Here is a 144179-nt window from a genome sequence, read left to right as displayed (position 1 = left end):
GCGCTCTGCCAGGAAAGAGCCACATGGACTGCCGAAGGGAATCGGAGCCTGACCCTCCGTCTCCCACTCCTCCTCCTCCTCCAGGGCCCCACTGCCAGCTTAACAAAGAGTTAATTGCCTTTTCAGACAAAGACTTTGACAGCCACTCTCCCACAAATGACACTGAAATCTTACCCCCTGTATAGTTTGTGAAAAAACTGTTTCCATTTTTAGGAAAGCGTAAGACCTGGCCCATTTTATTTAGAAATTAATAATAATTCTGAGTGCTCTCTTTTCTCTGTTCTGGAAGAGCAGTGAAGCAGTTCTGAAATGAAGAATTTATTACTGTGCGTGCCAGGACAAAAACAGATGGACCAAAAAAGTTTAGATGGATGAATCTGAAAAATTGGATGACCTTTATTATACCTCAAAAGTTATAAAAAATTAGAAGAGCAAAACTTCCATTTGCCAGCAAGATTCTCTCCAATTTACAAATTTCATGTTATGGATCCTGGCACAGGAGTGAAAGCTCACACAAAGCTCTGGACAGCCAGACATATCTCCCAGGGTCCACCTGAGTCTCCTTACACGAAAGTCTAGAAAACCACATAAAATAATAAAGATAAAATGAAGGAAGGTTAAGGAGCTCAGCTCATGGTCACAAGACATCCTGAGATTGCTAAGGCCTGGCTAGTGCAAACAATGAGTGCATTTCGATAGAACACAATCCACACACAACCAAGAACTGGCTCCTTTCTCAGGTGGACCAGCTAACTTTAGGCTGCTGCCTGTTCCCAGTTGAAGCTACTCACCTCACAGATTTACCCATGATCAAAACTGATGTAATAAATTGCATATTTGTAGAATGTAATTGGATCCATACAAATCCAGCACCAACTACAAAATCCATTTAAAGCATCTGGTGTTTCAAAGATAGGTCAGTAGCATATAGCTGTGTATATGTTTGGGGCATAGATAAGTTATAGAAAATGTTTACTTCACAGACATTCTGAATAATCCCTGGGTGATGTATAAAATGTACTGTTGTGAGTGTACAATATTGTTTATAAATTAAGAATGCTAAGATCTTGGCATCCAAGGTTCACCCAAACCCAGCTCTACTCTGCTTTTGGAACATGGGAGAATGGCACTTGCCTCACCCCTTTGTACTTGTAGGGGGCAATATAAGTAGTTCTAGCCTATAAGCCTATGAGCCTATGAGCCTATGAGTTCTGAAAAAGAGTATTTAATTGCTAGAGTGACCCACTCCATCTCTACACTGTCACTGCCATAGTAAATCTTGAAGCATCATGCCGATTGATGGAACCATACGATAAATGGAATGAAACTGAGAGCAGAGACCCCCAACAACTCCCATCCCAGAAGCAATGATTTTTTTTTTCTGTTTTAATCTACTGAGGCTCAGGGGATCTTAGCTACTGCTACAAATGCCTACATTACACACTTTGCCTAGAATGTATGGCCTTTAAATATCTAACTCAAGTCTTATTCCCCAGTCTGACATGACTAAGCAGAAATGGTGCCAGGCATTTCAGGTCCCCAAAAGAAGTAAGAGTTGTATGTCAGGCCTTATATGAGAACCTAATAACAACATCATAGATTGGGAGCATGGTCATGCATGTGTAACCATATGGGAAGCCTCTGAAGGCATGGGCCATGGCAGAGTTGAGTTGGCTACACATCCAAATATCAAAAACAGGAGGCAATTCAAAGTCCAGGGAGAAAAGCTGAGTCTGAAACCAAGTATCATCAATGTGATTAGACACTAGATGCTTCTGTGGAATTCTACCAGCATAGTTTCATATGGTTATAGCTTATATTAACAGCAGAGTACACACAGGGACCCTCTTTCTCACCCTACACTCTCCTAAAAAGCACCACATGAACTGTGATTTTAAAAAGAAAGTAAGAGCTCTCAAATCTTTTTAATTAAAATCTCTTGGAATCCAACTAATGCTACAAACTTATTTTTTTATTTATTTGATTTTGCTTTCCAAAATAGTATCCAGACAAGAATCCTGAATAATCTCTTCAGACTTTATCTCTGCTCCAAAGTAATTGGTCCAAACACCAATCACCAGCCTCCTGTCATTTAATTAATCCTCTCTACTACATTAAACAGATACCTTGTACATAGCAATAGAGTCATAGAATCATGATATTTTTAAATCTTAAAAGAGACTTAGAGAGTAACATCCATCACCCAGAAAAACTGGACAAGAAACAACAGCCAAATTTTTAAAAATAATTTCTCAATCTATAGCTTTAATCTGTCCTTAACCACCAGAAACGACTATATCATGAATAAATAATGAAAACTCAAGAATCCACTGTACATTACCATAAACAAATCAGAAAAATATCTTACCAATAATTAAATCAGAACACAAGCTGGTGGTATCCCTTAGGTTTTTTTTATTATTATTAATAGCAAGATATTATTGTTTGCTCACATTCTTCAGCTTATTAGGAAATTGGACTGTAATGTTGGATCCTGAGTCAAAATAACTAATTAAATGATAAATGTCATTTTTTTCTCCCAACTTACACAACTAGAATTTTGAATAACACATTTTTCTATTGTGCCAAACCAAGAGAGAAAATACTACTCTTTTGGTCTTCTGAAGACCAAAAGAGATTCATAAAATATGTTTAATTTATAAATAAATGGGACTTTTCATATTTACTAAGATTTTACATCGTTGCCTTTTTACCAGAGGCAAAGGCATTCATGACCCTCTAGGGACATCACAAACATGAATTCACTGTTTTGATGATGTCCTAAATGGCTTTAAAATTATCATTATCCCCATTTATGAATAAATTTCACAGAGGCATATTTATGTGTATCAAGCTTGTCTTACTCAAGTAAGACAATAATAAAACCTGGTCTGGACTCCAAATCTTTTTTTTTTAATTGTATTTTAGCTACAGAGTTCAACATTCTAGTGGCCTCCCACCTTCCCACTACTTCCTACAAAAAAGAAGAAAAACAAAAGGAAAATACACAAACAAATCCAGCCATCAAAATAAACTGGATTAATAAGCAGTGTTTAACAAGTCAAAACATAAACTAAATAATACTTCTCTTGTTCATCTTTATATCTTTCATATATTTATATATCATTCTTCACCCTGTAGGTGAGAAGGGAGTGGAATGATAAATTAAGTACTTAAAATAAAAAACTACCAAACAGAAGTTACCAAGAGCAGCACCAGGGTTTTCTGTGAGTGAGGATCTGAGTCTCAGCCAACAATTCAGCAGAAGGACCTCACACAAAAGATCAGACATGATTTTCTATCATGTGAGTTTATATTTGTTTCCCTCTCATTATAGCCGCCACATTCATCATTGGCACAGCCATAATTGAGTTCACTTGAGCCCAATGGGTTTTCCTTTTCATTAAAATTTTGTAAGATAAAGGGAATAGAAAAATAACCATAATCAGAAACAAGATATCTATACACCACCACCTACTCGAACTGGTGCATGTTAACATTTGGCCATCGTTCAAGATCTTTTAAAAATAAAAAAAAAATAAAACTACCAACCAAGGTACTCTACAATAGGAGAAAGACAGTCTTTTCAACAAATGGTATTGGGAAAACTGGATAACCACATGTGTGAGAATGAAACTGGACCCCTAACTTACACCATACAGAGAAATGAACTCAAAATGTATTAAAAACTTGAACATACTACCTGAAACTGTCAAACTTCTAGAAGAAAACATAGGGAGTAAGGTCCTTGACATTGGTCTTAGCAATAATTTTTGGGGTGATTTGACATCAAAAGCAAAAGTACACAAGTGGACTACATCGAACTAAAATGTTTCTGCACAGCAAAGTAAACCACCAGCAAAATGAAAAAGCAACCTATGGAATGGGAGAAAATATTTGCAAGCCACAAATGCAATTAGGGGTTAATATCCAAAATACACCAGAACTCATATAGCTGAATAGAAAAAAATGTTTAAAAACCCAATTTAAAAATGTGCAGTGGACCTGAATAGACCTGTTTCCAAGACAACATACAAATGGTCAACAGGTACATGAAAAGCTCAACATCACTAATCCTCAGGGAAAATACAAATCAAAGGCACAATGAGACATCATCTCATACCTGCTAAGATGCTTATTATCAAAAAGAAAAGAGATAACAAATGCAGGTAAGGATGTGTAGAAAAAGAAATCCTTACACACTTTTGGTAGGAATGTAAACTGGTATAGCCACTAGGAAAAACAGTATTGAGTTTCCTCAAGAAATTTAAAATAGAACTACCATATGATCCAGCCATTCCACATCTGAGGATGTATTCAAAGGGAACAAAATTACTATTTCAAAAAGATAGCTGTAACTCCCATGTTCACTGCAGCATTACTTACAATAGCTAAGGTGTGGAAACAACCTAAGTGTCTGCAGACAGATGAATGAGTAAGATGTGAGACAGACAGATACACAGATAGATAGATACACATGTGTATGTATGTGTGTAATGGAATATTGTTCAGTCTTAAAAAAAGGAGGAAATCCTGCTATTTGCAAAAGTATGGACGAACCTGGAGGGCATTATGTTAAGTGAAACAAACCAGATGGAAGAAGACAAATACAGCAATGGTATCACTTATGTGGAAACTAAAAATAAAAGTCAAGCTCATAAAATAAAGAGAAAGAGCAAATAACCCAATTAAAAAATAGGCAGAGGATCTGAACAGACACTTCTCCAAAGAAGAGATTCAGATGGCCAACAGACACATGAAAAGATGCTCCACATCACTAATTACCAGGGAAATGCAAATTAAAACCACAAAGAGCTATCACCTCACACCAGTAAGGATGACCAACATCCAAAAGACAAGCAACAACAAATATTGGTGAGGTCGTGGAGAAAGGGGAACCCTCCTACACTGTTGGTGGGAATGTAAATTAGTTCAACCATTGTGAAAAGCAGTATGGAGGTTCCTCAAAAAGCTCAAAATAGAAATACCATTTGACCCAGGAATTCCACTTCTAGAAATTTACCTGAAGAAAACAATATCCCAGCTTCAAAAAGACATATGCACCCCTATGCTTATTGCAGCACTATTTACAATAGCTAAGACATGGAAGCAACCTAAGTGTCCATCAGTAGATGAGTGGATAAAGAAGAGGTGGTACATATACACAATGGAATATTATTCAGCCATAAGAAGAGTACAAATCCTACCATTTGCAACAACATGGATGGAGCTAGAGGGTATTATGCTCAGTGAAATAAGCCAGGTGGAGAAAGACAAGTACCAAATAATTTCCCTCATTTGTGGAGTATAACAACAAAGCAAAACTGAAGGAACAAAACAGCAGCAGACTCACAGACTCCAAGAAGGGACTAGCGGTTACCAAAGGGAAAGGGGTTAAGGAGGGTGGGTGGGAAGGGAGGGAGAAGGGATTAAGGGGTATTATAATTAGCACACATAATAGGGGGGGTGGCCATGGGGAAGGCAGTATAGCACAGAGAAGACAAGTAGTAACTCTGTAGCATCTTACTATGCTGATGGACAGTGACTATAATGGGTTATGTGCTGGGGCTTGATAATGGGGGGAATATAGTAACCACAACATTGCTCATGTGAAACCTTCATAAGATTGTATATCAATAACTTAATTAAAAAATACACATTTGGCAGAAAAAAAGAGTTAATGATAGTCCTCTTTTTGTGGACATCTTTACACTGCTTCCTTTTATCATGATTCCTAATTCCCATTTTACTGCTTCTCCTGTGCCCCAGGCACCCTACCTAGTGTATTCAGTGAATATCCTTTCATTTATATAAGTTGTAAAATGTATACCATTGTAAGCAAGTATCTTAAATTGACATAAATCAAATGGTATTGTGAAAAATAAAGAGGAGGATGGTGGTTACCAGATGCTGGGATAGGGGAAATAGGAAAAGGTTGGTAAAAAAGTTCAAACTTTTCTATTATAAAATGAACAAGGCCTGAGGTTCTAATGTATAACATGATGACCCTCGTTGATAATATTATATATTGAATTGAAATCTGCTAGGAGAGTAGAACTACATGTTCTCATCAAAAACAAACAAAAAGACTTAGTATGTGAGATGATGGATGTGTTAATTAACTTGATGGTGAGAATCCTTTCACAACATATAGGCATACCAAATCATCATGTTGTACACTTGAAATATGTCACAAATTTGTCAATTATACCTCAATAAAGCTGGAAAAAATGAACATTTCCCACATCCTCATAATACTTTTGAATTTTTATTTTTTATTTTTTTAAACGTTAGATGGCAGAAATGATTTTTTTTGTCCAACAGTGAGTTGGAGAGACTATTTATTCGGGAAGTGGAGTAAGTCATTAAAGATGGTGAGGCCAAGCAGTTGAAAGTACAGACACACCGTGTTTTATTGTGCTTCACTTTATTGAGCTGGGTAGTTACTGCACTTTTTACAAATTGAAAGTTGGTGGCAACCCTGACTTAAGGAAAACTAACAGCACCATTTTTACAACAGCATTTGTTCACTTCATGTCTCTTGGCACATTTTGGTAATTCTCACAATATTCCAAACTTTTTTATTATTTTATTTGTTACGGTGATTGGAAATCAATAATTACAACTCACCAAAAGCTCAGGTGATGGTTAGCATCTTTGATAAATAAATAAATTATTTTTAATTTAATAAAGCACAATGAAGTATTTTTAATTAAGGTATGTACATTTTTTTACACATAATACTATTATACACTGAATAGACTATAGTAGAGTGTAAATGTAATGTCTATATGCACTGGGAAATCAAAAAATTTGGCTCATTTTATTGCAGTAGTTGCTTTATTGCAAAAGTCTGAAAATGAACCTGCATTATCTCCAAGGTGTGCCAGTATAGGTTTGAGAATCAGAAAGACCTGCCACTTGCTAGACTTGACATTCAGTGAGAAATACCTCCCAGTCTCCTTTTACTTTAAGAGAATAATATCATATCTGTAGGTGAGTCTTATGCGATTAAATGAGTTAATTCATATAAAGACTCGAAGTGCTGGGCAGGCATATAATAGAAGGTAAAAACTCAAAAAATGGCAGGTATCAATATTAAGAATTAATCATTTTAACATTTATTTGATGTACACTTAGTGTGCATCTTCCTTCCAAAACATCTTCCTCTTCCTGACTGCCACACTTTCACATGATAATGCACTAAAGGTACAATGACAATATCTTACTCTTACCATTTCGACTTAGCTGTTAGAGGACTGTATATATTTCATTTGAACTACTGTATCAGTATCAAATCCCATTTTAAAAACAGTTGTTAAGAATTCTGAGAATAAACATACTGGTTTTGATCAAATAATCTGCTGTAATCAGAATGAATGTTCTACAGTGATCAAGCTATTTATTTTTCAGAGCTTCCAATTTTCTGAGGCCTAAAATGTTTTAGTTCTGTCCACCAAGCAATTAATATGTTCTACTAAACAAATCAGAGCTGGAGAACCAAATTAACACCTTTCAAGAGTGATATATCACTGCTGGCTTCCACAGAATGCTTTATGACCCTTCCCCCTAATTTAATAGATAAATTCTAAGCATCAGAAAGCCCCAGTATAGCTTGAATTTTCAGAGACAAGAAAATAAAAATTCATATTAAGTATAGCTTAGTAGAAAAATTTAACTCCTCTACTATATATGAAGTTCTACTTTCAAGCCCTTTACCTTAACCCCAAAACTAAACTAACTTCTATTCATTAATCCACACTTAATTCATCTGGAAAAGGTGTTTTTGATAAATGGGTTTAGAGCTGAGACAAACGTACACCAAATCTCTTTCCAGCCTCACATGACTGACAGATTATGTCCCAGGAGTGCAGACCATCCAGATGTGATTGTACCTCACCATGGTCTTCAATTTGGGGCAACTGATCAGCTTTTCTGCACCTCCAGTCGAACAGTGCACTATGGCCCAAAAACCTCAGCCAGAGGTATTACTGACTAGAGCAAATCATGTGGACCTACTATTTTCACCCATACTCCATAAAAATAACAGAAAATATATACACTGGTCTTTGCCCCCAGTTCTTGGCACAGAACTAAAATCTTTGTTAATTTCCTAAACAGTGAGTGCTCTAGAAGTATCTCTTGTTCTAATATTTGGTCTTTGACCCTGTCCCTGACACAGGGCTCCTAAAACCCTTGTAATTTCCTATGTGACAAGACCACTAGGTACATCTTTTGTTCTAATAAGGTGACTCTTGGTGGGCTCCTGCATGGAGGCTGACCACCAGAAAAATCAACCATGGTTAGAAGTTTGGAATTACCATCCTTTTCCCCCACTTCTCTGGAGAAGGAGAAGGGCCAGAAGTAAGTTAATAATTGGCCATTCCTACATGATGAAGTCCCATAAAATCCCAACAGTATGGGGTCCAGAGAACATCCTGGTTGGTGAACACATCCCGAAACTGGAAGGTAACTCATTTCAACTCCAGGAACAGTAGCTCCTTCTCTGGGCACCTTTCCAGATCTCTCCCTATGTATTCCTCCATCTGGCTGTTTATCTGTATCCTTTATCATACTCTTTAACAAACTAGGAAACATAAGTGTTTCCCTGAGTTCTATAAGCTATTCTAGCAAATAATTGAATCCAAGGGGGTGGAGGTCATGGGAACCTCCAATTTGTGGCCAAGTCAGATAGAAGTTTGGGTAACCTGGGGACTACAACTTGCAATCAGCATCTAAACTAGGGACAGTATTGTGGGACTGAGCCCTTCACCTGTGGGATCTGACATTATCTCCAGGTAGATAGTGCCAGTACTGAGATCAATTATAGGTCACCTACCTGGTGCACAGAATTGCCTGGTTTGGGGAAACACACACACACACACACACGCACGCACACACACACACACACACACATTTGGTGACCAGAAGTGTCAGAAGTGAAGTGCTCTGTGTGAAAGTAAAGGAGAAAGACATGGAGGAAAACTGTAGGTTTTTCAAACACCCCCACCTCCTAGCCTCCATGTACTTGAAGTTGTTTGGGAAATGAGCAAGAAAAATTGCCTTTTTGCCCCCCAAAACTAGTCTTAATATTCATTTTAACCTGACTTTAGAGATCAAAATAACGAACTTATCCAGAAGTGCCCTACATGACACAGAAGCTGATATATGCTACTGGAAGTAAATGTTAGACAGCACTGCCACACAGCAGAAATATCCTAAACAGCCACATGGACAATGAGATTGTTCAAGAGTGCTCCTCTCTCTTGAAATAGAGAGCTTCCAAGGGGTGACTTTCCCTTCTCCATCCTTCCTCTGGTACATTCACATGGGTGAGGCGACTGGGAGGAAGCTTCTGCATTTTTTTTCTTTAATAGGACTTAGGGACAAGGGAAAAGAGGGATATAAAAAAGGAAGAAAAGGAGGAAGAATTATTATTATGATTATTGTTCATCATGATTGCACCAGAATCTTGACAGCAGAGGCCAAGTTTAGATGCTGATTGTTCTGAAATAAACAGAGGAGTAAGAACTTATCATGCTGATAAATAGAAAACCAATACAGTAACTGATCAGACAGATACCAAAATCATGACCAGAAGATAAAGGGTGAAGAGGAGAATCAGACTAGGGCTGGGGACCTGGAACAAGGTTCTAGAAGGCTGGATTATGAAATATGGCAAAGGGGAATGATGGATTAGATGATAAACATGAGATTTGGCAACTACTGCCAAGTACTGAGATGTGAGCTTAGCTGATTAACTCAGAAAAGCCATAAGGATGAGGAACATCTGAGGCACAGTCCATCAGAGTGGCATCCTAAATCAGAATCTCCTTAAAACCGATGACCTAGAAACTTCCCTTCAGTCAGTCATCCAGGACAACATTCAAGGGATGGATGAGCTTGAGCAAAAGAGTCTGAACTGATAAATTATAAGCATCACCAGTTAAGGTTAAACACACACACACACACACACACACACACAGCTTATGATATCCAGGAAAGCAGAGTAAGCACACCCCAGGGAGTCCCTTGGAGTCTAGAAATCTAGGGCTATACTGTAATATTTCAAATACTCTTAGGAGGCATAAGAATGCTCTAAATTTTTTAATAACAATTAAAACAACCATTCATCAGTTTAGGAAGTGGGTATTAGAGTGACACCTCAGTTTGCATCCAGCTCTCACCTTGGAAAAGTTTAGAGTATCTTCCTCAATGTTGGTACCTGCAAAATGCAGATGAAAACACCTACTTATGTCCACATATAAGAGCAAAAACAGGAGTGTCTGACAGAATCCATCCACTTTAAATGCATTACATTGCATTGGTCCTGAGGAAGTCCTGGCATATAATAATATTAAAAAGAGCATTATCTAGTAATATTATAGTATTAACACTGCCACAGAGAAAATAAGGTAGCAAGAGGTAAGATGATAGATCTTCCACAAATAGTTATGAAGATAAATGCTAAAAGAAAGAGTGTTGCCCTACTTATAATTAATAAGATCTACTATTAATTGAGCACTTCCATAGTACTTTATATTATTTTATTTAATCATCATAACAACTCAGTGGGGAATACATCATCCTTCTTGATGCGAAAACTGAGCCTTAGAAGCATTATGAGATTTGCTTGTAATTACTCAGAAAGTAAGGGGAGGAACTGGGATCCAAATTCAGACTCATCTGCCTCAAAAGCCTATTTTCCCCACCTCTGGCTTATGGTAGTTACAGAAAGTACCAAGCCAGGTTACTAAAAGTGAGACTGGTATTCTGGCATGCTTAGTTCATGCATGTTGGCTATCCCTTTTTATAAAAGAAAACAAACTGAATACAAAACTCAAACACAAAAATGGTTTTACCTAGAACCCAACATATATTCAAAAACCAAATAATTTTAAGCTACACCATCCATTTATAAAGAGGTAGATTCATAACCCTTATTCCTTTTGCAAACAATACAGAAATCATAGAAATGAAGCAGAGTAACTGACCTAAAACATGAAATTTGCCCACCTCTGGAAAAGTTATACAACCAGTGTGAAACAGGATATGGGGAAACAAGGGCAGAAGATCTATAATTCTACATTCAATCACATTAAATTAGGTACTTGTGTATATTTGTAAATATTATGTACATATACATAACTAAATATGTATATATCCTTAAATTTTCTGCAGGACTTACTGCACCTATGACTCTATAAACACATTTATAAGTATATTTATAATTAAATTCTTCACCCTGCCCCTACTAATAAAATGTTTTTGGAATTTCATTTCTTTAAATTAAACTGCTTCATTAAGTTATCCTTTTCTCCTTCCTTTACCTCTTTGCTACATATTTACTTAGCTGTGTGGACAGTTTAGAAACAACCATAGAATGAAAATGAGAAAACTACACAAAATGACTAAGCCCTCCCTTAGGACAAACCCATTAAAAAGAGACAAAAATGCATGAGAGGTAGAGAGAAGGCTCCTAAAGAACCAGCCCATCAGTCCTTTGAGACCACTCAGTCTCCAAACCAGCCACCATAAGAACCATTCATCCAGTGACTACTGAGTGACCCCCATGTGCTTTGCACTAAGCTAGGTTCCGAGGACACAGTGCCTGCCTAATAGAAGATCATAGGCTGTAAACCAACAATTACAGACCATTTGATCAGAGCTCTAATTGTAACATGAACAAGATGCAGTAGCTATGGAAGTGTATTACCCCCAAACACTAGGATAGTCTTATTCTGATGTATTAACATGTGCCACACACAAATATTTGCAGACATAAAGCACAGATTACAAGGGGTCATGTTGAGAGCTGACAAAAGTTTTTTAATTTCACTTAATCCACAGGACATACCAAGATAGTTTTTTCCAATATTGCGTCCTAATGGACACTTAGTTATCAATTCCTCATCAGCTCCAAGCTGCAGACTTGGAGACCACTGCCTTATATCCCTGTGCCTTATATTTTTTCATCCCTTTTCCTACCTTTAGTTTCCAAACCAACATAGACTTTGTCACCTACCTTCCAGTTTTGGGTGAAGGGTATCACCTGGTCATTTATATTGCCGTGTTCTCAATATAATAGAGACATATGGCTAATGTGTCCTTAATCATGTTATTGTGTTGTGCTCTGCTGCTATTGCACCTATTGAATTTTCTTCAGCCAATTATTGTCAAGAGCATTTAATTTCTTCTATTTCATGTTAGCCCATTGCCAATATTCTCATCTTCACAGAGCCGATATTCTGTTGGAAATATACTGGATTTTTATTTTACACTGATACACTCACTCTGTAATAGTTTCTTGAAAGTGAAGTTATTCTTTTCTGGAAGGCCTGGGCAGCCGTTGTAAGAGCTGGTTTCTTTCAGCCTTTCAGTATATGTACACATTCTTTATTCAGTGTGTTGCTGTTCCCATGTTCCATTTAATTGTGTGATAATGTGGAGAGTGTCACTGAGAAAAGAAGTTGAATTACTCTAGATGTCAACAACAAATGGCAGAGCCCACAGACTGCCATTTCTCACCCTCTAATCAATAAAAAACACAACTAAGATCTTAGTAGAAAGATCTAAAGGCATAAATGAAAGATCCAAAATCTCCATACTTCTATGAAATGACATGGTTTCCCCTAAATGTACCCTATTTATGATAGTTTCAATCAGTTCCTATTCCTCCTGAGAAAATGATGTAAGAATTGCTTATAATATCCTTGGTCTACAATACAATTGAATGACTTCATACAGAAATCAGAAAATTCTGTGATTATACTTAGCATACAGGATGCTTTTCTGATTTCTTCCATTCTAGTTTCTTTTTTTTCACTATAAAAACTGAGCACATTACTTACTCCCTCCAGGATACAATTTAAATTTCTTTTTATTCCTCTAAAATTTTTTTAAGAGCATCATTTCCACAAGATTCAAGAGTTGGCTTCCAGATGCAACTTAAAATTCGCATCTTTGAAGTTAGGTTACACTACATTTCTTTGTGCATATTCTAAATGTACTAAGTGAAACAATTTTTAAAACTCAACAATAACAGCTTAGTCCAGATCATGATTTTCATTCTTTTAGCTGTTTAGGGAAAACATTAACTTTTTTGTAAACAGTACAACATTTCATCATGAAACTTGCAGTGCATGGATACCCAATTTCTCTACAAAGATTTTTCAAAGGTATGTAGGCACCAAATTACTCCACAAAGACTTTCAAGAGGATATGAGAAATGGACTTAGGATGCTGGGTGGCAGCTGGTCTGACAAGACAGGCATGAATAAATGTGCCAACAAAGCCCTTATGGTTTATTGGATAATTATGGGAAGTGGCATTGGTGCCAGCCAATCCAATTCCTGGGAAGCTACTTCTAAACCCACTTACTCTCAAAGTAAATCATTGAAAATGCACTTTGGTGGAGAAGCTTTGCTCTGAATCCACATAAATAGTCTATTTGCAAAGTTAGTCATTTGGTTAAAATGCAGGACAGCAGTGATGGTGCAGTGAACAACCATCTCTATATTACACAAGCATCTTCCACTAAAGGCATTTTGTAGTGAAGCTTTCAAACATAAGAGGTATGAATAGGCCTGCAATGGGCCTGTGCCCAACCACTGCCATCCATAAAACCTCACACTGACACACAAAACAAGTGCATTCCATTTGTTTGCAGATTTCTGAAATGTAGCTCTAGAGCTTATGTGTACAGGGCAAACTGAATCACATTTTTTTAAATGCCAAACAAAGGACAGATTTTTTTTTTCTTACTTAAAAAGACAAATCTTAATTCCTAGAAGCTGGTTAAGTCCATCTTCTCCTGCCAAAACACTAAACAAAGAGGTAATAACTAAAAAGCTTTCCATACTTGCTCAGGAAGCTTAGAGCATTTTCTTAATGACATGGAGGTGACCCATTATGCAGTCTTCCACTGCCCAAAACTTTAAGTTGCCTCTAAATACCATCTTGGGGAGAGAGATATTGTAACAATATTATCAAGAAAACCATGAAGATTTAGCCTAAGCCTGAGAAAGTGTTTTAAAACTTCTATTGGATTGACGTAGTGTGATATTTATTTTCTAATTCTGGAAGTCAAGCTTCCCAACAAAAAATTGCAATCCCCAGAAGAGACATATGTGTATATAGCTCTGCCAGTAAGTTCTGTATGACTCATAAACATGGTCAATGCCCAAAATATTTACTGGTTGTCATGGGCACCAACCAATCAGAAGGGATTCCTGGAGGCCACTGTACTGGAGTAGGGTCTGAAAGGCCCCTTGATTGGGGGCTCCAAGGGAGTTCCAAGGTAGGGGCCTAAGAAACCAAAGCAGAGAGGAGTACCCAGGGTCTAAAGAAAAGGCCATTTAATGACCAATTTAAACATCTTTCAGTATTTTAACAACTGGTGTATTTATACTGTGCATACATACTCACATCAGCCTTTCTTCTACCTATATAAAACATCTATCATAGAGGGCTAGACCTAGAGAAGAATCATTTTAAAGCACACTGGTGACTTGCGTTGTAAAGGTAGATATTGATTAAAATCCCCTGAGGTCTTCCCATCAGAACACAATGGGCAGGTGGGAAGGGAAGAAAGGAAGGAAAAAAGGGAGGTTGAGTTCAAGGGTAATGATAATTTATCACAGCAACTCAAGGACTTAGTACTGCGGACTTGAAGGAAAGGAAGCAGCATCGACAAGAATGTAAACCTTAAATAAAAAAGGGATTAAGGAGGTAAAAGGTGGCCTTTTCTCTGGCTGGCAGAATGACAGGTGTGCAGGCCACCAGGAGCAATGAAGTAGACACTGGTTTCCATCAGCATCCTAAATCCAATTTGAAACCATCATTCCATCTTCAAAGTAATAGATGAAAAAGTTTACACTGAAGACAAAGCACCTGAAGTTGAATCACATCATCAACCTGGGCCTGATGAGACACTGAATGGATTTTCTATTACATTTCTACAGACTGAACATCTGTCTTAGAGTGAGCTTATTCAGCCTCAGCCAGAAGCTTTCATATGCAGGCTTAGCCATCATCATCTGAGGGCACTGAACTAAAAGATCCTTTGAAGAGAAAGACCATTGGGAAATCATTTTAACTCATGAGAGCTTATCCTGAACAAGAAAAAACTTCCCAGCTGAAGCAGCAAGAGAAACAATCTATGGCTTAACAGCCAGGTTCTTTAAAAAAAAATTAGTCCCCACACTGTTACTCTGAGGAAAGTGACCTTCCACTTCATGTAGAGACTCCAAGTACCAATGGGTGACTGACCTATTTAAAGCACAAAACACTGTCACTGAGATGGAGGAAAATTCATGTACTTCTATCTTCACACAACAGGCATCAATAAATGTTGCCCAGAAGAATAAGGGGATTCATACAACCAGCTCAACTCATTGTGTGATTCTGAAGATAGGGAGTTATAATTTAAAATCTCTTTTTCAAAAACAGTGTTGAGGATAAGATCTGGAGATAGAACAGGCAGAGATTAAACATCAGCCATGGCCAACCTTCCTTTAAGAAACCCTTACAGAGGCATCATAAGAATCCTGGGATTCAACAGATTGAACTTGAAAAGCCATGACAGCCAACCAGACTATATACTGGTCTCTTCCACTGCAATGTGTTGGCCTTTCTTTACACTCTTCTACAAGGAGGCACACCAGAGATTATCAATGTCTCCAAAATAGTTTCCCGTCAACCCCACTACAAGTAAGCAAACTGAATCCTATGAGTTAGTTCTCCCCACAGAGATCTAAAACAGAAGCCCCACTTGAAGCAAGCTTAAGTTAAAACTGTGCCTTCTTTCTCTAGGGAATATTAATATATAAGTTTTCAGATCTTAAGTTCTAAAATTCATTTGCAAATGGTGTGGATTTGGAAGAAAATCTACTGGGCTTCCTCACCTAACCTTAAAACTCCTCTTCCAGCCATTTGATCACAGTTAGTCTCCTTGAGATGCAGACAGCTCTCAAAGAAGTGGCATGGTACATTTCACAGGAAGCCTCGCTCCTTGGAATGGTACCACATTGGCCAGAAAAACCTTATTTCCTGCAGTGCAGTAGCCATCCAAGAAACAGTCTCTCTAGGACCAATATTGCCAAGAATAATACAGACAAACATGTTGGCATTCACACACTTTGAAAGTAACCCAGAAACTGAGATGTTCAGTCCACTCACAGCAGAGAAAGATACACACCCTCACTTCTTTGTTTAGACTACCTACTACATACCTGAGAGATTTAGCTAGCCCACTTCTAGGAAGCAAAGACAGGCCCACGGACTAATCGGTCTTTGGAAAAAGTAGCTCATGTTCAAGATTCAGGGACTTGGGCAAAATCTGATTCTATTTAGAACATTACTTCCCAGTAATGCTGGACTAGATCCAGCCAGTGTCTCTATTTTACTTATTGATTGAAGTCAGACACTAAGGACAAGATCCCCAATAGGTCAACTAAAATCAATTAACCAACTTGATTCTCTATCTAGCAGCATGCACACATTCGGTAAAGCTAACTTAAAGTTTGTCTCACTGACCTGTCAAATGTCTTTAGACTAGAGAGGGAGTACAGATGTGAACACAGGTGATTATCATGGTCCCCTTCCTGGACCTCTAACCCTCAGCCTTTTTAGCAAAGAAAGAACAAGTGTGCAGAAGCTACAAGAGATTTAAATATTGGCAGGCACTGCCAATATACATATTTCAATTAAATGGTAGGAAATCCTGGTTAGACTTCCTAAACTCCTTTACACATTTCTCAGTAACTACCAACCCACCTAACATCCTCACAAACTCATTACTGCCCACCATCTCTTCTGGTTAGAGTAACTTCTCACTGTAAAAGGAAGGACTACTCTTTCAAAAGGATAATCTAATTTTGTAACATTTGCATATTTTAATCTATAAATATTCTCTAAGTAATAAGTGTTTTAGCACACTACTAATAATCTAGCTTATAAAACGATTAGTGGCTGAGTTAATGCAATTTCATAAGTGATTAACTTGTATTTTAGAAACAGTTTACTATCCTGGACTAATCTAGAAAACTATTCTTCTGTGCACTAGTCTTGATTTTCACAAGCCAAATTTGCAGATACTTTATAGCAAGGTTTGAGTTGAAGAAGATAGGCAAATACCCTGGAAAAAAACAATGTTATACATTGGAATCACAAGGCCATCAACAGAGGCAGAGTAAAATTAAGAAAGATGGATAAGGAAAAAACATCTAAATACATTTTAAATGGGATTTGAAAAGGATATGGAGGAGCAATGAGGTGTAAAAATTAGACAAAGGCAAACTTTCAGATTTCCAGATAAACAAGCAGACATCATTCACACCCAGTGAGCTACATAATGCATAGAGGCCATCAAGACTCACAAGGAGAAATGCTTCCACCTCACACGTTAATTATAAGAGGAAATCTAGTCCATGTCTGCCATACAGCTAGTTATATTTCTAGTTTTCCAACTCACTGCTCTAAGGAATCATTTATGTTGGCTCAAGCCACCAGAGGCTAATGGATATTTCCCACTCCATAAACCAGCAGCTACATTCATGTTTCTATGGAGAGACTGGGAAGGGGAACATGTATGTAAGATTTTCTGCATAACCAAAACTATCGTTCAACACTTATGGTAATGTAAATCAAGTGTACATATATATTTCTAAAGTGCTGGTCACCTTAATACTTGCGCAAATGAGTAAAAAGCTGCACAAAGTAAGCGAAAGAAACTCCAAGCTGCACTGGGTTTAATCCTTGTGTAACCACAAATTTAAGAAAACCTACCCTGACCTCAGGTCTGCTAAGTTGCCTAGGACAAAAAGTATGACTGGCTGCTCAGAATCCAGATCTTCTTGAAAGCTGAATAAGATATCTTGTGGCCCCTTCTTCCTACCCAAAATAGCAACTTGTTACCATTTTATTATTCATCAGTATACCCATCAAGGAAAATTTTTATTTATACCCAGACTTTATCTTATAAAGATTTAAAAGAAGATTGGAGACTGACGAAAATTAGGCTTGGGGTGGATTAATGATTGTGCATTGAGTATTGACCCCCCTATACAGAAATTTATTGTGGTTAACAACTATTTGATCAATAAATATGAGAGATGCCCTCACAAAATATATATATATATATATATATATATATATATATATATATATTTAAACACACTTCCAATTGTAAAATAAATAAGTAACCAGGATGTAATGAATATAGTCAAAATATTTGTAACAACTTGGTATGGTGATACCTGGTACCTAGAATTATCATGTATATAAATGTTGAATCACTGTGTTGTACACCTGAAACTAATGTAATGCAATACTGTTGTCAACTACCCTTCAATAAAAAAAAAAAAAAAAAAAAAAAAAAAGATTTAAAATAGCTCCAAAAGAACAGGCAGGTGGGAAAAAGAATTGGAACAACTAACTTACTTTTCTCATGTTTAAAAAGGGTCAAAATAATATTGAAATTATGACTAACTTCATTTGACTAATGAAAAAGTTTAATCACTGATTAAAGCTGAGAAAATTAGGTTTAACCCAAGATACCAAGCACTCAATGACTTCATCTTCTATTCAACTGAATGGACCTGTCACACTTAAAGAAAGAGATGGAAAGCCAAATCATACAATTTCTAATTAAATCTCTAGCCCCATGAAATTAGCCCCAGAATAAAATGAACTGTTGGTTATTATAGCTTCATTCTAATAAAGCTCATATTTTTTGTATGTCTGGCTATTTTGTTTATATATTTGCTTGTCTTTTTGATTATTGTCATCTACTGAGTTCAGCAAATTCAAGGGTGATGCTGGCTGGAAATTGTGCCCTATAATCTAGAACTTAGAGTTCAGATTAACCAAATTTATGTGGCAATAAAGTCAGAAGTTCAATTCTTGTGACCATCTTACATAGTCAGGCTACCCCTATGGTAATATACAATTCAGGAATAGGAAATTAGTCTTACTCAGCTGTTGTGGAACAAACCCAAGTGTTTCTATGAAATGGTATGAATCTAGATTATTTTATGCCTGAATCAACATGAAAAGAGGTGGATCTCTCTGAACAAGGATTCTCTGCAATTCATGGAAGATCATTTGCCCAGTACTGTTAGAAATCAATATTGTTTCTGGTGGTGGATGGAAATAAGAGACATCACTTAAGTTTTCTTTAATAAAATCCTTTGGGAATGAAGACAATCATTTTTAAAAAGATGTAATAACTGCTTTTTAGTTTTTTTCTTCTTTAATAAATTACACCTTCACTTTTTACCCATTTTTTAGTTCTTAAAAAAAGACTGCAAGATGGAAACCATGAAAATAAAACTCTCTAGAAATACAACAGTGTAGCAGCCACTGGAAGAAACAGAATGGGTTTGGAGCTCCCGTAATAGCTCTGTCCCCATAGAATTATCATCATTTTATCTATCTTGCAACTCACTGAAAAGCTCCATTCTCAGGGTTTGTCTTTATATGACATGACTCAGAACTCATTCTGTACAGAATCCTATCTACAGGGCATTTGTCAAAAACAATCAGTGGTAATTGTTTAACATTGCTGTTGCCTGAAATGGCATTACCAATTGGGGCTAACAAGGGGCTGACCAAAAAACTTTAAAGGAAAAACTAGGGAATGACATGTCCACACAAGCTTTGGAAAGTTCTAAAATATTCCTGACAAGCAAGAAAAGCACGCATACAAGCAGGGTTTGGTGCATGTCCAGGCTGTGCACATGCCCATAAAAGACCTAAGAAGGCCATAATCTCATACTCCTGGCTGACATTAAGCCTTGACACTCTGCTCAAGCAGAAAGGCTAAGGCATATTTGTAAATCACCTGCAGTAGCATTGGAATTGTGCCCCAACACACACACACACACACACACACACACACACACACACACACACACAGAATCCCTTAGCAAAGGCTGGAAGCATTTCTGGTTCAAGGATTTTAAGGAAATCTCTGTCCAATCATTAGCTGATTACCAGGGTAACCAAGCAGAGACTTCAGTGGTTACACACAACTTTACAAACCTTACACAGACTTTGCAGAATCAAGTCAGGAATGTCACTGAATAAACAAGTAAAGGCAACAACAAAAATAGGGGCGGAGGAGAGTGGGGAGGAATACGATTTCCAGAGTTGCCTCACTATTTTATTTTAAATGTCCAGATTGCAAGAAAAAGCTACAAGATATGCAAAGAAAGGTAAAGTGTGACTCATACACAGGAAAAACATCAGTAATAGAAATTGTCCCTAAGAAAGCACAGATGTTGAACTTAGGCACAGATTTTAAGACAGCTATTTTAAATACATTCAAAGAACTAAAAGAAACCATGTATAATGAGTAAAAGGAAATTATTAGAATAATATCTTATCAAATAGAAAACATCAATAAGATACAGAAATATGAGAAAGGAAGAGGAGAGCCAAATAAATGCCCTGGAGCTTTAAAGTACATTACCAGAAATGAGAAATTTTTATTAGAAACACTCTACAAAAGATTTTATCTGTTAGAAGAAAGAATCAGCAAACTTGAAGGCATATTGACAGAGATATCCAAGCTGAGAAATAGAAAAAGAAAATTAAACAAACCCTCAGAGACCTATGGGATGTTATTCAAATATAACAAGATAACAATAATGAGAGTCTCAGAAGAAAATGAGAAAGAGAGAAAGGTTCAGAAAGAATTTTTGAAGAAATAATGGCCAAAAGCTTTCCAAATTTGGTGACAAACATTAATCTGTATGTCTAAGAAACTCAAGAAACTCCAAATGGTGTAAACTTAAAGCTATATACACCTAAACATACCATACTTAAATTGACAAAAGACAAAGAAAGAATCTCTAAAACAACAAGAGAAAAGTGACTCATCACATATGGAGATCCTTAGATTAAAACTAGACTTTCATTAGAAATCACAGAGGCCAGAAGGCAATAGAATGAAACTTAAAAGTACTGAAAGAAGACTATCAGCCAATAATTCTATATCTAGCAAAACAATCTTTCACACGTGAAGAATGAATTAGGACATTTCCAGTAACAAAGACTACAACCTTGGCTAAACTTCATTCAGAGTCCTCTCAACCCTCTTCTCAATTAGGTCTAAAACTTGGCCTGACTTTAGCAACAATCCTACTAAGTGACTTTAGCAAGAATTCTCCACCCTTGGTATCTAATCAAATTCTTCAGCTCCCATTCTTGATGTCTCTGTCCTCAGCCTGCATTCAGCAAGAACCCCATTAGGCCAGTTTAGCAAGCATCCCCGTGTCCCTATTGCAATAGCCTTGATTAAATTTTTCTTTATCATTTTAACAAGTTGTGAGAATAATTTTTCTCTTTACCACCAGATGAACAAAACTTGAGAGAATGTATGACTAGCAGACAAGCCCTACAAGAAATACTAAAAGCAGTCCTTTGGGCGGAAATGAAAAGACAATTATTCAAATCCATATGAAGAAATAAAGAGCACCTCTGAAGGTAAACACATGGGAAAATATTAATTAAAAGAGTATAAACATATTTTATTTGTAATACCTTTCTTCTATATAATTAAAAAGACAACTAGATGAAGAAATAATTATGAAACTGTGTTGGTGTTTATAATGTATATATATGTAATTTGTATAACAACTGTACAGTGGAGGGAGATGAGAACAGGGCTATACTGGAACAAAATTTTTATAACACTATAAAACTTAGGTTGGTATTAATATAACTAGATCGTTTGAAGTTAAGATGTTAATTGTAATCCCCAAGACAACCATTACTAAAATAACTCAAAAACACATAGTGAAATAACAACAATGTAATTAAAATGACATGCTAGGAAATATCTATTTAACACAAAAGAAAGCAATAGTGAAGAAACAAAGGAGAAAAAAAAAAAATAAGATACAGAAAACAAATAGCAAAATGGCAGATATAAATCCTACCTTGCAGGTAATCACATTAAGTGTAATAGAATAATCATAACACTGCAATCAAAAAACTGAGATTGACAGAATGGGTTTTTTAAATGATCTAATTATATGCTATCTATAAGAGATTCACTTTAGATTCAAAGACACAGTAAGTAAAAAGTAAAAAGATGGAAAAAGTTATGCCATGCAAACAGTAACCAAAAGAGAGCTGGGGTGATTATGCATGTATCAGACAAAAACAGACATTAAAATGAAAAATTGTTGCAAGACAAAAAAGACATTTTATAATGATAAAAAGTTCAATCTTTCAGGAAGACAAAATGATTGTAAGCATCTAGACCTAACAATAGAGCCCCAAAATACATGAAGCAAAATGGGCGGAACTAAAGAAAGAAAGAAAATTAAATAATGATGCTTAAAGAACACAATATTCTACTTTCAACCAATAGAGGATCAATGAGGAAATTAAAGACTTGAGCAATACTCTGAACTAACTACGACCAACAGACACTACAGAACACTCTACCTAACAAAAGCAGAATATACATTCTTCTCAAATGCACATGAAACATTCTAAAGGATAGTCTATGTTTTAGGCCATAAAGCAAATCTTTGAAAATTTAAATATGTTGAAATTGTATAAAGTAAGTTCTTTGATCACAATGGAATAAAATTAACCAATAACAGAAGGAAGTTTAGGAAGTTAACAAATATGTGGAAATTAAACAACACACTTCTAAATAACCAACAGGTCAAAGAAGAAATCACAAAGGAAATTAGAAAATTATCCTAAATAATGAAAACAAAACATAATATACCAAAACTTACAGATGGAGCTTAAGTATTGCTTAGAGGGGAATTTACAGATACAAACACTTATATCTAAAAAGAAAAATGATCTCAAACTAGTAATCTAATCTTCCACTTTAAGAAATTACTTTCTCTAGAAATAAGAAATTATTTCCCTAGTTTTAGGGAAAGAAAAACAAATTAAATCCTTAACAAGTAAGAGGTAGGAAATAATAAGGACTGAAGTGGAAATAAATGTAGAGAATAGAAAAACAATAGAGAAAAGCAACAAAACCATAAGTTGGTTCTTTGAAAAGATTTGATTTTAATTGACAGACCTTAAGATAAACTGACAAATGAAAAAAGAAGGCTCAAATTGCTAAAACTGGTAAGGAAAATAGAGAGAATCACTATCAACCTTACAAAAGTAAAAATGACTATAAGGGAATACCATAAACAAACGTATGCCAGCAAACTACACAACCTAAATGAAATAGACAGATTCCTAGCAAGACACAAACTACCAAAATTGACTCAAAAATAAATAGAAAATCTGAATAGACCTACAACAAATAAGGAGATGACATTAATGTGGTAGTCAGAATAATGGCACCCAAAGAATGTCTGTGTCTTAATTCCCTAGCCTGTGAATATGTTAGGTCACATTGCAAAGGAGAATTAAGGCTGCAAAGAATTAAGCTTCCTAGTAAACTGACCTTAAAATAGGGCAATCATCCTGTATTATCTAGGTAGGCCCAATTTAATCACAAGAGTCCTTAATGTGGAAGGGAGGCATAGAACAAGACACCGGAGTGGCGCAATGTGAAGAAGTTTCAAATCGCTGTTGCTGTTTTGAAGGAGACCAAAAACTAAGGAGTGCATGCAGCCTCTAGAAGCTGGAAAAAGCAAGGAAACATGTTCTTCCATGAACCTTGTCAGCCCTTCTGCCACCTTCATTTCAGCCCAGTGAGACCTGTGTCAAACTTTCAACCTTCAGATTTGCAAGATAATAAATCTGTATTGCTTTACCCCACTAAATTTGTGGTAATTCATTACAGCAGCAGTGGAAGAAAGCTAATATTATGGTCATGAGAGTAGATTCTGACGCAACAAATTCCTAAAAATGTGGAAGTGACTATGAATTTGGGCAATAGGTAGAGACTATAAAATTTTTGCAAATCATGATAGGAAAAGCCTAGATTGCCTTGACAGACTGTTGGCAGAAATATGGATATTAACAACTCTGCTAGTGAAGCCTCAGAATGAAGAACCTTGGTAAAGAAAACATACATCAGCTTAAAACGTACCTAAATCATTGTTAACAGGCTGTTGATAGAATGAGGAGGGAAAACAAATAAAAAGGAACCAGGACTTAATAGTTTGGGAAATTCTCAGGCTTTTCAGATTGCCAAAGATGTTAAAATGTAAGTATGTACTGTCAGGAGAGAAAAGGTTGAGTTTGTCTCTGTGTAAACTTTTGCTAATTACCTCAGAGAGATCAAAAGGTCAGACAGTTTAGTCACATATCACAGAAAAGGCCCTTTGAAAAGATTAAGTAATGTTATTCATAAATCCCTTCAGCCATTTCAGCAAAGGCCAAAAATAAAAATGGGATTATCTAAGAAATGTCTTGGAGGAGCCCCCTGAATAAGGAGTGAAACCCCATGACATACACAGAAGACCAACAGGGTTCCTGAGAATTTTAAATACTAGCAGAAACAATGCCAGCTTGGATCCAAAAAGACAACAAGAGAACAAAATGGAAAAAGGCTGTTAGACACCCCAAACTCTACAGGCAGAAAAAAGCTTGATAAAACTACTCAGTTGCAAAGATGTCCTACCTTTCACACACTCACACACACAAAGATAGCTCTGAGGGTGGAACTGAGCCCAGAGGGTGGGGCCAAGATCTACAAAGAATTATCCCCAAGCCCTTGAAACCTAGTTTTCCAGCAACACTTTAAAATTGCTGGGGACCAGTGGCATCTTTTTTCATCCCATTTCCTCCCTTTTTGCACAGGATTGTCTATAACTGTTATACTCTGCTTGTCTCATCATTGTTTTTTTATGTAGGTAATTTGCTTTGTTGTTTCATGGGTCCACAGATGGAGATAATTTTGCCCCAGAATGGATAATCAGCAGAGCCTCAGCCATACCTAATCCAGACTTCTCCATTCCCACTTTCTCTTGAACACATGACAGTTAGGTTTTTGCCCCCACTGGGTCATTGAAATAATTATTTTCAAAGTCACCAGTGACCCAAACACCACTCCAGGATTTATTCCTACTTTCTACCTGCTCCTTCCATAGCTTTTGCTCATATCTTTTATCTCCCTTACCCAAAATATTGGAAAGCTCCAGAACTTAGTCCTTGGTTGCCTTCTATCTACATTCATTATCTATTTCATTTCATCCAAACACATGACCTTACATACATCCTTATGCCCCAAGTTTGTATGTATAACCTGAACTGCTCCCCTGAACTCCAAACCTACATATCCAACTGCCTACTTGATTTTGCTGTGTGCCTATTACATATCTCAAAGTCAGTATGTCCAAAATAAGTTCCTGAGGTTTTCTCTAAAACAACTCTTTCTAACGTCTTCCACATCTCATTCAAAGTAACTATATCCTCCCAGTCACTCAAGGCTAAAAAATTAACTCTTCATTTCTTTCACCTCCTGTATCTAGGCCATCAGCAGTCAATCAGCATTACCTTCAAAAAACGTCAAGAATATAAGCATTTATCTTCACCTTCACTTGATCCTTTTAGATTACTTCAGTAATCTTCTAACTAGTTTCTCCCCTTCAGTCCCTTTCAGACAACTTTGTTTTAAACCTGGTCAGATGGTGTTACTTACATGCTCAAATCCTGCAAAGATGACATGACTCACTCTAAATCTTTACTATGCATGAAAGACCCTATGTGACCAGGCTCACCATTGCCTTACATAGCTCACCTTATGACACTCTCACCTTCTTACTCCAGCCATGCGGGCCTCCCTGCAGGTCCATGAATACCTCAGGCACATTTCCATGTCAGGACCCTCATCCCAGGATGCTCTTCTCCCAGGTAACCCCTCACTTTATTCAGATATGTATTCAAAGTTCACCTTCTCACTGAGCCCTTCCCCAACCACCCTGTCTTATTTCAAAACCCCTCGGAAATTTATACATTTTCCCCTCATTTTTTTCTGGCAGTTATCACTATATTTCATTTATGTATTTTATTTATCATCCGTCTCCTTCACCACAATGTCAGCTCCAGGGGCACAGAGATTTTGTCTACTTTGTTCAGTGTATCCCAAAGCATCAGTGAGTCAGGCTATGGGCAAGTCACATGGAGCTCAATAAATGAATTACTAAATAATTCATAAATGAAGGTAAACAGGTGAGATTATGGAACCAAAGAAGAAGCTTGAAAAAGAGAAGTGATATGCTTTCCAGCTATGAAGAAAGGCCAACCATATTTAAACACTTTTAAGGCCTGTAAATGACCAGTTAGATGTGAACCATGAATGGAAAGTGGTTAAACTTTTGTTTGAGAAATCATGTCTGATGGTGAATTTGAAGTTGTAGCTTGCTCTGAGCTGTGATTACTCTGTTGTCCCTAAAACCTTCTCAATAGTCCGTTGTACACAGCCCCTTGTCAGTGTTGATTTTGGCAATGAAGAGGTCACAGGAGAGTGACATGGGATGGGGAGAGGGGAAGGGGCAAGAACCAAAGGAGAGGAGTTTGGTAAGAGAAAATGGGCCTGATGAGCTAGTGTGGATTAAGAGCAAAAGACTTAGGAGAGAATGTAAATTCAACCAGAAATCCTTGGAAATAGTGGAGAGAGATCAGATACTGATGTGATGAAAGCTTCCATCACTCCGTTTCAAACAGATGTTAAAGAAAATATGAAAGAGAACTTGGGGACACCTGGTCACAATTATTAATTCACATATCTGTTATTAACTCAAAATTTTACATAATTGTACACTTAAATTTGGACTGATCCAACATTAGGAAGAAACCAAACTTAGGAAGTAAAAATTAGGGAGTTAAAATTACAATGATATTTTACTTAAAATAGGTAAAAGTGATTATATATTTTATCAAAACTCTTACATTTAAGTAAGTGCTATAGTATAAATCAGGAACTAAGAAATATCTTAAATAATGTCACATAACATATTGAAAGCAACAGTGACAAAGGAACCAGTCAAAATAAATGCAAATTCTAGTGCTGCTCCTTCTCTTATGGGCTGGGAAATTCTCTCAGACGCTCCATGTTTCCTGAGTGTCGTCTGAGCGAAGGGCTGATAGATGGACATCCACAGTCCTCAAGACCCCACCTCACCATTCTGTCCTAAGTATGCTTCCTCCATGCCTGCTGCTGTCTGTTCCTCTGACCTCCTTGGGCTTTGAGGATCCTCCTGCTGACTTTTTTGGGCACCATAATACTTTAAGAATTTGGGCGTGGCTCATTCATTCCATTTCAGCAGTTCCTTCACTCTGCCTCTACTTATTGCCTTGGATGTGAACTTTCTGCCCCAGCCACAAACCTGCCCACTGCTCCTACTCATGCCCAAGGAAAGGCCACAGCCTTGCCTCCAGGGAGTAGTGGGGAGATGGGCATTAAGCACAGCCACTGCCAGGTTCCCTTGATCATCAAATGGGATCACCTCTACAAAAATTCTCAATAAAAACATGGCACTAGAACATGATTTTGTGTTAGTAGTCACAGAAAGATGCCTACATAACCATGTCAAGGTATTAAATTCTCTCCAGCTTGGATTTTTTTTTATAAATGCTGTGCTCATCTATATATTGTGTTTTCAACTGCTGTCTCTCCTGTGATGAGAACAGGACCTGCCCCAAGTGAGCAGACGGAAACATTGTCTTCATTTACAAATCTACCCGCCTATAGAAGCAAGAGAGGCAAATGTAAGAATACATTTACAAATGGCACCACCACTATGGAGTGCACAGATGTTTAAGATACAAAAAACGGGGAGTAAACTTCATTTAACTGGCTCCATAGTTGAGGATAACTCCCAAGTATATCTACGACTTAGTCTCAAGTTCCCGGCATGATACACACCAACATGCGGGCTTGGCTCCACAGAGCTCCCGCGGGAGCCCTTGGGAGCCCTCTCCCTGGGGTGCCCCTGCTCTCTTCACAGGAACTGTAGTCTCCTCCCAAGGGGAGGTAGGGCAATTAAAATGCCCAAATGGATGCCCTTTGCCTCTGCTGCCTTTATCTTCCCAAGGCTGCACTGGTCTATGCAACAGTCCTTTTTCTCCCCTTTCTTTCCCTGACCTCCACTGCCCATTTTTTATGTTTTTTTTCAGCAGGAACCTCTTTCAGTAAGCTGGTAGCACCTTACCCAAGACATCAGTTCTGTTTGTGCTAATTTGTTAGCTGGAACTGAACAATTAGGTTATGTGTAAAGTTGATATACTGAGATCCTAAAGAAATGGAATTCTGCCAGTCTTCGAAAGTGAAATCTTTATTTTAAAAATGACAAGAAAGTTAGCATTACATTCATTACTGAAATAAGAAACTGTCAACATATCAATTGTAGCACTTTATGCTAAGTCTGCTCTCCTGGACTCTAGCTGGCTGGGTTTTTTTAAAGCTGTCTTTCACATCCAAACGCTGTCCTGTCCGTCAGTTAGTCTCTTGCTGGCTCCAATGCAAAAGCTCCCTGTCATCTGTGGACAGGCTTCTGACATCTTCCAGAGCATCATTTCTGTCACTAACACTTACTTCTTTTCAACCTACATAAGAGTATATTTATTTAACCAGGCTAGAGACATTCTTTTTCTGTTAAGATCAACCTTGAGGCCAGACCTGTCCCCACTCCGAGTTTTTCGGCAGGGTCCGTTTCAAGGGCTGTGCCGCCTGCTCCCTCTCAGGGGCCTTAGTGACTCGGTCCACAGTAGCCTACTCCAGAACACAAAAATGTTTTCCTCAGTTGACACTCCATTAACTTTGGAGGTGAATTACTTCAGAGGTGTGCTTCTGCTAAATTATAACTGGCACATTCAGGTCAATTATCCCGCTCCCCCCTCTATCTATCCTGACATATTTCTCTCTCAGGCAAGGAGAACTGCAGCCTCTCTCAGAACACCCACTTCTCAGAGAATACCTCTGCCAGGTGACCCTCCTGCCTGGGCTGCCCGGGTCAAGGATCCCTCCAAGCTGTCTCCTCAAACTACCCCATGTGCTTTGTTTTTCTCTCACGCATTTCTCACATACGTCGTGAAAACTCATACAACACTGAACGTGTGTCATGGTTCCATGCCACACACAGGATGCTACAGGCTTTTCATTGATTAAACAGAAATTACAAGATTTGTGTTAGTATTTGCCGTCTGCTTTTACTAACATGACTATAAGAGGGAAAAAGAGAATAAAATACTGGTGTCCAGTGTATCAGTATTTTCCTATGCTCTCTCTAGCTACCTCCTCTTCTCTCTTACGGAACCCACTTCCATTCTCAGGTTTTTTTCACTGATGCTGGTGTATTAGTTATGTTAAAGGTAATCTGCTACCAGAGAGACACCCAAACACAACAATATAGATGATATTTTTCTATCTCAGGAACGATACTTTCCAGAGATGATAGACAGCCCTGGGAGTTAGCTCTGCTCCATGAAGTCATCCAGGGACCCACATTCCTCCTGTATTCTTGTCCCCCTGTGCCTAGGATGTTGCCCTCATCCCCATTTTCAGAGCTGACTAACCACACCATAGTCTGCAAGGAGGAGGACAAAATAGGGAAACACGTGTGACTTCTGCTCACGTCCTATTGGCCAGAGGTTGGGAAAGGTAGTCCCTCACTGGGCAGGCATGTACCCATGCACCCCAAACTGGGGGGTTCTTTAACTGAAGGGGGGATTGGACCCATTAGCAATCTTTGCTGCAACTAGTTCAGATTTAGCCTTAGAGAACACCAGGTTCACCCAGTCTGGGTGCAAAGACTACAGCATTGTTCACACCAGATCCTCAAGAAACCTCTGCTATTACTGCAGTTCTAATACTGCCAAGTGGAATCTCTTTAAGTCTCAAGAATTGTATTAAGTACATTACATACACTGGTTCATTTAACCCTCACAGCACACATGAAGTGGATACCATCATCCGCATTTTAGAGATACAAAGAACTGAATTTAGTCGAGTCAAGCAATTTCCCCAAGCTCAAACAACTCAGGGACAGAGCTCCTGACTTGAAGAAGCGAGGCCCCTGCTCACACAGGAGCATTGGTTCCCTCTTCCATAGCCGTGGTCATCAGATCCACCCTCCTCTGCATTCAATGCCTCTTGCCATTCTCATTTCCTACCACTTTGCTACCCCACTCCAATTCATGTGGGGCTTTAATATCTTCTTAAATATCTATTTCCAGACATTAAATATAGCATTATTCATTTTTGTATAAAAATATCAGTGCATTAGAAGGGTTAGTCAATTGAAAACACAAAGTCTGCAACATCACCACCTGACTGCAAAAATGAATGCATCCATCCTCAAAAAACAAGTTAGCACTGGGTTCCTTTGTGCCCATACTGAAAATGAAATGGTTTCAACTAAAAAAGACTTATATTAAAAACTAATATTATATGAATGCAATTATTCTCAAAATGTCCTATTTGAAATCATTACACTTTGCACAACAATGCCAGCCACCCACAGCTGCTGAGACCCTTTCACCATCAACAATGGCCAGGAATCAAGTGTAATAGGACCAGACGCAGCAAACAAATTAAAATGTGTGTCTTTGTCGAATGATACTGTTTAGAGGAGTGTAAGTGACACAGCAATTAATGTCTGTGAACAGCTGGTTTTAAAGATTAAAGAAAGTGATTATTTTGCTCTGCCAATGAACAGATCTACCTAACTGTGCTGAAATGTTTGCATTGTAAGATATATTTCCATGAAATACTTTGGGTAAAAGCATGCTGTTTAGAAAAATTTAATCTCATCGTACAAGAGAAGACCATTTTGCAGTATTTCAGAAGGCAACCCAGAATCACAGCATTCCTGAACCAGGAACTGTATTTTGCTGTTTATATGGTTTGAGCTGAATCACAGACTTAGCAAAACAGGAAATCATTTTATTACAAAGAATGATTCAGATTCTTCATGAATATGCTTCCTCCTGGATATGCCTTTATTTTATCTTTTATTCCCATAATATTGGTCTTTAAAGAAGGGAGGGAGGGGGGAAAACATGTTTTCATGTATTTGGAGAACTATCATCAGTTTTAACAGGAGTGTTCCTCAAAATGGCTGTATGGTCAGTAAGTCCCAAGGCCAAGAGTACAATGTCCAAAGTCCAAGTATCACTTTCTCTTTAAACCACAGTGTCTCCACCAGCAAACTGGCATGGTGAGCTCTAATGACTAACCCTACCACTGCAGAGCCTTGATATCCCAAAGGAATGTGTCCTGTGACCCTTAGATCTTAAGAACATTCAGTAACAGTAACACACAACTAGACTTGGGAAGGATACTTCACAAAGTAACAACAATCTCATCACTCCAAGAGATTTTACTCCTTAGGAAATGATGCCAATTTATTCACTAGCAAATATTTGTTCAGACTTTCTTTCACAGCTCAGATCCTAACCTCTACATCATAGTTTCACAATGTCCTTGATTCCCATTCACATTTCAGCCAATATACAAGTTGGTTACTTCTACATAGTCCATATAAAAATGTTAACTGCCAATGCAAATACTATATTGAATACACACATAATTTATATAGGTTCTTTTTTTTCTTTAAGAAATGAACTTTAACTTCCTAGAATTTTATTCCTTATTTTGGAAAATAAGACAAACATACTGTCCTGGGATTAATCGACCTAATTTCAGACAGTGCTTCTGACCTTAACTCCCTTTCTTGCCAGGACATTATCTTTTTAAATTTTTTTTAAAACAACTAACTTTTGCTACTTTATAGAGATATGTTTGTCCTAGTAGCTCAGGTGCTTAATAATAAACCCAAAAGCTTTCTTCTCCACATCCCCCAGGAGACTTAGGCCCCTTATGGAAGGTTTTTTATAGTGTTATCTCAGATTTTTTAAGGTAAACTCGCCGATTAGGCTCCACCCACTATTGCAGAAGAAATAGCTAAAATATGGAAGTAAGCAATAAGCCATGGAAGTGTTTTTTTTTTAAAAAGAGACTTATGTGAAATGGATTAGTTAGGAATTAGGTCTTTGTAACAAAGTCTTGATCTCAACCATGAGGAAAACATTGCAATACCTTGAACAAAGGTAGGAGCAAGCGCCTCTTTACTGTGAGGTTTGCCTAGAAAGGAAAGGCTGTGACTGAACAGTGGCAGGAACAGGTAAAGAAGAAAAGATGATTCATGTCCCTTCATTTCAAGCAAAGGAATTCAGATTTGACCAGTCAAGTTTGCTCTTATATAGAAGAATAGCAAACTAATAAATATCTGAGAAAACATGTCCTATTAAAAACTGGAAGAAAATGAGCCAGAAAGAAACTGAGCTTCAGTGTTGCCTCAGTCATTTGAACACAAAGCGACGAAGGACAGAATGAGGTCTGCAGTTGTAGAAGCCAGTCCCAGAGACACTGTAGGTAGTGAGAGTTAGGACCTGGAGACTGATGGGAACTTGAAGCAGAGGTTAGCGTCAAAATAACTCCAAAATGTGTAGCCAGGAGCACACCGTAGAATTAGTTACAAAAGGAGGGTTGAACCATTACAGGTTGAGTTTGTTCTCTGTCCTTGTCTCTGCGGCTACAAAGACTTGAAAGGCAGAGACACGACAGCGAAGCAGAGTTAAAGTCTTATTGAATACACTCCAGGGGAGAAGTGGGCCAGAGTCAAGTCCCACAAAGGCCTCAGTCTGTGAGGCGGGAGGCGCATAGATTGCATTGTGGTTGGGGACACCTCTTCAACTGACAAGGTGGGATTGTTTGACTTACAGGTCTTTCTACACAGTCCCCCCTCTCAGTGAGCACGTCCTTTCCCCAGGCTGAGGTGAGATTTGGGAACTTGTTAGCTCCATTCGGTTGCGCCCCTGTTGGGATCTAGTTGGGGAGGAAGTCATCTCCCTGAAGAGCCTTTGCTGTCTCCACAGGGAACCCCACCACCACCACCTGGGCCGAGCTTGGGAGGCTTTTTCTCTGAATTTTATCTTCCCCTTTTCTGGCTGCTCATGTCTATCTTTCTCCCTAACATTCCTGACAGAACCAAATCATCTCTAAGGTCCATTCCAACTCTTACTGTTATGATTCCAAAACCTGCAAGTCTTCAAACTTTCTTCATTCTAGCAGCACTTATTGGGCACAAACTATGTAAAGGCATTATTCAAATCCTTGAAATACAGTGGTGAGTAAGACAGGTCCTTGTCTGATGGAGCCTTGTCTACAAGTATACAGGCAAAAGCTTGCTGAAAGGCTTAAACAATACTGATCCCATTTATGTTTTAAGGTCACTTTGCTGCCCTGCAGAGAATGAGTTGAAGGAGATCAAAGGCTAAAGAGGGAAGATTCCTTCAAAGGCAGTTAGGAGAATAAAAGTGCTCATATTGGAGATGTAAAGGGGTAGAAGTTAAGATAACTGAAGATAGGGTTCCTGATTGGATTGGGGATGGTGGTGAGTAAGTCGCAGATACTGTCAGGTTTCTGCCTTAAGTAATCAGAGGTATGTGATGCCTTTACTGTGATATGGAAATTGGAGGGACAGAAGGGGAAAACAAGGCTCTTAAGAAAATCCTTCTTATTAGGGTATTCTTGACTAGAAAGTAACTAAGGAAAGGTATGTCTAGTGTCAAGTATTAAAGCGACATCACAGTTCCCAGGTGCACAGGACTTCTCCTCTTGAATGGATATGAACATCTGGGGCCTTGACCTATTGGCCTTTGGAGCATCCAGGTACAAGTATTAGGGGTTTCTGTGGGCAGGGAGAGAGTGAAGCTTGCAGACTGAAGCTGAGTAGATTCTGATAGGCAAGACAGAAAAAAAATTACAAAATATTTACCCATCATCAAATAGCTTATTAGCACTGTTACACCACATATCACTGACAGTGAAGAGTCTAGGCAGAGACGTTCTTCACCATCTTAGCGCCACAGGCAAGACTCAAAGGCAAACAGAAATGCTTGGGGAAAAAAATTAACTGACTTCCCCATACTAAGTGAGGATAAATGGCAAAGTCAACATCCTCTCCCCTAACTCATCTAATAGAAAACGTTTATCTACAGTATTGCTCTCTTTTATCATTGCATTAATTGGTTTCTAAAAGTCACCATCTCTACCTTAATCCTTATTTAGTTTTAAAACATCAAGTTATGCAATCGATGAGGAGGGGAAAGATTTGAGAGCTTTTCACTGTTGAATTAATTTTTAGTCTTTTTCTAATAACTTACAGACACAGTTATCTCAAGCTGTGTTCCTGTGAATTTCAGGAATTCCTCAGAAGTGACTCAGGGTTTGGTTACCTTAGAGAACTGAGGGGTGACCCATTAATCACCCCATAGCAAATATATATCAAAGACAGTTTTCTAAAATGTTAACTGAGGGTGTCTCTGGTGATAGGATTTCAGATGATCTCTACTTCCTTTTAGAACTTTTGGTATTGTTTACATTTTCTTTGGAAAAGTGTATATGACATTTATAATAAATAATATAATACTCTTATAATAAAAATGTTAATAATAAGCTCTTTCTTTTGGGGGGAGACTTATCCTACTCATTTATTGACATGGCAAAATATATTACATTATTGAGTGAAAAATGATCTATAAAATGTGCCTTTTTTCTCATACTGTATGTGTTTATACAGATAATGTGTCTCTGTTTTTACAGAATAGAGACTATAAAATAAATGCCAACATATTGGCAATGTTTTTCTCCGGACATTGTGATGATAGGTGGCTTTCCCTTTGTGTGTTTCTATACTGTTGTATGTTTTATGCATTAAATATACATATATAAATAAATTGAATATATATATTTTTACATTTATATATATATTACTTGAATAATTCTTAAAAACAACAACACTGTTTTATACATGCTCCATACATTTTAGAAAAGTGTAGTATGGCATTTTAGAAAACTAGTACTAGAAAACTTAGTAATATCAGATATTTACATTGAAACTACTTCTGTTAATGCTAATTATATCTCCTACCTTTTCTCACCTCTTGATATGTCCTACTACCCTACAGACTTACTAGCCACATCTAGAAGCCCACAAAAAGAAGATGACATTCATGCACACATTTCTTTTTTATGCAGCCCTAAGAAAAGGGAAAGTAACAAAATGGTATTGGAGAGACTGCACTGTAAGAACCTGCCATTCTTCTAAACAGCAACTTGGGAATTCTAAGAGCTGCAATTATGAACATCAACTTAGGAATTCTCACCACATTTTTCTCCAGATTTCCAACAACAATCATATTGTCTATCTGTCTGAGTTGTTTAATACCTGTCCTTTAATTTCTATTTCTCAGATCTGGAAGCCTGTTATTCCTCATACAGAATAAGTGCATTATCATATCATTTCAATGTCTCTTTTCAGAATTATATTCTATGCTCACATCCTAATCAAAAGGGTTAATTCGTGGCCCTTCTCTTACACTTGTTCCTAGAAATCCTGACCAGAAAAGCTCTCCTCAGTGAGTCCTCAGTGTCTTCATTTTATATCTAAGCCATCTTCCCAGTCAATGAACCTCCCTAAAAGATTAATGTAGTTTGAACTTTTATAGAGGAATATCATTTGTGTGCTGTCATATTTAGCACAAATGGTGCTTCAGTCACAGCTCAGTAATATTCCAGCATATTATTTCCAAGGCATTTGAGAGTTTAAAGAATTATTGAAGGGCACACTGTACTCATTTGGTAATAAGGCAGAGAGCACTGCTGTCTACATATGATTTCAACAAATGGAATCACTGCTAATTTCATTGCACGTAGCAAAATAGTTGTGATAATAACCCAGTAATATATACCACCGAAGGAAATGGATGAGATGGAGCTTTTATAAGACCTCCAAGAAGTATCAATTGGCAGTCCCAGGAGTTAAGGGCAAGATGAGGAGAAAGCATCTTCCTACATTGAATACATACCCTTGACGCTGGTTTTGTCAGCCCTGAGTGTGAAGTGCTGACCCTCATTTGGCTGTTATTTTTTGCACAAGCTGCCGAGCTGAAGAGACAATTGTCAGAAACATAGGAAAGGAATGAAGGAGTTCGTGTCACTTAGGGGGAAATGATAATCACACCAAAGCTTGGGTATTTGATAAGAAAATTCCCTGATAATTGCAGCTTTTTAAAGTACCTAGGTGACACTAGTTTGACCCTTCTTTTTTAACATTTGAATTGAGAGATGTGTTTTAGAGGAAGGAAAGATCTTGCTCACTGTCAGGTGCACAAAATAGTAATTTAAAGGTCTCTGGATGTACCAGGAACTGTCTGCAAGTATCTTACCCTCCCAAGCAACTTATATTGACTTCAACCAACCAACACGTACTGTTTCCTATCATTCAGGGTGACCCATGAGCCTTAGCAACCCCCAATAAACATGAAATTCAGAATAATGTTTCAGACATGTGCTTTCTTCCACTAGACATAAATGATGACAGCACACTGCAATGTGAGCTACTGGAAGTCACCTTGCAACCACTAGGGGGAATCAGACTTGGGATAAAGTTGACACTTTAGAAGGCAAATTGGAGAAAAGGGAAAAAATGGCCCTTAGTAACATTAATCAGCATTAAAGGAAGCCCCCCAAGCTCAGCTTAGCTTTGTGTTTTTCAGTGACATAAACAATTATTAAGGATAAATTAAACCTCTTTTAATTTTAAGGTAGTTTGAGACAGGTAGATGTTCAATTATTTGTACCAACAATGAAAAAGTACTAACTGCTAAATAGATTTAGAAAAAATAAATGAATTTTATCTATAAAATACTAAATCAAGAAGTACTAAGTCAAAGACCAAATAAAGTACTGTCAGCCTGTAATTTTATTCAACACTCATTCCAGGCCACCCAGGTGCTATGACAAGTGAGTAAGTGTGGTAAGTTAGAACAAGACACCATACCATTTCTCAGGTTCTGTCTGCAAAAGGCCTCTCATTTTATTTTTCATTTTTTAAAATTTTTGTCTCTGAACAAAATTGGAACTGAGGATTAGATACAATTTTCTCTTTCATACAAAGCCCAGAAGGCAGATTGCAAAAACTTAATTTCTGGTCTCTTGGTAGAAATTTGAGGACTATCAGCTCTAAAGATTTAAGTAATTCAGTCAAGTGGCTATAGGCACTATAGGTTAGGGAATTGTGCTGTCTTCAGTTTTGTTGTTTTGCTTTATAATTGTGATATATCTTAATATTCATAGGCCATCCTCAGAGAAAATCAGCAGGGTGTCCCCTGGTGTCTGACAACATGGATTGTTTAAGGCCAAGGATCCCCAAGGATCCAGCTTTCAGCAGCTGGAGCTTCTGAGGATGGTGTGACAGAGCTCAGTGAGCATTTAGGAACATTTGGGAACTGCGCCATGAGATGCTGCCTTGAGGGAGGGTTGACAGTAAGAGAATGACGACACGTGACAGAGGCAGACTAGGACAAAAGGAAATCGGGTTGCCCATGGTTCTCTGGAGGATGTTCCATCACAGAGTTTCAGGTAGGCAGGAATCTAAGATTCTCTCTAACCCCAGTACATGCCCTGCATAATCCTCAGTCCTGAGAATCTGATGACTTTTTCTTCCGTGATTAGATTATGTTATATGACACAGGTTACTAGGAAAGGAAAATTATCAGGATGTACATAACCTCATGGCCTGAAACCTTTAAAAGCTTGGAGCTTTCTCTGGCTGGTAGCAGAAGAGGAAAATCAGAGATTTGAAGTGTGATAAGGATTCAACTCACCATTGCAGTCCTGAAGATGGAAGGGCCACATGGCAAGAAATGCGGGTGAGATCTATGTGCTGACGACGAGTAAGGAGACAGAAATCTTAGTCCTGAACTGAATTCTGCCCACCAGGAACGTGAGTTCAGAAACTGATTGTTTTCCTCAGGATCAACAGGCGCCTGGACTTTGGCCTTGAGTTCTTCTTGAACAGAGAACCCAGCCACACTGCGCAAGGCTTCTGACCTACAGAACTGTGGGTTAATAAATGGGTGTGTTTTAAGCCTCGAAATTTGTGGTGATTTGTTACACAGCACAAGATAATACATTTGTCAATCAAAACAGTAAACAGAGAAAATTATTGTGTCAGGAACAGTGAAGAAACAAGGTAAGGAGGGTGAGCTGAATGAAGAATCCTCCCACAGGAGAGGTTATCCACAATTAAGAGCAAGTGGTAAACAGTAATCAGCTCCCACACATCTCAACACTAACCACCTTACTGAGTTTTAGATAAGACAGATTGTCAACAAAGAAGATATATGAAAGCTACATAGGAATGGACATAGTCTTCATATTTTCTAAAATTCAGTCTTTCTGGAACACTGGTAGTAACATTCAGGAATGAATAAATGTAATTTATAATTTAGCTAATTGGGTATGAATTTATTGTCAACATAGGCTATATGATTATGATAGGTATTTACTAATGATGGGACAAACGTGTAAGAACCTTATGATTTCCTATCAGAGCCTAGAAGATTTCTAGCTCAGCAAATGCTCTGACACATGTGAGTAAGAAATACGAGGGGATGGGATGAGCCACTTTTTTGGTTCCCTGGTTTCACATCAACCTCTATACCAATTGTTTGATTATTTTTATTTTCATTGAGTGATTTTGAACTATTCTACCCAGTAGAGTATGATAGATTAAATGACAGACAGATAGGGGTAGCTTTGTCATTTACTACAAGTTCTATCTAGTTATGTACAACTTTATACAGAGATTTCTCATATGCCCTTGTCCCCACATATACAGACCCTCTTCCACTATCAATATCCCCACCAGAGAGGTACATGTGCGGTAATTGATGAATGAACCTACATTGACACATCATTATCACCGAGAAACATGGCCTATATTAGGGTTCATTCCCTCCTGGTACTGCACTTTTTATGGGTTTGGAAAATAATGTATTCTCATTGCCCTAAAAATCCTCTGTGCTCTGCTTATTCATCTTTCTTCCCCCACTTTTAATTTCACTGTCTCTAGTTTTGCCTTTTCCAGAATGTGATATTTGGGCACCATAGTGTATGTAGCCTTTTCAGATTGACTGCTTTCACATAGTCATATGCATTTACATTTCCTCTGTGTATTTTCACAGCTTGATAGCTCATTTCTTTTTAGAGCTGAATAATATTCCACCATTTGGCTGTACCATGATCTATTTATTCACCTACTGGAGGGACATCTTGGTTGCTTCCAAATTTTGACAATTATGAATACATCTGCTATAAAACTCCATGTGCAGATTTTTGTGTGGACATAAGCTTTCAACTCCTTTGGGTAAATACCAAGGAGTATAGTTCTGGATCATATAATAAGAATATGTTTAGCTTTGTAAGAAAAAACAAAACTGTTTTTCAAAGTGGCTATACCATGTTGCATTCTCACCAGTAATAAATGAGTTCCTGCTGCTCCACATCCCCAGCATCTCAGTGCTCTAGATTTCATCCATTCTACTAGGTGTGTAGTAGTATCTCACTGCTGCATCAGTTTGCGTTTCCCTGATGACATATGATGTGGAGCATCCTTTTGTATGTTTATTTGCCATCTGTATATTTTCTTTGGTTAGGAATCATTAAGGTCTCTAGCCAACTTTTTAACTGAGTTATTTTCTTACTGTTGAGTTCTAAGAGTTCTTTGTATATTTTAGATAACAGTCCTTTATCAGTTGTTTTTTGTAAATATTTTCTCCCAGTCTGTCGCTTGTCTGTAACAATGTCTTTTGCAGGGCAGAAGTTTTTAATTGTCATGAAGTCCAGCTTATCAATTCTTTCATTCATGGATCATGCCTTTGGTGCTATATCTAAAAAGTAATCACCAAACCCAACATCATCTAGATTTTTCTTCTCTATTATGTTCTAGGAGTCTTATAGTTTTGCATTTTACAGTTAGGTCCATGATCCATTTTGAGTCAACTTTTGATAAGAAAAAGTTTGTGTCTAGATTCTTTTTTTTGTTTGTGGATGTCTCATTGTTTTAGCACCATTTATTGAACCACAAAGATTTTCATTTCCCTACCAAGTTTTATTGAAAGGTGTCTGCTAGTACATTAATGTACATTTATTTCTAAATCACCCTAGATGATGCAGGCTTTTCATATAAAGACCTTGCAATGGTGTTGCTTTTATTCATTTCTCTCACAACTGCTCTGTGAGCTGGATTAGTGGGGTGACCTCTTTTTACAGACAGAGGCTGAATGGGGAGAGAGAGGAGGACAGCTGCCCTGCTCACCCTACAAAGCCCAGAGCAGAGTGAGAATTTGCATTTCCTGCCTCTAACTGGTGCCTGAGGCCTGTTTTTCCTCTGTCATTCTTAAAGCAAATGAAGATGTCCACTGGATTCTCGGTTCTGCATTAAGGAAACACCTAAGGATTCCATTTTTCATAAGTGAATTTTCTTTCATAAGACAAATGTGAGAAGAAACCCTGAGTTATCCTATGAAAAGGGGGAATAAAAAACACTTATCAGAAAAAGAGGCATCTCACAGTTTCAGTCTTTATGTTACAAAAACAAAAAATACTAATCTTGTTCCCTTTCTTTTTTTCTGGCAGTAATATTAACAAAAAACATTCTAAATTGTAAGCCTGAATCAGGAGTGGAGGGAAACATCAGGGTCAAACCTTAAAATGTTATGCCCTGTTTCTGCTAATGATTCTTCAGAGAAGCTATAACAAAAATTGAATTTGGGGAACCTGGGGACTTGGTAGACCTTTGGCCAGAACACATGTAAATAATTTCAGAAGCAGAAAAAAGATGTTTATGTCAATCTCCAGCAATCCCAACTTAAATACTATCTTTCCTATGATTTTTGTGATTACCTCACATGTGCATGGTTGAAAAAGAAAAAAGTTATATGGAAAATTCACTGATACCTTAAAAAAATATTCTAGGATTCGTGGGACTGTGGGCAGACTCTTTTTCATTTTTCATTTTAGCATTCCTGTTGTCCAGCTTTATTTGCTAGTTGTTCCATTGCTCTGAGTCAATGGTGCTGCTGTATAGAAGTTCCCACACAGCCAAGTAACCTGACATTGTGCTTCCAGCAGCTTCTATGTCGTCACAAAGTGCCTGGTTCAAACCACATTGTTCTTACAAGTCATTATATATTGTCTCTAAAAACTACATTTGAGAAGCTATGACACAGGAAGAGGCCCCTTCAAAAATGGCAGTGGATTATCTATCAATATTTTTAATACATAAAAAGATTTTAATGAAAATACAGACAACTGAATTTATTTTGTATTTCATTAAGTGTGATGTTACTTTTCTTTGTTCCTCAGTAAAACTCAGCTTCTAATATCTCCAAAGTTCGTTCTTCTCCCAATGGATGACATTCACTCTTATTAGGAATTAAACTTCTTTTCCTCAGTGATACATTTTGTCTCTGTACTAACCTCAATTTCATACTATGTCAACATCAACATCTTCAGCTACACTCTGAGGCGACAAAAGAGGACGCCTCAGAATTCAGAAAGATAACATGTTCTGGTGGGGAGGATACGGTCCACGGAGACCGACTTTGATTTGTCCCTTGTGAGTTGAGGGCTTCCGGACAAGTTCACTCGCATTAATCCCTACCCTGTAGGTTTTGTGAGAGGATTAAACTGTAAAATACACAGCACTGTGCCACAACAGGTATGGAATGAACAAGTGTCAAGCCGTTTAACTTCCTTGTCTCAGCTTTTTCATCTTTAAAATGGTTGTGATAAAATATGGAGTAGCTATAAAACGGAAGCAAGACAAAGCATGCTGAGAACGTGGGAAGCAGTGTGCTCTCCGTGCACGTCAGCCCTCCCACCGGTGATCAACATGAGAAAGACCATCTGGATAGAAGTTTTATGATTCTGTGACTCTTAAAACATACACTTTTAATGAACTCTCTAGGTTAGAAAATACTGTGACCTTTGTTTTTCCTGTGAATTGATGCATCCTATGTGTGCTTCTGATAATTACAGAGATCCCCGCTCACTGCCTGGTACCTTGTAAGTAAGGCAAATGCTATCACTACCTCCATTATTCTAGATCAGAGATTTTACCAATGTCAGAGCATTCACTGTACATCATATTTGATTCATGTTACATGACAGGCAGGCAGTTCAGGGTCAAATAACTTTGGAGAATATGGGTTAAGCAGAGTTGAACAGATTCTTTTAATCTTTGGGGCAACCTATCACTCCAGTCACCTACCACACCAACGATTTCTCAATTTACGTTAAACATATATTCATTGTCTGAAAACTACAGGGCTCACTGGGGTGCTATCAGGATAATGACACAAAGTTCCCAGTCCTTAAGGAACTTTAAACCTCATAGGGCAAATAAGATAAATTCATAAATGATTTTCAGTTCAAAGATTCATATAAGCAAGCAAAATAGGGACAGAACAATATGGTCTCCCAGAGCCAAGCACAGGAAATTAAGTAGGACACTAAATTCAGAAAGTGCCAAAAGTTAAGGTTGTCATGGCAACATGAACTCAGCAACATAGCAAAACCTGTTCTTCAAAAGTATACACTTCACAGCTTTGCCCAATTATCATCTGATGAAAGAGGAGCTTTCATTCAATGATCCAGAACCCTTTACAACTTTGGATTAGCTCTTGTTTTGTGGCTACAAGAAATGGCCGGCCTCACCAAATTTGACTTCACAAATATCTAGATGTCATCTCCAATATGTAGGACATGCAGGATGTGAAGCTAAGTTCTGAGGGGATACAAATAGGGATAAGATGTAATTCCTGACCCCCAGGAGCTTCTCATCCAGGGCTCAGAATGTAAATGATGATAGAGAAAGTTCATTAAAGCAGAAAGAGTACTCAGGGAAATCAAAGAGGTAAGACAGCTCAGACTGCTGGGGACAATGAACATGGACCAGGTAACATTTGAAATGGGCTTCAAAGGATGGATGGAGTATTTGGACAAAGGAGCTAAGGTGGGAACACCCCAGGGAGCACTCAGAAGCTGGAGAGAGCAGAATATGAACAGTAACAGCCCAACTGAATAAAGATTACATGAAAGGGTATTACAAAGCCAGAACCCAGAAGAATAGGCAATAATGTAATTAGCAGAGATCAGTGTTTTCAATAGGGATGTTACCCAAATTTGAAAAGTCAAAGGTGTCTGTCGTCTCTCTCCCTTACCTAACTCCCTGACTGTAGAAACCTCCCTTTAGAAAAGCCCTTACCTGATCCTCTCAAACTTCCTACCCTTCCCTCTGTTCCATGGCCTCAGCACATCTTGTTCCCTTGCACCTGCATTGCTTTCCTAGATAAGGAGGCTGAGAATCAGAGACACATGTCCCACAGATATACGGTGAGGAAATGTCTGTCTGACCACAAAGCTCGAGTGATTTTCTTACTTTGATTATTTAATGTACCACACTTTGCAATCACTTCTCTGATGTCTCTCTCCTCAGTTAAACTGCAAGTATCTTGCGGATGAGATCCTTGCCTTGCTCAATTTTGCATCCTCAGAATCTAGCTCAGTGACAGACACACTTCATGGAATGAGTGAATAAATAAGTAGTCAAACACTTACTAAAGACGAGGTGCTCTTTTTTCTGCGTAGCTAAACCTTTTTCTATATGACAGTGATGTCAACTGTATGCCCTGTTAAGCAAACACTTGGTGGGCTTTATTCACCAACTGGTTATTAATGATCATTTTTAAAGGTAGATATGAGTTTGTGGATGTCTCCTCCCTCATTATACTTTATGCTTATACATTTCTCTTCCTCAGTTCTGCCCAAAACTTGTTCTCAGGAGTGTTGACAGACATAATCTCCAATCACGCTGGCATCCTTGGAGGATCGGGTAACATTCTAGCATCTTTACCAACTGGGCTTTTGAATCTCCCATGGTCTAGAGACCCCACCTAAAAATGCTACATAACTTGTGGCACCACAAGCTTCCACTGACTTCCAGGGGTCCTGGTTGAACTGGCTTCCAGAGGCTTTGGTTTCCTTCTCTTTCTCCTCTTCTACAAGGTTTTTACCATCTAAGGAAACTTCCGTGATCTTTTACTCTTCTAAGTACTATAAGAGAAGATCATTTGCTCCTGGCCTAATTCTTCCCCTAGCCTTGGTAAACCCCCCAACCCACTTTGACCCTATATTTTCATCCACTGAGTTTATGTACTCTGCCTTGTGCTCTTTCTATAAGATCTATTATAGTAAATGTTTCTCAGGAGATATTATTTACTCTTCATGCATAACCCTTCCCTGGTTCTATTTTCCAAGTACTGGAAAGACAGCCAGCATCTCTTCAAAACTATAAACTAGAAGCCTTAGAGTCATACTAAATTTGTCTCCTACCCCAATACTCAGAACCCTAAATCATGGCCACATTTTGCCAGTGTATCAAAGTTTTCACAACTGCCCCTTCCCTTCTATCCCTCACTCATTATGGGCTTGTTAAGTTAATATATTTTCCCAACACTCTTTGCCTCTATACTATCCAGATTACTAGTGATTGCCATACTTTCTGTGCATTTTGCTTTAAATGATGTTTTTCCACTCTTTAAAGCATAATGGAATCTCACTGGCCTGCTAACATCAAAAATCAACACCATGCCCTTCATCAAGTTGCTATGATTACCCAAATTCTTCAGCTTCCTTCTATGTCTCAAAGTGCCCGTCTTGCCAGGTTTATCTCCTAAATGATCCCGCCTTACCCTGCACTTTCAGCTTCTCCTTCTGCTTTTCTATTCATTTAAATGTTTCAGAAAATTCCCTTCTCTTAGAACCTGTAAGGTAGATCCCATATTACCGGGAAATCCTGTCAGCATGACCCTCAAAATAGGTGCAGATCTCCATATCTACCGCTGTCCCCGAACTCCCCACAGGGGTGGGCCATGCCACCTCCTTCTAAGATGGTAGCAATCGCTTGTACAGGTCTCCTTGCATGCCTGCCTACACTCTGTTCTCAACTCCCTTGATCCTTTTACAAATCAAATCAAATCACCGCCTTCCTCTACTTAAAACCTTACATGGCTCCCCAAGTCACTTGTAAAGGTCAAGTCCTCCAGGGCCTACAGAGCAGGCCCCACCCCTGTCTGGATTCATATCACACTCTCATCCCCTTGCTCACTGTGCTCCATCCACATACTTGACAGGCAGGCTGCTGCCGGGGAGCCTTGGCATTTGCTGAGCCTCCCACTGGGGGGCGCTCGTTCCCCTTCTAGCAAGGCCCTTAGTCATCATTCAAATGTCACCATCTTCATCCTATTGGTGGGGCCTACTGTGACTGACTCACTTAAAAATGCAGCTCATCCCCTTTCCCTGCTTTGCTTTCCTCCTTGGCACTGACCACCATCTAATATATACTAAGATTGGCTGATTTGCTTATTATCTGTCTCTACCTACTAAAAATTCAGTACCCTGAGGGCAAGAATTTTGTCTATTTTTTTCACAAAACAGCAACAAGAACAGTGCCTGGCGTATGGCAGGTACTCAATGCAAACTTAATGAATGAAATCAAAGCAGTAATGCACTGCAAGTCTTATCTTTTGCCCTTGCTATTATTAAAACTTCATAGAGATACAGAACATATAAAACACAGTCTCTACAATGTGGAGGTGCACATTCAATGGCTTTGCCTTTTTTAATTTTTCACTCACAAGCAGCAGAACCATGGTATTTTGTTTGTAAAGCCACAAACAATGCATTCAGGGCATTCAGATCCTACAAAGGACCTCAGACACACCAGACACACAGCTAGGAGTACAGACGATGGAACTAGACACAGCTCAAAGCGAAACAAGAAGAGAAGTTACTGTGCGAGCATAATGAGATGACTGCCCTACATGGTAAGAGAAGGTTGTTTTTAATGGGTTTACTTGCAAATCATAGGACCTTATAAAGAATCAGGATGTTTTCCCCCTGTTCATACAATGCCAGAGATTCTTTTTTTTTTCTAAGTCATAAGATCCTCAGCTTATATAACTAGGGAGATGTCAGATTCAATATGCAATCATCATGGGACTTGTAAAAGGGTTCTGAATTTGAAACGTTACACTTTGTTGTCTTAGATTTTAATTTCTACCATTCGTATGAAATGTTTATCATACGGAATAAAGAAAGAGTCTGAGTCCCTTGGCTGAGAAACCCTATTATACAACAATTCTTTGCCAGCATTAGCCTCTCATGTGAAGCAGCAAAGACGGTAAAGTGACGCTGTTGCTACCGGAGCTACCAGAAGGCGACCACTCAGAAACAAGCCTGAGTAAGCAGATGGGGCTGCCTCTGTGCCCTGAAGGCAAACACACCCCACTCTGCTGGACTGCGGGAGGGACCTTGAGAATACCCTGCACCCCATTCCGGACTTCAAACCTTCAGCGCCTTGATTTGATCTCAGCGCCGTGGAGCAATAGGCAGAAATGAAGGTCCTGGGAGAGAGCACATTTCAACTCTTCCTGGCTATGTAGATAAAAGCCGGCACCTGCACCCAGGAGTCTGTGCTACTGGGGCAGCACAGGTGTAAAGACATCCCAAGGAAAGGGGAAGGCTTTGTAAAAATCACAGCTATATAATACATTTGAAACCTGGAGAAGGCATGTCTTCCATCCTTTACTGCCACCACTCATGCACAGGTTTCACCTTAATACTTTAGAAAAAGAAAAGGAGAGTTTATTACCATGTTGCTATAGTCAGTGCATAAGCTCTGCCCATTCCGGCCTCAATGTAATTGTAGAATTTCTAGTTTCAACAGCAGTGTTCCAGTTTGGAACTATTTGATCAAAAGTTTGGATTTTATGGTCACAAAGGTAAACAAACCACACTGTTAAGTGCAGCATTGTTCTTACAGTGACAAAAATAACATGGTAACAACATCCATCAACAAAGGTAGTTTAAGAAATTTTGTCACAAAGATACTTTGGAATAATATATAGCTTACAAAAATTAAACTTGGGAAGATGTCCATGACAGGGTAGGTGTAAAACATAAGTTACATACCAGTATCAGTGGTGTATGATCTCATTTCATTTAAAGTGTAAATATTTGTCTCTATATAGAGAAATACCTCAGAGGATATATTAACAAGCTTCCTCAGGGGATTATGAGAGACTTCATTTTCTATTTAATATATTTCTATATGATTTAAAAGTTTACAACAAGCATCTATTATTTCTATAAATAAAAAAAATATTCAAATGTGTGTGTGTAATCAAGTTTTTCAAGCTTTTGCCTGAAGTTTATGCCTTAATTTCATTATGCTTTAATGAAATCCAAAGTAATAAATGGTACAGAGAAATGATAATTAACTTGTTATTAACTCCATCTATAGAACAGACTTATATTGTCTTTTATCATTTCATAAGGAATACAACACCCTAAAATTAAAAACTGAACTCGTTCACAGAAAAACAACTTCTTCTCTTTTGACTCAAAAGCACCTGTAACTAGCTATTGTTAACTCCAATCACCCACTTGAACAATTAAGTGAAAACAAAGCCGGTAATGTAGAGATAACACAAATTTAGATGAAAACTGCAGCCCACATAGAAATATCCTTTTTCTCCAGGCACTTCCTCTCTTTTACTCTACCCACTACAAACTCCCCAGGAGAGGGTCGGTCCCAAAATCTGAAAGCCACTTTCTTTCATTCTTTGCTTGTTCCTAAATGACAGTAAGAGCATGTTGTAAATCGTCACAAAGAACACACTTAGTAAGATTCCAAAGTTTATTGTTCTTAGATTTTCTAAGATTATTTATGAGAACGCTGTCACATAAGCTCATAGACTGACATATACACTGCATCGCGTTTAGACCTGACTCACTGGCAAAATATGGTAAGCAAGGAAAATAACTTTAAGATGAACAAATTAAATAAAAGTCTCATTACATCTCCCATAAAAGACCTGGGAAATATCACTGGCTACTATATGTTTAAAAAGGACCAAGATATAAAGGTTAGTCTATTTTTTGTTTAAATAACACTTGTAACAGTGTGATAAATTTAAATGAACATTTCTCTGCTGCCATCTCGTGGATTATTTAGGTAATGCAGTCAAAGCTCTGGAGCGCACAAATCTAGTTATCCTCCTAAATTATGCCAGATATGAAAAGACTTATTATTTAAAGCTATTTATCTGACAGAACAAATATAACCTAATGTATATGGCATACTGTTTTAACATATTAAAGCTCTTCCTAAGGGCCAAGTTTATTTTTAAGATATTTTAGTTTTTAAATGTCATTACCTTAATAGAGAAACGCTTTTACCACTGGTTATGTTATCGGAGACAGGTTCTTGGTCTCATTTCGAGAAAGAATTCAAGAATGGACGTAAGGAGCGGCTGGGCATTGAGCACTTATTTGGAGAATAAAAATTGAGAAGAAAGGCAAAGTACACACCCAAGATTTGGCTGTTAAGTGGACCCAGAAGGAGTTTTGCCCAAGGAAAGAATAGGGAGACTTTTTTATGTAAAGGAAGGTGAATATTCACTAAGTGGGATTAGCTTTCAAAGAGAACAGGTATGGCTTTCTTGGCCTTGGGGCTTGCTCCACCCTCACAACCGGCAGGGGGAGTTTTAGCTAGTTTGCTTCTTATTGGAACTGTGAGGGTACTTAGCCCCTGAAAAGGAGGGGGTGTCAAAAACTGCAATGCTAATGTCATGGTAATGAGAATATAATGTATTTCGGGGTGAAGTTTGAGTCAACTTGTCCTCCATGTTGAAATCAGCCAGTTTTGGTGGGTCAGTTATCTGTACCCTCACTCCCCACATTCTTCAAGAACAGGTACATGGAATGTGTAGAATGTAAGTAAGCAACTAGTCAAATGTAAACACAGGCCAAAGTCCTCCTCCCTTCCCTGCTCATGTCTGGCAACTACATATGTACTCTGACACTTAGGCAATCATTCCTATAAAAGACATTATAAATATCCTACATGGCATATTAGCTTAACTCTAGAACCAGTCCCTCCAAATTCCTTTGCCATTGGGAAGTAACTCCAAGACACATAGCAAGAATTAATTTGTGACCTTAAAACAGTGGGAGTCAGGTAAAAGATGGACACCACCACCCCTCCATAGCCTGAGCACTCTGTCCCAGAGCCGATCACCAAACACGTGTGAACACGAGTCATCTCCAAAGCAGAGGGGCTGAATGCCTGACGAGGACACGTGTGCTCACTGGGTCATGTGACTATGCAGTAGAAAGAGGAACACCCCCTGAAAATGTTGCCAGCCTAATTCCTGCTAGGTGAATGTAACTCCAGGGGGAAAATCCCAGGGCAAAATGTTACGGAAAATACTGAGAAACCTGGACTGGATCACTGATGGAAGAACCAAGTGGCACTCGGAGGTCTTGGAGTGTTGAGGTTTTATTCTTATACTGGGGGCTCAGAGGGGAGTGATCTCCCAAGGTCTGAGCCCTGAACAAAGGCAAGAGGAGCAATATATATCTTTCTGCTTCTGTATCTGCAACATTCCAACATGCTCAGCAAATGAGCAAGCAAGGGGGAGTGAGTTTAGGGAGTGAGCTTAAGGAGTGGGTGCCTGGCAAAGCCAGGAATTAAGGGAGTGTTTTGTTGTTTTTGTTAAGAAGAGAGGCAGAAGGGAACCACCTGGACTGCTGTCCTTGTAAATTTTTCCCTATCAAAAATATCTTTGAAATCAAAATCAGTCAAAGGGAGAAATAAAGTGGGAGAAACCCATTTATTTCTTACAAACAGTCATCCCACTCTCAGGCTGCAGAAGAAGAGAGTTCCACCCAACCTCTCTGGTCTAGATAAGCCCCTGTTCACCCATGTAATTACTTATTGATATGGAGATGAACTACTTCTCTCCACCCCTTGGAAATACCTATTGATATGGAGATGCTTTAAAACTAGGCAAGAGATTCTGGAAATATTGCAATTTACCCACAGCCCAACCCTCCAGAAATCTTGGCTCACAATCTACACCCCCCCCATCTTCAATGACCCCTGTGTGAGAAAACTGGAGTACTGTAAACAGACTAATAACATACAATAGCAACAGCAATAAAATCGTGATAATCCTCAAGCTGGAGGATTCAGCTAAATTCAAAGTCCTATGCAAATTAAGTCCATAGCTCACCCATTCCACAGGCAGTCAGTAGTTGAACAGGTAGGGAGTTCAGAGCAATCATCACACAGCAGCTGCCTCCAGGGGATGCATCCAGGCCACAAGGACTGTAGAAGAAAATAACCTTAAGGGCAATAAGATACATGTTTTAACGATACCAGCATAGGCAAATCTTGTCCATCAAGTAGGATACATGCAAGACAGTGGTCCTGTGATAGGACACTGGCAGAAAGGGGATCCTGGTCTAGTATACCAGACTTTCACCTTCGTCCCTGTGAGAGTTACAGGTGGGCTAATATATAGGGCTACAGGAGGTACATGCACAGGCCACAAAGACAAAACTTCCCCGTAAGATGCTATTACCTCCTAGATGTTTTGGGTACACTACCGTGATCTTTGGAGGCCACTCTGCTGTTACTCCAGGAACACACAGGAGCCAGCTGCCAAGCCTTTTCCCCAAGGTGCCAGAAGGGCCAGCCATTGCTGGCCCATGTGTCAAAATGTCCAGGGCCTCGTCCACTCAACAGTGTCTCAGGGTATAACACAGTTGGGACTGGCAGCAGGATGTTGTTCTACTGGCCATATCCTGGCTTCAATAGCTTCTCTTTGGTTTGCACATACAGTTGTATAGGAGAGGCAGCAAGGTGTGTTAGCATATCCACAGGGCTTAAGGCTCCTTCTCAGGGCTTCTCATTCAAATGCCATAGTGAAAGGGCAAGCTCCCAGATTCTATTTCAGCCAATTGGGACCCGGATCCTACCTCAGCCAATCGGGACCCAGATCCTATTTCACCCAATCAGAGCTTGGTCTCTCTCCTCTCCAGTCAGCAAGGAGCTCACCCACCACCCTTAGACCCTGCCAATTGACCAGAGCCACGACCTATCACCCCACCAACTACCCCTAGATCCAGCCAATCAGCCAGAGCCACGACCATCACCCCACCAACTGCCCTAGAACCCCATAAAACCTTTGTGGTATTGAAACTCGCACTCTTTCTCTGGCATCTTGCCACTGCGTTGGTGTAGATGAGAGATTGAGCTCGAGCTAACTCGAATAAAGGCTCTTTGCTTTTGCATTGGTGTTGGCTCCTTGGTGGTCTTCTGGGATTCACGACTTTGGGCACAATATTAGCACTGTTCATAAGCAAACCGACCAGCACTGTAGACTATTGGTGTCCAACTTTAGGCCAGATTTCAATAAACCATTGTACCTCTCTATCATGCCTGCCCCAGTAGGATTATATGGTACATGAAATTTCCACTTTATTCCTAATTGCTGCACCCGGTCTTGTAACACATGTCCAATAAAGTGGGTGCCTTGATCGCTCCCAATCACCTGCGGCCGGCCATAGGCTGCAAAGAGGCACTCCAGGCCCCTCTTGATAATTAACAGCCCATATTCCTACATATGTAAGTGTAAGCAGATCTTCCAGAAGTAGGAAAAATGATTAGAACAGTTCCCCTTAAAATGTAAATGATTAATAGTTTCTAATCCTCCCAATCCACCCAGCAACATTCAATTTCTCAATTTCAATAACACAACATACCCCCCATAATAGTGAGAACTAGAGACCCCTGGACAGGCCATTCTTAAGGTACATATGGGCCAGTCACTAGTTTACCACCCTCCATTTCAGTGAAATGCCCAATACCCATCCACCTTTTACCACTACATACTCAAAACTTCTCAGTTTTTCTAAGTCACATGATTGCAGAAAACATTTGTTATACCCCAGGCCTGGGACTCCTCCTTGCGGTTACCCCATTTTGCTCTGTTGAGCCACAGCCTGCTACACCCAGCCCTCATGGTTCAAATGCCATTGGGTCCACTCCACCCCCCCAGGCCTAAACCTGATGGTCAGACAGACTTTTCTCTAATGGTTACAGCTGCCCTAGTGTCAGATTTCCAGATTCCATTCCTAGGACCACTGGAACTCCTTTAGGAACGTGCCCTGTTACAACCAGTGAAGTTCAGTGGGACTCCTCCTGGGAACTCCAGGAAAAGGAACTGCAACTGCAGGAGGCTGGAGCTGCTGGAGGCTCTGGTAAACATGACGGGGGAATCTGCAAACAGAACTAGAATAACAGAGGTAAGGTTAACAAAGATGGAAACCAGGTGCTGGTGTAGCCCATAAGCCCCATATCAAACTAAACTACACCCCAAGTAAGCCCTACTACTGAACCTTTTTAATTTCGTTGGTAATAAATTACCTTTCCTTAGGTAGCTTGGATTTTCTATCACTTTCAGTCAAAATAATTTGATACAACTAGTACACTTCAGAATATCTTAGACAATGAAGTATGCTGCTCTTACAAAAGGGCAGAAAATTTAAGGATTTTCTTAAATATCAAAAATACAAGTTCTTAAATAAAAATGTCAATAAAAGGCCTAGAAGAGAAAGTTGGGAATATCCTACAATGTAAACCAAAAGGACGAAGCAGAGGAAAAATATGAAAAAAAAAATTTGGAGAATGATCAACTGAGGAAGTTGGGCATTAGCCAAATAGGAGTTTGGGGGAACATGGTGAGGGGGTGGCAGTGGTTTTCTTAGAGTTAAAAAGACGATAGTCTTCAGAATGAAATGCCATGCAAAGAGACATATACCAAGGTATATCCTTACAAAACTGCAGAATTTCGGAAAAACAAGAGAAGACCATAAAGCTTCTAGAGAATAAAATCAGGTTCACTATGAAAGAATAGAATTTAAAGTAATATTAGATTTCTCAACAAGGTGCTTGAATGATGTAATACAATATCTTAATAGTTTGAAGAAAAGAATTCTATATGACATAGCACTGGACATCCTGATTAATAAAATAAGAAAAAGATAAGAATAGGGAGGAAAAAGATAAAACTGATTACTTGCAGGCAACTTGATCTTCAAATCAGTCAATTCTTAGAAATAGTTAAGAGTTAAGTTCCCAAATAAATGATCACCTATCAATAGCATTATTCTACACTCACCAATTAGAAAATATTGAAAGTTAGATACCACTCAGAAGAGCAACAAAATTAAGTGTGAGGAAAAATAAAAAGTTTTATAGACATGCAAGGATTCCTTTGACCCTTCTGGAAAAAGATTACATAGAATCTGAAAACAATGAGACTACCCCAGAGTATAATGAAAAGAAATCCCATGAGGTCAGCTATGTGGCTAGAAGAAGATGCTAGAAGGTGTAAAGAAGAATATCTTCAAAAAGAATGTTGGAGTGGCTTTCACTCAGCAAATCATGAGACTAAAAGGGTGAAAGAACTTACTGATATGGCAAGGAAGCATATATTTTTTCTCTCAATAATTTAAAAAGCAACTCTGGGAACTCTTGAGAAAAATTTTAGAAATTTACAAAAGAATCATGAGTCAAATAGGAAGCATTCTCCTTTAAATGGCAAAGGTTTGGTGAGGTAGGAGTATGTTTCTTTCTCTAATGGTCCAATCCTACTGGATCTGTGTTAAGTAATACCACATGTATCATTCACAAAAATTAACTTGAAATGATTTAAAGCTTTCAATGTAAGACCTGAAAATGTCAAACTTCTAGAAGAAAACAGGGAAAAAGCTGCTTGATTTTGGTCTTAGCAATGATTTTTTCAGATAAGACACCAAAAGCACAAGCAACAAAAGCAAAAATAAACAAGTGGGACTAAACCTAGGACTACACTAAACTGAAAAATAAACTTGAGTGAGACTAAAACAAGTGGGATCAAACTTAAAAGCTCCTGCACAGCAAAAAAAATGACCAGCAAAATGAAAAGGCAACTTACGGAATGGAAGAAAATATTTGCAAACCATGTATCTGATAAGGGGGTTAATATCTGAAATATATAAGGAATTCATACAACTCAATAGTGAAAACAATCCAATTTAAAATAGACAGAGAGCCTGAATAGATATTTTTTCAAAGACGTACAAATGACCAACTGGTACATGAAAAGGTGCTCAGCATCTCTAATCACCAGGGAAATGCAAATCAAAACTACAGTGAGATATCACCTCACATCTGTTAGAATGGCTATTATCAAAAAGACAGGCAATAACAAGTGCTGACAAGGATGTGGAGAAAAGCGATCGCTTGCACACTATTAGTGCGAATGTAAATTGGAACAGCCACTATGGACAACAGTATGGAGTTCATCAAAAATTTAAGAATAGAACTATACCATATGATCTAGCAATTCTGCTTCTGGGTGTATATCCAAAGGAAATGAAATCACTATCTTGAAGAGCTATCTGCTTCCCCTCATTCATTGCAATATCATTCCTAATAGCCAAGACATGGAAACAACTTAAGTGCCTGTTGATGGATGAATGGATAAAGGAAATGTGGTATATAAAATATATTAATCACACATGGAATGTTATCAGCCAAAGAAAAGAAAATCTTGCCATTTGTGACAAAATGATGGACCTTGAGGGCATTATGCTAAGTGAAATAAGCCAGACATGGAAAGACAAATATTGTATGCTCTCACTTACATGTGGAATCTGAAAAACTGATTGCACAGAAACAGAGTAGATTGGCGGTTGACACAGTCCCAGGGGTGGTGGTGGAAATGGGTGAAGGGGACCAGTAATAAGTAAGTTCTGGGGACTCAATGTGCAGCATGGCAACTATAGCTAACAATACTGTGTTGTATACTTGAAAGTTGCTAAGAGAGTAAATTTAAAAGTTCTCACTAAAGAAAAAAAAGGGCAACTATACGAGCTGATAGATGTGTTAACTAACTTTATTATGGTAATCATTTCACAAAATATACATATAACAAATCATATTAAACTTACACAATATTATATGTCAACTGTATCTCAAGAAAGGTAGAAAAAATGTTTAAAGTTTGAAAAAATTGACATTACATGTTTTATAATAAGTTATATATTTACTTTTCATAATTACAGTAAGTTAAATGCTACTTTTATTTCTAACTTTAGAACTAACACAAAGCATGAATGGTCACATTTTGTAGATATAGCTAAAAAACAAAACCATGCAATGAATTAATGACAGAAGTAATGAAATAGGTGACAGAAATTGGAAGAGAAGTGAAGACATTAGGAAAGAAGTGGAGGTTACTCTGAGGGGAAAAATGATATCATCTTAAGTTGAAGATATGTATCGGGTATCTATTGCTACATAAGAAATATGCCCTCCAACCTTCAGTGACCTAAAAGACTAATAAACATTTCTTATCTCACAGAGTTCCTAGGTATCAGGAATTCAGAGCAAATCAGTTGAGTGGTTCTGCCTCAGGGTTTCTCAGGAGGTCGCCATCAAGGAGTCAGCTTCAAGCTGCAGTCATCTGAAGGCTTGACTGGGGCCAGGTCATCTGCTTCCATGGCTCATCTGCATGGCTGGCAAGTTTGGTGCTGGCTCTCGGCAAGAAGTCTCAGTTCTTTGCCACATGGATTTCCACTTAGGGCTACTCACGTATCCTCATGTCAACTGGCTTCCCCCAGAGTAAATGATAGAAAGAGAGCAAGGCAGAAACCACAACACCTTTGATGACCTAACATTGGAAGTTACACACCATCATTTCTGAAATGTTCTATTGGTTACATAGGTATAGTGCAAGACCTCAGTTCCTGGCAGGTTCATGCTGGATTCAGCAAGACCAAAAAGCAACAAGGCTACAGGATTCATACCAAGCTTTTATTCTCCCAGAGGCCAGTTGAGAGATGAAATTACATCTGCTGCCTCTGCACTCAGCAAGTCTGCAATCCACAACCCACAACAGGGCACTGGGCAGAGGTCCTTATATAGCAACACAGACAGTAGTGACCCCCTGCAGACAACTACCCAAGCCCGGACATGCTCAGTAGACAGGATGAGGTCATGATGCACGTGCCCTGGAGTAGTCATGAGAGCACAGTGTATGACAAGTGAGCAAGTGGGTCAGGGTCTCGCAAGTATCCTGGCTGTGGGGACTCCACTTTCCCTACAGCAAGTCAACCGTGCTCAGTGTGAGAAGGCCCATAAATACAATCACTGGGACCAAGAGAAGGCTGGTTCCAAGGGGTATTAATAGATACCTTTTGGCTGAGTCTGATGGAATAAAGAATAGATGTTCAAGTATATTATTTAAAGTTCTAAAAGTGACCACCTCCAAAGAACATAAAGTAATAAACTCAAGGGAAGAGGCAAAAAGAAAGGTAAGAGTCATCTTCCATATTAGAAACTTGACTAAAATAGTCTGAAGTTGATACATCAAGAACAGAGAACTAAGAATATTATTCACTCTGGCCTTAGCCACCTTTAGAATTAAAAATAGAACAGGTACAAGATTACTACCTACCTCTGAAGAGTACTACTAAGGCTAGAGACACAGATTTTTACTTCCTATTTAAAACCATTTTATATCAGTTGATTTTTTTTTTTACTATGTGTATGTATTACTTTAATAATGGTAATTTAAAAAGTGTAACCTTATTTTCAGGACATAAGTATGTTTTTCTATATTGCATATGCTGGGATTAACCCAGGAACAACATACTGAAGTCCAAAAAGCTGATAAAATTCTTTCATTGACCCATAGCTGGTCACCTAGTAATGCTCACATATGCTTCACACAGCTTTAATGGTTTAAAACAAACTATTGTTCAAACAATAAACTTGTCTGGACTTTTTTATGGTTTAGTGTAATACAACCCTTTATGTCCTAGTAATATAAATACAAGGATTTGTTTCAGAAGTTAAGATTTTACTTACCTTCCACAAATTCACATTCACTTTATTTAAGAATTGTTCTTTTTCATGTTTCAAAGAGTCATAAAATGCAACTGAAAATAAAAATTTTAATGAAAGATTGTATTCTTAAGTTTATGGCGCTAAGGGCTATCAACCATTTTAGAACCCTAATAAGCTTTCAGAAATAGAAACTAGTTTATTGCAGAAAACCAATGAAAAATTCAATATCCAATAGACATTTCCTTGCCAAACATGTTTAACTAAAATTAACCAGGAGAGGGGATGACCTGGGCAGGAGGAGAATGGACAGGATAATAGGGAGAGAGCAGCCTGCTTGCTGTGCCTCATCCCTAGAGAACACACCAGCCCTGACATGTAAATAAATGCAATAAGGAAGAAAATGCCAGTCAGCAACAAGGAGACTTTTCAATGATGGGAGCTGTCTGAAAACTAGCTAGGTTTTTCTAGGGGCAGCCTAGAAAGGGCTAGGTTGACACATATTAAAGCAACTAGGTGACAAAGTGGAACTGAATTACTACCATTCCTTTCAACTTCTGAGACTTTTAAAAAAATTAGATGTTTCATATTGAGTAGATGTTGCCTCCAAAATGTATTCTGGGAAAGTAAACACTTTGGAAATATTTTTTGACACAGTATTTAACCCGGTGTGGCAGGTGAAAATTACCCAAGGTGCACATAGTGTCAGACAAAACAGAAGAGAACTGAGTTAGCCTAGCAAGGCTTTCAGGACCCTAAAACCAATCTGGCATTAAGCCCCAAGTAGAGAAGGGTTGCTTTTTCTCAGGCTTCCTTATGGATTGTAAGCCTGTCACATTTCACTTGTTTCATGAGCACCATCTACAAGCCACACTAAAAATTAATTAGCAAACAGAATCATCACTGAGATTATAAGACACAGGGAGTCTAGAATCAGGAATGTAATGTTTGCCATAGAATGAGATGGCTAGGCCAGAAATATAGGAGGGGTGCCTGACCCTAAGAGGATGATTAATCAGAGCTCCCCTAAGCAACTCATCCACAGTAAGCCCACAGCAAAAGAGGAAATGCTGTGAGGCATAGTCACAGTAGAACATAACTCCAAACAACGTGATTAAAATGAAGAAAAAGGAGTAGAGAGGCCAGTCTGATGCATCAATCAGAAATAGAGCAGCTAATTTTAAACACATGAAAATTTTGCAAGCTAAAAGCTTCAACTGCAGACATTGACAGGGCCTCAAAAATCCTACATATTCCAAACTAAAGGACACTGTAGTAGACCAAATTGGGGCAGCTGCCCATGATCACCTGGGTCACGCCTGGGCTATTGCTCTTCACTGCTCTCTGTGAGTAGATCTTGCATGTTCCTAGCCCCAGAGAGAGGATGCAGCTGGCATAATCACATAGCGGCTCTCCCACCCTGCCCAGGCTGCTGGTCCAGGGCTGGAAAATGGCTGAACCTGTGACTAGGACACAGACTCCATACAGCCTCTCAGATTGCAGCACTGAATGGCCAGGATTCTGGAGGTATCTAAGCCTTGCTCCCCACTGCTCGGGAGAAACCCTTCCATAGTGGTCCGTGGAGGCAAAAATGAAGCCAACAAGTTCACGATGGCCTTCAGATCTCTAGATCCAGTGGCCCTTGGACTGATTTTACACCTGCCCTTTCTGCAGTTTGCATGTGAACCAATGCATTCTTTTTGCTTTAATTAGTTGGGTTTCAGAGGCCTAATGTCTAATCATGTCTGTAGTTTATGGAAGAAACACAGCTTTTTGGGGGAATAAATATAAAACAACTTTTTAAAATTGTTTCCTCAAGCTATATTATATTGAGTCTCCCTCTCTCACCTTTTAAAAATGTGCACAAATATCTTTCAGTTTTTATGGGAGTCGGTAAAGAAGCAGATAATATATATATACTTTAGGCTTTGTGGGTCACATGTGCTCTCTGCTGTGTATTTTTGTATATTTTGTAATCCTCAAAAAATAATTTATCAAAACCATGGGCTGGAGCTGGGTTTGGCACATGGATTATGAACAATTCAGATTTGAGCTTCAGTCTCATTGGGGATGTCCCTGCACGTTCCTACGAGTGTGCTAGACTGCCAGGTATGTGTGTCCTCTGACACTGAACAAATTCTGTAGTCACATAGATAACTAAGGCAAGGTGACTACCCAATAGTTCAGCATGGCTACTAGAGCCAGGATTAGGGTGAGGCAAGCAAGGGGCCCAGGGCACAAAATATGAGGAGGCTCTAATGCTTAGGTGAGAATCCTGCATTGTGCAAACTTAAGATTGAGCACTTCCTTAATTCTGCGTTGTCATTCCATCCCTTGCCTCAGCCTTCTCCCAGCCCAGATGACCACTGTCTAATTGCTCACTCTCAAAAGGCGGGAACTGGCTTGCTTGCTTAAGTATTTCTTGCTTGCTGAAAAAGCACTTGGCTCTTGGCCCTGGCTGCTTCTCCTGGAACATAACCTACTGCACGTATTCATAATCTCTCAGCCCATAAAGCACCACCCTGGGACTTGGGGGCATGGGAAACCAACTCCTACGCTGAGGCTCATGCTCTTATTGTGCGGGAAGTAATAAAAGCAATTTATCTCTGAGCCAGGAGCCTGAAGTCTTCTGCCAGCAGGCATGAATGCATCAGGCTAACTTGTTAGCTTGCAAAGTAACATCAGGCCCTTTGCAGTTCAGGACACATACCTGATGCAAAACCCCTTGCCCATCCCTACTGCTCTGTCCGTCTCAGTCATGGGCTGGATGGAAGCTCTAGGACTGTAACAGTGTTATCTATCCTTGTGATAACTTCTTTTACTTTAATGCCGGTGCTGGGGGCAAGGAGGAAGGGTTAGGGAGGTAGAACCATGTAACTGCTGGCTGGCGGTAGAGGTGGCTGTGAGAAGAGACCCTCACTTCTACTGATGGGACTGGGTTCTGTCTGATGCTGGTCGTCTCCAAAAAGGCTATACATGTGTGTTCTTGGGCTCCTGCCAGCCTCGCCCCAGCTCCCTCAGTTGTGAGGAGCCAGCCCCTCAGGGAGGAGGAACCTAGTCCCTTTGACCAGATGTGGGACATGTCCTCAAAGCCCCTTTTGAGGTGGGCTCTCCTTGCACTTGAACTAGATAATTATACAATTCCTGCTCTTCCCTTAACTGCCAAGATTGTTCCCAAGGAGCCCAAAGCACTTCTGGGTAACTCTTCCATAACTTGTGAGGACTGCAGAAACCTGGAACTGTTCTCGAAGCACACCACTCAAGGTCCCGCCAAGCCGCCCACACAGGCTGCTCTCACCACTCTCTCACTTTCAAAAACCTCTACAAGGAGCACAGTCTCTATGTATGCACACTTCCCTTCATTCTGTGGGATGTATTTCCTGCTCTCTCTAGGCTCTGCCTGAGATCTACTGAAGTGACACTACAAGAAGAACCTGTATGCACTTCTGGTTTCAGATTGATTCTCTGGAAGCCACCCACCCTACTCCCTGGGCTTCAGAGACACCACCACCTTCCTGTTCTGCCACCACGAGGAGAGGAAGTGGCCATGGCTATACTGTTTCCCCATTAGGGCAAGGCTGCACTCCCCTTCCTCAAACCTCTCTTTACACTCAAGGGAGAAGGAAGTGGTGGATAAAATAAACCCAGAATTTGGCAGTGTTGGACCGTAAAACAGGAGAGAATTTAGTAACTTTGGTTCTCATCTTTGGCCCTTGCCAGCAATTCCATAACGGAAGGAAAATTCCCATTGGATATCCTGACACAGGTATTTGTAAGACATGGGTCTTTCACCACTCTTGGTATGATCATATGCCAATAACTTTGCATCATTGTTAGGTTCCACTCCAAACTGAACCTCACAATAGGAAACTGTACAATTTTCATAGGTTTTAGTATATATGCTGATAGCACAAACACTGGTCTTAAATAGAAGGGAAAAATTTTTTCAAGAGAAATTTATAATATATTCAAACATTAAATAGAAAAGACAACTTCAAGAATTGGAAAAACAAATATTTCCTGATGAGAAGTATAAAGCTCGTTTCTAGCTCCATAGTGAACTTAAATTATTTCAATATTCAAGTTATTTACTGTCTTGTGCACCAATGGTAACACTACCAAAAACATCTTGTGTAATTTTAGGGTTGGCCTCAGAAGGGTCTAGATCTTTAAAGCAGTGGTGCTTAACTTCAGCCATACATGCATTGGAATCCCCTGGCAGGCTTGTTAACACCCTCATAGCTGGGCCCCAGCCCCAGTGTCTGACTTGATGGCTACTGTTGGGTGGAGCCTGATAATTTGCTAACGAGTTTCCAGTGATGTCAAAGCTGCTAGTCTGGGAACCAAATTTAGAGAACCACTGCCTGGAGCACCATTTCCTGGCTCAGGGCAGCCAGTGGGCCCAATCCAACCTGTCATTTCTTTGTGTAGTTTTATTGTAACACAGCCACACACATTTGTTTACCTATCATCTACGGCTGCTTTCTGTGAACAATGCAGAGCTGAGTAGTTGCAACAGATCTCATGGCCTGCCTACCCTTTTATTGGTCCTTTACAAAATATTTAGTATTTGGTCCTTTACAAAAATGGCTTGCTGATCGCTAGAGCATCATCTTCTACCGCATAGCCAATCCTGTCACATAACCTCCTGGACTGGACAGAGGATTACAGAGGATAACCATGTAAAGCTGCTGAGATGACTGGGGCTTATCTCATTAAATATACAATTTGACAAAATTTTAAAGTAGCCTTGACTTTGGATGGGTCACTTATAGGTACATATAAACTTTAAAAATATTTGCTCAAAACCTTGCTTCATATTCAGATTAATTCCTTTAATGAAAAGATTTTTTTAAAAAGGTCTCCATATACCTTGAAAGATAAAAAACCTGTTGCAAATATGTTATCTAGTAACAAAGGAAAATTGGAAAGGTGCAGCACTTATTATAGTGGAGTTGTATCTTATACAGAGATGTACACATAAGAAAAAAATTCCATGAAGTTGAAATTATGCTTGGAAATCTAAGTCACCTTTAAAATACAGTATACAACATTTACAGACTATGTTGGAAGCAGACTCTCTATGTCCAACATAGCCAATTTTTCCTTCAGCATTCAAACAGATGGCTCATGCTTTGGGTGAGCACCAGATGAAGAAGTTGGCTTATATTTGAGGCCATCTTGTAGAGAAAATACTTATCTTTAAACACTAGAATCACACTGCAGAAAGAGAATCTCACACTACAAGGCACAAAGAATCTATGATCAACTGAGGGAGGTGTAGATTAATGTCTCCCTTTTAACACTCAGTTGGGGGAATACTTGAGAGAAATAAATGGTAGGCAGAAGTGACTGCATGACTTAAATTCTCAACCTCTCTCATTTTCTGTCTGGCCAAGAACACATAGTTGGATTCATAAAACTTGAATGTGCCTCTGATGGAACTCCCCTATGCTCATGAAGACACTTACATTGAAATAAAACTCTTTAAATGTTGGTTCATATCCCACTTCTGGTACCAATTTCTTTTATTGCTCCATCCAGTTTACAAATAAGAAACATGCCCAAGTAAACTTAAAGGAAAAAGATTTTTAAGATATGCAGCATCTAGTAGCACTAGTACTTTGACATTGTTATCTCTGCTTATGTTAGGGATTTTAGTTCCAAGTAATCCTAAGCTGCAAGTTGACTGGGTCACTTGGTCACCATTCACCTTTGAATCCACACCATGGCAAAATGCAAACACTCCTATTCCACATAGACCAAGCTGCCTTGGGCTACTTTCCTCCTACAAAGGCAATTTAGCAGGCTATCACTTTAAGGCCCCACCCTTACTTAGAACAACTACCAAGTACCAAGCCCTTCCAAAAGATCACAAAGATTGTTTTAAACCACATTTATTCTTCACAGTAAGTTCACATGAAATTATATTTTCAGAAAGATAACTCCTGGTTAAAAATTTTTTAAGATTTTTTTTAAGTCCAAGTTTACCTTCATTCCAAGTAAAATTAAAATGTTGTGTGAGACACACATATCCCATGAAGATGGGTATTGACCTCACTTTGCATATGAGACTTTGAAGAGCATAATTAAGTCACACAGCATTCAGGCTAGAGCTGGGCCCTAAAACCAGGTCTCCTCTGATTCCAAGAAGCCTAATTAGATTTCTTGATAAACAAATCAATAGCTAACTTTGCATAATTATTATGGGAACACGAATGTGAAATAGTTACCATACAATTTTTTAATTGTTGAATGTGTAAGTCCAAAACAGTATAAGACTATTTAGCCTATGATCTGAGTAACAGCCCAGGAAATACAAATTTTAGTGTTTGCAACATGTGATACAGGACAAGTGCAAGCAAGCTAAGAATGCCATCTAAACCTATTTTGTTGAAACAGTGACAAAAGTTTAAAAAGTTTCTTGTTCCTAGTAAAAATGTCTTTCCCTTAGAATTATTTATCTAAATAATTTATTATTTATCTAAAGCTAAAAGGTCAACTGAATAACCTGAATTTTACTTTTCCTACTTTTCCATAAAAAATCAGAAATACGGCCCTAAGATTGATTAGAAAAAGTTTAAAATGTACAAAATTAAAGGTATTTAGTAAATTTACATAAGCATTTGACTTAGTTCATAAAATGTGACTTTCTTACATCTTGTGCTTATGAATGGAGCTTTCTTAGATAGGCCAAGCCACCTTGTGGCAGAGCATCTGCAACATCTTCCCATTTGTGACTTGGGTCTTCATGGTTTCTCAATTGCTCCCATAATTCTCCTTTGAAATTGAATGAACATATAACAAAAAAATCTTCCCACTTGTTTAAAGACTGGAGCCCACTAGTGATTTATACACAGATAAATGTAAAATATATTATCTAAATTTACATATTTTATTAATCAGTAGTTATGGTATTATTATATGTACACACCCAAAGTATTTATTATCAGTGTTTCTCTACCTGCATTTTGGACAGGACGACCAACATTTGGGACTGTCCTGAGCACTGGAGGGCATTCAGCATCCCTGGCGCCAGCCCAGTAAGTGCAAATAGTTCTCTCCTTACTATGACTGTAGTGATGCCTGGGCATAAACATGAATGTGCCCCCAGACATTGTGAAAACCCTACTACTCCCCTCAATCCCTTCAAGAACCACTGTGATGGACATCTTAGTAAACCTGGACAAAGTTGGCAAAGACAGCCAGTTCTTTGGAACAGATTTTTAGGAGATGAGATACATTCAGTATAAGATTTGGCTGGGCAATTTTTCTATAGTAACTCATAATTTGACTTGCTGACTTTATTACTGAGCTGGATTTAATTTTAGAGTAATACATCTATATGGTATTGATTAGGAATGACTAACGTTTATTCTAGCAGATACTTGTGTTCATTTAAGTTAAAGAAGGGTTCTGAGTCAGAGCTCTAAACCCAGGGAACTGCACTTTCCTCTCTTCCCTAGAATGTCCCTCCCTGGGCCCCCAACTCCAATCACCACTCAAGGGCTCGGTCCATTTTTTAACTTGAAAGACTATGGAAAACCAGGGTGTCTCTATGTAAAGTTCACATATCACGCAAGATCTTTCTTAAAGCAATTACATTTTTTAATATTATTCATTTTGTAGACACAGTTATATATTAGCTTTAGATTTTTGGAACATTGTTATGTATATTGTACTATCTCTGACACCAAATGGCAATGGTGTTTTTGCCCTACATATATATATATATAGCAGTAACAATATTGTACACAGCAGTAATAATAGTGTAACTTCATTTGGGTACCAGGCCCCGATTACAATGCATGCAAATATGTGGGAGGGGGTATTCCGACACATATTTACACCAAACAATTCTCAACACAAGCAGGGTGGCCAAGAACTCAACTCAATTCTGATACTATCTGCCCGGAGACAGCACCAGATCCCCAGGTTAAGGGCTCCTGCCTATAAGACTGCCCCTCCACCCCTCATTCCAGACACAGGCTACAAGCCCCAGGCTGTTCCCTGTGCATCTGACCTACGGGCTACAGATTGGAGATTCCCACGACTTTGCCCTTGGGTTTGATTAATTTTCTAGAGCAACTCACAGAAGTCAAGAAAATACTTACCTCTACCAGTTTAATGTAGGACACCATGAAGGATACAAGTTAACAGCCAGATGAAGACAGACATAGGGCAAGGTCCCAAATAAAGGAGCTTCTGTCCTCGTGGAGCCTGGGGCCTGGCTGGGTGGCACGTGGAGACATTTTGGTTCCCCAAGCAAAGCTCTCTCCGACCAAGAAGCATAACCCAACTGAGCAAGGTAGGTAGAGCAGGGCGCTCTTCTCACGGGTTTTGAGAGGGCTTCCCAATTCCAATAACTGGGATTGACTAAATTATTGGCCACTGGCTGATTCAGCCTCTGGCCCCCACCCTTGAGTGGGGGTCCAAAAGTCTCTCATTAACATGAGAAAACACCCGTTTGACCTTTAAGACTGCAGTGTTTTCAGAAACAGTGGATGAAAACCAAATGTACCTGGGAAATATATATTTGGTCATATGAATGACCAAATACATATTTCTTATAACACAGTACTTCGCACCTGTACATGTCACAAAGATGGCACATTGCAGAGCCCTTGCACAATTTTATGTACAAAACACAAACCAGAAAGCCTTTACTAAATAAGACTGCATGGAGACAACTATTAAGATGGCATGTGAATCTGAAATCTAAAACGTGGGTACAGAATCAACTTGCTTTCAGACTTTTCTGTCAATAATTAATCTGCAAAAAAAGCGGGGAGGGAAGGAAAGTTTTATAAGTAAAACTTTGAAATCTTCAGGTGAAATTAAAAACACTCCTTAAGAGAGCACACAGGCACAGGATCTTTGTTTCATATAAACTTGTATTGCAAAGAAATGAAAATATCCATTACACTTGTGTATTTGAGTTACAAATCATAATGTACATTGTAGACCCCTGCATCTACATATGCACATAAACTGGCTGTATTTACTATAACAAGATTGCCTCTGTAGAGTAAATGATACAATAATCAAGTATTTTGAATGGTTGCTATTTCTATTTTATAGTCAGTGATATGTCTTCATTGTTTTGAAAATGCAGACAAGTGAAATAGTCAATACCATTTCTCTAGAATAAGCACTCACAGGTACATTATACATGAACACCCTTATAAAAAACATCCTATGCATTCCTTGAAATATGTTAAGAAAAATAACAGCTTAACTTACTGAAAATGTAACATAGTTTCCTTCTACTGAAGACATTTTTGCTTAAATCTACGGCAGCCATTAGCCAAGACTCACAGGCCAACATCATGTTACTGTAATAATGAAGCTGAGATTCGTAAGATATCAAAAACAAAGCAAGCTTACTGCAACTATCAAAGGCTTCTTTATCCTAAAATGTTTATGCTCTTTAAATAGTTGCTAGCTCTAAAATTCGTATATCCATTTTAGCTATTCAATTGCTTAAATTCGAGTTTTCTGCTCAGCACTGCCTTAAGAACTTTTTGAACTTCTTGTCTCTTTTTACTTTGATCATGGCTTAGATTCTGGGCATCTGGAGTGTCTAAACATGGTACGTATATGTGCTGCTGAAATACTAGAATATGTAATATAATTTGGGACTAAAATAAGGGAGAATTTCAGTGTTAAGAAACTCCAGATTTATAAAGACTATCTGCCATCAAATAGATGTTAGATGCTATTTAGGGAAGACAAGTGCCCTGATATTTTTAATGAGAAACACATCAGACATACAAGCACAGGGCAAAGAGAGTGCACTAAAAACCATACAGAGCCAGGTAGCTAATAAAACAGCAAAGATACTCAACTAATAAAGATTTTGCATATAATCTTTTACTCTAAAATTTGATTTGTACAGTTTCTGAAACCAATTTAAGGTAACAAGATCTTTAGGTCTTACAGGTATAAAAACCAAGTCATGGCTCTCAACCTTGACTGCATATTAGCATCTCCTCAAGCTGCTAAAAAAGCAGAAGCAAAAACAAAACTCCCAGGCCCTTCCCCTATTCTGAGACTCTGGTTCAAGTGTCTGGAGTGGGAACACAGGATGCTACTTGTTAAAAGCATGCAGGAATCCTAAAGCACACAGAGGGTTGAAACCCACTAAACTAGATGCAAGGATCAAATGAAAGGGTCAGAGAAAACTGACAGTCATCTAGGAACCTGGAGATCTTTCAAGTAAATGAACTCAACCATGCTGATATAAAAAAATACAAGTGACTTAATTATTAAGGTTGAATACATTTTCATTCTGGTTAATTTTAAATAGCTTTAAAACTAATTCAACTGCCTTCTTAATCCACTAGGAATTTAATAGTAATACAAGAAATTTCCTAATGGGTCAACCCAGCAAGTCATCATTCAGGCTTATTTTAGCAAAGGATGCATATAGTTCATTTATCAAAGGCCAAACCTTCCACCCCTATTCTAGATTCCACTTGCTTCTAAACCTCATTCTGTGTTAAACATTCTCTTGTCTCTATATTTTACTTCTCTTGGATCCATCCCACTAACATTTAAACATTTCAGTTTCTCCCATCTTAAAACATGCATCCCTTTTGCCCACAGTCCTATCAGTGCAGCCATTCTGGGAGTCTCCTCTCACAATGAATCACCAAGTTCTTCTGTGATACTGCCTAAAAATATCTCTCAAGCACATCACCTCTCTCCATGCCCACTGTACTTACCTAAGCCCAAACCACCACTGCCCCTGTCTTGCAAGTATGGTGGCAGCCTTATAATCTGGCATCCTCAGAGCTACTTTTCTCCTCTCAGGTCCATTCTCCACATTGTAGCCTAAGTAATTTCATTTTAGGTAAACTACCAAACTCAGGCTTTAGTTTTTTCATATGTGAAGTCCAATTTTTTTTTTTAACAGACCTCAGAGGATTATTGTGAAGATCAAATACCAGATAAAAGCAATTCATAACTATAAAGCATAATAAATGGTAGCTATTATTAGCTTATCAATGTATAAATCCTTAATAGCAACTGAACTATTTATATTAGGAGGAAATAATATAATATTCAGGGACTAATTTGAAGGGCCTACAAAGTCTTGTTTAATCTGGGCTCCATCAACATACCAGTCTCATTTTAGACTCAACACACCAGCCTCACTCTTACTTATGAGCCTCCACTGAGCTGTTTTCTTTGCCTGGAATGCTCTCCTTATCCCACTTGGCCAACTTAACTCCTGCTGATCTTGACAAGTTCTGGCTTCACCTTTCATTTCCCCAAGAAGCCAACACTGACTCCCCTAGTCCTTCTTCATGAACACCAGTTCTCCCAAACCTCTTATCCTACCTGCTGGTACATCACATGGGTACATCACCTTTCCATGATCTTCCTTTTCACTAAACTGAGCCCCATAAAGGATTATGCCTAGAATTCCACCAATTAGCACCATGACCAGGACAACACAGATTTTCAAATATTTAGTAGATGACTTCAATGACGTAACTGAAAATACCCGTAAGTGCTACACTCTAACAGAAGCCAGTGACTCCCTTCAGTGTGAGCTGGTGATTTCTCTATCGCTTCATCTCCCTTAAGTTTCACTAACCAGAAATGTTACCATAAAAAGTGGCAAGTACATCAATTTTTAATTTTCAATATAAAAGTTCTATTTCAAATCTAACTTTTGGGGACGTGAAAAGCCATCTGCTTGGCCTATTTTGCTATTACAACACTAGGAAATCATACACTGAAGGAAAAAGGCTGATTTGCTTCCCCATCCTGGATTAACACTAATAATTTAATAATTAATTAATTTAAAATACATTTTTCTTTACTTCATTACCTTATACCAGCCTACACATGTTACTAACCAGTCACAGGGTGAGAAAAGATTTCCATTGTCTTTTGAGTTTTACTACATACAGCTTCCACAAAAACAAAGTTCTAAAGACCAGCAGTCCTTTTATCAAGCACTATTTAATTATCTTCACCCAGAAATGCCTTTATACATTGTTTACTGGCCTTAAGCAAGTTTTCTACTGAATTTAACTTAAACTAGTCTTCGCATCACAACAGGACCATACACACTTGTTGTTGTTCCCACTTGGTACATCATGTGAATCTAATTTTTAAGAAACAGACCTTATATTGCCTGGAGGAACATGATACATTAGAAAAAATAAAAACTAAAGTGTAAATGCCCATGTAAATAGTTTGTCTTGCAAAACTTAATTTTTACATACAAATTTTCTTAATGCAGTACATTTCTCGAGTTTTTGCACTGAGAGGTAATGTTTCCTTCTTCCCTTGAAGTTTATCCTAAAACTGAGTCCTAACTTCTGGCTCAACTCTTTCAGTCTACCTTAGAGTTTTCACTTACATTTGCTTTAACCCTATTTTTTCATTCATTGATAAGGTCAGTACGGCTGGTTTTCATTGTATCGTCTCTCATTTTACCATCTTTACTATCACTTTGTATTTATTCTCTGCTGCTTTACCTATCAGTCTTCTAATTCATTTACCTTAAGCTAAAATTTAAAAAGAATTGTTCTAAAAAATCACAAAATCACTTTTTCCTCTGGAACTATATTTTCCATTGCCCAATTTTGCTGCCGCTGGACAACTGGATTATTTCTGCACAGACTACACAGAGTATTATTTTAATGTGTTTTAATAAACTGTACTCCCACCTGAAATATTTAAGCATGAGAAAATGGGTACCTACACAACTTACATTTTCACATTAAACTCCATATCAGATTAAGTTAGGAAAGGACTTCAGGGTTATTAAGGGCTGGAAAGAACATCAGGAAACAGGCTGGTCCTGAAGCCGCCATAATGCGGCTGTGTGGAGCTAGGCTTCAATTGGGCTTGATAAGGAAGGGGCCCATACTAGGAAACATGAACTTTGAGTGATCTCTACTGCTAAAATCTACAAAATGAACACATTTAGGAATGAAGAGACAAATGACACAATTGAGTGGTCAAAGTAGAGCAGTTTAAGTACTGGAAGAATTTAAAGGACTGGGAAATAGATTGGCAAGGATCAAATTGGGCAGGAAAGGCTCCATCAAATAGCCAATTCTTGAAGAATAGGTAGAATTTGGTAATTTGGGAAAGAATGCATTCCAGATTGGTACAAGCACAAAATGCATTTGCTAAAGAGTAAAGATGTTGATTTAACTAAAAATAAGAGTGCCAGGTAAGTAGAGTAAGGCAGGTTAAAGAGAATCTTGAAAACATAAGAATAATTTAGATTTGACATAATAAAAGTCACTAGTAGTTTATAGCCTGGAATGTAGAAAATAAAAATATGTAATACTTATTTTGGCAACTATTTAGTCATTAGGAAGGACCCCTGTAATTTAAATCTCAGCCCTGACACTTATTAGTTGTATTTGACTCCAGTTATTCTATTTCCAAGACTTAGTTTCCTCTATAAAATGAATACAAACTCCCCCAGCTCACTGGACCATTGTGATGATTAAAGGAGATAACACAAGTAAAAGGCTCAATACACAGCCTGGAATACAGCACCTGCTCAAATAGTCTTAAATGTTTTCAGAAGCCACTGGCAGTAATATAAGTGTGCAATAATTAAGATGCAGACAAAAGTAGAGCCAAAATACCAAATAACCATCCCCTCAACACAGAGATACTACTGTAACTGTTTCATCACCATAACTCATTTGTAAATACTCCTGAAATGCTCACCCCACACAGTATTATACTTCATAGTGTGGTCAAACTCCAAGAAAACATAAGAAATGCTCCTTCCTCTATGGATCATGACCTTAATAAAAAGAAATATACTTGTGGAAAGTAATGAACCATAAATGACAGGACCCAAATGAAAAGCACTATAGCAGTTAAGGGGGAGAAGGAATCATGGGGTAAAAAATGATCACAGGGGTATCATGATTATAGCAGCAGAAAATACTGTTGTATTATGTGTGAGCTGCAAATGCATACATTTTATTAAAGAAATGGGCATATCTCTGTGGTATGTTAAAGAACTTCTATAATCAGGTAAGAAAAACCAAATCCCTCTCCACTCTCACCCCTGCCTGCCAAAAAAATGAAAAAAGGAGCTAAGTCACCGAACTCAAAGAGCTTTTAAATGTAGAAAAAAATCTACTTCAATTCATCAAAAGATCGCTTTTTTTTTTTTTAGGCTACAAAGGGCTAACTATGGTGTAACACAGTTGGAGAGGCTGAAGGGAAATAGTAACTCCCTTACCTTGCTGGTGATAGAGGAAACCGGAAGAATCTCTAAGGAGGCAGGAGCTATCAAAATTAAAATCACTGATTGGTGATGGGGGGAGTCTAGTAAACATAATGTTCCTCATGTAATTGTAGATTAATGATACCAAAAAAAAGAAAAATTAAAAGCACTGACAGCCTTTGACGTAGCAAGTCTACATCTATAGAAATCCATCTATAGTAATCCATTCTATAGAAATACACACCACTATTTCTAAGAGCAAAGGGTTATAAATCAAAACACTGGTTAAATAAATGGTGGAATATTAATATAATGTAATATTGTGAAATTGTGAAAGAAGGAAGCTGCTTTATACAATGACATAAACTCTAAGATTCACTTTAAGGGAAAAAGGTAAGGGGTAGGGCATGTTATTACCACTTATGTGGGAAAAAATATGCAAAAGCTTGTACATTTATAGGATATCCCTGATGAGTGCACAAAATTAGTAACAATGGTTTTTCCCTGGTGAGGAACAACAGGTGACTAAAGTTTAAAGGGAGAACACTCCTCACTGGATGCCTATTTTGAACATGTTAAAAATTTTAAGTGTTTATTTCTTACCAATCGAAAAAAATTAAATGAGAATAAATGTTCAATTATTGATATTGTCTATGCTGTAGGATGAGAGGTGACCTCTTTTCTTTATGTATTTCTGTAATACACTGAGCTTCTTTTTGTAACAAAATATTTGAAAGGAGATGAGAGTGTAAAGGAGGAAATACTAGATTAAGAATATGAGGAAAGATCTAAGGGTAGGATGAATATGGACTATTTAGGCTGTAATAAATAGACAAGCATAAACAAAGCAGACTGTTTTTGTAACAATGAGATACACAACTGTGCCACACATATCGAAAGTTTGCAATAATGCTACAGAATGTATGAAAGATGATCCTGGGGGTTAAACTCTCTGGCATTTTTAATGTTAGAAAAGACAGCCCAAACTAATGCACAGGCCTCTGTTGACATTATAGCAGAAAATGACAAAAATATTGCTAAGATTAATCTGAAAGATTAGAATGTGGCTACTCTAGAAATAAAAGTAGCCAGTTTCTGGTCCACAGACATTTTACATGGTTCAGGTAGTTTTAAGGGTCTGGAACAGCCAGAAAGTTCAGAGGTTCTGCATTAAAAGCCCACAATTCACATGAAAATGTGGTTTCCCTCTAAAGATAGGCCAGGTGGGCTCCATGCATTTTGCTATGTTGTGGCCTAACCAGACTTCTTTCATATACCTAACTTTTCTGGTCTCCAGACAACAGTTTTTTATTGCTGTTAATGGACACTGGAGTTAAGTCATTGGACATGACACAGGCAAAAGGGTCTGGACTGGCATGGTAGTGGCATACATGGAAAGACCCAGAAGGGACCTATGAGGCAGCCTGCCTGTGAGACTGGACGCAAGAGCCAGATGGCCTGCACTGGAATTCTAGCTTCACCACTTACTAGTGCTGAGCAATGAGTTACCTATTTTTGTCTCATTTCCCCCACATCTATAAAATGGAGACATACCAGTACCAACTTCATAGTTGCTCTGGATTAAGTAAGTAAATATTTGTAAAGCACTTAACTTAGTAGCTGGCACAGAATTAGTTTTTGTTAAATTTACTGCATGCTGCTGGGTTTTAAGATGTAAAACTTCACAGACTTTATATTTAATAGGTACAGAAAAGGAAAGGGGAGCAACTAAGGACGAGTGTACAGTGGAGATTTAGAAGTTATCTGCACAAAGGTAACTGAAATCCTGATAGCAGATGCATTCAAGGGATGACATTTGGAAAAAAATCAAAGAGTTGAGTGTTAAGCCTCAAAAATAAAAATCCCTCTGAGGAATCAGATAAAGTGTGATTAGAAAGGTATAGCATTTCACTTGAGAATCAAGGACAAGAAGAGCATTGTGTCAAACTTTCAATAACAATTCCATCTTACACTTGCGAGTTTTTAGTTTTCAAATTGCTCATGATGATCTCACTGGATTCTAAAAATGACCTCATAGAGGAATTATCTCCATTTTACTAATGAAGAAAACCTTAGAGATAAAATTAACTAAGATTATATAGCTAGTAAATTATAAAATAGGAAATCAAAATGACTACTGTATGTGTACATATATAATTCTTACATAACAATTCTATAAGAATCAGGATATTATCAATTACATTTAATTTCATTCAATGGAACAAGTATTATGCCCCTCTCCCACTTAAAAAAAAAAAAGCAAGTAACAAAAATAAATGAAGAAATTTGCTAAATATTAATCAATAAATTAGAAACAAACATTCCCCCACCCCTGCCAAAATACAACCTGACAGTTTTCCTATTTGCCCAACAAGTTAGTTCATGTCTTCCATTTACTTTTTACTGACTAAAAAAAGAACTTCTTGTTTATTGTTTTAAAAATTTTTCTTCAGCATCTGAGCACTTACTGCTAGTTAAGTCCAGCTATAGAATCTCTTGGTTCTCAAAGAGGTGAAAGACATTGGAAAGCATAATTTCAACCTAATATAATGAATATTACAATGAGCACACATATAAGGGCAGCAGATCCAAACGCAGTATAGGCAGTTGTGGTGCTGGGAAGGACATAAATGGAGATGCACGGGAATTAGCTGGGTAACCGATAATACTGATACAACAAAAATGCAATAGCCATTCAATTTAAATTATGTTACCTTTTATTATTTTACAGTATATTTCAAAAAATATTGTTACAGTTGCCTTAAATGATCTATAAGACCTGGAATAAAAGAACACTTAGCATTAGAACACACAATGACAAGCTGTAATACCTACTTGTACTGATCCATTACCACCAAAGGGATATAGTTTTCTAAGTAAGCAGATGTGCGGCAATGCACAATAAAAAAACAAACTTGTTAAAACAGAACAGTAAACTTTGTTTTAATGGCTATAAAAAGGTGCTTTTGCTTTCTTTTTCCAACACATCTGGTTCTGGCAGCAAGTAGTAGTATGCATTCAAAGCAATACATGCCTAAAAGCTGGTATTTTCAATTGTGCGTGTCACGAATCTGAGCCCAGACACGTGTAAAATATCATTCTCCATACCCTCAATACTCCTCCCTCCAGAAAGTCACAATGTTCGTGAACTCAAGATTTTCACTGGTGAAGTATTTTACAATAATTTTTCTCCAGTGACACTGGATGCTTTTAATTTTCTCTAAAAGAGAAACAATGAAAATGCAAGAAAACCCTCCAAGGTCCAATTTTCACTTCACATTCTCCAAGTAGTAAAATAGTAGCTCTACATGCTGATGAAAAAGAATTTCAATTTCTTCCTATTATTTTTTAGTCATATTAGCATTAAAATTTAAATGGATTTAGTTGGATTTCCAAAATGAATATTTTAGTTGTCAAATATTTCAGAACTTTAATAAAGCATTACATATATGTAATTAGCTCTTATCTACCAAAAAATATATATATGTATATATATTTACATTTATTTATCTTACCTTCACTGAAGTTCTTTTTTTCTGGCTGGACATGAGAAACAAAACTAAGTAGACCAATGCTGGCTTTATTTTTTTATAAGCTACAGTTTGAGTCTTTTTTCATTCAATACAACTACATGTTCATAATAAATTCACAAAAGGCAATACAAAGAAACACCTATCCAAAAGGCATCTGCCAAGCATTTCATGTTTTAATTTTAGACTCTACCAAATGGCACTACGGCATTATAGGCATTCGATTTTTGTTTTCTTTTTTCAAGGTTGTCAGTTCTTCACTTCTATTATTTTCCTAGCAGAGGATGGTGTATAATCACAAAGTAAGCCCTAAAGACCATTTTCAGTTGCTCCCAGTATTATGGTAGATGTAACTCTCAAGAGCTAATACAAACCAAACTGAACAGCAGTCAATTGGAACCACTTGGTCACATTCAAATAGTCTCCAATAGCACTTAGCTATATATATGCTTCCATCTTCTTGATTGGCTTTGCGTGCATCTTATTAAAATTATAACAAATAAGATTGAAAAGTTTTTGCAGAGTTGTATTTTTAGGGGACTGCTACATTCAAATGAATATATTTTAATTCACAAAGTGTCATTAGTAATGTCCTTTCTATAAACATGGTTGGCAAAATTAAAAAGGCACAAAAGGGGGATGATGAGAAATGTTTTCAACTTTCAGTGAAGAGTACCAGAGTCAAGTACCTTTCATGAAGAGAAGCAGAGGAAAATATTCAGTAATTCATGCACAACTTGCGCTAAAAAAAAAACACTTCTCTTCAGATAGGTCCTGAGGCTTGAGGAGAAAACAAGTTTTCCTAATCATGTGCTTCGTGTAAAATAAAACGTAAAGCTGCACATATATATATTTGGTTTAACAACGGACCCACATTTTTTACAAAGTGAGGCAATTAAACAAAAGAAAACAAAGCCAAAACAAAGCAACTCCACTTGTAGCCTCTGTCATGGGGTAAAATGTCCAATAAAATGTAAAATGCAGCATACACAATCATGTAATCTTAAACCTTTTGATAACTTATTGCAAATTGCACTTGACAGTTCACACCACAATGGAAAACTGGCCCCTTGCTGGTGCACACAGTCCTTGGACCCAAACTGAAGTCACCAGTAAAACGATCTGGATAAAAAGTTTGCAGCTGTGCTTAGCCAGCTAGCTCCACCCTCTGGGTGTGAGCCAACACGGGACACTGCTTTGTCCTGCTCCTTTGTGGGGCTCTCATCCTCAGGCAGGTAATCAGGTAGTTCTGTGTTCTGTTCAACTTCCACAGGTGTGTCCTGGAATGGGACCAGCATCTGATACACAGAACATGTTACAAGTTATTACAAAACCAACCTAAATTGACAAGAGATATATGTCCAAAGTTAAAGGTCAGCTTTCCTCCTTATTTTCATCACCATATTTATTCTCTCAGAGGCTATATTCCTTAAAAATTTCCTCTTTACACAAAGGGAGGCCCTAGTGCTGAGCCCAGCATAAACACAGGAAGGCAGAAGTACACATGAAAACTCAGACTTCTCCTGAGGATCCAGGAATAAATGTGCAACCTCCATCTAAAGACAATGAAAGCCAAGTATCTCACTAGTGCGGGCTCCTGAAGTTCCACTTCTATGGGAACACAGATGAGCTAATGAGCTGAAGGTATATAGATTCATCTTCCCTATCACAAACTAGTGGTAAGAGTTCCAAGAGGTAAAGATTCTCATTATAGTTACTTGCCCAATAATGGGACTGAATACATTTTGGATTGGCAAAACTAAATAAGGTTAGAAAGAAAGTATTTAAAAACTAGTACAAGGAAACCACATATCCTTTATTTCCATATAAAATCAGCAAGATGGCTCCACTGAGACAAAGAACAGACTGAAATCCACAGATCTCTCTGCATTTCTAAGAGTTAACTGTAAAACAAGAAATATTAAGATATTCTAACCCAATCAGATTCCTATATATTTGACAACTAATAGTCTAGAAACACTAGCAATCTGTTAGTCATAAAGAATAATCAAGAGTCAGAGTTAGGCACAAAGAAAACTAACGAAGGCTTTTACCTCTTCTCCACTTTCGCTTTTCACAACTTGCTGAGCTTTCATGACCTTGGTCGATGCTATTGCTGATGCCAAAGCCTAGGCCAGGATAAAAAGGAATAATTTTGAACACTGATTTGTTTACCTATGACCTCAACAACATAGTCAGCCATTTAAAGTACTAACCTCTGCTTTCAAATCGGAACGAATCCGCACCACACATCTTTGAACAGCCATTTGAAACGTAAAGCTAATTACACCTTTAATTTTTAACAGAGCCTCTTCACAGAGATTTCTCCGAGACTGAAAAGGTAAAGCAGACTGTTATTAACATTGACAAAATAACAAAAGGGAACAAATGAACTCAAATCACACTGAACTAGTCATTATATTTGGGTGGGGGAGGGGTGGGAGAGCCCAAAGCCCTATTTCAGTTCTACCATCTCATATTTGAGGGCATGGAGAGGGTGGTGTTTAACTGAGTTTATTAAATTTTATAAGATCAAATAGAAGAGTAATTCTGCTTCATTTTTCCAAGCTCCATTACTGATACTTAATTTTAATAATCTTAATCAGAAAAAAGTTAGCCAATGTTAATTTAAATCTTAAAGTAAATAGAATGGAAGAAAAATACAGAAAAAAATACTGAAAAGCAGAGGTAAAGCTCAAGGATGGGCAAACAATAATCTACCAGCTGTGTTTGTAAATAAAGTTTTATGGGAATACAGCTGCACCCATTTGCTTACAGACTGTCTGAGCTAGTTTCATGCTACAGCAGAGTTAATAGTTATAAAAAAGACCACATAGCCTGCAAAGCCTAAAATATTTACTACCTAGTCCTTTAAAGAAAAGCTTTGGTTACCCCTGCTCTAGCTTAAAAATCTCTTGGGATAAATTTTAATAGACTGAGGTTAGAATAAGTGAGTATTCAGTGTTAGAGTCTCTATTTTAAGTGCTTGGTATTAATAAATATCACTGCATCCTACATTATAGCATTCCCAATAGTTACCACTGCAATCCCAAAGGTTTTCAATATCCTCTTTTTAGTTGTCATTTTCCTGGCAACACACTATAACATATACTCTTCAATGTTTCTTTAACTCCTAATAATACACCATCCTGGTCTTCTACTTAACACCACTGATTACTTCATCTCTGTCTCATCTTGTCTCTGAGGTTCAGTGCCTAAAACTAAGTGATGTTCTTTTTTTCTACTTCATCCTTCAGTAGACTATTCTCATCACTTCAGCCTTCATTACTATGTATAAGCAGAGACATTTATCTCCAATAGGACTATTTTCTTTTGCTATCAGACATACCCACTATACAAGATCCAAAGCAAAATGGATTAAAAAGTGACTAGTTTCTCCTCATCCCTCCCTCCACCTTCAGCACACCCATCAAATCACCATTTCTAAATTCTCAGTGGCTGCACTGAGACTAGGTTCTGATTTAGTATTTCTGAAGGGACAGGAATCTGCAATTGACCTCAAGTTTCTGGATCACACCTTAATATCACTGCTTTTACATTACCATTTTATTCTTTTCTTCTATTGAATGAATTCAGTCTTCACACTTATTCCTACATCCTTCAAACAAATCGCACCATTGGTTATCTCCCTATTTAGAGGAGATAAGTTATCTCCCTATCTCCACTTTTCCACTTCTGCATTTCAACACTACTCAGGCAAGGATGCAGGACACAGTAGTGAGGCAGCACACAGACCCATGGGGGCTCATCTACTGCACTGTTTCTGGACTCAGCTATGCAGAGTCCTTGGTTCTATAAAGCCCCTTGTAAGGTTTGGTGCCAAAGAGGTCCATGTTTATCTCTTTCACATATTCAACACCACATAAACTTAGAAGTGAAGTGTGCACAGCACAAGCAATATGAAATTTAGGATACTACTTGTCTAATCTGATTCCTTATTTCAAATGTGAGGAAAGAAAAATGAATAAAGTTAAGCAACTTGCTTGGCTTATCAAAACTGTCAGTAAATTCCAACTATATGTGACAGTGAACCATGTTCAAGAAGTCAATTCACCTTTATTTTGACATAAATTAACACATTTGAAACAGGCAAAACTTGGGATGTGGTGAGGATGTGGAAAATTCAATTCCAAGATTTGATCTCTGGGATGGACTATTTCCAAGTAAACCTACGGTATTCAACAGAGCAAACAGAATCAAGAAACCAAGAATGATGAATAAGCTCTTAACTGGAATTATGGCCAAGATTTGGTCAAGAGACAACAAAGAAAGTAGAAAAACAATAACAAATGAAACTCAAAGTTAGTAGGAGGAGGGGCATAATAAAGATCAGAGCAGAAATAAGTAAAAATAGAGAAAAATAAGACAATAGAAAAAAAAATGAAACCAAGAGCTGATTCTTTGAGAAGAAATACAAACTAGACAACCCCTAGCCAGACTTACCAAGAAAAAAGAGTACACAAATAAACAAAATCAGAAACAAAAAGGAATAGACACAACAAATACCATATAAATACAAAGAATTATTAGAGAATTCTATGAAAAACTATATGTGAATAAATTGGGCAACTTAGAAGAAATGGACAAATTCTTAGAAAAATGCAACCTTCCAAGACTGACCAAGAAAGAAACAGAAAATCTGAAAAGACCAATTAACAGCAATGAAATTGAATTGGTAATCAAAAAACTCCCAACAAACAAATGCCAGGACCAAAGAGCTTCACAGCTGAATTCTACCAAATATTTAAAGAAGAGCTAATACCCATCCTTCTTAAAGTATTCCAAAAAGCAGAAGAGGGAATACTTCCAAATTCATTCTATGAGGCCAGCATCACTCCAACACCAAAATCAGACAAGACACCCAAAAAAAGAAAACCATAGGCCAATATCCCTGTTGAGCACAGATGCAAAAATCCTCAAAAAAACTATTCAAAAGCTATATGGTCATCTCAATAGATGGTGAAAAATCATTTGACAAAATTCAACATCCATTCATGATTAAAAACTCTTGAGTATAGAGGGCAAGTACCTCAACATAATAAAGGCCATATATGATAAACCCACAGCCAACATCATGCTTAACAGTGAGAAGCTGAAAGCTTTTCCTTTAAGATCGGGAACAAGACAAGGATGCCCACTCTCATGCTTTTATTCAACATAGTACTGGAGGTCATAGCCATGCCAATCAGACAACACAAAGAGATAAAAGGCATCCAGATTGGTAAGGAAGAAGTTAAAGACTGTCACTATTTGCAGATGACATATTATACATAGAAAACCCTAAAGAATCCACCAAAAAACTATTAGAATAACTGAATTTAGCAAAGTTGCAGGATACAAAATTAATACACAGAAACCTGTTGCATTCCTATATACAACAATAAACTAGCAGAAAGAGAAATCAGGAAAACAACTCCATTTACAATTGCATCAAAAGAATAAAATACCTAGGAATAAACCTAACCAAGGAGGTGAAAGACCTATACCCTGAAAACTAAAAGACACTCATGAGAGAAATTAAAGATGACACCAATAAATGGAAATACATCCCATGCTCATGGGTAGGAAGAATTAATATTATCAAAATGGCCATCCTGCCTAAAGCAATTTACAGATTCAAAGCAATCCCTATCAAAATACCAACAGCATTTTTCAATGAACTAGAACAAATAATCCCAAAATTCATATGGAACCACAAAAGTCCCCAAATAGCCAAAGCAATCCTGAGAAAGAAGAACAAAGATGGGGGTATTATGCTTCCTGACTTCAAACTCACTACAAAGATACAGTAATCCAAACAGTATCATACTGGCAAAAGAACAGACCTATAGATCAATAGAACAGAGAGCCCAGATATAAATCCATACATACATGGTTCAATATACAATAAAGGAGCCATGAATACACAATGGGAAAAAGCCAGTCTCTTCAATAACTGGTGTTGGGAAAACTGGACAGCTACATGAAAGAGAATGAAACTGGATTACTGTTTAACTCCATACACAAGTCAACGCAAAATGGATTTTTAAAGACCTTAATATAAGACATGAAACCATAAAACTCTTAGAAGAAAACAAAGGCAAAAATCTCCTGAACGTAAGTATGAGCAACTTTTTTCTGGATATATCTCCCAGGATAAAGGAAACAAAATAAAAATGAACAAGTGGGACTATGTCAAGCTATAAAGTTTCTGTACAGCAAAGGGCACCATCAGCAGAACAAAAAGGCATCCTATAATATGGGAGAATATGTTTATAAAAGACTTAGCCAATAAGGGTTTATTTAATATCCAAAATACATAAAGAACTCATACAACTCAACACCAAAAAAAAAACAAATAACCCAATCGAAAAATGGGGGAAGGACCTGAACAGACATTTTTCCAAAGAAGAAATACAGATGGCCAACAGGCACATGAAAAGATGCTCAACATTGCTGAAATACAAATTAAAACCACAATGAGACATCCTCTCACAACAGTCAGAATGGCCACTATCCAAAAGACAAGAAATAACAAGTGTTGGTAAGGATGTGGAGAAAAGGGAGCCTTCCTACACTGTTGGTTGAATGTCAGTTGGTGCAGCCACTGTGGAAAGCAGTATGGGTGTTCCTCAGAAACTAAAAATAGAAATACTCTATGACCCAGTAATACTACTTCCAGGAATTTATCCAAAAAAAAACACACAAAATTCCCTGTTTATTGCTGCATTATCTAAAATAGCCAAGATAAGGAAGTAACCAAAGTGTCCATCAATAGATGAACAGATAAAGAAGATGTGGTACCTATACACCATGGAATACTATTCAGCCATAAAAAATAAATCTGTGACATCATGGAAATAAAAAAGAAAAATGTGACACCATTTTGTGACAACATGGATGGATCTAGAGGGCATTATGCTAAGTGAAATATGCCAGGTGGAAAAAGATAAATACCATGATTTCACTTATTTGTGGAATATAAAAACAAAACAAAATGAATGAAACAGCAGTAGACTCAGAAGACACTGAGAAGTGACTGGTGATTACAATGGGAGAGCAGTTGGGAGTGTGGGGGGGGAGGGTGAGAGGGATAAAGGGGCACAAAAATTCTCAATTATAATATAAGCTGGTCACAGGGAAGGTGGTACAGCACGGACAATATAGCTAATGATTCTGTAACATCTTCCTAAGTTGACAGATAGTAACTACACTAGCACAGGTTGAGGATTTTATAATATGGGTAACTACTGAACCATTGTGTTGTATACTTGAAACCAATAAAGGACTGTATGTCAAGTATACTTCAATTAAAAGATTAGGTTGAGAGAATCATAAGCAGATGAAATCAAGGAACTGGGCAAGGAGGTAAAGGGGTCAAGGTTAACTGACTGGCAATGGATAGGAGGAAAAAGAGTGTAGGTATGTGTATTAAAAGAGTATCAGAAGAGGGGCAGAAGATGGCGGCGTGAGTAGAGCAGCGGAAATCTCCTCCCAAAACAACATATATCTATGAAAATATAACAAAGACAACCCTTCCTAGAATAAAGACCAGAGGACACAGGACAATATCCAGACCACATCCGCACCTGAGAGAACCCAGCGCCTCGCGAAGGGGGTAAGATACAAGCCCCGGCCCCGCGGGAGCCGAGCGCCCCTCCCCCCAGCTCCCGGCGGGAGAAGAGCAGGCAGAGCGGGAGGGAGAACGGAGCCCAGGACTGCCGAGCACCCAGCCCCAGCCATCCGGGCCAGAGTGCAGGGCGCTCGATACTAGGAAAACAGGGCAGCAAGAACAGTGAGCGGGCACTGGAGGCTGGGTGACAGAGGGCATAAGAAAAGCGCGCGACCATTTTTTTTTGCTTTTTTGCTGTTTTGTTTTGGCGAGCACTTTTTGGAAGTCTTAAAGGGATAGGGACCCCAATACAAGGGAAACAGGGCAGAAAGACCGGTGAGCAGAGGCCTGAGGCTGGCACCGGAGAATAAAGAAAAACGAACGACCACCTTTTTTTTTTTTTTTTTAATTAAAAACTTTTTTTTTTTTTAAATTAAAAAAAATTTTTTTTCTTTTTTTTTTGGTGGGCGTTGTTTTGTTTTGGCGGGTGCTTTTTGGAAGTCTTAAAGGGGCAGGGCGGGTCACTTAATCCAGACGTAGGGAATCCGGGATCTCTGGGCACCCTAACCCCTGGGCTGCAGGGAGCAGGGAGGCCCCTTACGGAGATAAATAGCCTCCCAGCCGCTCCTGCTCCAACGCGACTCCACCATTTTGGAGTAGCTGCCCGAGCCAGGCCACGCCCATAGCAACAGCGGAGATTAACTCCATAGCAGCCGGGCAGGAAGCAGAAACCCTGTCTGCGCGCAGCTGCACAGCACAAGCCACTAGAGGCCGCTGTTCTCCCAGGAGAGGAGGGCCACAAACCAACAAGAAAGGAAGTCCTTCCAGCCGTCACTCGTCCCAGTTCTGCAGACTATTCCTATCACCATGAAAAGGCAAAGCTACAGGCAGACAAAGATCACAGAGACAACACCAGAGAAGGAGACAGACCTAACCAGTCTCCCTGAAAAAGAATTCAAAATAAGAATCATAAACATGCTGACAGAGATGCAGAGAAATACGCAAGAGAAATGGGATGAAGTCCAGAAGGAGATCACAGATGCCAGAAAGGAGATCGCAGAAATGAAACAAACTCTGGAAGGGTTTATAAGCAGAATGGATAGAATGCAAGAGGCCATTGATGGAATTGAAATCAGAGAACAGGAACGCATAGAAGCTGACATAGAGAGAGACAAAAGGATCTCCAGGAATGAAACAATATTAAGAGAACTGTGTGACCAATCCAAAAGGAACAATATCCGTATTATAGGGGTCCCAGAAGAAGAAGAGAGAGGAAAAGAGATGGAAAGTATCTTAGAAGAAATAATTGCTGAAAAATTCCCCACACAGGGGGAGGAAGTAATCGAACAGACCACGGAAATACACAGAACCCCCAACAGAAAGGATCCAAGAAGGGCAACACCAAGACACATAATAATTAAAATGGCAAAGATCAAGGACAAGGAAAGAGTGTTAAAGGCAGCTAGAGAGAAAAAGGTCACCTATAAAGGGAAACCCATCAGGCTAACATCAGATTTCTCAACAGAAACCCTACAGGCCAGAAGAGAATGGCATGATATATTTAATACAATGAAACAGAAGGGCCTTGAACCAAGGATACTGTATCCAGCACGACTATCATTCAAATATGATGGTGGGATTAAACAATTCCCAGACAAACAAAAGCTGAGGGAATTTGCTTTCCACAAACCACCTCTACAGAACATCTTACAGGGACTGCTCTAGATGGGAGCACTCCTAGAAAGAGCACAGCACAAAACACCCAACATATGAAGAATCGAGGAGGAGGAACAAGAAGGGAGAGAAGAAAAGAATCTCCAGATAGTGTATATAACAGCTCAATAAGCGAGCTAAGTTAGGCAGTAAGATACTAAAGAGGCTAACCTTGAACCTTTGGTAACCACGAATTTAAAGCCTGCAATGGCAATAAGTACATATCTTTCAATAGTCACCCTAAATGTTAATGGGTTGAATGCACCAATCAAAAGACACAGAGTAACAGAATGGATAAAAAAGCAAGACCCATCTATATGCTGCTTACAAGAAACTCACCTCAAACCCAAAGACATGTACAGACTAAAAGTCAAGGGATGGAAAAACATATTTCAAGCAAACAACAGTGAGAAGAAAGCAGGGGTTGCAGTACTAATATCAGACAAAATAGACTTCAAAACAAAGAAAGTAACAAGAGATAAAGAAGGACACTACATAATGATAAAGGGCTCAGTCAAACAAGAGGATATAACCATTCTAAATATATATGCACCCAACACAGGAGCACCAGCATATGTGAAACAAATACTAACAGAACTAAAGGGGGATATAGACTGCAATGCATTCATTCTAGGAGACTTCAACACACCACTCACCCCAAAGGATAGATCCACTGGGCAGAAAATAAGTAAGGACACGGAAGCACTGAACAACACAGTAGAGCAGATGGACCTAATAGACATCTATAGAACTCTACATCCAAAAGCAGCGGGATATACATTCTTCTCAAGTGCACATGGAACATTCTCCAGAATAGACCACATACTAGGCCACAAAAAGAGCCTCAGAAAATTCCAAAAGATTGAAATCCTACCAACCAACTTTTCAGACCACAAAGGCATAAAACTAGAAATAAACTGTACAAAAGAAAGCAAAGAGGCTCACGAACACATGGAGGCTTAACAACACGCTCCTAAATAATCAATGGATCAATGACCAAATCAAAATGGAGATCCAGCAATATATGGAAACAAATGACAACAACAACACTAAGCCCCAACTTCTGTGGGACACAGCAAAAGCAGTCTTAAGAGGAAAGTATATAGCAATCCAAGCATATTTAAAAAAGGAAGAGCAATCCCAAATGAATGGTCTAATGTCACAATTATCGAAATTGGAAAAAGAAGAACAGATGAGGCCTAAGGTCAGCAGAAGGAGGGACATAATAAAGATCAGAGAAGAAATAAATAAAATTGAGAAGAATAAAACAATAGCAAAAATCAATGAAACCAAGAGCTGGTTCTTCGAGAAAATAAACAAAATAGATAAGCCTCTAGCTAGACTTATTAAGAAGAAAAGAGAGTCAACACAAATCAACAGTATCAGAAACGAGAAAGGAAAAATCACGACGGACCCCACAGAAATACAAAGAATTATTGGAGAATACTATGAAAACCTATATGCTAACAAGCTGGGAAACCTAGGAGAAATGGACAACTTCCTAGAAAAATATAACCTTCCAAGATTGACCCAGGAAGAAACAGAAAATCTAAACAGACCAATTACCAGCAACGAAATTGAAGCGGTAATCAAAAAACTACCAAAGAACAAAACCCCCGGGCCAGATGGATTTACCTCGGAATTTTATCAGACATACAGGGAAGACATAATACCCATTCTCCTTAAAGTTTTCCAAAAAATAGAGGAGGAGGGGATACTCCCAAACTCATTCTATGAAGCTAACATCACCCTAATACCAAAACCAGGCAAAGACCCCACCAAAAAAGAAAACTACAGACCAATATCCCTGATGAACGTAGATGCAAAAATACTCAACAAAATATTAGGAAACCGAATTCAAAAATACATCAAAAGGATCATACACCATGACCAAGTGGGATTCATCCCAGGGATGCAAGGATGGTACAACATTCGAAAGTCCATCAACATCATCCACCACATCAACAAAAAGAAAGACAAAAACCACATGATCATCTCCATAGATGCTGAAAAAGCATTTGACAAAGTTCAACATCCATTCATGTTAAAAACTCTCAGCAAAATGGGAATAGAGGGCAAGTACCTCAACATAATAAAGGCCATCTATGATAAACCCACAGCCAACATTATATTGAACAGCGAGAAGCTGAAAGCATTTCCTCTGAGATCGGGAACTAGACAGGGATGCCCACTCTCTCCACTGTTATTTAACATAGTACTGGAGGTCCTAGCCACGGCAATTAGACAAAATAAAGAAATACAAGGAATCCAGATTGGTAAAGAAGAAGTTAAACTGTCACTATTTGCAGATGACATGATACTGTACATAAAAAACCCTAAAGACTCCACTCCAAAACTACTAGAACTGATATCGGAATACAGCAAAGTTGCAGGATACAAAATCAACACACAGAAATCTGTGGCTTTCCTATATACTAACAACGAACCAACAGAAAGAGAAATCAGGAAAACAGCTCCATTCACAATTGCATCAAAAAAAATAAAATACCTAGGAATAAACCTAACCAAAGAAGTGAAAGACTTATACTCTGAAAACTACAAGTCACTCTTAAGAGAAATTAAAGGGGACACTAACAGATGGAAACTCATCCCATGCTCGTGGTTAGGAAGAATTAATATCGTTAAAATGGCCATCCTGCCCAAAGCAATATACAGATTTGATGCAATCCCTATGAAACTACCAGCAACATTCTTCAATGAACTGGAACAAATAATTCAAAAATTCATATGGAAACACCAAAGACCCCGAATAGCCAAAGCAATCCTGAGAAAGAAGAATAAAGTAGGGGGGATCTCACTCCCCAACTTCAAGCTCTACTATAAAGCCATAGTAATCAAGGCAATTTGGTACTGGCACAAGAGCAGAGCCACAGACCAATGGAACAGACTAGAGAATCCAGACATTAACCCAGACATATATGGTCAATTAATATTTGATAAAGGAGCCATGGACATACAATGGCGAAATGACAGTCTCTTCAACAGGTGGTGCTGGCAAAACTGGACAGCTACATGTAGGAGAATGAAACTGGACCATTGTCTAACCCCATATACAAAAGTAAACTCAAAATGGATCAAAGACCTGAATGTAAGCCATGAAACCATTAAACTCTTGGAAGAAAACATAGGCGAAAACCTCTTAGACATAAACATGAGTGACCTCTTCTTGAACATATCTCCCCGGGCAAGGAAAACAACAGCAAAAATGAGTAAGTGGGACTATATTAAGCTGAAAAGCTTCTGTACAGCAAAAGACACCATCAATAGAACAAGAAGGATCCCTACAGTATGGGAGAATATATTTGAAAATGACACATCCGATAAAGGCTTGACGTCCAGAATATATAAGGAGCTCACACGCCTCAACAAACTAAAAACAAATAACCCAATTAAAAAATGGGCAGAGGAACTGAACACACAGTTCTCCAAAAAAGAAATACAGATGGCCAACAGACACATGAAAAGATGCTCCACATCGCTAATTATCAGAGAAATGCAAATTAAAACTACAATGAGGTATCACCTCACACCAGTAAGGATGGCTGCCATCCAAAAGACAAACAACAACAAATGTTGGCGAGGCTGTGGAGAAAGGGGAACCCTCCTACACTGCTGGTGGGAATGTAAACTAGTTCAACCATTGTGGAAAGCAGTATGGAGGTACATCAAAATGCTCAAAACAGACTTACCATTTGACCCAGGAATTGCACTCCTAGGAATTTACCCTAAGAATGCAGCAATCAAGTTTGAGAAAGATAGATGCACCCCTATGTTTATTGCAGCACTATTTACAATAGCCAAGAATTGGAAGCAACCTAAATGTCCATCAATAGATGAATGGATAAAGAAGATGTGGTACATATACACAATGGAATACTACTCAGCCATAAGAAAAGGGCAAATCCAATCATTTGCAGCAACATGGATGGAGCTGGAGGGTATTATGCTCAGTGAAACAAGCCAAGCGGAGAAAGAGAAATACCAAATGATTTCACTTATCTGTGGAATATAAGAACAAAGGAAAAACTGAAGGAACAAAACAGCAGCAGAATCACAGAACTCAAGAATGGACTAACAGGTACCAAAGGGAAAGGGACTGGGGAGGATGGGTGGGTAGGGAGGGATAAGGGGGGGAGAAGTAGGGGGGTATTAAGATTAACATGCATGGGGGGTAGGAGAAAAGGGAGGGCTGTACAACACAGAGAAGGCAAGTAGTGATTCTACAACATTTTGCTATGCTGATGGACAGTGACTGTAAAGGGGTTTATAGGGGAGACCTGGTATAGGGGAGAGCCTAGTAAACATAATATTCGTCATGTAAGTGTAGATTAGTGATACCAAAAACAAAGCAAAAAAAAAAAAATTGGGCAGTTCCTGTGTGGTAACCTCCAACGAGTTCTACACAAGGGTATAAAGGGCATATAAAAGTGTAGGCAAAGAGTCTGTTTGTGTTTATACAGAGGATCAAAGCCTAATTGGGCTACCCCAAAAATGAACTAAGATACGATATGAAAAAGAACTTCCAACATCTGCACTCTCTGGAAGACTCATGCCAGAAGATGATCATCAAAAAACCCCAACAAAGATCCACGCACTGCTACAGCTGTGGATGCACTCATCCCACCAGTTCCTGGACTTGCCATGGGAATGAGGAAGGAGATATCTAAGCTGGCCTGTGCATACAGTGGAACAACAAATTTGACTGGATCTATACTGTTGGAACTCAACCAAGAATTTGGAGAGGTGCAAATTGTAGCGCTCCAAGGTCTTACAACTACAGACTATTTACTGTTAAGAGAACATATGGCATGTGAACATTCCCCAGGAATGGGTTGTTTTAATTTGTCTGATTTCTCTCAGACTGTTCAAGTTCAGTTGGACAATATCCACCATATCATAGATAAGTTTTCACAAATGCCTAGGGTGCCTTAATGGTTTTCTTGGTTTCACTGGAGATGGCTGGTAATTACAGATATGCTTTGGTTATGTAACTATACTCCTATTATGTTAATGTGTGTGCGCAATTTAAGTAGTAGCTTAAAACCTATATATGCTGAAGTTACTCTACAAGAAGATATGTCAAAGAAATAATCAATCTTCCCATGTTTTCTTCCGTCTGCTACTTCTATAGCTTTTCTTCTTCCTTCCTAATTACAACCCTTAAATGGAATTCGTGCCTCATATCAAATTTACCGAGTATCATAACTCCTCCAAGTGGTAAAGATACCTCAAGACAAATGCTGGGCATAGAAGCCACAGGGCATAAATATGCAAAGAAGTAAAAAGCTAACCTTTTCAAACAATAAGGCTTCCCTCTCACTTACCAACTTCACATTTCCCTGTATGGCCCCGGAAGATGACTGGTTAGCCAGAGACGGGTAAGATTCCTCAAGGGAGGAACAACCTAAGACAGGCACAGTCGCAGGGGGGCCATCAGGTGAGAAATTGGGGATCAACAGAGGTGAGGCTTAGAACCTCACCCCCCCTGTTCTGAGAGAAATCTTCTGCATACGTGGATGTCTTATTGCCCTGGTCTAGCTTGGATTAGCACATAGTCTACAGGCACACACCTGATGATCTACATTTGCTCTCTTACAACACTAAACTATGATTTCTACCTTTATCTTGTAACCACCTACCACTTCAGCATTTTATTAAAAATGATAATAATAAAGAGAGAAATGTGGTATCCACATATAAATCAAGTATAAAAACCAAATGAGTATTCATATTTGAACTGACTGTTTATAGTTCATAATGCATGAGCAAAACCGAAAGTTTCTGTGATGACTCCCCTTGTACTGTTCACTATGTAACTTATTTATTGTGTAGGAATTTGTTCTACATGTAGGAACTTGTTTGTTGTGCCTCAGAGGATTGGAGACTGACGAAAATTAGGCTTGGGGTGGATTAATGATTGTGCATTGAGCATTGACTCCCCTATACAGAATTTTATTGTCGTTAACAACCATTTGATCAATAAATATGAGAGATGCCCTCACAAAAAAAAAAAAAAAAAAAAAAAAGGACAGACTTCCAATTGTAAAATAAATAAGTAACCGGGATTTAATGTATAGCATAAGGAATATAGTCAAGATACTGTAACAGCTTGGTAGGGTGATAGCTGGAACCTAGAATTATGTATATAAATGTTCTACCACTGTGTTGTACACTTGAAACTAATGTAATGTAATACTGTGCGTCAACTACCCTTCAATAAAAAATAATTATTTAAAAAAAAAAAAAAAAAAAAAAAAAAGAGTATCAGCTGAAGGAATATAGAGAGTAGTCTCTCTCCAGTTTCTAAAGACTCCTGACTTGCAGTTGAGGAAATAAGGGAAAGGGGAAAATGCCTGTGAGGATCCAAAATCAGGAATAAATTTCTAAAAGCCCTGATACTTACACTAAATAATGTCCACTGCTTTCATTACTAATGAGAGTAAACATGTTTCCACGTGTAGCTGTGTAAAGTAGTGGTTAAGAGTAGGGGTCTGAAGCTAGATACACACTGCCTAGATTCAAATCCCATGTCCTTGACTTAGTAATTCTGTGACCCTGGGAAGCTATTTAAATTTGGTGTGTTTCAGTCTCCTAATCTGTAAACTGGGGCTATAGAGACCTACATTATAAATGCTATGAGAAAGAAATGCATTAACATATCAGAAAGATAACTGTATTATAATAAATGTTAGTTGATACTTATTGGAAATTATCTCTCTTCAGGGAATTTCAGACACTTTGGTTATCTTCCTATTAGATATTATTTTGTTGACTTTTTAAGACCATTAACCTGATGTCAATTATTCATTACAAATATTTTTCTACAAGAATATATTGGACAAAACAAAAACTTTATTGTCAAACCAGAGATCTTTCCTAAAGTAATTTCTTCTACCACCTTTATGTCTTAGAAAGTCCTTAAGAGATCAGTAAATATTCATTTAGGTTTCTTTAATTTCGTAGTTTAATTTTTTACATTTGACTTTTTAGTACACTTTGAATTTTAGTATCTGGTAAGATTCCCTCTCCCCTTTCCTTCCCAGCCCCACAAAACTGTCCATGTCTGGCATCAATTTTTGGACAAGCTAGTCCTTTCCCACTGTTGTCTGATGCTTCCTTTATCATCCGGTAAGTTCTAATATATACTAGGGTTCGCTTCAGGACTTTTTCTTTCAATTATTTTTGTCAAGACAACATTGTTTTAAAAAATTACAGAAGTTTTAATAGTACATTTTAATATCTGATGGTACGTATCTTTTTATTACTCTTAGGTATATTTTAGCTGATGTGTCAAGCCTAACCACTTATGGTTCCCTCTCTTGGGAAATGGACTCTTCCACAGATACCCACTGGCTCACTCCTTCTAAATCTTTGTTGAAATGTCAGTTGCTCCTGGAGGTTTTTCTGAACTGCCTTACCTATTAGGAGCCCCTTTATTTTTCTCCATATTACTTACCACTTCTACAACTGGCCTTATTGTCTGCCTCATTCAACTATATTAGCTTAATGAGGGCAAACATAAGATTTATGAAATGTTTTGTTTATTTTGGTCACTACTGTATCTCTGGTGCCTAAAATAGTGCCTGCAGTGTAGTAAGTGCCAGGCTATGCCACCAAAAAGTGTTAACTAACATTACCGTAGTCCTAGAGTCAACTTGCTGATGTTTTATTTTGTATTTTAACAATCACATTCTTACAATATATTGGTCTATATTTTTTGAGTGTGCTTTGTTGGGTTTTATTATTGTGCTACCTTAAAAGGAACTATATTATTTTTATTCACTTAATCAATTTACATTTAACAGAACTTGCTTTCTAGAAACTTTACAGGATGTGGTGGCCTCAGAGTCAATAAGATGACTGTTTATTAATCTGGCAATGTCATGGATAATATCCGTATGAACACCTGCCCTCACCTTCATTGACTGAGTCCTAAATCCTGAGGCCTAAGCACCTCAACAGCCCAACAAGGAAAAGCTGCAGATAATCTGATGTGACCAACCTGGCAGAGTTAGAGATAAGTTGTAAGTCACCATTGCCACCCCTAAATAGATAAAGTTATGTAATTTATCAGCATTCCAGATAACTTCAGGGAGACTTCCAATTCCAGTCAAGATGGAGTAACAGAGACCAGATTTACCCTCCAGGTTTAAACAACTAAATATATAAACAAAACAAAATTAATAAAACAATGTTTCCAGACACTGGAAAATAATCATCACTGAGAGAAGAAAAACAAATGAAATATGTCCCACAAGTGCACTAACATATTCCCTAAAAATTTTCCAGGCTACAACTCAGCAAGGGGGAACTCAGACAGACCCAGACTCTCCCTAATTTGAGGACACAGCTGAAAATTCAGAGAAGTCAAGGCAACTACAATTTACAGGCCAGAGCACAGTAGAGGGCAGAGCAGCATGAAGAGAACCACAACAGTGAAAGCATGCATAAAGATTTATAGGTGAGTTCTCAGGTCATCAGCTGAATGATGACCAGTGCATGCATGTGAGGAAACCATCTGAGGCCAGGTAAAGAACCAGGCTGGGCATGCTTCATGTTCCCATCAGTCAGAGTGGAAAACACTTTGATATATATATTGGGTGTGGACAGAGTACTCAGAAGAGTACTGCCTTTTAATAATGTAACAAAATTATCCCTAGGTTAAAGGGTGCTATCTCCCTGCCTAGCAGAGCTAAAAGCAAGCCTTAAAAAGGATCCAACTGTTTACAAGTGACTTAACTTTGATCCAAAACAAAGCTCAAGGATATTAAGGCCTTGCATAAAATATATGCTGTACCCAACAATGTAAAATTTGCAACGTATGGCATTCAGTCAAAACTCACCAGGTATGCAAAGGAAGAAAATACAACCAATAATTAGAAAAATAAATCTACAGAAACACACTCAGAAATAACACTGATGACTGAATTACAAGACAAGGACATTAAACAGTTATTCTAACCATGTTTCCATATATTCAAGTAAACAAAGAAAAGTTTAAGCATGTTAAGGAGATATAAAAGACTCAAATAGGAGGGGCGGAAGATGGCGGCGTGAGTAGAGTAGCGGAAATCTACTCCCAAAACAATATATATCTATGAAAATATAACAAAGACAACCCTTCCTAGAATAAAGACCAGAGGACACAGGACAATATCCAGACCACATCCGCACCTGAGAGAACCCAGCACCTCGCGAAGGGGGTAAGATACAAGCCCCGGCCCCGCGGGAGCCGAGCGCCCCTCCCCCCAGCTCCCGGCGGGAGAAGAATAGGCAGAGCGGGAGGGAGACGGAGCCCAGGACTGCTGAACAACCAGCCCCCGCCATCCGGGCCAGAGTGCAGGGCCCTCGATACTAGGAAAACAGGGCAGCAACAACAGTGAGCAGGCACTGGAGGCTGGGCGACAGAGGACATAAGAAAAGTGCGCGACCATTTTTTTTTTTTTTAGCTTTTTTGCTGTTTTGTTTTGGCGAGCGCTTTTTGGAAGTCTTAAAGGGATAGGGACCCCAATACTAGGGAAACAGGGAAGTAAGACCGTTGAGCAGAGGCCTGAGGCTGGCACCGGAGAATAAAGAAAAACGAGCGACCACCTTTTTTTTTTAATTAAAAAAAAATTTTTTTTTTTTTTGGTGGTGGTTGTTTTGTTTTGGCGGGTGCTTTTTGGAAGTCTTAAAGGGGCAGGGCGGGACACTTAATCAAGAGGTAGGGAATCCGGGGATCTCTGGGCACCCTAACCCCTGGGCTGCAGGGAGCAGGGAGGCCCCTTACGGACATAAATAGCCTCCCAGCCGCTCCTGCTCCAACGCGACTCCACCATTTTGGAGTAGCTGACCGAGCCAGGCCACGCCCACAGCAACAGCGGAGATTAACTCCATAGCAGCCGGGCAGGAAGCAGAAACCCTGTCTGCGCGCAGCTGCGCAGCACAAGCCACTAGAGGCCGCTGTTCTCCCAGGAGAGGAGGGCCACAAACCAACAAGAAAGGAAGTCCTTCCAGCCGTCACTCGTCCCAGTTCTGCAGACTATTCCTATCACCATGAAAAGGCAAAGCTACAGGCAGACAAAGATCACAGACACAACACCAGAGAAGGAGACAGACCTAACCAGTCTTCCTGAAAAAGAATTCAAAATAAGAATCATAAACATGCTGACAGAGATGCAGAGAAATACGCAAGAGAAATGGGATGAAGTCCGGAGGGAGATCACAGATGCCAGAAAGGAGATCGCAGAAATGAAACAAACTCTGGAAGGGTTTATAAGCAGAATGGATAGGATGCAAGAGGCCATTGATAGAATGGAAATCAGAGAACAGGAACGCATAGAAGCTGACATAGAGAGAGACAAAAGGCTCTCCAGGAATGAAACAATATTAAGAAAACTGTGTGACCAATCCAACAGGAACAATATCCGTATTATAGGGGTCCCAGAAGAAGAAGAGAGAGGAAAAGAGATGGAAAGTATCTTAGAAGAAATAATTGCTGAAAACTTCCCCAAAATGGGGGAGGAAATAATTGAACAGACCACAGAAATACACAGAACCCCCAACAGAAATGATCCAAGGAGGACAACACCAAGACACATAATAATTAAAATGGCAAAGATCAAGGACAAGGAAAGAGTGTTAAAGGCAGCTAGAGAGAAAAAGGTCACCTATAAAGGGAAACCCATCAGGCTAACATCAGATTTCTCAACAGAAACCCTACAGGCCAGAAGAGAATGGCATGATATATTTAATACAATGAAACAGAAGGGCCTTGAACCAAGGATACTGTATCCAGCACGACTATCATTCAAATATGATGGTGGGATTAAACAATTCCCAGACAAGCAAAAGCTGAGGGAATTTGCTTTCCACAAACCACCTCTACAGAACATCTTACAGGGACTGCTCTAGATGGGAGCACTCCTAGAAAGAGCACAGCACAAAACACCCAACATATGAAGAATCGAGGAGGAGGAACAAGAAGGGAGAGAAGAAAGGAATCTCCAGACAGTGTATATAACAGCTCAATAAGGGAGCTAAGTTAGGCAGTAAGATACTAAAGAGGCTAACCTTGAACCTTTGGTAACCACGAATTTAAAGCCTGCAATGGCAATAAGTACATATCTTTCAATAGTCACCCTAAATGTTAATGGATTGAATGCACCAATCAAAAGACACAGAGTAACAGAATGGATAAAAAAGCAAGACCCATCTATATGCTGCTTACAAGAAACTCACCTCAAACCCAAAGACATGTACAGACTAAAAGTCAAGGGATGGAAAAACATATTTCAAGCAAACAACAGTGAGAAGAAAGCAGGGGTTGCAGTACTAATATCAGACAAAATAGACTTCAAAACAAACAAGAGATAAAGAAGGACACTACATAATGATAAAGGGCTCAGTCAAACAAGAGGATATAACCATTCTAAATATATATGCACCCAACACAGGAGCACCAGCATATGTGAAACAAATACTAACAGAACTAAAGGGGGATATAGACTGCAATACATTCATTCTAGGAGACTTCAACACACCACTCACCACAAAGGACAGATCCACTGGGCAGAAAATAAGTAAGGACACAGAAGCACAGAACAACACAGTAGAGCAGATGGACCTAATAGACATCTATAGAACTCTACATCCAAAAGCAACAGGATATACATTCTTCTCAAGTGCACAAGGAACATTCTCCAGAATAGACCACATACTAGGCCACAAAAAGAGCCTCAGAAAATTCCAAAAGACTGAAATCCTACCAACCAACTTTTCAGACCACAAAGGTATAAAACTAGAAACAAATTCTACAAAGAAAGCAAAAAGGCTCACAAACACATGGAGGCTTAACAACATACTCCTAAATAATCAATGGATCAATGACCAAATCAAAATGGAGATCCAGCAATATATGGAAACAAATGACAACAACAACACTAAGCCCCAACTTCTGTGGGACACAGCAAAAGCAGTCTTAAGAGGAAAGTATATAGCAATCCAAGCATATTTAAAAAAGGAAGAGCAATCCCAAATGAATGGTCTAATGTCACAATTATCGAAATTGGAAAAAGAAGAACAGATGAGGCCTAAGGTCAGCAGAAGGAGGGACATAATAAAGATCAGAGAAGAAATAAATAAAATTGAGAAGAATAAAACAATAGCAAAAATCAATGAAACCAAGAGCTGGTTCTTCGAGAAAATAAACAAAATAGATAAGCCTCTAGCTAGACTTATTAAGAAGAAAAGAGAGTCAACACAAATCAACAGTATCAGAAACGAGAAAGGAAAAATCACGACGGACCCCACAGAAATACAAAGAATTATTAGAGAATACTATGAAAACCTATATGCTAACAAGCTGGGAAACCTAGGAGAAATGGACAACTTCCTAGAAAAATACAACCTTCCAAGATTGACCCAGGAAGAAACAGAAAATCTAAACAGACCAATAACCAGCAACGAAACTGAAGCAGTAATAAAAAAACTACCAGAGAAAAAAACCCCCGGGCCAGATGGATTTACCTCGGAATTTTATCAGACATACAGAGAAGACATAATACCCATTCTCCTTAAAGTTTTCCAAAAAATAGAGGAGGAGGGAGGGAATACTCCCAAACTCATTCTATGAAGTCAACATCACCCTAATACCAAAACCAGGCAAAGACCCCACCAAAAAAGAAAACTACAGACCAATATCCCTGATGAACATAGATGCAAAAATACTCAACAGAATATTAGCAAACCGAATTCAAAAATACATCAAAAGGATCATACACCATGACCAAGTGGGATTCATCCCAGGGATACAAGGATGGTACAACATTCGAAAGTCCATCAACATCATCCACCACATCAACAAAAAGAAAGACAAAAACCACATGATCATCTCCATAGATGCTGAAAAAGCATTTGACAAAGTTCAACATCCATTCATGATAAAAACTCTCAGCAAAATGGGAATAGAGGGCAAGTACCTCAACATAATAAAGGCCATATATGATAAACCCACAGCCAACATTATATTGAACAGCGAGAAGCTGAAAGCATTTCCTCTGAGATCGGAACTAGACAGGGATGCCCACTCTCTCCACTGTTATTTAACATAGTACTGGAGGTCCTAGCCACAGCAATCAGACAAAACAAAGAAATACAAGGAATCCAGATTGGTAAAGAAGAAGTTAAACTGTCACTATTTGCAGATGACATGATACTGTACATAAAAAACCCTGAAGACTCCACCCCAAAACTGCTAGAACTGATATCGGAATACAGCAAAGTTGCAGGATACAAAATCAACACACAGAAATCTGTGGCTTTCCTATATACTAACAATGAACCAACAGAAAGAGAAATCAGGAAAACAACTCCATTCACAATTGCATCAAAAAAAATAAAATACCTAGGAATAAACCTAACCAAAGAAGTGAAAGACTTATACTCTGAAAACTACAAGTCACTCTTAAGAGAAATTAAAGGGGACACTAACAGATGGAAACACATCCCATGCTCATGGCTAGGAAGAATTAATATCGTCAAAATGGCCATCCTGCCCAAAGCAATATACAGATTTGATGCAATCCCTATGAAACTACCAGCAACATTCTTCAATGAACTGGAACAAATAATTCAAAAATTCATATGGAACCACCAAAGACCCCGCATAGCCAAAGCAATCCTGAGAAAGAAGAATAAAGTAGGGGGGATCTCACTCCCCAACTTCAAGCTCTACTATAAAGCCATAGTAATCAAGACAATTTGGTACTGGCACAAGAACAGAGCCACAGACCAATGGAACAGACTAGACAATCCAGACATTAACCCAGACATATATGGTCAATTAATATTTGATAAAGGATCCATGGACATACAATGGCGAAATGACAGTCTCTTCAACAGATGGTGCTGGCAAAACTGGACAGCTACATGTAGGAGAATGAAACTGGACCATTGTCTAACCCCATATACAAAAGTAAACTCAAAATGGATCAAAGACCTGAATGTAAGTCACGAAACCATTAAACCCTTGGAAGAAAACATAGGCAAAAACCTCTTAGACATAAACATGAGTGACCTCTTCTTGAACATATCTCCCCGGGCAAGGAAAACAACAGCAAAAATGAACAAATGGGACGATATTAAACTGAAAAGCTTCTGTACAGCAAAAGACACCATCAATAGAACAAAAAGAACCCTACAGTATGGGAGAATATATTTGAAAATGACACATCCGATAAAGGCTTGACGTCCAGAATATATAAGGAGCTCACACGCCTCAACAAACAAAAAACAAATAATCCAATTAAAAAATGGGCAGAGGAACTGAACAGACAGTTCTCCAAAAAAGAAATACAGATGGCCAAAAGACACATGAAAAGATGCTCCACATCGCTAATTATCAGAGAAATGCAAAATAAAACTACAATGAGGTATCACCTCACACCAGTAAGGATGGCTGCCATCCAAAAGACAAACAACAACAAATGTTGGCGAGGCTGTGGAGAAAGGGGAACTCTCCTACACTGCTGGTGGGAATGTAAGTTAGTTCAACTATTCTGGAAAGCAGTATGGAGGTACATCAAAATGCTCAAAACAGACTTACCATTTGACCCAGGAATTGCACTCCTAGGAATTTACCCTAAGAATGCAGCAATCAAGTATGAGAAAGATCAGTGCACCCCTATGTTTATCGCAGCACTATTTACAATAGCCAAGAATTGGAAGCAACCTCAATGTCCATAGATAGATGAATGGATAAAGAAGATGTGGTACATATACACAATGGAATACTACTCAGCCATAAGAAAAGGGCAAATCCAATCATTTGCAGCAACATGGATGGAGCTGGAGGGTATTATGCTCAGTGAAACAAGCCAAGCGGAGAAAGAGAAATACCAAATGATTTCACTTATCTGTGGAATATAAGAACAAAGGAAAAACTGAAGGAACAAAACAGCAGCAGAATCACAGAACTCAAGAATGGACTAACAGGTACCAAAGGGAAAGGGACTGGGGAGGATGGGTGGATAGGGAGGGATAAGTGGGGGGGAGAAGTAGGGGGTATTAAGATTAACATGCATGGGGGGTAGGAGAAAAGGGAGGGCTGTATAACACAGAGAAGGCAAGTAGTGATTCTACAACATTTTGCTATGCTGATGGACAGTGACTGTAAAGGGGTTTATAGGGGAGACCTGGTATAGGGGAGAGCCTAGTAAACATAATATTCGTCATGTAAGTGTAGATTAGTGATACCAAAAACAAAACAAAACAAAACAAACAAAAAAAGGGCAGTTCCTGTGTGGTAACCTCCAATGAGTTCTACACAAGGGTATAAAGGGCATATAAATGTGTAGGCAAAGGGTCTGTTTGCGTTTATACAGAAGATCAAAGCCTAATTGGGCTACCCCAAAAATGAACTAAGATACGATATGAAAGAGAACTTCCAACATCAGCACTCTCTGGAAGACTCATGCCAGAAGATGATCATCAAAAAACCCCAACAAAGATCCACGCACTGCTAGAGCTGTAGATGCACTCATCCCACCAGCTCCTGGACTTGCCATGGGAATGAAGGAGATATCTAAGCTGGCCTGTGCATACAGTAAAAGAACAAATTTGACTGGATCTATACTGGTGGAACTCAACCAAGAATTAGGAGAAGTGCAAATTGTAGCGCTCCAAAATCTTACAACTACAGACTATTTACTGTTAAAAGAACATAAGGGATGTGAACATTCCCCAGGAATGGGTTGTTTTAATTTGTCTGATTTCTCTCAGACTGTTCAAGTTCAGTTGGACAATATCCACCATATCATAGATAAGTTTTCACAAATGCCTAAGGTGCCTAACTGGTTTTCTTGGTTTCACTGGAGATGGCTGGTAATTACAGATATGCTTTGGTTATGTAACTATACTCCTATTATGTTAATGTGTGTGCGCAATTTAAGTAGTAGCTTAAAACCTATACATGCTGAAGTTACTCTACAAGAAGATATGTCAAAGAAATAATCAATCTTCCCAGGTTTTCTTCCGCCTGCTACTTCTATAGCTTTTCTTCTTCCTTCCTAATTACAACCCTTAAATAGAATTCGTGCCTCATATCAAATTTACTGAGTATCATAATTCTTCCACGTGGTAAAGATACCTCAAGACAAATGCTGGGCATAGAAGCTACAGGGCATAAATATGCAAAGAAGTAAAAAGCTAACCATTTCAAACAATAAGGCTTCTCTCTCACTTACCAACTTTACATTTCCCTGTATGGCCCCAGAAGATGACTGGTTAGCCAGAGACGGGTAAGATTCCTCAAGGGAGGAATAACCTAAGACAGGCACAGTCGCAGGGGGGTCATTAGGTGAGAAATTGGGGATCAACAGAGGTGAGGCTTAGAACCTCACACCCCCTGTTCTGAGAGAAATCTTCTGCATACGTGGATGTTTTATTGCCCATGTCTAGCTTGGATTAACACATAGTCTACAGGCACACACCTGATCATCTACATTTGCTCTCTTACAACACTAAACTATGTTTTCTACCTTTATCTTGTATCTACCTACCACTTCAGCATTTTATTATTAAAAATAATAATAATAAAGAGAGAAATGTGGTATCCACATATAAATCAAGTATAAAAACCAAATGAGTATTCATATTTGAACTGTTTATAGTTCATAATGCATGAGCAAAACCGAAAGTTTCTGTGATGACTCCCCTTGTACTGTTCACTATGTAAGTTATTATGTAAGAATTTGTTCTCCATGTAAGAACTTGTTTGTTATGCCTCAGAAGATTGGAGACTGACGAAAATTAGGCTTGGGGTGGATTAATGATTGTGCATTGAGCATTGACTCCCCTATACAGAATTTTATTGTCATTAACAACCATTTGATCAATAAATATGAGAGATGCCCTCACAAAAAAAAAAAAAAAAAAAAAAAAAACGGACAGACTTCCAATGGTAAAATAAATAAGTAACCGGGATGTAATGTATAGCATAAGGAATATAGTCAAGATATTGTAACAGCTTGGTAGGGTGATAGCTGGAACATAGAATTATGTATATAAATGTTTTATCACTGTGTTGTACACTTGAAACTAATGTAATGTAATACTGTGCATCAACTACCCTTCAATAAAAAATAATTATCTAAAAAAAAAAAAAAGACTCAAATCAAACTTCTAGAGATAAAATACAACAATTTATACAGTGAAAAATACACCAAATGAGATTAAAAAGGTAATTAAACACCTGCAGAAGAATGAAAACTGTAGGAAATACAGCAGTAGGAACTATCCAAAATGAAACAGAGAAAAAAAGATTGGCAATGCAATGAAAAGAGTATCAGTGAGCTCTGTCACAACTTCACATGGTTCAATATGTGTAACAGGAATCCCTGAAAGACCAAAGGGAAAGGGGGAAGAAAAAATATCTGAAGACATAATCAGAAAAAAGTACAAATTTGCTGCAATTTATAAACCCAGAGATCCAAGAAGCTGAGTAAACCAATGAAAATTATATCCAGGCACACTATAAACAAGTTGATCAAAAGCAGTGATAGAATAAATACAGACAGAGAGGGAAAAATAAGATACATTACATGCAGAAAAAAATTAAACTGATAAAATTCTGAATAGAAATAATACAAAGGAGAGGACAATGGAACAGTATCTTAAAGTACAATAAGAAAAAAGCTTGTCACACAGAATTCTATACCCATCAAAAATATCATTCAAAAGAATAATGACTTCTCCAAACATACAAAACTGAAAGAGTCAGACTTCAATATCTAACTCAAAATGGACAAAACAGCTAGACAAAAGTTCAGCAAGGAAAATGAAGATGTAAATAATACTATAAAACAATTAAACATGACACTTACAGAACACTCCAACGAACAATATATACATTCCCAAGTGCATGTGAAACATTCTATAGGGTAGATCATGTTAAGCCATGAAACAAGTTTCAATAAATTTAAAAGAATTGATGCAATATTATCTAATGCCATGAACTGAAATTGGAAATCAGTAACAGAAGGAAATTTATAAGATTCAGAAATATATGGTCAACAAACTCCTGAACTCCTAAACAACCAATGGGTCAAAGAAATCACAAGAAAAATTAGAAAATACTTTGAGATGAATGAACTGAAAACACTACATACCAAATCCACAGGATGCAAAGAAAGCAGCCCTTAAAGTAAAATTTATAACTATAATAACTACATTTAAATAGCAGGAAATCTCAAATCAGTAACTTAAATCTCCATTCTGAAAAACAAGAAAGAAGAATAAACTAAAACCAAAGCAAGAAGGAAGGAAATACAAGCAAGGCAAAAAAGAAATAAAAGGAGGGGAAAAAAACTGACGAGACCAAAATTTGGTTCTTTAGAAAGATTGGCAAAATTGATAAACCTTTAGGCTAGACCAACCAAGAAAAATAAGACTCAAATTACTAATCAGGAATTAAAGAAGGGACATTATGAATAACCTTATTGAGACAACAGAATGAAAAGCAAATACTATGAGCAAGTGTATTCAAGCCATTATGTAACCTCAATGAAATGGACAAACTCCTAGAAAATAAAACTACTGACACTGACTCAAGAAAAAAAAGAGAGAAGAATATATGAATAGTCTGTAATAAATAAAGAAATTAAATTAATAATCATAAATTTCCCACAAACAAAAGCCCAGGACAAAGGTTTCACTAGTAAGTTCTACAAAATTTAAATAATTAACACCAATCCTTCACAAACTCATCTAGACACCTCCCAGCTCATTTTATGAAGCCAATATTATGCTGATAGCAAAAGCAGAAGAAGACATCACAAGGAAAAAAACCTATAAATCAACACTTTGTATGAATTTAGATGCAAAATGCCTCAAAAAAAATCCCAGCAAACTGAATCAAGCAGAGTATTTAAAAGATTATATACCATGACCAACTGGGATTTATCCTACAAATGGAAGGTGTTTCACTATATGAAAATCAACCAATGCTATACATAATAATAAAACTCAACAATGTAAAGACATAATAAGCAATTTAAAAATGGGCAAAGAATGGACATTTCTCCAAAAGAGAAAATCTGTGATAGATTTATACAATAACCCTAAATTAACTACTAAAAAATGGCCAATATGCACATGAAATGATACCCAATGTCATTAGTCATTAGGAAAATGCAAACCAAATCACGGTAAGATACCACTTCACCACTTCATACCCACTAGGATAACTATTAAACACACACACACAGAGGAAACAACAAATATTGATGAGGATATGGAGAAACTACTTACCTCATACATTGCTTATGGGAATATAAAATGGTACACTCACTGTGGAAAACAGTTTGGCAGTTGCTCAAAAAGCTAAACACAAAGTTGCCGTATCACCCAGCAATTCTACCCCTAGGAATATACCCAAGAGAACTGAACATACATCCACACAAAAACTTCTACACAAATGTTCATAACAGAATTATTCCTGATAGCAAAAAAGTGGAAATAACCCAAGTATCTATCAACTGATTAACAAATAAACAAAAGGTGGTATATCCATAAAATGGAATGTTATAAAGAGGAATGAGGTACTGATACATGCTACAACAGGAATGAACCTTGAAAACATTATGCTAAGTGAAAGCTAGACATAAAAGGCCACATATGGTATGATTTCACTTATATGAAATGTCCAGAATAGGCAAATCCATGGGCACAGAAAGTAGATGAGTGGTTACCAGGGGCTTAAAGGAAATTATTCTAATGGGTATGAGGTTTCCTTTTGGGATGATGAAATGTTTTGGAATTAGACAATGTTAAAGTTGCACCATCATTCATGTGAATCCTATTTAAACTAAAAAAAAAAAGAATTTATTCCAAATACACCTATACTACTCTAAGAAATGTTAACAGAAGTCCTTCAAGCAGAAGGAAAATTTAACAGATGAAGACTTACATTTATGCAAAGGTGAGACCCAGAAATGGTACTACATAGGTAGATACAAAATACTTTTTCTTATTTTTCAGTGTCTTTAAAAGAGACTGACTTTTACAAAAATCATAAAGACAGGAAGTAGAAGAGTGGTTGCCAGGGGCTGGAGTAAGGAAGAAAGAGGAGTTACTGTTTATTAAGTACAGAGTTTCAGTTTTACAAGACAAAAAGCTGTACATTCATAGATTTAAGGTGATGATGGTTGTACATTATGAATATATTTAATACCCCTGCACTGTGCACTTAAAAATGGTTAAGACAGCAAATTTTATGCTATATGTATTTTACCACCATAAAATAAACTGAAAAAAATCCAAAAAGACTACTTAAAGTAATTACAATATACTTTTGGGTTTATAATATATGCAGAAGTTAAACATATGGTAACAGCACAAAAGTAGAGATAAGGGAAATGGAAGTAGTGTTACAAGTGCCTCACACTATACATGAAGTGATAACAACACTAATTGAAGCTGGACTGTGGTAAAATATATAAAATAAAACCTAAATCCACCAACAAAAAAGGAAGAAAGGACTGTAGCTAACAAGCCAACAAAGGAGATAAAATGGAATCATAAAAAAAATTCAGTTAGTCCAAAAGGCAGAATAAAAAGAAAATAAAGAACATATGGGACAAACAGCAAGCAATTAGCAAGATGATTGTTTAAAATCCACCATACACTAATCATATTAAAAGTAAATGACCCCAACACTCAGTTAAAAGGCAGAAAATTTCAGACTGGCTAAAAAGGCAAGGTGGCAACTATATGGTGCCTATAAGAAACCCATTTGAAATACAGACACAAATAGAAGATACACACCAATCAAAAGAAAGTGGGAGTAGCTAACATTAAAAGCAAAGTAGAATGAGTTCAGAAGAAACTACACAATACTCCAAAAGTTTGCTTTGTACAACTGTTATTATTTCTTCCTTAAATGTTTGGTAGAACTCACCAGTGTAGCCATTTTGACCAGATGTTTTCATTATGGGAAGGTTTTTAACTACAAATTTAATTTCTTTAATAGATTGAGAGCTACTCAGGTTATCTATTTCTTCTTGAATGAGCTTTCATAATCTTTGTTTTTCAAGAAATTTTCCTGTTTCATCTACATTATCAAATGTAATGGCAAGAAGTTACATTCAGTTATTCTTGCTTTAATGTCTATAGGATCTGTAGTGATGTTTGCTCTCACTTCTGATATTGATAATTTGTGACTTCTCTTTTATTGTTGATCATTTAGGCTCTAAGTTTTTCAATTTTTCAATCATGTCAACAATCAGCTTTTGATTTCACTGATGTATTATTTTTCATTTCACTTATTCCTGCTTTCTTGTTTCTCCTCTTCTGCTTACTTTGGATTTAATTTGCTTTTCTAGTTTCTTAAGGTAGAAGCTTAAGCCACTGAACCCTTTTGTCGTTTTTATATATTTAGACATTCAGTACTAAAGAATTCCCCTCTAAACACTGCTCTAGCTGCTACCCACAAATTTTGATATTACATTTTCATTTTAATTCAATTCAAAATGTCTTCTGATTTCTCTTTTGATTTCTTCATTGACACATGAGTATTTTAGAAATGTATTATTTAGTTTACAAAATATTTGGGAAATTTCCCAACTATCTTTCTGTTGCTGATTTTTAATATGCTTTTCATTATGCTAAAAAAAAATGCTTTGCATGGCTCTAATTCTTTGAAATTTATTAAGACTTGTTTTATGGCCTATAATACAGTCTATTTTGGTAAATGTATTTGGTACATGAAAAGAATGAATATGTTGTTGGATAAGGTATCTTATAAATACCAATTAGGTTAACTTCATTGTTAGTGTTTTCTAATCCCTTACTGATTTTCTGTATACTTGCTCTATTGAGAATGGTGTTGAAATCTCTAACAGTGGATTCCTCTATTTATTCTTGCATCTGTCAGTTTTTGCTCTTTATATTTTGAGGTTGTATTAGGGCATAAATAATTGTAATTGGTATGTTCTCTGATTAATTGACCCTCTTCATCAGTATAAAATACAGATATTGGGACTTATTCTTAAAAACTATTAGCAGGTAACACTGAAGAAACTATTTATGGTAGTCCCCCCTTATCCACAGATGATATAGTCCAAGACCTCCAATGGATGCCTGAAACCACAGATAGTACTGAACTCTGCATATACTGTTTTTTCTTATACACACATATCTATGATAAGTTTAATTTATAAATAGGCACAGTAAGAGCTTAACAATAATAAAACAGAACAATTATACTGTAATAAAAGCTATGTCAATATTGTCTCTTTCTCAAAATATGTTATTGTACTATACTCCCCTTCCTCTTCTTCAATGATATGAGATGGTAAAATGTCTACATGATTAGATTAAGTGAAATAAATGACGTAGGTATTGTGACACAGCAACAGGCTATTACTGACCTTCTGACAGTAGTATATCAGAGAGAGAATCATCTGTTTTCAGACAGTGGCTGACTGCAGGGAACTGAAACCATGAAGAGTGACACCACGCATAAGGAGGACTACTGTAGTTACTGTTATTTCTCTTCCTCATTTTATAAACCAGGTGTTTGTCTTACCGTATCATCAAGACCATCTATATGTAAAACCACTGTTTTGGCACGTTTGTTTGTAGTTCCCAGAAAAAACTGAGCTTTCCTTCTACGTGAATTCATTTCATTGAAACTATCGCCATCTGCCATACTGGAAGACTGAAGAATGTCATAGATTTCAGAAGCCAGAAGTTTTGTTTCTCCTGGAGTTGTAGTCCTTGTAAAGAAACACATATAAATTAATAAATTAGTCCTGTCTTCTACTGATTCTGTCATTTTATTCCTCAACTTTGTGAAGCCTTGTTTTCTTCATTCTGATGTTTTGTTCAATTTAGAAGAAATACCAGTGAATCCTAGAATAATCAATAATGTAGAAAAGCAGTTAGTCTATAATAAAGTCTTTTAATTTTGTTTTAAACCCATGGGTTCATTGAAATTCAAAACTCATCACTACAGTGGCATAAAAGCACATTTAATCAAAATCATTAAATAGGAAATCAGCTAAGAAGATCAGGATATAACATGTCCCTGAATTAACACTAATATTCAGCTCTCAATGTGAAAGTACCCTGACCATCAAGAAATGCAAACACAAAAATCCGAAAGAAAACAAATTAAGAGAACCTTCATATTAGAGTTATTTAATAAAGACATTTCTTAGTAAATTCAAACTAATTCTATTTTTTAATTTATATTTTTAACTTATATTTTACAGAACATGTATTGTAAAACTGTAACTCAAACAAAAGTACTCATTCTAAACTTTCAAATCCCACTATTGCTCCTCACATGAACATCTAATGCCATACTGTCCAACAGAACTTTCTGCATTGACAGTAAGGTTCTACAGCAGCACTACAGAGGTCTACTCACCAAATGTGCCTACCAAAATCTTGAAATGTGTTAAGTGCAACTGAAGCAATTAATTTTATTTACTTTTAATTAAATTCAAATAGCCACATGTGGTTAAGTGGCTACCATATTAGACAGCAAAGATCTAATGGTTCTTATTACTTTGTTGAATAAACAATAAGCACACATAACTGTACAAAAGCAATCCTCATTTCACCTATACATATATTCAAATTAAGTCCAAACCTTGTAACATACATTCAAGGTCTTTAAAATTTGTCCCCATTCAGCTCTACCAACATCAGCTCCTTTTGTCCTTTATAAATACCTTTTATAGGTCCTTTCCTTCACCTAAAGTGTATGCTTTCAAACTCTTTATTTCTCCCTTGAAGGTTCATATCAATCAGCATCTTCTTCAGTGAAGCCTCTCCATTCCAAAAACCCATTCCTTCCTCTGCATTCAAAGTACTACACTTGGAATTATTCTACTGATCTTAAGTACTATTTCTTTCTCTTCAAGAATAGGAATGTATTCTCTCTGTGCCTTCCAAAGAGCCAAACAATTTTTTGTACAATCTATTTGTTTACTGAATGAGCAGAAATACTTCTATTTCTGATGTTCAGACTATACACTTGGTTGATTATATAAATAGAGCTTCAATTCCAGGGATTTTAATCTGGCAGTTTTCTGGGCACTCAATTTACTAATACTAGGTGCTTTTCTGGGCCACTGTTGACTACAGAAATCAATGACTTTGAATGACTTTGGCTCTGTATTGTAGGAAGCTATCAAAAAGACCATTTTTTAAAGGAGATGTCTCAGCACTTTTCTAATAGCTGTTTTACAGTTTATTGAAAAGGTCACTGCAGTTCTGAGATATTTTAAGTACTAGCCAACCACAAGTTGTAAAGAGTATGAGGACAGTGGTTAGAGGCACTCAGGAATTTAAGAGGAAACAACCCCTTTCCACCTCAATACTGTTTTTACCAATACTGCTTGTATTGAATGAAAGAAGAAATCATCACCACACATAATTGGAGATTCATCTAATAACCTTTTTAAAAACATACATACTATTTAAAAACTTTTTAATATATTTCTTAATGAACCAGTAGTGACAAAAAATATTAAAAGATTGTAACATCAAATTATCACCTTCCTGTTCTGCACTGTAAGAATTTGTAACAGTAGTTCTTAACTGAAAAGGGCTACTAACTAACCCCTTTGGGAATCTGGTTTAAAATTACAAACTGTTACACAGAAAAATGCAAATCAAAAAATTCTCCAAATCAATTTCAGTAAGTTTATGTCCCTACCCAAACCATTCAGTTTACATCAACCTCAGTTAATTTTTTTCAACTGATCTAGAATTGGAGGAGGTAGAATTGCAATATGGTGACTTTACCGTTTGAAAAAAATCCAATAAATGGAAATTGCTCATGAGAATTAGTACTATTTGAAAAAAATAGTGATAAAAAGACACAAAAAGTCTACTCTCTTAGACTCAGTAATTCTCCCATTAGAACGTAAGAGAAAAATCCATGAAAAAAGAGTAATCCAAAATATAAAATAATCTTTTATGCAGTTAGACAAAGAACTTTTAGAACAGTACTGTCCACCATAACTCTCAGAGGTGATGGAAATGTAGTCGCTGACCACATGACTACTGAACACTGAAAATGTCTAGTGTGACTAAAGAACTGGTTATTAAATTTGATTTTAATTAATTTAAATGTAAATTGCTACATGTAACTACTGACTACCATATTGGACAGAAGTTTTAGAAAAAAGGAAAAAATGCTTCTGTTGTCAGCTTAAGCCAGCTTTCTTCTCCTGGTTAATAATTGTGCCTACACTTTTGATAAACCATTCCTCTAAGACTCTTTCTGACTAAGGTCTTGAAAAAAATATTAAAAAAATAAGTGACTATTTTCTCAATTCTCCCAAGGATGGTATAAAGCTAGAACCATTCCAGATTCACAGGAGAGAAGATGATCTATATATCTAATGGATTCCTTAGGGCTTTGGAGCTTAATTCTCTCATAAACCTCTTCCTGGTTTCCACATTAGTGGCAACAGAGTGAGGGGAGAAAGTGCCATTTACTCATAAGAACAATTTGCATAAGTAATATACGTGCATTTGTAATTGCCAATGTAGCTATGGAGGCTGCTCACACTAACTTTCTATTAGAAAGCTGAGGATTTACAACAAAACTACAATTTATAGAGTCACACACACTATGTCTGCTTACATAAACAGAACAAATACAGAGTAGCAAAAATGGCTATATGAAACAGACACTCCTATCACCAGAATTTTTAACTTCCTTATTTCATAGTTCCAAACTTTCTTCATTTTTACAAAGTAATAAATTCCTTTCTGGGAGAGTTTCAATTTCTATCTACTTAACACTAAGAGATTTTAAAATTACAGAATAATAAAATAAATTTGTTACCTTAAGTATGTTCTCAGGTGTACCTCACAGACTTCTTTATTGCTATCCTTCCTATGAAAGGGTTAAGAGAATACCTGTGTTTATAGACCCAGATCTCTCTTAAAACTAACTAAAATTGTGTCTTAGGAAAATGAAATTTAGAAAACCACATAAGCAAACTGAGTTACAAAGTTGCTTCTTGATCTGGACAATGTATGAAATATCAAATATCTGCATATTGCTATTAAACAAATCAACTATAAATAATTATTTCCATATAAAAAAAGGCTTTTAAAACCAAAAAGAAAAATCCAAGAGCATCTATATATTTGGAATATATCATAATCTGAAAAAACATAAAACAAAAAACAAAATTACTGCTCAAATACTGTGATTCAAACCGTTCAAGCAGAAAAAGCCTCAAGTTATCTGGTACATTTGGCCATAAATGTAAGAGAGACTGTATAATTAAACAGTATTAATTGCCTTACTCTTCTTAGGCAAGTGAAAACTGAAGGAAGTGATTAATGCCCTAGATTTAGTTCAGTCTTTAAAATCTGACATCAGGAAAAAAAGACTATCTTGGAAAGCTCTTTCATCTAAGTAATTGGAATTTTACTCTCAGTAATTTACTATTCTGTAATGAAGTATACTGATTCCTCACCACTTTTTCTAATTAGCTATCTGTATTGAAAAAGGTTCAAAATGTTATTCATAAAACACAACTAAACGAAGAACTCTGATCTATATATATTATCTATCAAAAATATTTTTTATTCTGAATATAAGAATATATATCCTTATTGGTCATTTTAAACACCAGTTCACTGTAATTCTAGATGTTGCTAATAACATTTTGTATTATCCATAAAGGTCAATTAAGACTTCCATATACCTTATGAAAGCAATGAATATACTATTTATTGCTAAAGACTTTATCTCATCTTTTGAAAAACTTTACAACTTTTCCTTTAGGAGCTGGTTTGCCTTTTTTTTTTGTCTGTGTTGTTTGCTAAGAAAAAGTGTTCTTATAACATTTATGCAACCCAGAAAACACCCATCTTTTATGCAAAAACAATCTTAACTTAAGAAGGGTTCTAAGAAGGCAGTTAACAGCTTTGTTTAGGTAACATTGAAGGCCTAGACTGGGAAATTAGAGGATTCTTGAGCCAAAGCCCATTTATTTACATATCATCTATGGCTGCTTAAACCCACAAGGGTAGAATTCAGTAACTGCAACAGAGACTGTATGTTCAGTAAAGTCCAAATATTTACTGTCTGGCTTTTTACAGAGAAAAATTTGCCAACCTCTCTTCTAAATAATTTCCCCCCAAAATTAAAAAGAATTACAAAGGATGTGGAATATAACTGCAGCCATTAAGAATAACATTGTAGGAAATGGTAAAGATACCTCAAGACAAATGCTGGGCATAGAAGCCACAGGGCAAAAATCTGCAAAAAAGTAAAAAGCTGACCTTTTCAAACAATATTGCTTCTCTCTCACTTACCAACTTTACATTTCCCTGGATGGCCCCGGAAGATGACTGGTTAGCCAGAGACAGGGAAGATTCCTCAACGGAGGAACAACCTAAGACAGGCACAGTCGCAGGGGGGCCATCAGGTGAGAAATTGGGGATCAACAGAGGTGAGGCTTAGAACCCCACCCCCCCTGTTTTGAGAGAAATCTTCTGCATCCGTGGATGTTTTGTTGCCCTTGTCTAGCCTGGATTAATACTTAGCCTATAGGCACACACCTGATCAACTACATTTGCCCTCTTACAGCACTAAACTATGTTTTCTACCTTTATCTTGCATCTATCTACCACTTCAGCATTTTATTAAAAATAATAATAATAATAACAATAATAATAAGGGAGAAATGTGGGATTCACATATAAATCAAGTATAAAAATCATACAAATAATCATAATTGACCTGATTGTTTATAGTTCATGATGCGTGATCAAAACCGAAAGTTTCTGTGATGACTGCCCTTGCACTGTACACCATGTAAGAACTTATTCACTATGTAAGAATTTGTTCACCATGTAAGAACTTGTTCGTTATGCTTCAGAAGATTGGAGACTGTTGAGAATTAGGCTTGGGGTTGATTAATGATTGTGCATTGAGTCCCCTATACAGAATTTTATTGTTGTTAACAACCATATGATCAATAAATATGAGAGATGCCCTCTCAAAAAAAAAAATAATAACAACATTGTAGGAAAGAAAATGGTTATATGGAAGAATGCTCCTCATATATTAACTAAACTACTACTACTGTCTTTATCTTTTATAAGATAAACTGGCACCATACTTCTCAAAAACAACATAAAGATCAAGGTTAAATGAAGCAGTATTTTTCAAGAATCTCAAGAAAACAAAAGGTGAGCCATGAATCCAGTCCAGCTGTCCCTCAAGTATCAAGGCTATAGTAAAAGAGTTTTAAGCATAAAAGAATTCAAGGAATATTTGAAACTTTCTTGAGCAGTTTACTAGACAATGAGCTTCAACCAACAGAGATGACTGGGAAAACTTTAACCAAAGGACTGATGATGAACATTTTATATATTTAACTGTAGATCTAACTTTAAAACAAAGATGGGGAAATTCTAATGTAAGAATATGTAAATGTGCTGACAAAGTAGAAAAAAATGCAACTTAAAAGCAAGAAAGGGGAAGGGAAAAGAGAAAAGTACAAAAAGTTCAATGACCATGAATCACATACATAAGGGAGTCAAAGACTACAATTAAACACTAACAATGAAGAGAGTGCATGCTTAAATAAGAAAACAGACAACACAGAACATTTTTTAAAAGTACAAAGGCGTGGAGGAGCCATGATGGCAGTGTGAGTAGGGCAGCGGAAATCTCCTCCCAAAACCATATATATTTTTGAAAATGCAACAAATACAAATATTCCTAAAAGAGAGACCAGAAGATACAGTACAACAGCCAGGCTACATCTACACCTGCGAGAACCCAGCGCCTCACGAAGGGGGTAAGATACAAGCCGTGGCACAGCGGAACCAGGGCTCGCCCCCTACCCCAGCTCCCCAGTGGGAGGAGAGGAGTCAGGGTGGGGAGGCCATGGGAGACCAGGACTGCTAAATATCAGCCCTAGTCATCTGCACAGGGAGCGCAGACACACAGTGCATGGTGTGCTGGATACTAGGGAAATAGAACAGTAAAACCTGTGAGCGGGTTCCGACAGCTGGCACCCCTGGGACAAAAGAAAAGTGAGTGCTCTTTAAAAATCTTAAAGGGACAGGAGCCTCACAGCTGGATGGAAGCATCCTGGCACACTCAGCCTAGCAGCTGGGAATCCCAGAGAACTCCAGGCACCCTAACCCACTGGGCGGCAGCACAGCTCTGAGGCCCCTCACAGTGATTAACAGCCTCCCACCCATTCACCTCTGGCGCAACCCCACCATAACAGAGCTGCAGCCTGAGACGGGCCATGCACACAGAACCTCCACCGCAGCCACCGGGGCCAGGCTCAGAGGCCCCGTCAGCGTGCAGCTGCCCAGCACAATCCACCAGGGGTCGCCATTCTCACATGAAGGGAAGGTGACAGGCAAGCAGGAAGGGACTTTGTTCTTCCAGCTGAAACATGCGCCATCGGCCTACAAATATCTCTATCGCCATGAAAAGGCAGAAGAATGTGATACAGACAAGAATAACCCAGACATCCCATGAGAGGAAACCTGGGGAGATAGATTTAACCTATCTTCCTGAAAAAGGATTCAAAATAAAGGTCACAACCATGCTGATGGAGCTCCAGAGAAAAATGCAAGAGCTAATGGATAAAGTTGGGAGGGAGAATACAAAAATAAAACAACCTCTGGAAGGACTTAAAAGCAGAATGGACGAGGTACAAGAGGCTGTTAATGGAATAGAAATCAGAGAACAGGAACGCAGAGAAGCTGACTCAGAGAGACATAAAAGGATCTCCATGAATGAAAGAATATTAAGAGAACTGTGTGACCAATCCAAACAGAACAATATCTGCATTACAGGGGTACCAGAAGAAGAAGCGAGAGAAAAAGGGATAGAAAGTGTATTTGAAGAAATAATTGCTGAAAACTTCCCCAAACTAGACGAGGAAATAGTTGCTCAGACCATGAAAGCACACAGAAATCCCAACAGAAATGACCCAAGGAGGACAACACCAAGAGACATAATAATTAAAATGGCAAAGACCAAGGACAAGGACAGAGTACTAAAGGCAGCCAGAGAGAGAAAAAAGGTCACCTACCAAGGAAAACCCATCAGGCTATCATTAGACTTCCCAACAGAAATCTTACAGGCCAGAAGTGAATGGCATGATATATTTAATGCAATGAAACACAAGGGCCTTGAACAAAGAATACTGTATCCAGCACAATTATCATTTAAATATGAAGGAAGGATTAAACAATTCCCAGACAAGCAAAAGTTGAGGGAACTTGCCTCCCACAAACCACCTCCACAGGGTATTCTAGAGGGACTGCTCTAGATGGAAGCACTCCTAAGGCTAAATAGATGTCACCAGAGAAAATAAAATCAAAGCAAAGAAAGCAGACCAAGCAAATACTAACCAAAGACAAAACATAAAATCAACTACCCACAAAAGCAGTCAAAGGAAACAAAAAAGAGCACAGAACAAAAAACCCAACATATGAAGAACGGAGGAGGAGGGATAAGAAGGGAGAGAAATAAAGAATCACCAGACAGTGTTTATAATAGCTCAATAAGTGAGTTAAGTTAGACAGTAAGATAATAAAGAAGCAACCTTGAACCTTTGGTAACCATGAACCTAAAGCCTGCAATGGCAATAACTACATATCTTTCAATAATCACCCTAAGGGTAAATGGACTGAATGTACCAATCAAAAGACACAGAGTAATAGAATGGATAAAAAAGCAAGACCCATCTATATGCTGCTTACAAGAGACTCACCTCAAACCCAAAGACATGCACAGACTAAAAGTCAAGGGATGGAAAAAGATATCTCATACAAACAACAGGGAGAAAAAAGCAGGTGTAGCAGTAATAGTTTCAGACAAAACAGACTTCAAAACAAAGAAAGTAACAAGAGACAAAGAAGGACATTACATAATGATAAAGGGGTCAGTCTAACAAGAGGACATAACCATTATAAATGTATATGCACCCTATACAGGAGGACCAACATATGTGAAACAAATACTAACAGAATTAAAGGAGAAAATAGAATGCAATGCATTCATTTTCGGAGACTTCAACACACCACTTACTCCAAAGGACAGATCCACCAGAGAGAGAATAAGTAAGGACACAGAGGCACTGAACAACACACTAGAACAGATGGACCTAATAGACATCTATAGAACTCTACACTGAAAAGCAACAGGATACATTCTTCTCAAGTGCAAATGAAACATTCTCCAGAGTAGACAACATACTAGGCCACAAAAATAGCCTCAGCCAATTCAAGAAGAATGAAATTCTACCAACCAACTTCTCAGACCACAAAGGTATAAAACTAGAAATAAATTGTACAAAGAAAGCAAAAAGGCTCACAAACACATGGAGGCTTAACAACATGCTCCTAAATAATCAATGGATCAATGACCAAATTAAAACAGAGATCAAGCAATATATGGAAACAAATGACAACAACAACACAAAGCCCCAACTTATGTGGGACGCAGAAAAAGCAGTTTTAAGAGCAAAGTATATACCAATCCAGGCATACTTAAAGAATGAAGAACAATCCCAAATGAATAGTCTAACATCACAATTATTGAAATTGGGAAAAGAAGAACAAATGAGGCCTTAAGTCCGCAGAAGGAGGGACATAATAAAGATCAGAGAAGAAATAAGTAAAATTGAGAAGAATAAAACAATAGAAAAAAATCAATGAAACCAAGAGCTGGTACTTTGAGAAAATAAACAAAATAGATAAGCTCCTAGGCAGACTTATTAAGAGAAAAAGAGAATCAACACACATCAACAGAATCAGAAACGAGAAAGGAAAAATCACGATCGACCCCAAAGAAATACAAAGAATTATTAGAGAACACTATGAAAAGCTGTATGCTAATAAGCTGGAAAACCTAGAAGAAATGGACAACTTCCTAGAAAAATACAACCTTCCAAAACTGACCAAAGAACAAACAGAAAATCTAAATAGATCAATTAACAGCAACAAAATTGAAGCGGTAATCAAAAAACTACCAAAGAACAAAACCCCAAGGCCAGAAGGACTTACCACAGAATTTTATCAGACATACAGAGAAGACATAATACCCATTCTCCTTAAAGTTTTCCAAAAAATAGACGAGGAGGGAATAATCCCAAACTCATTCTATGAAGCCCGCATCACTCTAATACCAAAACCAGGCAAAGACAACACAAAAAAAGAAAATTACAGACCAATATCCCTGATGAATGTAGATGCAAAAATACTCAACAAAATAGTAGCAAACCGAATTCAAAAATACATCAAGAAGATCATACACCATGACCAAGTGGGATTCATCTTAGGGATGCAAGGATGGTACAACATTCAAACATCCATCATCATCCACCACATAAACAAAAAGGACAAAAATCACATGATCATCTCCACAGACGCTGAAAAAGCATTTGACAAAATTCAACATCCATTCATGATAAAAACTCTCAACACAATGGGTATAGAGGGCAAGTACCTCAACATAATAAAGGCCATATATGATAAACCCACAGCCAACATCATACTTAACAGCGAGAAGCTGAAAGCTTTTCCTCTGAGATCGGGAACAAGACAGGGATGCCCACTCTCCCCACTTCTATTCAACATAGTACTGGAGGTCCTAGCCATGGCAATTACACAAAACAAAAAAATACAAGGAATCCAGATTGGTAAAGAAGAAGTCAAACTGTCACTATTTGCAGATGACGTGATATTGTACATAAAAAACCCTAAAGACTCCACACCAAAACTACTACAACTAATATCGGAATTCAGCAAAGTTGCAGGATACAAAATTAATACACAGAAATCTATGGCTTTCCTATACACTAACAATGAACTAATAGAAAGAGAAATCAGGAAAACAATTCCATTCACAATTGCATCAAAAAGAATAAAATACATAGGAATAAACCTAACCAAGGAAGTGAAAGACCTATACCCTGAAAACTACAAGACACTTTTAAGAGAAATTAAAGAGGACACTAACAAATGGAAACACATCACATGCTCTTGGCTAGGAAGAATTAATATTGTCAAAATGCCCATCCTTCCCAAAGCAATCTACAGAGTCGATGCAATTCCTATCAAATTACCAATAGCACTCTTCAACGAACTGGAACAAATAGTTCAAAAATTCATATGGAACCACCTAAGACCCCGCATAGCCAAAGCAATCCTGAGAGGGAAGAATAAAGCAGGGGGGATCTTGCTCGCCAACTTCAAGCTCTACTACAAAGCCACAGTAATCAAGACAATTTGGTACTGGCACAAGAACAGAGCCACAGACCAGTGGAACAGAATAGAGACTCCAGACATTAACCCAAACATATATGGTCAATTAATACATGATAAAGGAGCCATGGACATACAATGGGGAAATGACAGTCTCTTCAACAGATGGTGCTGGCAAAACTGGACAGCTACATGTAAGAGAATGAAACTGGATCACTGTCTAACTCCATACACAAAAATAAATTCGAAATGGATCAAAGACCTGAATGTAAGTCATGAAACCATAAAACTCTTAGAAAAAAACATAGGCAAAAATCTCTTGGACAAAAACATGAGTGACTTCTTCATGAACATATTTCCCCAGGCAAGGGAAACAAAAGCAAAAATGAACAAGTGGGACTATATCAAGCTGAAAAGCTTCTGTACAGCAAAGGAGATACCATCAATAGAACAAAAAGGCTTCCTACAGAATGGGAGAATATATTCATAAATGACAGATCCGATAAAGAGTTGACATCCAAAATATATAAAGAGCTCATGCACCTCAACAAACAAAAATCAAATAATCCAATTAAAAACTGGACAGAGGAGCTGAACAGATGGCTCTCCAAAGAAGAAATTCAGATGGCCAACAGACACATGAAAAGATGCTCCACATCGCTAATCATCAGAGAAATGCAAATTAAAACCACAATGAGATATCACCTCACACCAGTAAGGATGGCTACCATCCAAAAGACAAACAACAACAAATGTTGGCGAGGTTGTGGAGAAAGGGGAACCCTCCTACACTGCTGGTGGGAATGTAAATTAGTTCAACCATTATGGAAAGCAGTATGGAGGCTCCTCAAATAAGGTCAAAATAGAAATACCATTTGACCCAGGAATTCCACTTCTAGGAATTTACCCTAAGAATGCAGCAGCCCAGTTTGAAAAAGACAGATGCACCCCTATGTTTATCGCAGCACTATTTACAATAGCCAAGAAATAGAAGCAACCTAAGTGTCCATCAGTAGATGAATGTATAAAGAAGATGTGGTACATATACACAATGGAATATTATTCAGCCATAAGAAGAAAACAAATCCTTCCATTTGCAACAACATGGATGGAGCTAGAGGGCATTATGCTCAATGAAATAAGCTAGGCAGAGAAAGACAAGTACCAAATGACTTCACTCATATGTGTAGTATAAGAACAAAGAGAAAACTGAAGGAACAAAACAGCAGCAGAATCACAGAACCCAAGAATGCACTAACAGTTAGCAAAGGGAAAGGAACTGGAGAGGATGGGTGGGAAAGGAGGGGTAAGGGGGAGGGGGGGCGAGGGGAAGAAAGCAGGCATTACGATTATCATGTATAGTGTGGGGGGTGGCACTGGGAGGGCTGTGCAACACAGATAAGACAAGTAGTGATTCTACAGCACCCTACTACACTGATGGACAGTGACTGTAATGGGGTTTGTGGGGGGCACTTGGTGAAGGGGAGAGCCTAGTAAACATAATGTTCCTTATGTAATTGTAGATTAATGATACCAAAATATTAAAAAAAAAGTACAAAGGCAACCACTGTAATAATAAGTCTAAGTATCAGATGAAATTTTCAAAATAAAAAAAGAAAGCATCATGCAGAAAGAGAAACACAACCGCCATAACATAATATATGTCATAACTACAACAAAAACAAGTCACATCAATAAATATAAATGCACTTAGCTCACTAATAAAAAGAGAAAGATTTTCAATTTGGCTCAGAAAACAAGACACTGTTAAAACAAAGTGATTTAGAAATAAAGGAATGGGCAAGTGTAAGCCAGGCAAATATATAACAATGAGAATGTGGGTTGTGTACTGACAGCAAAGAACTCCAGCTCCAAATCCAAGCATTAAATTTGACAAAGGACACTGTTTTAAACCTGAAAGACATACTACAATGAAAAAATATATATGTTATGAATATGTATGTACCAAACATCATCATGTATGGAGAAAGAATAAAGGAAATGTTAAAATGGTAAAACAAATGGCAAAATGTTAAAATCTGGGGAATCAAAGTACAGGATGTCCAAAATATAAGTGTAGGTATAGTTTTATTAAGTCTGGTATTATTTCAATCTAAAGTTTAAAAAATATGATTTATAAATACATATTTAAGTGAAAAGATACTCAGCATTATAGATTTTCTTCTATTTTCTAATCTTTATAAATAAATCACATATCATACTTTTAATGATATTGTTAAATGATATGTTAAAACAAAACACAGACAAAAAAGGCATAAAGAAGCAAAGGCTTTTCATCCAAGATTTTAGCAAAAAGAATAGACTGCCATTTATTATGGCACTATTTCAAAATCCAGAATTTTAGGAGTTTCTCCAGATGAAATGGGGTATTTTATAGTTCAGTTGCCATATTTTATTAAAGTGCTTTTATTTACAGATTAATTCACGTTAGATATTCACAATTACATTTATGAATATATCTTGGATCAGAAGTATTACTCCTGAAATGCCAATTAACAAATGTCTTAAACAAGATTTAGATGTTCACCTGAATTGACAATGTAAAAATTCTCTTCACAAAGGGATCCAGAACTGAAAATGTAAAAAGATTCTAACCTCTAGTGACAAGTTTTTATTTATGGAAGAAGATAAAATTAGAACATAATGCCAGATTCATTCTGAGTGACAGAGAACTTAAAATTCTCTTCACAAAGAACAGAAAGTAACAGTAACTTTGAAGTCAACCCAATTATCGACCTGTAAGCACAAATCTGACCTTAACACAAGTAAAACCTGATGCTGGATGACATGTTAAAATCTCAGCAAAACTCTGTAGCAAAACACAGTATGGTGATTAAAGGGCAAAAAAACATTCTTCCCAACTAACCATGTGGAGAACAACTTCCACTCTCCCTACCTACCTCTGCTTTGTGGTTTTCCCTTTGCTCACTGCCAGGTTGATGGTTTCTCTTCAGTCAATAAAGCAGCAGTCCTCAACAACAGATCTTCTCTGTTCTGTTAGTCTTTCTGCGATATGGGTAAACCCCTCATATACTTTCTCATCTGCACAGTTCCACAGAATCATAGCTAAATGTACCCCTAACTCAGTACTCAGTACTCCTAAACAGAGAAATACCGATCTGAATCCCATCCTGTTGGTAGCTGTCATGGGACCAAAGAAAACAGTGAAGGTGTATAATATAGATCTCTTGTGCTAAGACTTACCAAGGTGACATATGTAAGAATGGGATACCAATTAGTTCACACACTAGTTAAGTTAGGATAGTGATAAATCAGTCATATGTATCTGATAACACACGTCAAAATGCAAAATAATGTCTAAAAAACATATTTACAGTGCTAAGTCAGTTATCCATGTATAAAATTCACCCAGCTTTATATGAAAAACTTTTCACTTTGATTTTTAAGAATTTTTAATAGAGGTACTCAACAGAAATAAATAGATGAAGAGATAGTACAAATGCCAGCACAATCTAATTTCTTAAAAAAAGAAAATCATGCCCAAGCCATGAGAGAGTTCATAACACCAAACTAAGCATGCCGAACCAAACCTGATTCTGATACTTTACAGTCTTAATGTTTACACACAGTTTTATTAACTTTCTCATAATAGTCAAATACACTAATAAACTTATAAGATAGTTACTTTGGTAAACAGAGGTGACTTCTAAAAAACCTGAAAGGCAATCTTGCAGTCACATGAACTGCAAAATGTATATAAAAATTATTACATTGTATCTCTACTTTTGAAAGGGCTATAGGACCAAATTATAATGACATTTATTTGTTTTACTACTGTAAGAGCCAGCAACCATCACCACATTATCCTAAAATATATACATTATTTTGAATTAAGAAGATAAGCTATTGTGGCAGCCAAAAAGATGTCCTGCTTGGATGTCACCTCAAGAAAGAAATTTGCCCTGCAGCTGCAGGAAATCATACAGCCACCAATTGTATGGCTTTGAAATCCATCACACCATTCAATCCTTCATTCCAAGCTCTTTTCTCCAGAATCCCCCAGTGACTGAGCAGTCAGTGCGGAGCCTAGGGCCTGGCCATTTCTTCCCAAACCAAGACTCATTTTCAGGGTAACCCTTCCTTTGGAACACTGGCCAGTTGGCTGTCAGATTTGCATTGCAATCTGAGACACTCCTTGCCCACTCACTTTCCTCTCTACTTTCCTTTGCAGACAGATGTCAGATCTGCATTGTAGCCTAATTCCTTGCTTCAGTCTCCTCTATCTTATGGCACAATAAACCTCTTCAATTCCTAACTCCATCTCAGGATCTCCTTCCCAGATGATACACCAAAATAAACACCTGAAATGACACACCACTTCTCTTATAAAGATACAAGTAGACCCCCTTTTGTTTTGTAGATATACTTCTCATTTACACATACATGCTTACTACATACATACATACAAACCACAACTTTAGTGTGAGTATAATTGCAGTGTTTCCAGAATCTCTCGACTGGCCTTAGTCTCCATCAACAGGTGTTTCCAAGGAGTGGAGAGATGTAGTCTGTCTCCATATCATTAAGTGATTATAGAGGATTAAAGACAGTGGCGTGAGAGGTGAGACAGAGGCTTCCTCCTAAAACCACATTTAATACGAAAATATAACCAATACAACTAATCCTGAAAGAGCAACAGGAAAGAGGGCTGTGCCAAACTGCATACGCCTGGAGAAAAGAATAAACCTCACGGAACAGGGTAACGTACAAAAGCTATGGCCCAGAGGGACCCAAGCCCTTCCCCAACCCCCAGCTCATTGGTGGGAGGAAGAGAAATGGAGCGGGGAGGGAGTGGAGGCCTAGGACTGCTGAATACCTAACTCTGGAGATCTGCTCTGGGAGCACAAACCTACATTTCATGGTGCTTGCATGGTACTCTCATAATTAGGGGGTTGGAAAGCTAAGACAGGCAGAATCCCCACAGAGACTGAGATTCAAGCCACTTGTGGAAAGCAGGGATCCATATCTGGCTGCTCTGGGACAAAAGAAAGGTGGGCAGTGTGAGAGACTTCCTAATAAGGAAGCCCTTAGCAAGAGGGCTGCTAAAGGGGCAACGATTGCACAGAGCTTACTGCTCAGAAGAAAGGACAGGTAGACAAAATTGTCTGGGAGCACTCTGCCCAGCAGGTTGGGAGCTTTCACAATCTTCAGGTGCTCCAACTCCCTGGCTGGCTACACAGCTCCAAGGACCCCCTCCCGGATATGTAGGCTATTGCGCTTTTCTCCCGGCCAGTCCCACATGGCTCACAAACCAGCAAACCCTACCCTGGAGGTTAGGCCAGCCGGAGGTAAGAGCTGTCTACAGCAACTACAAATGCAAAGCATAGAGGCTTATACCTGTGTGCTCGGCCCACTGGTTCTGGCAGGGGACATAGGCAGAGCAGCCAGGAAGCAGGAAACAGCTCTTTCCTCCCCCCAGGCACCAATACCACTCCCCTGCGACCCCTGACATTGCTTCAGGGACTGAGTAGCTCCCAGAGAGAAGACCTTCTGGACACTAGAGGGTGCCATTTACAAATATGAAACACCAAAGGAACCAGGTTCAGAGAGAAATTATGAATACAACTCCTGAGAAAGATTTAAATGACATCGACCTCACGAACCTTCCTGAAAGGAAGTTCAAAATAAAAATCAGTACCATGCTCATGGAGGTTGGGAAAGATATTCAAGAAGTCAGGAATGAATTCCGGTCAGAGATCAGATCATTGAAGAGCACAATGGAAGGTATTAAAAGCAGATTACACACGGTGGAAACAATAAATGAAACAGCAACTAGAGAAGAGGAATACAAAGAACCTGAGGCACACAGAGAAAAAGGATCTCTAAGAACGAAAGAATATTGAGAGAATTGTGTGACCAATCCAAATGGAACAATATTCACATTATAGGAGTACCAGAAGAAGAGAGAGAAAAAGGGAAAGTGTCTTTGAGGAGGTAATTGCTGAAAACTTCCCCAGTTTGGGGAAGGAGATAGTCTCTGAGGCCATGGAGATCCACAGATCTCCCAACACAAGGGACCCAAGGAATACAACACCAAGACATATAGTAATTATAATGGCAAAGATCAAGGATAAGGACAGACTAGTAAAAGCAGCCAGAGAGAGAAAAAAGATCACATACAAAGGGAAGTCCATCAGGCTATCATGAGACTTCTCAGCAGAAACCTTATAGGCCAGAAGGGAGTGGCATGATGTATTTAATACAATGAAGCAGAAGGGCCTGGAACCAAGATTACTTTATCTGGCAAGATTATCATTTAATTTTGAAGGAGGGATTAAACAATTTCCAGATAAGCAAAAGCTGAGAGAATTTACCTCCCACAAACCATCTCTACAGTCTATTTTGGAGGGACTGCTATAGATGGGAGTGTCCCTAAGGCTTAACAGCTGTCAACAGAGGTAATAAAACCACAGTAAAGAAAGTAGAACAGCTAATTACTAAGCAAATGCAAAATTAAATTAACAATCCCCAGAGTCAACCAAGGGATAGACAAAGAGTACAGAATATGATACCTAATATATAAAGAATGGAATAAGAAGAAAAAGGAGAGAAAAAAAAAAGAACCTTTAGATTGTGTTTGTTTGTAATAGCATATTAAGTGAGTTAAGTTAGACTCTTGGATAGTAAAGAAATTAACCTTGAACCTTTGGTAACCACGAATCTAAAGCCTGCAATGGCAGTAAGTACATACCTATCGATAATCACCCAAAATGTAAATGGACTGAATGTACCAATCAAAAGACAGAGAGTCACTGAATGGATAAAAAAACAAGAATCATCTATATGCTGCCTACAATAGACTCACTTTAAACCCAAAGATATAGACAGACTAAAAGTGAAGGGATGGAAAAAGATATTTCATGCAACTAATGGGGAGGAAAAAGCAAGAGTTGCAGTACTTCTATCAGACAAAATAAGACTTCAAAACAAAGAAATTCACAAGAGACAAAGAAGGACATTACATAATGATAAAAGGGTGATTCCAACAAGAAGATATAACCATTATAAATATCTATGTGCCCAACACAGGAGCACCCACATATGTGAAACAAATACTAACAGAAACAAAAAGGGAAATAGAATGCAATGCATTCATTCTAGGAGACTTTAACACTCCACTCACTCTGAAGGACAGATCAACAAGACAGAATATAAGTAAGGAGACATAGGCACTGAAGAACACATTACAACAGATGGACCTAACAGACATCTACAGAACTCTACACCCAAAAGCAGTACATTCTTCTCAAGTGCACATGGAACATTTTCAAGAATAGATCATATACTAGGTCACAAAAAGAGGCTCAGTAAATTCAGAAAGACTGAAATTGTACCAACCAGTTTCTAAGACCACAAAGGTATGAAACTAGAAATAAATTATGCAAAGAAAATGAAAAATCCTACCAACACATGGAGGCTTCACAACAAGTGCCTAAATAACCAATGGATCAATGATCAAATAAAAACAGAGATCAAGCAATATATGGAGACAAATGACAACAATAATTCAACACCACAAAATCTGTGAGACGCAGCAAAGGCCATGCTGAGAGGAAAGTTTATTGCAATACAGGCCTACCTCAGGAAAGAAGAACAATCCCATATGAGCAGTCTAAACTCACAATTAACGAAACTAGAAAAAGAAGAACAAATGAGGCACAAAGGCAGTAGACGGAGGGACATAATAAAGATTAGAGCATAAATAAATAAAATCGAGAACAATAAAACAATAGAAAGAATCAATGAAAGCAAGAGCTGATTCTTTGAGAAAATAAAAAAATAAACCCCAAGCCAGACTTATTGAGAAAAAAAGAGTCTACTCACATAAACAGAATCAGAAATGAGAAAAGAAAAATCACTATGGATACCACAGAAATACAAAGATTATTAGAGAACACTATGAAAAATTATATGCTAACAAACTGGATAACCTAGAATAAATGGACAACTTTCTAGAAAAATAAAACCTTCCAAGGCTGACCCAGAAAGAAACAGAAAATCTCAACAGACCAATTACCAGCAACAGAATTGAAATCATAATCAAAAACTTACCTAAGAATAAACCACCTGGAAGAGATGGCTTCACCACTCAATTTTTTAAAACATTTAGTGAAGACCTAATACCCATCCTCCTTAAAGTTTTCCAAAGAGTAGAAGAAGAGGATGTAGAAGAAGAGGGAATACTTCCAAACTCATTCTATAAGGAAAGGATCACTCTAATACCAAAACCAGGCAAAGACACCACAAAAAAAGAAAATTACAGACCAATATCCCTGATGAACATAGATGCAAAAACACTCAACAAAATACTAGCAAACCGAATTCAAAAATACATCAAAAAGATCATCCATCATGATCAAGTAGGATTTATGCCAGGGATGCAAGAATGGTGCAACATTCGAAAATCCATCAACATCATCCACCACATCAACAAAAAGAAGGACAAAAAACCACATGATCATCTCCACAGATGCTGAAAAAACATTTGACAAAATTCAACATCCATTCATGATAAAAACTCTCAACAAAATGGGTATAGAGAGCAAGTAATAAAGGTCATATATGACAAACCCACAGCCAACATTATACTTAACAGTGAGAGGCTGAAAATTTTTCCTTTAAGATTCGGAACAAGACCAGGATGTCCACTCTCCCCAATTCTATTCAACATAGTACTGGAGGTCCTAGCCATGGCAATCAGACAACACAAAGAAACAAAAGGCATCCAGATTGCAACGAAGAAGTTAAACTGTCCCTGTTTGCAGATGACATGATATTGTACATAAAAAACCCTAAAGAATCCACTCCAAAACTACTAGATCTAATATCTGAATTCAGCAAAGTTGCAAGATACAAAATACACAGAAATCTGTGGCATTCCTATACATTAACAATAAACTAGTAGAGAGAGAAATCAGGAAAACAGTTCTATTCACAGTTGCATCAAAAAGAATAAAATACCTAGGAATAAACCTAACCAAGGAAGTGAAACACCTATACTCTGAAAACTACAAGACACTCATGAGAGAAATTAAAGAAGATACCAACAAATGGAAATACATCCTGTGCTCATGGACAGGAAGAATTAATATTGTCAAAATGGCCATCCTGCCTAAAGCAATCTACAGATTTAATGCAATTCCTATCAAAATACCAACAGCATTCTTCAACTAACTAGGGAAAATCATTCTAAAACTCATATGGAACCACAAAAGACCCCAAATATCCAAAGCAATCCTGAGAAGGAAGAAAGCTGGGGGGATTATGCTCCCCAACTTCAAGCTCTACTACAAAGCCACAGTAATCAAGACAATTTGATAGTGGCACAAGAACAGACCCATAGACCAATGGAACAGACTAGAGAGCCCTGATATAAACCCAAGCATATATGGTAAATTAATATAAGATAAAGGAGCCATGGACATACAATGGGGAAATGACAGCCTCTTCAACAGCTTGTGCTGGCAAACTGGACAGCTACATGTAAGAGAAGGAAACTGGATTATTGTCTAACCCCATACACAAAAGTAAATTCAAAATGGATCAAAGACCTGAATGTAAGTCATGAAACCATAAAACTCTTAGAAGATAACATAGGCAAAAATCTCCTGAATATAAGCATGAGCAACTTCTTCATGAACGCATCTCCTCGAGCAAAAAGGAACTCACGGGACTTTTTTTCTGCATGGCAAAGGACAGCATCAACAGAACAAAAGGCATCCTACAGTATGGGAGAATATATTTGTAAACGACATATCTGACAAGGGGTTAACATCCAAAATATATAAGGAACTTATATGCCTCAACACCCAAAAAGCAAGTAACCTGATTAAAAAATTGGTGGAGTATATGAACAGACACTTCTTCAAAGAAATTCAGATGGCCAACAGACACATGAAAAGATGCTCCACATCACTAATCATCAGGGAAATGCAAATTAAAACCACAATAAGATATCACCTCACACCAGTAAGGATGGTCAGTATCGAAAAGACTAAGAACAACAAATGCTGGTGAGGATGTGGAGAAAGGAGAACCCTCCTACACTGCTGGTGGGAATGTAAGCTAGTTCAACCATTGTGGAAAGCAACCATTGTGGAGGTTCCTCAAAAAATTAAAAATAGAAATAACATTTGACCCAGGAATACCACTCCTTGGAATTTACCCAAAGAATACAACTTCTCAGATTCAAAAACACATATGCACTCCTATGTTTACTGCAGCACAATTTACAATAGCCAAGAAATGGAAGCAACCTAAGTGTCCATCAGTAGATGAATGGATAAAGAAGATGTGGTACATATACACAATGGAATACTATTCTGCCATAAGAAAGGAACAAATCCTACCATTTGCAACAACATGGATGGAGCTGGAGGACATTATGCTCAGTGAAACAAGCCAGGCAGAGAAAGACAAGTGCCAAATGATTTCCCTCATTTGTGAAGTATAACAACAAAGCAAAACTGAAGGAACAAAACAGCAGTAGACTAGAGACTCCAAGAAGGAACTAGTGGTTACCAAAGGGGAGGGGGGTGGGAGGGCAGGTGGGGAGGGAGGAAGAAGGGGCTTGAGAGGTATTATGTTTAGTACACATGGTGTGGGGATCATGGGGAAAACAGTGTAGCACAGAGAAGGCAAATAGTGAATCTGTGGCATCTTACTACACTGATGGACAGTGACTGCATTGGGGTATGAGTGGGGACTTGATAATATGGGGAAATGTAGTGAGCACATTGTTTTTTCATGTGAAACCTTCATAAGAGTGTATATCGATAATACCTTAATAAAAAATAATAATAATAATAATAATAAGGGATTACAAGGTCGGTGGGGAGCAAGCACACTCTTGAACCAGAGAGGTTTGGTGGGTCCTTTTGTAGCCAGGTCAGCAGAGACATGGGCGAGCAGAAGTAGACAACTGCTTGTAAGCAGAAAACAGATTTCTCCCACTTTACTTCTCCCTTTGACTTATTTCAGCTTAAATGGTTATTTGCCCAGGGCTGGGAACATATTTTCCCCACAACAGTTACACTTACCCAGTCAAGGTAAGAAATTGCTTTACGGATCAAATCTATGGTACCTCTGAAACTTGCTCTAAATCTTTAAAATTCAAATCAGAAGTATATCACATTTATTTTGCATCTAATTTCTCATAGTTTTTAAATTTTTACCACATATTTTCAACTTCAGTAAGTATACCTGTTAAAGGAAAACACAATTTTTAAGTCCACCAAATGAATAAAACAGCCCTATGGTAACATCCATTTTATGTTTAAACCTTTCCACTGTTCCCAACAGAACTGACATGCCAGTTAAAAATTGTAGAGAAGGCAGAAATGAGAAAACTAATTGTGATATTTTGAGTTTAACTCTTAAGAGAAATTGAAGTTTCAGAGAGGAGCTGGAAAACATCCTGCCCAGATCCTGAGAACATCTGTGGGGCTCAAGTCCCAATAACCAAGAAACAGAAATTCTTGTACTTGCGTCCTGCCCAGACCTTTGGGAATTCTGCTTGGCTGAAGAGTGATTACTATAAAAGCCCAAAACATTTTCCTTTCAATGCTGTGGTCTCTCCAACTCAGCCCTTCACTGCCTCTGTAGTGAAGTCTTTTATTAAATCTTGCTGTCATCACTCTGGACTCCTCTATTTCCTCAGCTTTCTCAACCTAACATTTTACTGACCCATACAGGGACATCTCCACCTTACTGTACCATCACCAGCAAATACCTTGGGGCAGAGGTGAGTTTTTCTGCAACCCATTTCAGGAGTAGGCAGCCTCTCCAATTTGAAAGCCAAAGACCTAGAGCTAGGCCTGTCCACTTCACTGCCTGACCTGGTCCCAAGAGACTCTTGAGTTGGGGGAGACACCCTCATTGAGCCTTTCAGTTATTCCAGAAGGGAGGCAGCCACGGGGAAAGCCCTTGGCAGGCCCCCTTTCTCATCCAAGAAATACATCCTCCTAAAAAATCTTTTCTCCTTTGCCTCTTAGGGGCCATTATGAGGAATTCCCCTTCCATTTGCCATGGGATACCCACCTTGGTCAAGAACAAACTTAGACTCCACTTCTCAGACCTCTCTTTGGCCTCAGATGCCCCACTTTCTATTTTAATTCCATTTGGCCCCAATATTATACCGCTGGCCCCTAAATGGGTCCAATTCAAACATACACCAAGACCACAATAATTATTGTTGCCATCTTGAGAAGTAGAGTGAGAGTGAGATAGAGAAGTAGCAGAGAATAACCCCTGCCCAGTTAGAGTACAGTGTGAGCCCTGGAAGAGGACAAAGTCTTACTGAGGCTTTAGGAATGTAGAGGAAAAACAGAGTACTTGAGGTTGAAACACTGTAACAATGTACCCCCCACCTGGACCCAGTGATATGGAACAGCTGGCTGACCATAGTCAAGTAGGCACATTAGTTTACAATAGGGTACCAGGTAACTGAGTAACCTTTCCTGAGATAGGTTAAAACATAACTAGCATCCTGGCTGAACCTATAGGAAACTAACAGCTCCCACTTCAATAGGCATAAAACCCTAGACACCAAGACCCCAAGCTGCAGCCTTGCCCCTCCCTGCAACTGCGGGGAGTTCCATACTTTCTCTTATCCTGAATAAAACTTTCTCTGTAAATCTCCTACCTCGCTCCTTCATGAAATGAACAAGCAAGTGAATGACTCTGCAAACAAGAACTCCGGCATCAAGAGTCCCTATTTTCTTGCCTTTTTTAACTCCACTGCAATCCAGCACTGTTCCTCCTGCTCCTCCTGTCATATCTTCTTTCCTCCCATCTGTCGACCCCCTTCACCCAATCCCTTCTCTTTCGATCTTTCTGACCCTGCATTCCCACTGCCCTACTCTCCTCCTACACCCCCTTGCCCTCCACACTCCTCACCCTGTCTCCAGGGCCCCCAGAAACCATCCTTCCACCTCCCCACATACCCTACCAATGCTCCTTCCTTTCTCTTCCCACAATTCTGAGCCTCCTCCTTCTCCTCAAAACCCTTCCATCCTCCCCCCGACCCCTACTTCGGTCTCTCATTCCATAAGGCTGCTCCTGTCCTCCCCCTTCTGTAAGTAGGGGACACAGAGGGCATCATCCACATTTATGCACACTTCTCCATATATAATCTATTCCAGACCGAACAACTATTAGACTCCTTTTCCTCCGACCCTAGCCATTTTGCTCAAGAATCATCTTCCACCTTTCACAGGCTCTCCAGAGACACATAAATCTCCACCCAGAACTCCCAGACAGAAAATCAATTATGCCTGCATTTCATAATTCCAGGGGGCCCCAGATATTCGTGCAAATTAGAGAAGCTAAGAAAGGCCTACAACCCCCCACCAGGGGAACCTCCCCAACCTAAACTTTAAGGTCTTCATCAATAGAGATGAATACCAAAAACAAGAGGAATTAGCAAAAGAAAAGAGAAGGGCTAAGGAATGATCATTGGCCTTTCGGTTTTTAGCTTCAGCTGTTTCTTCCGCCATAGCTCCCATCAGAAGAAGCCATGTCCTCTTGGGGGATGGAGTCCCACCCAGCACCCGCTTTAGATGTGGACAGTCTGGCTACTGGGGCAAATCTGCCCGTCCCCGGGGCTTCTGCCCCATTCCTGCTTTCTTTGTGGCCAACTGAGCCACTAGAAATCCAATTGCCTGACTGCCTCTCAAGGCACCAGGCCCTCAACATCCCCTGAACAGGCAGAGGCTTCCAACCTCCCATCTTTACTTAAGGCACTTTACTGAAGACTAAAGATCCCGGCCCTGTAATCAGCCTCCACATCCACCATCTCATTGAGGGAACCAAGAATAACCCTCTCTGTCATGCTGTAAGCACATTTCCTTCCTCATTAATATGGGGGTCACTTATCCTGCCCTTGCTGAATTTTCAGGACCTCTTCTCAACTCCTCCATCTCTAACCCTTCACACCCATTAGCTACTTGCCTACCATCCTGCCAGCTAGGAAGACACCTCTTCTCACACTCGTTCTTAATTTTACCGCACTGCACCGCTCCCAACTTGCCAATAGAAAACCGACTCACCCAAGACCTTATGCTCATAAACAAGGCAGTAGGCTCGTAAACGAAGCCAATATCCTGCTCCATTCCTTAGTTCCCAAACCTAACAGCCCCTTCTCAAATTTCTCTATCACCACCTGCCTGCCTGAAGATTCCCAGCTTTACTTTCTTTGTAATACTATTGCTTTCCTCTGCCTGGCCCCCAGCTGGACTGGCTGATGCACCCTAGTCTTGATTCTTCCGCTATCCCTTTGCATTAAGGCCCATCCCTATGCCCTAAATAACTTCCTCCCCACTCATGCATAAGCATAAAAGAGAACTTGCTTCTACTCTTGTAATGCTTACAACTGCAGCAGCTCTTGGCACCAGCACTGCTGCCATTGTTCACTCCTCCCTGACCACTTCCCAGCTCTCAGTCAGCCTAGCTGACCAAATTTCTGGACTGAAGCATTTTGAAACACTCATTTCTACCCACCATAAAATGGACACTGCCTTTCACAGGACCTGTTATAGCTCCCCTACTCGTATGTACTTTGTTCCCAGCCTCCTGAAGTTTGCAGCTTCTCAAGTCAGCAGACAAATGGGAAGGTCTTCCAGAGAGCCTAGCCAGATGGCAAGTCACCTTAAGGGACTATTTCTCTGCAGCCTCCCCCAACAACTGACAGGACACCTCTATGCCATAACTCAGACTGAAGAAGTTACAGAAGCTAGAACTTTGCCCCAATCCACTGAAGTATTTTAAACAAGAGAGGGTAATGCAGAGAAGGCAGAAACAAGAAAATTGTGATACTTTGAATTCAATTCTTCGAGAAAACACAGGCCCAGAGAAGAGCTGGAAAACATCCTGCCCAGACCCTGAGAACATCTGCAGGGCTCAAGTCCCAATAACCAAGAGACAGAAATTCTTGTGCCTGCGTCCTGCCCTGACACCTAGGAATACCTGATTGGCTAAAGACTGATTACTATTAAATCCCAAAACTATTTCCTTTCAGTGCTGTAGTCTCTCCAAATCAGTCTTTCACTCTCTCTGTAGTGAAGTCTTCTATTAGATCTTGCTGTCACCAATCTGGACTCCTGCATTTCCTTGGCTTTCTTGACCTAACAAAAATAGCATTAAAGCACTAGGAAAAAGAATAATGTAAATTTATATTTTGTACAACACTTTAGAATTTACAAAGCATTTCTACATGTATCATCCCACTGGATCCACAATCACTTTGCAAATAAGGAAAATGAGGGTCAAAGAGACTACCTGTCTCAAGTCAGACCTAGAATCCAGATTTTCACTAACGTAACTGACTTCAAATCAGAGGCAATGATTAACACAATTGATGGCAGTCAATATTTTCTGTTATTATTCCTAACTGTTAGCTTGAATAAATACAAGAAAAAAATCTTCAGTCTCTATCTTCTCATTATCAAAGATCAATGCACTACAGAACTATCCTATCAAATAGCTAACCTCATGAGAACAAATATTTAAGTCATCTCTAAAATAAAAGATTAACAAAATAATATTGATCCAGAAGCTAAGAAAAGAAAAACCTAACCTAATTGTAGTTTCAGTCTCTCCCAGCAGTGGAATTTTAAACCAATCAGTCTGGAATTTTCCTTATTACTAATGAAGTAATCTTCATAAAACCCCTGGCTCTCCTCCTAAGGGAGGTCTACCTTACCTGAAACAATCCCTAATCTCTTCTTTTGACAGATCTCTTTGACCACCCTCCTGTCTAAAAAAACCTTCAATTTTGCAAAACTTGGAGAATTTCTCTACTTGCCAGAAAGGATGCTCCCTGATGCCTGAATCCCTTAATAAAACCAACCAGATCTTCAAAAGAACAACTGAACAACACAGCCTTGGAAGTCAGAGTAGATGACTACTGATAAAAAGTTCACTGACAGTGTTTGGGAACTCAAGCACTTTTGTTAGCACAGAAGCCAAAGTACCTACAAGGTTAAGTTTTAGCAATCAAATACATTAAATGGTCATGCATAGTTTTAAGGGCAGTCTCTTCTGGTATAAGATCAAGATACAAAGTAAACTTAGATAAAGCCTCTGGAAGCAGAGCTTTTTTTGCTTTCAGACACAGTGGAAATATCAAAACACTTAATCTTTCATTTCCAGCCTTCAACAAGGAAATCAGCAGTGCCTACAGGGCAAAACCAGACATCCCCAGAGGTAACACAGTTAAAAGACTACAGATTAGTGACTTGGCCTTTGTTATCTATCAAACCTATTTAAAAAGTTGGTAATAACAAATGAGACAATGAATTCGAAAATCTAAGATGAAAGGTACAAGTAAAAACACCCATCCACTAAAATACCAATTAAATAGTTCTAAGCCTCTGAGATACCTCTCAGTGACTCTCAGAAAAATCTCACCAAAAGCCCTTTTTGCCAAGATACTGATGAAGTTTGAGATTTGGATGATGTAAAAAAAGAATTTTGTACTAATTTATAATAGTGCATACTTTCAAATGCAATCAGTGTGTGGACTGCTAGCAAATCCATTTACATATGCTTAACTTCATACAGGGTAGGATTTTCTTTTTAAAAATATTCGTAAGTATAATGTTTATCAACATTTAAATAAATTTGAGCATTTTCATATATTGGACTTCTATTAATATCCATGTTTAAGACTAATCAGAACATTAACTAACCATCAGAACATTTTTGAACACACAGCCCACAAAAGTATGCCTTCCAACCAGAGTAAAATTTCAGTAAAATTAGGTATTCAGAATCAGTATACATGTAACTATCAGACCTATTTTTATACTGCATTAGGAGACACTTACTTCTGTATGACATTTTGCAAGCTTAACATCATCCCCAGCTCCCCTTTCATCTTTTCTCTGTTAGCACGGCATTCTGCCAAGTACCGAAGAGCCTACAGCAGAAACAGTTAACAGGTTAATTCACATGTCCAGACTACTCAAAATTAAACCCATTACTAACTTATTGCAAGACGAAAAAGAGTGAAAAATAGTTTTTTTGTTTTTAGAGTCAATTAGTTTTGAAGGGTTTAGAAGCTCTTCTTTAGAAGTGATCATCAGGGCAGTCCCTGAGGGGAGAAATGATCTGTCCTTGAGCTGAAGGAGCTGAATCTGCTCTTTGAAAGGAAGATTCCTCACTTATCTGCAAGGTCAAAAACGAGGCTGCTCTGGTTTTATTTTCACCACTTCATCTTGACAAGGATACAGGAACTATATTCCATTTATTAATTTCAGCAAGTCCAATTGCATCATTTTCCTATATGCTCTTTACATGTTAATTAAAATGAACTGCTGAGAGTAAAACATAACCACTTTATGGAATGAACTGCTTTCAGTTCACTCTCATATGGACTTTTATTAATATCCATGTTCGACTTACCAGAACATTAACCAACAGAACATTTTGAACATAGAGCCTACAAAAGTATGCCTTCATGTCAGAGTAAAATTTCAGTAAAATTAGATATTAACAATCAGTAACATGTAACAAGCAGACCTATTTTTGTACTGCATTGCAAAAAATAAACTCACTCACAAATTTCTATTTTGTAAGTTTAACTTTCCTAAGGTACTTTTCTCTCTAAAAATATAAAGTACATTTTTGCACATCTCCTTCACATGCTGATGATTCTTTAAGGATTTTCTTTAGCTGTTCTACAGTGCTTGGAACTCATACTGGGCTGGGAAGAGTTTGTGACACCACCAACCAAAGGTGAAAAGACCTCACAATGCATGAGGAATCAGCGTAAATCCTCAGAAATGCATATGCTTTGTAGTGATATACAGAATACGGGCTGTTTTGGACTCACTCCACAAAGCCTAAAATCTTGAAAGGGTCAAATTAATCCCATGTAACTTAACTGTAACCTTGAACGAAGTTGAAAATATAGGGAGACCAAAAAATCCAAAATCTGAAACCATAAAATTTGTATGTCTGGCATTTGATTAAAAATTACCAGTCATGTGCTCGCTTTGGCAGCACATATACTAAAACTGGAATAACACAGAAAAGATTAGTATGGCCTCTTGCACAAGGATGACACACAACTTAATGAAGCATTCATATTAAAAAAAAAAAATTACCAGTCATGAAAAGGATTCATTTCACAGGAAAATAAAACATATAACCAGGAAGGAGAAAAATGTCCTTTTTCATTCCAGCTGCTTTAAATGCCATTTATTGTTCATGAAACTAAATTATTTGTCCTCAAGAAATTATCACATTCTGAATTTGCCTGATTTCTTTGTATTGTTCTTTTTTTCATTTTTCTCTAGCCATCTTTCCCATAACAGGATAGTTCTGCATTATTATATATGATCCTGTATGTTTTTCTCTTTTCCTCTTCTCATCTTTCTTCCCCATCTTATATAAAATGAATTGAGAGTGGATAATCAGAATGTGACATTTCCCCCACAATAGAATATTACTCAGCCATAAAAAGGAATGTGGTATTGACACATGCTACAATATGGTTGAACCTTGGAAACACTATGCTCAGTGAAAGAACCACTCACAAAGATCACATATTATATGAGCCTACTTATATAAAAAACATATAGGCCTTTCAACCAGAATAGGCAAAAAGAGAAACAGAATGCAGTGGTTATTTAAGGAAGAGGGTCAGGGACTAGGAAGCAATAGGTAAAGCATAGAGTTTTTTCCTAGGTGATGAAAATGTTCTAAAATGGACTTTGGTGATGGTTGTACAACTCTTAATATATGAAAAAAACAATTGTATACTTTCGATAGGTAAATTATATGGTATGTGATTTATGTATTAATAAAGCTATTACCAAGTCAAAACAAAACAGTACCTTTCTGAGAGTCTACCTACTCATAAAGTATCTCAATCTCAAAATTTCTTGTTAAGCGAAAAAAAAAAGCTGCAGAACATTTTATGCATGTAGTATGCTATCATTTGTGTCAAAATATAAAAACAGTGTAGTAGGCTATCATTTCTGTAAATGGACTATACACATACATATGTTTGCACACAGAGTATTATTTGTTCTCTAGTCATTTTTCATTTTTTACCACATTATGTTTTTTTCAAATTCTTCTTTATTGCAAAACTGTAACACTGAAGCTGAAATTACATTAAAGGCAACTTACAAGCAAAGCCGAGTGGACAACAGGGGGATTGGGATGGTCCATAAATAAAATAAGGCCAGGCAGACATCCTTGATCCTGGACAATGGCTCTTCTGTTTAATGGATCTGCTGCCAGATCCCGTAGTTGGTTAACTACTGAGAGAGCATCAGGTTCTTCATTCATGGTAGAGGAGGAAGAATTCATCTTCTATGCCATACACATGAACAAAATCTTCTTAAATTCTGTGGAAATGGTGTGCAAAATTAGTTCTAAGCTGCTGAGGTATATTACAGAATTTATTAAATAATCAGGATTACAACACCTTTAGAAAGAAACAGATGAATCCAAGTCACACAAATACTTTAGGATTGGCAATTCCACAGTTTAAGAAAAGCAAAATGAACATAAGAAGCTGACTTAAAAAAAAATCAAGTTATTTATGTGTGCACAATGTTTAAAGAACATATGTCATCTTGAATATTCCAATAAATTCCTTTTTAGCAATACATATTTTAACACTAAAGTCATGAGAAACAAGATCTTTACAACTAAAGCTTATAACCACTCTACTTCTCAAACTGTAACAATGCCAGTGCTTTTTTCCTCTAGAACATTTCTGGAGCCTAAGACAAGTGCCTCAGGGAAAAGTGGCTAGCTGACAGCTTTTTTTCTTATCCACGAACAAATGCAACATACTGGGTCTACCAAAGATAATCCTGAAGGAAGAAGGAGGGTGTCAAAGAAGGTTGTGAACAAAAAAAGCCAAGAAGGGTATCTTGCCCTGTGCCTCAGGCCTATGGAGTTGGGGAGATCATGGTGAATCTGAACCGAATGGAAGCACATTTGTCTATCTCTAATGCCATAGTCAGAAGAATGAAACCAGATTCAAGGTCAATTCATTTGACAGATAAGGAAATAGTCTTGGAGAAGTTAGGTAATTTGCCCCAGATGATGAAAGCTAGTTAGTACAGAACTGGGCTAAAATCTTATTTATTATCTCCTAAACTGGTCAGCAATCCTTCCACTTCCCATACAGTCCTTTTAATTTCAACATACCTTTGCCCACAAAAGTAAACAGGATATTTTAGAAAATGTAACAGGCCAAACATACAAAAGCCAAAGAAACAAAATGTCAAGGAATAATCTTCATATATGTACAAAGTTAAAAATACCTTCCATTAACCAAGTTATACTACATTCCTTATTAGGAAGAATATAAAGGTGTAAATACTTCCCACAAATTAATGCGTAAGTTTTCACTAATTTCAAAAACAATGCCATTTGGAGGATGGGAACAAAATTATTCTGTTACTCCACAAAGGTTATTAAAAGTTATTTTGGGGCATAAAGGTAATAAAGCAGTACTGGCCTTACCATGTATTCAACTATACAAAACTCTAAAGAGTAAAGCCAAGAGTACTGATGGTTGGGCTGGGGTGGGGCGCTTGGTAGAGCAGTGATACTTGTCCCAGGAAAGCCATACATGCATTCAATATAAGCAAGCAGACTCTCAGTGAGTTAGACCAAGCCTCTACTACTGGGTAAATGTGATTTTAGGCAAATCTCTTAAACTCTTTGACTTGGTTTCTCCATCTGTAAAATGGAGTTAATTATATCATCTGCCAAATGGTGTACTGTCCAAATGAAATGACAATACACATAAAGGACTTAGACTGATGCCTGTAATGTAAATGCTCAATGAATGACAGCTTTAAGTTACATGGAGCCAAAAATGAATGAAAAATATAGTAAGATTAGTCAATAATTAGTCAAAGAATAGTCATATTAAAATAACTTCTAAGCAATTTAAAACCACTGCTAGGGATCTTTAACTCATACCACATGGCAAAAAAAAAACATTCCAGATAAATTAAATTAATGGTTAACAGTCTGCAAGCAAATGCAAAATAAAGGTGAGAAAATAGAATTTTAACAAGATAGTAATTTGTGGTAATTTTCTCAAAATGAAAATATAGTTAGTGTGGCAATTTAAAAAATGATTTAAAAAAAGTAATGGACCCAATACAGAGATAAAAATTAAAGGGTTTGGGGGCATGTTGCCTTTTAGGGGCTTCTACTATCAGCATCCTGAATATCCTGTTTCTGAACCAGCTTAGCCTTGAACTTTATGTGCTGTCACTAGCACAAATCCTATCCAAAACTGAAACCTGCAGAATTAATTACTGGTCAAATGTCTATGGGACAAGACACACATAAGAACCAAATATTCTGAATGATGGCCTTCCGCACCCAGTGCTGGCCTTGAATCTAGAGAGTTCCAGTCTCATCTAAGGAGTCCTTAGATAACTATTATGCAGGAATGGTTCTGAAAACATTATCTTTCCTGCTCCTTTGAGCTGAACAAAAGTCAAACTGTTTTAAAACTTCTAATCTTCAAAGCCCACTGATAAGGAGAGGGCTGAAATCAAAATCTGCCCAAGAAAAAGTCAGAAATATAAGGTATCAAAAATCCTAACAAGCAGAAGCTGAGATCAAGCACTCCACTTCCCGTGGCACTTAAACGAAGGCAATAAAGGTAGGCAGAAGCTTTGATTTGCCCCCTCAATTAGATAGTTTAATGTAAATTTCAGGAGAGAATTCACCAGAGGTCATTTTTCTTTAATATTCTTGACAATATCAAGTTACTTGGGAATTGTATGAAACCTGTTCATTGATCAATATTTCTATGGACTCAAGAGTTCACACAAGATTTCATAAGACAGCTACTGAACAGTTGAGAAAATGGAAAAAAGGAAGCCAAAGTTAGAACTTTAACCCCAATTCATGCATTAAATACACTTAGTATTTTTGTGTTAATTCTATCAATTTCACACACTAAAATTGTTTGACAAAAATGTTTCAAGGCTTCATAGGCTGAAAAAAATGTTTTTAGATGATATATTCTGGCTTTCATTCTATCCTACCCTTTCTTATTTCCAAATTTGGCAGATCTCAAAATAGTTTTTAAATAACGTTTTAAATACACTGATCTGAGCAATTTTATAGCATCCAAAAAGCCATAATGTAAGTAAAAAAAAAAACAAAGCTCTCTTCTCTTCCCTGCTTCTGTAATGAGTATTGTACTAGGTTCAGAAGAAAATAAGCTATTTTCTAATTGTGTTTTTTGCTTAAAATACTAATGCCAAGAAGTACAAACCTGGATAGTCTAATCAAAATAAGTTGGGATTATTAAAATGCACATTTCAAAGCCCAACTCCAGACCTAACTAGGAATACTTGGAGATAGGGCCCAAGACACAGATCAATAAGCACACCACGTGATTCCTGGAGCAAATAAGAGCAATTACAACTTTATGGTGGTCTATAAGTGCATGTCCTTTTAATATGACCAGGAACATATGAATAAAAACTTAAACATTAAGATTCTACAAGAAACTTTAATTACCGAATAGTATGAGGGTAAGTGAATTTGTAACAAGGTTTCCGTTTTATTACCAGATAACCAAATTAATAAACTGGAAGACCACTAGCAGTAGCAAATCTACCCTCTCCTTTCAAAGAAAGTGATTTTAGTCAATGGTACAAAATTGTGGGGGTAAATTATAGTGGGAAAATGTACACAGATTTTGAGTAAACAGAAGGTTCTTGAAATTTTATTTGTCAACAGGAATGTTTAACATTTCTTTTGTCTCTGCCTTTTTATTTTTCAGACCATACCTGAGGCCTTACAAATTAGTTTTTAATTACTATTTAAATATTCATGCTTATTTTAAGATTTCCAGTTGTTAAGCTAATATTGCCAATACTGACATTCAACTTTTTTATATCAGTCTCACAAATGAGGAAAATGTGGAAAACAAAACAACTTTCTCCTTGTCTTTGTACTTCGTCTTATTAGGACACATATATATTGCATACCTTTTATTTTCTTTAGTTCAATTTGGACAAAATTCATCATCAACAGATTTTAAGACAATGAATACTCCCCAAAATTTAACAAGCACTCTGATCACTTAAGGGATCTTGGTAAAGACCAGTCTGATTCAGTAGGTGGGGTAAGGCCAGAGTTTCAGCATTTCCAACAAGCTCCCAAGTGAGGCCTATGGTGCTGGTCAGGGAACCACACTCTGAGAAGCTAAGAGAGGTAGGTGGTGGCTGTGGGGCACCTGTGATTAGGCATACGCCTGAGTTTCTTTTCTTTCAGCCAAGACTTACCATTCAACTCAAATAATTACTTAGCTCTCATACTAAGAGTAGCAGAGGGTACACACGAACAACCTAAATCCATATTCAGTTAAGCGAGTTTTTAATAAATAACGCAAGCATTGAGATTAGATCTGGCTTTCCCTTAACTAGAAACTGTAACTCTTCGAAAAGTTGGGTTGCCTCCTTGGAGGCTCAAATTTCTCTCATAATAATCCTGAGTGGTTGTCAGGACCAAAGAAAGCAAGAACTTCAGATGATTTGATAGAGCACCAGCAATTACGAAACAAGAACAATACCTGAACCCTGGGGACTCCTATTCCGCAGGTGCTGGGGTATATTCCGCACAGCCCTAACGCATCAGCACACTACCACGAAAGGAGCTGCTATCTGCACTAACGCCACGGGTTTTTTAAAATACACAGATGTGAACGCTGGTCTCTCTTGAATGAAACCAAACATAATCACGTCCTACTGCTCTTAGTAGACATGCAGCTGCACAAAACTAATTGCAAGTTACTGGACAGATGAAGTGAGATGACATCCATTAATAATGCTAGGGTTCGTAAAAGTCGGACATGCGGGAGACGGAGAAGCAGTGAACAAGGCTAACATTTTCAGAGGACACACGAGAGCAGGGTGCTTCCAAGTGCCTGGTGGGACGCACGGCGGAGTCCTGACGAGAAGGCAGGCAGAGCGCCCCCGCCCAGGCCGGTTCGCCGACTTGGTGCAGGGGCCGCTTTCCGCGGCCTTCCTGGTTCCACCGCATTGTCTGCGGCCCCTGGGCACTACATACCGCTCCAGAGCTTTAGGAGTCCAGAGCCTGCCGCACCATCAGGCCACACCAACCGAGGAGGCAGAGAGAACCAGGAGGTGCCGAGCCGACGCCCCGGTTCGCAGCCGGGCCTCAGCCACAGCAAAAGACCAGGTTAACTCTAGGAACCAAACAGCCAGAGCGCTGGCGGGGAAAGGCTCTACACACTCTCCCCCACGACCCTGTCACCTCCGCTGCCTGTGCATTCCCATTGGCTGACACCTTCCTAACGCGAGGATAAGACATCCAATACGCAAAGTCTTTCTTAGACTAAAGCGTTCGTTGGTGACCAAGGGAAATGCACAAAGTATTGAAAGGAAGGGTCCAATGAGCACCCAGGGGCACTGAATTGAACCAAACGACTGTCCGTCCACTGAGCACAGAGCGGAGACACCTGATCCCAGCTGAGAAACCGTCGCTCTTTTTCAGCCGCATTTCCCTGCTTTTGGACGCCTGAGAAATCCCTCCGCTCCCGCATACGAAAAGTCAAATTGAACGTTTTTCTTCCAGTGACTCTCAGTTCTGATGAGGCAATTTCGTAATATTTCATTCTCTTCTGTCTTAATTCGTAATCTTTAAACCCATTCGGCGTTTCTTGGGTTTCGTTTCCTATTAGTGTTCACTGTCTTCCTAACAGCGTGAAGGCCGCAAAGTACAGGTTTCTTGTTTTAAATAGTAACTTCTGTTGGGAACGATTTTTTTCTTGTAAGAGGAAGGAACTTACAATCACAGAGAATTCTCAAATTAGGTATTTTTAAAATACTTTCTATTTAGTTTGTCAAATTAAGGATTTATATACTTGTTTTATCGATGGCAGTCACTGAAGTTTTTGTTTAGGTTTATATTATATTTTCTAAAAATATTTCTCTAAATACAAGTGTAATCTAAATCCCACAGGCCAGTCTGAGAATAATGCATTCATTGCACTCAGTAGCCTCACTGAATAGATTCTGAATTCTCTTTTACATTTTGATTGTGTCATGTAGCTCATATGTTATAGTATGAAGGAATTTCAGAGGCCTCTAATAGAGAAAGAGTGTGGGTGAGAATAAATATCCTGGACTGTACTCTGCTAATGTCGCCAATACTTTGATATCATAAGTGAGTGTAAAAACCAAGTGGTTACTTCTCAAATTGCTGTGCCTTCCCTTACTCCTGAGGATCCTCTATCTTTTAATAACTCAAGAAGAAAACAGGAGTAACGTGAAAGATTGGTTTCACACCGACTGACAGCAAAAACAAGTCTGGCATGGTTTCTCTTTCCCCAATGTCACGAGAGGGAGCGGTGGTAAGTAAACACTTGTCTAAAAACAAAGAAAGAGATGGTGCATAATGTCCAGTAGTGGAAGCATCAGCCTCATTTGTATTAATCAACCAGACCAATCAAATGCTGGAACTAGAAAGAAAAAATCATAAATGTAGGGGAAAAAAAGCTGTAAAAAGGTAAATATAATAAGTCCAAGGGCACAGTCAAGTTAAACATAACCCATTTGATTGAGTAAATGAAATGTTCAGTATTGTTATTTAAAACAATTCAATAACCCAGAAAAGTAAACTTGCTATTTTTGTTTAGGTTAATTTATATATCAGAAAGGGAAAAGACATTTGGGATATTCCCAACTAGTAATTAATGACATTGTTTTTTGGCACTATCCAGAATATGTGTTCAATAGAGTATCTTTTAGAAGTTCACAATCTAAAATTAAATGTAACCATACTTATGACATTAAGTATTGAGAAGACTTCTTCCTAGGAAGCTGCCATTGTGGATAGTAGATGACTGGTATTTAAAAGCAGGGATGTATTCTCAAGAAATAAACAGTTTCATAGGCATGTGTGGATTACAAGCCACAGGGATGTCTTTTAAGATTTTAAGAGTTTATATTCCCATATTAGAAATGTATGAACTTGAACTTGACACCAGTTAAGTTGTACTACCTGCAATTATGAGTCATTGCTTGTTCTGAGTCTCAAATATCTTCCCACAGAACTTGGCGTTCAGTTTCTCAATGGCTGTGTTGCTTAAGACATGAATCAGATAATGGCAGTTTCATTCATTCAACTATTTAAAGCCATTTTTGGAACACATACAATATGCCAAAGACAGTCTTTGCAATGGACTCAAAGATAAGTAAAAACATAATTATGATCACATGAGTGTATATGCATGTGAAAATTCATCAGACTAAGATTTGTGTATTTTATGTCCCTCACTAAAATAATTTTTAAACATGAAAAAAAAACAATAATTACTACCCTTACAATCTAGTGCAGTGGTTTCCAAAACTTTTTGATTAAGCACCCCCTTCAAGCTTAAAAAAAATTTTTTTGAGGATAAGCCTCTGACATATGCATATATATATTCATAAATGTTACACATATACTATCAAATATGTAGACTTAAAAACATGTCAGAAAAATTTTAAAGGGTAAGAAATATAAATAGAAGCACTGGTTATCTATCTGGATATCCATATATTCCACCATTTACCAAAAAATTAAATTCTACATGAGTGAAAAACTCAAGTGTAAAAGATAAAATATCAAAAATCCTTTAGGAAAATCTTGGAAAATACACATAAAAATGTAGAAGTAGGGGAAACCTTAAACAAGACATATTTGATTTATTTTAAAAAGCAATGTTTTTGTATGGCAAAAATACACAAGTAATGTCACTAGAAATAGGTTTGGGGGTAAATTTGCAATTCAGTGGACAGATAAAAGTAACATTCAAAAATCAATTATACATTGTCAACAAGGGAATAAACAATGCTGTAGAAGTTAGGTAGAGAATATAAGTTGGTATTCAATCAAGAGAAAATCCATGTGGACAGTAAATATGAAAAGATTTCAATTCATAAAGAATGCAAATTAATATTACAACAAGAATAACCACTTGATGCTAATCAGTCTGGCAAAAATCAAAATGACACAAAGCGTCTGGCAGGGATAATAGGAAGAGGACTCTATATATACTCACTTCAGGGTAACAATGTAATTGATGTTTGGCAATTATTCTGAAAACTGGTAAATATTAAGAAACAAGCATTCAACTGGCTTTTCTTTACAAATGTGCCTTAAGG

The 144179-nt window shown here is 38.0% G+C and overlaps 1 protein-coding gene and 1 non-coding gene across 2 annotated transcripts; one reads left to right on the top strand and one right to left on the bottom strand.

Moving 5' to 3' along the window:
• Positions 1-73518: 73518 nt before the first annotated feature.
• On the bottom strand, positions 73519-141281 carry ARMC1 (armadillo repeat containing 1). The gene is made up of 7 exons (XM_036907501.2): positions 141079-141281; positions 136141-136361; positions 133830-133921; positions 106265-106454; positions 76571-76687; positions 76409-76483; positions 73519-75652 (listed from the first exon to the last, which is right to left on the bottom strand). Exons 2-7 carry the CDS (start codon positions 136321-136323, stop codon positions 75461-75463), a joined length of 849 nt encoding a protein of 282 aa, XP_036763396.1. The 5' UTR covers positions 136324-136361; positions 141079-141281; the 3' UTR covers positions 73519-75460.
• Positions 134991-135098, top strand: LOC118923583 (U6 spliceosomal RNA). Its single transcript, XR_005029242.2, has one exon. It is a non-coding gene; the product is annotated as a U6 spliceosomal RNA (small nuclear RNA).
• Positions 141282-144179: the final 2898 nt, after the last annotated feature.

This window comes from Manis pentadactyla, chromosome 3, assembly GCF_030020395.1.
Source record: "Manis pentadactyla isolate mManPen7 chromosome 3, mManPen7.hap1, whole genome shotgun sequence".
Taxonomy (NCBI): domain Eukaryota; kingdom Metazoa; phylum Chordata; class Mammalia; order Pholidota; family Manidae; genus Manis; species Manis pentadactyla.
This window is presented reverse-complemented; position numbering and strand designations above follow the sequence as displayed.

Coding starts and splice junctions, on each gene's coding strand:
- ARMC1 (XM_036907501.2), bottom strand. CDS start 136,323: ATGAATTCTTCCTCCTCTACCATGAATGAAGAACCTGATGCTCTCTCA. Junction 106,455..133,829: donor TTGCAAAATGTCATACAGAA/GTAAGTGTCTCC, acceptor TTTCTTTACAAG/GACTACAACTCCAGGAGAAA. Junction 76,688..106,264: donor TAGATGGTCTTGATGATACG/GTAAGACAAACA, acceptor TTACCTTTTCAG/TCTCGGAGAAATCTCTGTGA.